The 142,369-nt window shown below is 51.2% G+C and overlaps 2 protein-coding genes and 1 non-coding gene across 3 annotated transcripts; 1 reads left to right on the top strand and 2 right to left on the bottom strand.

Annotated features, from left to right (window-relative positions):
• Nucleotides 1-1,523: 1,523 nt before the first annotated feature.
• Nucleotides 1,524-54,250, bottom strand: NCS1 (neuronal calcium sensor 1). The gene is made up of 8 exons (XM_052649262.1): nt 54,187-54,250; nt 27,949-27,973; nt 17,802-17,940; nt 16,460-16,538; nt 13,032-13,120; nt 12,475-12,552; nt 9,793-9,910; nt 1,524-2,009 (listed from the first exon to the last, which is right to left on the bottom strand). The coding sequence occupies exons 1-7, from the start codon at nt 54,248-54,250 to the stop codon at nt 9,812-9,814; spliced, it is 573 nt and encodes a 190-aa protein (XP_052505222.1). The 3' UTR covers nt 1,524-2,009; nt 9,793-9,811.
• Nucleotides 40,262-40,334, top strand: TRNAG-CCC (transfer RNA glycine (anticodon CCC)). The gene has a single exon. It is a non-coding gene; the product is annotated as a tRNA-Gly (tRNA).
• A 17,567-nt stretch (nt 54,251-71,817) lies between the features above and the next one.
• On the bottom strand, nt 71,818-129,685 carry GPR107 (G protein-coupled receptor 107). Its single transcript, XM_052647963.1, has 18 exons — nt 129,539-129,685; nt 118,628-118,750; nt 118,255-118,305; nt 117,933-118,012; nt 116,606-116,745; nt 114,983-115,020; nt 113,412-113,468; nt 109,411-109,521; nt 108,457-108,590; nt 104,193-104,268; nt 102,515-102,588; nt 102,029-102,146; nt 99,336-99,466; nt 95,923-95,966; nt 82,727-82,776; nt 80,872-80,955; nt 79,819-79,940; nt 71,818-76,598 (listed from the first exon to the last, which is right to left on the bottom strand). The coding sequence occupies exons 1-18, from the start codon at nt 129,677-129,679 to the stop codon at nt 76,502-76,504; spliced, it is 1,671 nt and encodes a 556-aa protein (XP_052503923.1). The 5' UTR covers nt 129,680-129,685; the 3' UTR covers nt 71,818-76,501.
• Nucleotides 129,686-142,369: the final 12,684 nt, after the last annotated feature.

Raw genomic sequence — 142,369 nt, 5'->3', positions numbered from 1 at the left:
GTGAAAAGTAGACGGCAAGGGCAATTCCCAGTGGGGGCTGAGCGCCAGCTCCTCATCTCCTGGGGCCGGGATAAGCAAGGAAGGGGTCAGCTGCTGACTGTGCAAAAAAGAAGCCGAGATTCTAGACTCCAGCCTGGCCCTACCACAGTCTGGGAGGCTGCTTCTGGCCCCCGAAGCCTTCCCTAGGGGAGGACAAATTCTGAGCCTGGAAGCTGGCTCAAGAGCCCAGGAGGACCAGGAAACTGCGGGGAGGGACAAAGCATGTCATCTGACCCCACGCAACGCCAGCAGGGGCTGCCGTGTCCCTGAAGACATGTGCCAAGAGATGAGATGGTGGCTCAGACAGTCCCCGTGTCTGCTGGGGTCTGGAAACTTAGCCACAGACCACAGAGTCACCAACAGCTGGAGACCCGGGCTTAGAATTAGACAGCGTTGGCAGGGATGGAGAAAAGCCTTCAGATCCTCCAGCCCAGCCACCGCCCCCCCCCCCCCCCCCGGGTCTGCAGTGGTGGCGGAAGCTGGGGCCCAGAGAGGGCAAGGGGGGGCCCGTGATCACAGAGCAAGGGCTAGCCTTGGGCTCCCAGCCTCTGCTCCAAGGTCATCTGACTCTGGGGCTGCCCTGTCTCAGTGGCAGGCAGAGCTAGCAACTTCTGTGAGCACAGGCAGGTCACAGCCGGAGATGCCACCTGAATGGGACTGCCTGCAGCTCGTCTCTCCCTGCCCCCCTCCACCCTTCCTGGCTTTTCAGCTAAAGGAGGGAAGGGTACCGTGCTCCTCTGGACAAGGCAGACAGGGAGGCAGGAAAGCAGAGTGCTCGGCAATTCTCAAAGCCCACCGAGGAGACACAATAGCAGCCCTTAAACGCTGGCTCACTCCCTCATCACCTCTCCTAGCTTCTCGGTCTCCCCCCTCCCCCAACCCTCCCGCCTTCCTGGCTCCCAATCTCAGCACAAACCTCGAGGCAGCAAACACCAGAGCGAGAACCGAGATGCTCAAAGCTGTCCCTTGTCTGTCCTCAGAAAAGATGGGATGGACCCCGAGGAGGATACAGGACAGAGAGAGGTGTGAGCTGGGAGCAGAGAATAGAGATCCAGAGAGGAGGCATTCGGGCAGAGGGGGCAGTGCATCAGCCATTGGAGAAGCCCACCTTTCCCCTCTCCAAACATCAAGCAAGCGCAGTATCTAAATTTGAAAAAAAAAAAAAAAGATTTTTGGCTTCTTGGCCGCTGCAGGCCACCATCCTCCCAAGCGTGTGGGCAGGTGGGCGAGGGGCGTGCACATGTAAACGGTGGGCCCCCGCATCCCTGGGACCGTTGGACACACGGAGGCAGCAGAACAGTTAACAACCAATAAATAAAAGATATCAATTATAGATGTATATCTATATATAAAAAAAACCTCACTTTCCCCACCAAAAGCACAACACTGTTATCACAGAAAATCAGCATCCTCGTAATTAATCATCCTAGCCAAGCAGGCGGTTTTGCTGCCCGAGGAAGGAGGGCGACAGCATTGCATCACCCCCTAGGCCCCGAGCCCCCGCGGCTGAGCGGCTGCGAAGGTCAAGGTGGGAGGCAGCGTTCTCCGAGGCCTTCTCCCCATCTGTCAGTCGGAATCTTCTAGAACAAAAGGTAGTTTTGTTTTGTTGTTTTCTTTTTCAATGTCTGTTTGAAATAAAATAAAAAAAAAAAAATCACACACGCGAGGAGAGCAGGAGAGACCGAGAGGCCCCTCCTGCGAAGCAGACGAGTCCTGGGTTCTGCAGAGGGCCGGAGCCTTTCCCATCCGTGTGGTCGTTTTCTGGACAAGCAGAAGTTGTTGGCGATCGGAGCCGGTGGCTTCAGGCGGCGGGTGGGTGCGGGGCTGGGGGGAGCCGGCCTCGAGATTCCAGGGCAGCTCGGCTGGGTGTGGGTGCGGAGGAAGGCTCGGTGGACACGGGAGTCGGGGGCGGGGGAGTCAGTGTGGAGGCGGCCTCATGGCACGGGAGGAGGTGAGTGGTTCCCAGGCATCTGGAAGACACAGGAGGCGGGGCGGGCTCAGCACTGGCTGCCAGGGGCACAGAGCGGGCGGGAGTCAACTGGAGGGGCCATCCCCAACCCTGCTGGCACCAGGAACCGGTTTCGTGGAAAACAGCTGCTCATTACATGCTGTGCAGCCTGGTTCCTAACAGGCCACTGACCAGTACCAGTCCATGGCCTAGGGACTGGGGGCCCTGGAACTAGAGAACAAGGTGACGAGCCCTAAAAATGTGCACGCCCTCTGATCCACACATTTGGTGCTTAAGAATGTATGGTTCAGAAATAAATGCGATGCTTATGACAGTATCATCTGTAACGGCAAAATTAAACAGGAGAGAACAAACAGTGTCCACGAGAGAGGGACGGGTCGGATCAACAAAGACAGAACCACGCGATAAAAGGATGTGCAACCGTTAAGAACAGAGGGAGCAGGGGCCAGCAAGCACCCGACAAGACGCTCGACAGAGTCAGTCATCAGGGAAAAGCGAGCCCAAAGCACAAGCAGGAACCGCCCTGGTGGTCCAGTGGCTAAGACTTCGTGCTTCCGATGCAGGAGGCCACAGGTTTGATCCCTGATCAGAGAACTAAGATCCCCACGCCTTGAGGCGAGGAAAAAAAAAAAAAGAGAGAGAGAGAAAGAAAGAAAGAAACATCACTTCACAAATACTAGGATAAAACCTAAAACCAACAAGCGTTGGTGAGGGTGCGGAAAAATTGGAACCCTTGATCATCGCTGGCAGGAACATAAAATGATGCAGATACTGTGGAAAAGTTTGGCAGTCCCCCCCACCCCAAAATAAACTCATCAAATGCATTTAAATCCCTAAACTCACAATTACACATATTGTTTTTATAAAGCATCATTGGTCCCTTCTAAAGGATGTGGGAAATCCAACTTGTTTTGAAAACTGATAAAGAATCGAGTATCCATCCTGCCCTCCCTGTGAACACTATACCCTGGGGATAACCCACGAGTGGCTGAGGGAACGTCTCCCTTTATAAAAGTGACGCACCCAGCCATGAAGGAAAGACAAGTGTAGGACGTCACCGTTTTGCACGACCTGATGAATGGATGGGGATGGCAGTCAGCAAGAGCTGCTGATGTCACCGACATCACGTGTGCCTGCCGGACACACACAACCCCAGCCACGAGACGGTCTCACCAAAAGGGGACCAAATCCAGTGGCATGATCAACTGCCATTTCCAGGAAGAACAGGAAACAGGAGTCTGTAAACAGCACGCTGGGGCACCGTTAGTAAATCCCAGACTGTGAGGAACCCTACAGAATGTGCTTCTCAACAAACAGTGAGATGGAAAGGGATGGGGGAAAACTCAGAGATGAAAATAAACTTAAGAGGGGACTTCCCTGGTGGTCCAGTGGTTAAGACTTTGCCTTCCAATGCAGGGGGTGCAGGTTCGATCCCTGGTCAGGAAGCTAAGATCCCACATGCCTCTCAGTGAAAAAAAAAAACCCAAAAACAAAACCCATGAAACAGAAGCGATATGGTAACAAATTCAACAAAGAATTTTTAAATGGTCCACATAAAAAAATCTTTAATAAAAAAGATAAATAAAAGAGCCCTACCAACCAATTGCCATCTGTGGCTTTTATTCCAATTCTGATTCCAATAATCAAAGTAAGAAAAAAACTGTGAAAAAATGGGAAACTGGAATTTAAATGCTGATGGGAGCATATTAAGGAATTACTTTTTTCTTGGTATTATGGATTTTTTAAAAAAAATCATTATATTTTGAAATACATTTTGAAATATTTATGCATGAAATGATATGATGTCTTGAATTTTCTTCAAAACAACCCAGCTTGAGTGGTATGTGGGGGAAGGAATAGATGGTCAAGATCGCTATGAATCGGTGATTCTAAAGCTGGGATCAGTCCTGGGTGTTCATTGGAGGGACTGAAGCTGAAGCTGAAACTCCAATACTTTGGCCACTTGATGAGAAAAGCTGACTCATTTGAAAAGACCCTGATGCTGGGAAAGATTGAGGGCAGGAGGAGAAGGGGATGACAGAGGATGAGATAGCTGGATGGCATCCCTGACTCGATGGACATGCTTTTGGGTGGACTCTGGGAGTTGGTGATGGACAGGGGGGCCTGGCGTGTGGCAGTTCATAGGGTCACAAAGAGTCAGACACGACTGAGCGACTGCACTGACTGATAGGTACATGGAGTTACATATTCTCCACTATTGCCTGAGAATGTCTCCATAATTAAAATGGTTTTAATCCATCCTCAAATTTCCAACAACCTAAGTGTCCCATACCACAACACTGGTTAAAGTATGGTCCAGCCATAAATGGAATACTATGCAACTATTAAAAAGGATGCTCTTGAGCAAGATTTAGTGATGCAGAAAATATGCATGATCTCAGTTCCTGAATAATTCAATGAATTATACAACAGTAATTTATCTAAGAATTATGATACCTCAGGAATCTCAGAAGGCAAATAAATCACAAAAACGACAGAACACAAGTTGGATGTAATTACAATCAGACAGGATCTGGGAAAGCCTGAGAAAAAATGGGAAGGGCAGTTCTCGGGAAGAGCTTTAGAAAAGTGAATCTTGTCACCCTGAAAAGCTTGTCACAGAAATAAAATTACACCATCTTGGCCGACGCGTGAGGGTAAGATATATGGCTACATAAATTGTGTGAAGGAAAGCCAGTGCAGACACAAAGAATGTGAAGCCAAGCTGGATAAAACACGTTACAAACCTCTTAGTGTTGAGTCTCCAAAAGGAAAAAATAAGTGTTTCCTACAAGTTGTTCTTTGAAACCACAAAACAAAAAGAGAAAAATAGCCAACAGCATATGGTTATGAACTCATCGCTGTTGAGGAAGTATGTGTACATATATATTCATAGAAAACTGTGAGGCAAAAACAAATAAGGTAATTCGAAAATTATCACACGCTTTAGAGAAATGAACTAGCCTGTACAACTTTTCCTCGGCGGGGAGTACATCAACACCCATGTTTGCACCGCTTTCCCATGGCCGGGAGGAAATGAAGCAGTCGTTAGGCGACAACTGCCAAGGAGGCCGCTGGTGGTAATTCACAAAAAGGGGACCGCGGAAATTAGACAACAGATCAGGATGTGCTCCAGGACCCAGAGCTGCATACTGAGCATCTCTAAGATGACAGAAATGTCTGTCACAGTGCCTTTACAAATTGGTTTGATTATTATGTTCCTATGTGACCTAGTTACTGAGCATTAAGTTTCTGTAAGTGTGCAATTCTTTCTGAATCATTCTAGACACAGTATGTTCACGGTGGTTATTTCTGGGCTATATGTGTGTGTGTTCGGTCACTCAGTCGTGTCCAACTCTTCGCGAACCTTTGGACTGTGGCCCGCCAGGCTCTGCTGTCCATAGGATTTTTCAGGCAAGAATACTGGAGTGGGCTGCCATTTCCTTCTCCAGGGGAATCTTCCCGACCCAGGGATCAAACCTGCATGTCCTATGTCTTCTGCATTTCAGGTGGAGCCCCCACCCACTGAGCCATCGGGGTTATATATGAAGGGTTTTGTTTTTATTAATAATAATTGTTAATGGAGGTTTTCTTTTTAAATATATTCCCTTCAGTGAAAAAGGATTTAATATGCAAAATAACATTAGAAGCTTCAAAACAGGCCTCCTAAACAAAATATCAGCAAATCAAATCTGATGATACATAAAAGTATGTATCATCAGAAGCTAAGTCGCTTCAGTCGTGTCCGACTCTGTGTGACCCCATAGACGGCAGCCCGCCAGGCTCCCCAGTCCCTGGGATTCTCCAGGCAAGAGCACTGGAGTGGGTTGCCATTTCCTTCTCCGATGCATGAAAGTGAAAAGTGAAAGGGAAGTCACTCAGTTGTGTCTGACTCTTCGCAACCCCATGGACCGCAGCCTACCAGGCTCCTCTGTCCACGGAATTTTCCAGGCAAGAGTACTGGAGTGGGGTGCCAAAATTGATTGGTGTAAGTCAGAAGGGCCATCATCACAAAATCCACAAGCAATAAGTGCTGGAGAGGGCATGGAGAGAAGGGAACCCTCCTACACTGTTGGTGGGAAAGTAAATTGGTGCAGCTGCAATGGAGGACAGTATGGAGGTTCCTTAAAAAACTAAAAGTAGAGCTACCCTATGATCCTACAATCCCACTCCTGGGCACACATCCAGAGAAAAACATGGTTCAGAGGGATATGTGCACGCCGGTGTTCGCTGCAGCACCGTTTACAACGCCCATTGACGAATGGATAAAGAAGATGTGGTCCCTACACGCAATGGAACTGACTCAGCCATCAAAAAGAGTGACATAACGCCATTTGCAGCCACATGGATGAACCTAGAGACTGACTGAGTGAAGAAAGTCAGCAGAGAAAGACAATATCATGTGGCATCACTTATATGTAAAACTGAAAAAAAAATTATACAAACGAATTTATTTACAAAACAGAAACAGACTCAGAGACTTAGAGAATGAGCTTTTGGCTACCTGGGGGTAAGGCTGGAAGGGAGGGACAGTTCGGGAGTTTGGGGTTGACATGCACACATTGCTATATTTAAAACAGGTAACCAAAAAGACCTACTGTATAGCACAGGGAACTCTGCTCAGTATTATATAGCAACCTAAGTGGGAAAAGAATCTGAAAAAGAACAGAAAAAAAAAAAACCATAGAATATCTAAAAAACATAGAATATTTAAATGGGCAGGACTCCATGGATGAGCCATACAATATATTCACACACACACAAATCACCTGGTGTAATTAATCGTCTTAACAACAAAGAAAGAGAGAAAAGTCATATAAGAATATTGATAAATGTAGAAAATTTTGATAAAATTCAACACCACTAATGATTAAAAAATAATAATAATAACTCCTAGAAAACTAGAAAAGAAGAAAACTTCCTAAATCTGATCAAATCTATCTAACAACCTAACTAATAACAAAAAACCTAACTAATGGGAAACTATTGAAAGCTTTCGCCCCAGAGTTAGACCTTCATCACTCCTGTGTGACTGGAGGGCCCAACCAGCAAGGAACCAGGAGAAAGGGACAAAGGCAGAGAGGTGGGAAAGGAAGGAAGAGAATGTAGACGATCCAAAAGAATCTAAGGCAGAATCTAAGAGTTCATAAATGAAGTTAGCGGGACCATGGTTATAGGATCAGTTTTAAAAAAATCACCTGAATTCCTATAAACCAGAAACAAATGGAAAATACAATTAAAATTACTACTTAAAACACCATCCAAAACATCAAATACCTAGGGCTAAATCTATTAAAAGATGTCAAAGACCCTTTAGCTGAAAATAGCAAAATGTTACCAAGACAAAAATGCAAAGGATGGCATCACCAACTCAATGGACACGAGTCTGAGTAAACTCCGGAAGTTGGTGATGGACAGGGAGGCCTAGCGTGCTGCAGTCCATGGGGCCGCAAAGAGTCGGACATGACTGAGTGACTGAACTGAACTGCACTGGAACAGAGAGATATACCATCTTCATGGACTGGAACACCCATCATGATAAAGTTGCCAATTTTCCCCCAAGTTAAACAATAGATTCATCTCTTGTATGCATGCTAAGTCACTTCAGTCGTGTCCAACTCTTTGCGACCCTATAGATGTAGCCCAGCAGGCTCCTCTGTCCCTGGGATTCTCCAGACAAGAATATTGGAGTGGGTTGCCATGCCCTCCTCCAGGGGATCTTCCTGACCCAGGGATTGAACCCGAGTCTCTTACATCTCCTGCACTGGCAGGCAGGTTCTTTACCACCAGCACCACCTAGGAAAACGAGATTCAACACAATCCCAATCAAAATCCAAGTATGTGTGTGTGTGTGTGCACACAGGCATTTATAAGTTGATTCTAAAACGTATATAGAAATACAAATAGCTTAAAGTAGTGAAGTCATCAGAGAAGGTGATGGCACCCCACTCCAGTACTCTTGCCTGGAAAATTCCATGGACAGAGGAGCCTGGTAGGCTGCAGTCCATGGGGTCGCGAAGAGTCGGACACAACTGAGTGACCTCCCTTTCACTTTTCACTTTCATGCATTGGAGAAGAAAATGGCAACCCACTCCAGTGTTCTTGCCTGGAGAATCCCAGGGACGGGGGAGCCTGGTGGGCTGCCATTTATGGGGTCACACAGAGTCGGACACGACTGAAGCGACTTAGCAGCAGCAGTAGCAGTGAAGGCATTCTTGAGGAAGAAGCAATGGGATCTTGCTTCTCAAGATCAGGTTATAAAAAGACTATGCTTTCACCTTGGGTTCTCTGCCTCCCAGAAATCTCACCCTCAGGGAAGTGGGTCACCATGCTGTTAGGCAGCCTTGTGCAGAGGGGCACATGGTGAGGCTGCCACGCCAAATGAGTGAGCTTAGAAGTGGGACACCCCCAGCCACACCTTCAGATGAGACCACAGCCCTGGCCAACAGGGAGTGATCACCCTGGTTTACCTAACACAGAGGGGTTTCCCAGGACACAGGACTTTCAGTGCTAAATCCAGGATACTCTTGGGCCAACTGAGATGGTTTGTCATCCTCCTGACAGCTCAGCTGCATCCTCACGACACACTTTGAGCCAAAGGTACCAAAAAAAGCTGTATCCAAATTCCTGATATTTATTCTTTCCGGCTGCTGTTTTGCAAGATCTCAGTATGCAGCAACAGACGACTCAGACAGCACTGCGCATAAGGTGACGGTGAAACGGAGTGTGCACACATGAGCTTCCCGGCTGGCTCGGCTGCTGAAGAACCTGCCTGCACTGCAGGAGACGATGGTTCGATTTCTGGGTCAGGAAGATCCCCTGGAGAAGGGATAAGCTACCCACTCCAGTATTCTTGGGCTTCCCTGCTCAGATGGTAAAGAAGCCGCCTGCGATGCGGGAGACCTGGGTTCGATCCGTAGGTTGGGAAGATCCCCCGGAGAGGGGAACGGCAGCCCACTCCAGTACTCTTGCCTGGACAATTCCATGGACAGGGGGAGCCTGGCAGGCCCAGTCCATAGGATCACAAGGAGTCTGACACACTGAGAGATTTTCACTCTCACTTTCACATATGCCCATGTGCCCAACTTCAGCGCTCGTCAGAGACATGCAGATAAAGATTACAACAAGCTATCACTACAGGCTCACCAAAACAGCTGAAATTTAAGAAGCTGGAAAACTGTCTGGTATTATCAACTAAAGCTAAATATATACACACATTCTGTGTTCCAACAATTCAACTCTTAGGTCTGTACCAACAGACTGCCTCGTCCAGGAGACGCATACAAGATGCTAACAGCTGGACAAGACCGTGGGGGTCAGCTCTCTGCCAGCAACAGAAACTTCTGTAGACTATCATCCTACACTAAGAGAACAAACCAAAAGCTTATGGGATTAAAAAAAAGAAACCACATTTGAGCGACTGATCAAGAGAGTCAGCAGCTGAGGTCTTCAGCCACCCTGACCGAGAAGGGATGAGAAACTTCTATTCTCCTAGGCCCCGGCCCTGACTGAGAACTGGGACGTTCTTTCAAAGTGTTTTCAACCCGGGGAAACTTCTATTCAAGTCTCTGGCTGAATCTAGGTTTATAAAAACGACAAAAACAGAGGAGCCCTGGTTGACCTGAAGGCTGTGCCTCCTGGGCCTCCCCCTACTAGCTGTGTTTCATCTGGTCAGACCCCAAGCGCCCCTGGTAAACCCAGGCACTTATCTGCCAAACCCAGGTGTCCTCTGGCTGGGTGTGCCCCCTTGCCCTCACCCCACCCCCCAGGCCCCCTCCACTCACCCCAGCTCTGGGCCTTGGACTATACCAGCCCATCATAGAGGGACAGTGCCTGCACGATGGACGGGTCTGCCTTGGATCCTTCCTGGAACTCCTGTAGCGTCAGCTTCCCATCGGCGTTCTGTAAGCAGAGAGGCAGGTAGAGGACAGGGGGTGGCCAGCCTCCTAGGACAGGGGCCTCTGGCCCAGACCCTGAACACGCCCTCCCCAAGCCCAGCCCAGGGCTGGTCCCCAGAGCACTTCCAAAGTTAGGTCAGGTGGGAGGCAACGCCGCTCATTAGGTGGGAGGAGCTGGGCACAGACAGACCCGGGCACTTCCTGGCTGGCTCACCTTGGGTGGGTGACCCACCTCTCGGGGCTCCTGTTTTCACGTCTGGGGAGTAGAGAGAACTGCCCAGCTTCTTTGGGGCACTGGGTGAGCCATCCTTCAGCTCAAGCTGTTGTAAAGCGCTTGGCCAACTGGCAGTGCACCTTAGGGCCATAGTTATCATCCTCGCTGCTGTTTGTCCCCACAAAGGGTGTTAATCTCACAAGGCTGAGGGCCTGATGCCTGTCTCTGGGGTCACCTTTGGAAGGGTGTTTAAGCCGTTCCTGGAGCAGCATACACCGGACCCCAGAGATCGGCAAGGAGGCTGGGTGGAACCCACATATGAGGGCTTTGGTTGATCTCTTGTGGGAGGAAATGATTCGGGCCAGAATTCCTTCCTCTGGAGCATCTTTCAAGGAAACACGTGAGAGCAAAAGAAAAAGGCCTTGGAGGCTACCCACCCCCACCCCCACCCCCACCACCACGTCCCACACCCGGAGAGGGACGGTATGATGAGGGTTCCACAGACTCAGCAGGCAGACTTCGAGGGGTGCCCACTGCGGGTCCCACTCATGCGACACGGGTGCTTGGCCTAAGAAGAGGGGCTGGTCTCATCACCATTTTACTGGTGAGGATGCTAAAGGTCAGTCGCCTGCCCAGGGTCCCCTGGCTGCTAACTGGGGAAGCCAGGTTTGCACCCAATCTGACCCCAGTGTACGCTTTGCTTCCCAAAATAAGGGAGGTCTGATTGGGGGCAGAGGAGGGGGATTTAACACCTTGCTATTCAACCTTGCTGTTGAATAGCACTGAAACTCTGCAAGAAACTAGGATTCTCACCCCACACTCTGTGGACATGTCTTTTGATTGTCCCCAGGAGCCCAGCGCCGACTGAGCCTCCGTGTCTGAGCCTCTCTGACATGAGCTGATCTCACTTTTTTAATTAAGGAAGTCAGGCCTCAGGCTCAAAGCTTTCAGGACAAGCACCTGCACCCAACCAGGATGTAATAATAAGTCCAAGGTCACTCTCACTCGTATTCTTTTTTGAAGGTAAGCAATACTGGGTTTCCGTACCACCCTGCTATCCAATTACAATTTAAAAACAATGCTATTTCCACTTTTAAGACTTTGGTATAAAGAAGGGTTTCTTATATGATATTGTTTATATGCAGAAGCTTTAAAAATTGATACAGATGAACTTATTTACAAAACAGAAACAGACTCACAGACTTTGAGAACGAATTTATGGTTACCAGCAGGGGAAGGGTCAGGGGAGCGATACATTGGAAGTTTGGAATTGACACATATACACTGCTGGATTTAAAATGGAAAACCAACAAGGACCTGCTGTATAGCTCAGGGGACTCTGCTCAATGTCATGTGGCAGCCTGGGTGGGAGGGGAGTTTGGGGGAATCTGGACATGTTATCTGTATGGCTGAGTCCCTTTGCTGTCTACCTGAAACCATCACAGCATTGTTTGTCAATTGGCTATATCCCAACCCAGAATAAAAAGTTAAAAAAAAAATGATAAGAATGAACTTATTTACAAAACAGACTCACAGACTGAGAGAATGAATTTATTCCCCCGGTTACCAGCGGGGGTGGGGGGGTAGGGGGAGGGCTAGACTGGGAGTTTGAGATTGCCAAGGACACACTGCTATATTTAAAATAGATAACCAACAAGGGCCTACTGTAAAAAATAATAATAAAAATAACAAACTCATTTTAAAAAGAAGAGTTTCTTAAACTGGGGTCTGTGGACAGAATTCAGCAGGTCTGTGAACTAAAATGGGAAAAAATGAGGTCGTCCTTTTTGCTAACTTCTAACTGAAATTGAGCCCTCCCTTCCATCATGAATCTAGGTGATGATCCCCCATGGGACCGGAAGTACCTGTGACTTTGTCAACCGTGGGGATCTCGGCATTTTCATGACACATCACGGCTGCTATAGGACCACCAGTACTTATCACCCCACTTGGTATTACGAGATGCTTAAACCCACCTCTATATCTTATTATCCAATGGATTCATAAAGAAGCTCACATCACAAATTCTTTTCCAAAATAGGTCTTGCCAGCTGTATTCCAAATAGCTCCCTTCTTAACTCTGTGGATTTTATCTAATGCACTTAAAAATCATTATTCTGAGAAGTCCACAGCCAACTTGTCCAGAATGCCAACATCTCTGGTCCATGGCAAAAAATTTATAAGGTTGAGAATCTTAGTGGATCAAAGAGAAACAGCTGGACAAATTTATTTAAAACCCTTGCTGTTCAAAGGGGATGGCTGCCAGCCAGACCAGTGGACATCACAGCAGTCATGATGCCTACCTGGAGTCAGACCCCTAGGTGGTCAGTGGAGCCTATGCAAGGGGGTCTCACCTTGTCCATCATAGCGAAGATCCGGTCCACCCTCTTCTCCGGGGTATTCTCCTCCTCAGGGAGCTCCACGGTGTTTCCCTGCCAGGGACAGATGAGGTAGGGACTGGCCCCTGCCACACCTGACTTGGGGCCCTTTGCTCAAAAATACGCCCTCTCCCCCACCCCAGGACCTCCCACATGGTGCAGTGGTTAAGACCCCACACTTCCAGTGCAGAGGGTGAGGGTTCGATCCCTAGTCAGGGAACTAAGACCCCACATGACCTGGGGCATAGCCAAAAAACACATGCCCCCCCCAGACCGGGGCAGTTCCAGATGAGGCCGGCCTCTCCCTCCCTCCGACTCCCTACAAGGCCCCCACCATCTGTAATTCTGCTCCAGAGCATCCCATACACCCCAGCCATCTGCACAGAGCAACCCTGGGCAGTGACCCTCATCTGGCCATCTCTTACCCCTGGCAGGAGAGCTGCCCCAGGGGGTGCTTCCTCTGGGCCAGGCCCAGCCACTAAACATCATGTCCCTACGGCCTCCCCCGACCCCATAAGACCCAAGTTTCTCACCACCATCTGGTAAATGGCGTCCACAATGTCCAGCATCTCATTCCTGGTGATGTAGCCGTCGTTGTCCAAGTCGTAGAGCTTGAAGGCCCCTGCAATCAGCCAGCCAGGACGGAATCACCCCTGGCCCGGGGCAGGGGAGCCGTCCCACCCTGCATCTCAGCATGCAGTCCGGCCATGAGCCCCATCACTCATCCAGTCAATGAATATCTGTTGTTGTCTATTTGCTCAGCCGTCTCTGACTCTCTGCGACCCCACGGACTGTAGCTCACCAGGCTCCTCCGCCCATGCGATTTCCCAGACAAGAATACTGGAGTGGGTTGCCATTTCTTACTCCAGGGGCTCTTTCCCACCCAGGGATCAATCTCACATCTCCTGCATTAGCAGGCGAATGCTTTACCGCTGAGCCACCTGGGAAGCCCAATGAATATTTACATCAACACAGATGGGAGGAGACAGACACACACTCATAAAAGGGACACAGGTACCATTTCAACTAGAGGTCTGCAAGAGCCGAGGCCCCAGCAGGATCTCCCAAGCCACCGCTCTCCCTCCCCACCCACCAGCCTCTGCCTGTTCTCAGTCTCCACACTGATGCTGTATCCAGCTAGGGTCACCTTAGAAAATAAAATCACATGCCTGGGAAAGGGGGAGGAGCTTCTGCATAAATAAAATCCTCTTTTATTCCTAAAAGAAACCACTGCATTTTCTTGGTGCCAATGTAAAGCGGTGAAGATGTCTCAGTGAGAAGTGGTGTTGTTCAGTCGCTCAGCTGTGTCCAACTCTTTGTGACCTCATGGACTGCAGCAGGCCAGGCTTCTCTGTCCTTCACCATCTCCTGGAGCTTGCTCAAACTCATGTCCATTGAGTCAGTGATGCCATCCAACCATCTCGTCTTCTGTCATCCCCTTCCCCTCCTGCCCTCAATCTTTCCCAGCATCAGGGTCATTTCTGATGAGTCGAGTCTTCACATTAGGTGGCCAAAGTATTGGAGCTTCAGCTTTACCGTCAGTCTTTCCAATGAATATTCAGGACTGATTTCCTTTAGGATGTACTGGCTGGATCTCCTTGCAGTCCCAGGGACTCTCAAGAGCCTTCTCCAACACCACAGTTCAAATGCATCAGTTCTTCAGTGCTCAGCCTTCTTTATAATCCAACTCTCACATCCATACATGACTACTGGAAAAACTGTAGCTTTGACTAGACAGACCTTTGTTGGAAAAGTAATGCCTCTACTTTTTTAATATGCTGTCTAAGTTTGTCATAGTTTTTCTTCCAAAGAGCAAGCGTCTTTTAGTTTCATGGCTGCAGTGATTTTGGAGCCCGAGAAAATAAAGTCTGACACTGTTTCATTGTTTCCCCATCTATTTGCCATGAAGTGATGGGAGCTGATGCCATGATCTTTGTTTTTTGAATGTTGAGTTTTAAGCCAGCTTTTTCACTTTCCTTTTTCACTTTCATCAAGAGGTTCTTAAGTTCCTCTTCATAACGGTGGTACCATAAGGGTGGTGTCATCTGCATATCTGAGGTTATTGATATTTCTCCCAGCAATCTTGATTCCAGCCTGTGCTTCATCCAGCCCAGCATTTCTCATGATGTACTCTGCATAAAAGTTAAATAAGCAGGGTGACAACAGACAGCCTTAACATACTCCTTTCCCAATTTGGAACCAGTCTGTTGTTCCATGTCCAGTTCTATCTGTTGCTTCTTGACCTGCATACAGGTTTCTCAGGAGGCAGGCAAGGTGGTCTGGTATTTCCGTCTCTTTAAGAATTTTCCACAGTTTGTTGTGATCCACACAGTCAAAGGCCTTCATGTAGTCAATGAAGCAGAAGTGGATGTTTTCCTGGAACGCTCTTTTTTTCTATGATCCAACGGATATTGGCAATTTGATCTCTGGTTCCTCTGCCTCTTCTAAATCCAGTTTGAACATCTGGAAGTTCTTGGTTCACGTACTGTTGAAGCCTGGCTTGGAGAAAGCGTGTGAGATGAGTGCAATTGTGTGATAGTTTGAACATTCTTTGGCATTGCCTTTCTTTGGGATTGGAATGAACACTGACCTTTTCCAGTCCTGTGGCCACTGCTGAGTTTTCCAAATGTGCTGGCATATTGAGTGCAGCAGTTTCACAACATCATCTTTTAGGATTTGAAACAACTCAGCCGGAATTCCATCACCTCCACTAGCTTTGTTCATAGTGATGCTTCCTAAGGCCCACTTGACTTCACACTCCAGGATGTCTGGTTCTAGGTGAGTGATCACACCATCGTGGTTATCTGGGTCATGAAGACCTTTTTTGTACAGTTCTTCTGTGTATTCTTGCCACCTCTTCTTAATATCTTCTGCTTCTGTTAGGTCCAAACCATTTCTGTCCTTTATTGTGCCCATCTTTGCATGAAATGTTCCCCTGGTATCTCTAATTTTCTTGAAGAGCTCTCTAGTCTTTCCTGTTCTATTGTTTTCCTCTATTTCTTTGCATCAATCACTGAGGAAGGCTTTCTTATCTCTCCTTGCTATTCTTTGGATCTCTGCAGTCATGGAGAAGTGAGTTCTAGCCCACGGTCTTTGTCTTCTCTCCAGATTCCCTCACTCTCCCCTCTGAATCCTTCTCTTGACCCTCTTGAGGGCCTTGCACATGCTGTTCCCCTGCCACGAGCCCTCTTCCCTCCTCCCTCTCCCAGCCAGCTTCCCTCTTCCCAGCTCAGCTCCCAACACACAACAGGGTCAGTTCCTGTCCAGTCAGCTCACATCTTGCGCTTCCTGCCTTGGCTGCAGTTTTCTGGGACCTTATGGACAATGCCCCCGTGCTAGACTGACAGCCGCGAAGGCAGGTGCCTGTTTATCTGATGCTCCAGTGGGTCCCGGTCTCTGTCCAGTACTGACATGTTGCCGTGTTTGGTCAGTATCCGTTGGCTGAACCAGGACATACATAAGTGAATGAATTAGATCAGTCATCACAACAGCCTCCAAAGCGGTGGGTCCAGCCTTGGAAGCGGAGCTCTTAGCTCCACGCTGTCTTGCCCGAGGTCCCATGTCTGTGTGTGTTAACCGCTCAGTCGTGTCCGTCTCTTTGTGACTCCATGGACTGCAGCCTGCCAGGCTTCTCTGTCCATGGAATTCTCCAGGCAAGAACACTGGAGTGAGTTGCCATTTCCTCCTCCAGGGGGCCTTCCCAACCCAGGGATCACACCCGAGTCAGGTTGCAGGCAGATGCCTTTACCACTGAGCCTCCTATGTCTGCACCTGCTCAAATGTCCCTCTGCTCCTGCCCCATCTGTCCACCCGCTTAAAGAAGCCATGTTCCCGCCTGGGCACCTCCTGCCTCTGACCTGGAAGGACAGGACATCTGTGCCACTGTCAGCCCCGGGCAGACGGCCTGGGCCCGGGTGTTTGGCCTCCCTCCAGCCTGGGACCGCCAGGGAGGAGGACTTACACCGCAGCTTCTCATCCAGGGTTCCCCTTGAGGTCACCGACAGTGCCTGGATGAACTCAGAGAACTCGATCCGCCCGTCCTGCAGGAGAGAGAAAGGTGGGCGTGACCTCGGTTAATGCTGGTCAGGCCCCTTCTCCGACAGATGGTGATGGACGGACAGCAGCAGGTACCAGACCCCCAAGAGCAGAGCACAGGAGGGAAGGGATGAGGTTCAGAGAAGATGGGGGGGAGGGGAGGACTAGAAATGGGACAGGCCAGTAGGAGGGACAGCGACAGGGCGAGCCAGGGGGAGGGCCTGACTCCACAGCTGGTGGAAGGAACGGCCAGCGGCTCCATCAGCACAGCACAGGGGCCGCCAGAACCCCCTTCTCCTCGGCCTAGAACCACAGGCTCAGAGGTTTGAGAAGAAGGCGGGGCTCTGGACTGTTCGATCCTATTTGGTTTACAGCTGAGGACACTGAGACCCCGGAGAGGCCACTGGAGCTCTTCCCAGGGCCAGGCAGCCTGCGGAGAAAGCCAGGGTATGAAAGAGCAGAAACAAGCCTGAGTGCCCGACAGTGTGGAGCGTGGAAACAAGTGACAGGACATCCACCACAAACACAGGGGAAGCCAGGAAATAAGCCGGCGTGGGATGGAGTCCGGAGGACTGCAGATGCCCCACCGGTAGGTATATGCCGATTGTCCGGGTGGCCATTGCCTGGGGCACAGGGGTGGACGTGCTACAACGCGAATGAGCCTTGAAAACGTCATGCTCAGTGAAAGAAGCCAGGCACAAAGGATCTCATAGTATATGACTGTTGGTTTCCTCATCTGCTAAACGGGGGTAATTAAAAGGCATTCTTTTCTGGTAGTCGGCTGTAAGGTCTCGGTAAAAACAATGCTCATAAGGGTTCAGTAAGTGTCTGTTACGATTACAAATCCTATTATCATCCCCGGAGGCATTTGTATTTTGTCCTTGTAAGAAAAGGGTCAAAGCAGATGTATATGCGTGCATGTGTGTATACACGCATGTCTGTGTGGATGGTATGTCTGTGCGTACGTGGATCTCTGCCGGTGCCTTGTGCACACTGGAGCTCATGCCGCGTATACACGTGCAGGCATTTGTGTGCAATACGAGTGCACGTGTTCGTGTGTGTGTGCATGCATGTGTGTGCATCTGTGTGTATGTGTATGTGTTTCTTCTCCGAAGGGAACATCAGTGGGTGAGCGTGGATGTGGAGACGCCTCAGGAAGGAGGGGACTGTGGGCTGGTGGTGGAGGGTGGAGGGGACTCTGGGATGGTTTTGGGGGTGGGTGGGAGGGGACTCCGGGCTGGTGCAGGACCCATCAATCCCCAGCTCACCTTGTTCTCATCAAAGACATTGAAAACAAACGTGGCGAACTTGGTGGGGTCCCCAAATGGGAAGAACTGCTTGTAGATCTTCTGGAAGCCTGCTGCGTCCAGCTGCCCACTGGGGCAGTCCTTGATGAAGCCCTTGTACCTGGAGGTAGAGGCCAGGCAAGAGATGGTGAAGGAGACTCCAGCATCACCACCTGCTGGGCCCAGCGCCCCAGAAGCCGGAGGCCCTGTTCTGGGAAACTGTGTCACATGGGGTCGTGAGCACAGACCTGGACATCATAGGCCTGGGGTCATCCCACCCCTGCCTCTCATTAGCTGTGTGACTGGCAAAAGGTGGCCATACTTCTCTGAGCCTCATCTCTCCCAGTGGGTAGGAGTCACGTGGCCACTCAGCCCCCGGCTCCACACAGGCGCCTCACACAAAACTCACACAAACAACCTCCTCGAAACCTCACTCTTGCGCAAGGCACTCCCGCCTCCCCCACCTTCTCCACTGAGCCCCTCCTAGAGCAGGGCAGGCTGGTGGTGCTGGTGGGCAGAGCCACCATCTGGGGCCTAGCAGCTGGCTCCTCCCACATGCCTGCACCCCCTCCGGTGTGCACACACCCGTTCCCCTGCCTCTGTTCCCAGGGAACTGGGTAAGCAATGCAGGAGGAGCCCAGCAATCTCCCAGGGCACCTCGGGGGGTCCCAACTGGACTGTTCACCCTGCATTCCCAGGGCCCAGCACGGGACCCTCCAGACAGCCGGCCAGCTGATGGCAACATGGCTTCACAGCCCTCATCCTGGGTCTGCCATTTGCGGGCTGTGCATCCTCGGGCAAGCGGCTTCACCTCTCTGAGCCTGACTCGTCTCCTCTACGAACAGGGACAGCTGTCACATCCGTCATGCAGGGACTGTGTGAGATGCTGACAGCACCCTTGGCACAGGGCTGGACATAAAAAATAATCGATGGCAGGATCCTTAGTATCATGACCTCAGTGCTCTTTTAAATCAGTTCACCAGCTGGCTCCTGCATGGAGCTTGGCAACTCCAGCCAGGACATACCTTCCTCTGAGAAGGATTCCCAGCACAAATGAGGGCAGAGAGACGGATCAGCTTTTATCGGCTACCAGCTGTTACCTCCACTCAGCCACTGTCTGCTGGGAGCTTTGCAAACCTGATTCTCTTGGGACACCCAAACAGGCCCATGAGCAAAGTATTAGGAGGATGGCCCTCCCACCATTTCTTTTTTATGGTGTGGCATGTGGGATTTCAGTTCCCCGACAAGGGATTGAATCCCAGCCCTTGGCAGTGAAAGTGCAGAGTCCTAACCCCTGGACTGCCAAGGAGTTCCCAAGGCCATTTTAAAGATGAGGAAACTGAGGCTCCATCATGGAGAGATTTGCAAGTCCTCGCAGCCTAGACTGGAGCTGAGGCAGGGTATGAAGTATCCACTGAGAGGGTCAGATGCTCAGAAACACCAGCCCTGAGGATGTCCCCAGCTGCCCCACACTGCTCCAGTCTACTGGGGCCACTCTCCAATCAGGTCCTGGGAAAGTTACTGGAGACGTGTGACTGGGGGCCGACCGGGAGCCTGTGGGGAAGCCACAGTGCCCCGACCCTTGGAGAACAATCTGAGGGGCTTGGGCTGGGGGAAGGGACGTGCAAGGTACAGGGAGGAGGGGGCCTTGGCAATCGTGAAAGTGTTAGTCGTTTGGGTGTGTCTGACTCTTTGGGACCCCACGGACCGTAGCCCACCAGGCTCCTCTGTCCATGGGGTTCTCCAGGCAAGAGTACTGGAGTGGGTAGCCATTCCCTTCTTCAGGGGCTGTTCCCCACCCAGTGACCAAACCTGGGTCTCCTGCATTGCAGGCAGATTCCTTACCATCTGAGCCACCAGGGAAGCCTGGGACCTAAGTGATTGAAGTCAGACATCAGAAAGAAAGCAAGACAAGACTCTTGCTAACATGTCAGCATTCCTTCAAGGGTGAAGGAGAGGCCGGGAGGAAGCCAGGAGATGGAGCAGGGCTCGGGGTCTGGCTAGTGTGAGTTCTCATCATAGGCAGTGCCCATCACAAGCAAGGGGTCATAAAGGAGGTTGGGCCTCCATGTGCCCTCCCACCCACCCCCTGGGGCACCTTGAGGGGCCAGAGGCCCAGGGAGGCAGTACAGGCTCAGTTGCCCCGTCTCACTACCTTTGACAACAGCCCCATGCTGGGCACTGGCCTAGGCCTTCGTGGACAGTTCCTCTTGCAATCGCCCCTCAGCCCCGCTCAGTGGGTTCAGTGACCCCACTGCACAGATGAAGGCACTGAGGCCAGGGCCCCTCCCACAGCAGGGACCAGGAAAGGGCTGGTCCCCCCGACAAAGCATCCTTCCCAGGTGTGTGTTCCAGGCACAAATCTCCATGCCTGGGCCAGGATGGAGAGCTAGGGAGGAGCATTTCAGAGCCGAGGCCTGGTCTGTGACCCTCAGCTCTGGGCCAGGATGGGTCCCTGGGCACAAGGAGGCGGCAGGCCTGGCGCCAGGACGTGATGACCCACATGGGGGGACAGCAGGCCCTGGAGACCCAGATGGGGGCCACACTTCCCCTGGTGTCCCCCAGCGCCTCCCATTTCCCCCCAGGGGGCTGTGTGTTACTCAAGTGATTCTAAACAATTATTAAAAACAAGAGGGAAACCCGAAGGTGCCCAATGCCTTCTCCTGGCCCAGTCCCTGGGGCTGCCTGGCCCCCGGGAGGGGAAGGCAGGGCAGTGGGCGGGGAGCTGGCAGTGCTATGTGAGCCTGCAGGGGGCGCTGGCAGTGGGGGCCCTGCAGCTTTCCTGGGGGGTGCAGGGAGGCTGGCCTCAGTGGGAGACCTTGGGCTTGGGGGTGGGTGTCTTGTTTCCCTGGCAGAGATTGTCCCTGTCCCTGTGGGGCCCAGCCCCCTTGGTGCCATCAGCAGCAGCCCCACCCCGGCCCGATGGCCCAGCCTCCCCTGCCCACTGTCCCCCCGCCAGGCCCATATTCCACACCCTGTGGCACTTTCCAGAGTTGGCCATGCCAGCCACCCTCCCAGCCTTTGGACCTGCGGGTCCCTGGGCCTGCAAAACACCTCTTTCTCCTCCTCTTCGCCTGGCTAACGCACTTATCCACCAGGTCCCAGCTTCCTTCCAGAAGTCTGCCCGGGCCCCCCCAGGGGCTGCACTGCTCATCTGCTCCCCTAGCCCTACAAAGACCCCAGGGCAGCAGGAACCACACTGTACCACGCATACCTTCAGGCTGTGTCCCCCATCCGACTGCAAACTCCCTGACGCCACGGTGCCCACGTGCCCGGCCCAGGGCCTGCACATAACAGGGGCTCAGTAAATGTCCGCTGAGCTCAATGAATGAGCTGGATGAATGAATGAATAAATAAACACAAATAAAATAAATAAAAAGAGCCGAGGTGTCACGGGCATTCTTCCAGAGCCCTGGAGACCCTGGTTGGAATCTGAGAACTCCAGGCAGATGGTTAGAGAACTACAGGTATGCTCCCACCCTGCCATGGATCGATGGGAAACTGGGGGCCCAGAGAGGGAGAGAGACTGGCCCAAGGCCACACCGCAGACACAGGGCTCGGTCCCGGGACTCCTGCCTCCCAGGCTCGCTCTTCATCCGCCTCTCCTGGGAGCCAAGCTGCATGTAAAGGCAAGTGCTTGCTCTCCAAACACTGTAACCCCATCATCAGAAGATGGGGGCACCCCATCTCACTGAAGAAGAGAGGAGTCTGGGCCCAGATGCTCCAGTGGCCCCCAGGGCCCTGAATTTGCTCTTCAAGCCCTCATGGCTCTGAGATCAGGACTTCCTGCCAAGGTCCGGTTCCGAGGTGCAGCTCAGCACTCCTGGCTGGCAGAGCCGGGACACACACCCCAGGCACACACCCCCTCCCCACAGCGGGCACGCAAGGGAGCTGCTGCTTAATAACCGAGTTCCTGCCCAGGAATTCCATCCCAGGATAACAAGAGATGTACGTGACTGCGCCCCCATCCTCGGCCCTGGCTCAGGTTCCAACAGGCCCAGGGCTTCCTCCCTCTCTCCCCACCACCCCTCTCTCTCTGCTTCAGACATACAGCTGCCTGGAAACCTGCTCCGGAGCCCGCCCTGTGCTCCAGTCCTGGCTCATCATGTCTCACTGTAAGAGGGGCCCGAGGAAAGCCCTTTCCCGCAAGTTCCCACAGTTTCTCTGCTGGTAAAATAAATGGCTTAGACTAGATCAGGGTTTTCCACCAACACTATTGACATCTGGAGTCAGACGATTCTTGGTCGTGGGGGCCTGTCCAAAGAGATAGAATATTTGACGGCCTCCCTGGCCTCCCCCTGCTAGATACCAGAAGCATCCCCACCCCAAGTTATGACAACCCAAGGTGTCTCCAGACAATGCCAACATCTCCCCTGGGGCAGAGCTACTTCAGTGGAGGACCAGAGGACTAGAAGGTCTCCGGAGAGCCCCACAGAGCAGAGAGAGGGTCTTCCCCAGTGTCTGCCTTCCAATGGTCCAGGATTCCTAACAACAGGGACCTGGGCTTCCCAGGTGGCTCAGCAGTAAAAGAATCCACCTGCAATGCAGGAACCACAGAAGATGCAGGTTTGATCCCTGAGTCAGGAAGATCTCTTGGAGGAGGGCATGACAACCCACTCCAGTATTCTTGTGTGGGGAGTTCCATGGAGAGAGGAGCCTGGCGGGTTACAGTCCATAGGGTGGCAAAGAGTTGGACATGACTGAAGTGACTTAGCACGCATGCACAGACATGAGGCTATGTGATTTCCAGGCACCATTTCACCAAATTGTCCCAACAAAACCAGGAAGTGGGGATTATTACACCCATTGTACAGATGGGGAAACTGAGGCTGGGAGCTGTTATATCTCCTTTTGGCTCAGGGCCGCCACATGGCATTTCTTCAGCCCAGCACACTCCTTGCCTCCTCCTTCCCCCTTTTGTTCTTAGCTTCAGTGCTTCCTAGAGAAGCCCTCTCTGCCCACCCCAGACAGAGCCAGGCTCCAGCATACACACTCACAGCACCCTGTCCCTGGCCTGGGCCTCGCAATGGTGCCCATAGCCTCTGTGAAGACAGGCCAGTGAGTGCATTGCAGAGTTTACTGAGGCAGGAACCTCACATCTTCTAGTTTACCCTGAATCTGCAGGTTGTTCTGACACACAGCAAAACAATAAATAGAGCGCTATCCTACTCTTGCAATCCCACAAACTGCAGCCCGATAGGGTCCATGGGCTTCTCCAGGCAAGAATACTGGAGTGGGTTGCCATCTCCTTCTCCAGGGGATCTTTCCAACCCAGAATTGAACCCAGGTCTTCCATATTGCAGGCAGATGCTTTACCGACTCAGCTACACAGGAAGCCCAAGACACACAGCAGGGGCTCGGTAAATGCCTAGCGAGTCGCACAGTGGGCAAACGGGGGGCCCGAGGTGGAGCCCCACCACCACCTCTGTGTGTGGCCAGTCACCAGCCGTGGCCCAAAACCTCCACAGCCTATTTTCCTGGGCGCCTTCTGCCTGGTTCCAGCCCAGTGGTGGAAGCAACAGAAGTCCTGGCGTAGATGCTGGTGAAGGTCAGGCCGGCGGAGGGGGGAGGCACGAAGCGTCCTCACACAATCTTGTCTCAGAGCAGGGGTCTTAACTCTTTAGGAATCGGAGGAGAAGCCATGGAATCAAATCCGGGACACAGCCCTGCCCTGGAGCTCCGCACACGCGGTTTCCAGCCACCAGAGCACAGGCGTCTGACGAGGCTGACTGTACCTGAGAGTCAGCTCTCCATGACAGGGTGGAGATGAGCGAAGAAAAGCCTAGATTCGACAACTGCCTTCTGACGCCTCTTTAAGAGGGAAAGGGAAGGAAGAGAAATCTGTCATTTCATAAAAACACTGCAGGCTGAATGCCACTTACAAAACACTCCTTCCTGTATGCCTCCCACCGTGGCACCAGCCTGTGTCTGCCCCCCCACTGCGCCAGCCTGGGTCCCCTGGGAGACTCCAGCACCTCGTCTCCCCCAGTCCCTACTGCCCCTGGCGCTGGGAAGGTGCTTGGCACAGATTAGGTGCTCAGTAAAGATTTATTGAATGAATGGACCAACAAATGAATGAATGAATGAGGGAGTGAAGGAAAGGGGGAGTGGGTGAATGACTGAAGGAACAAGGGAGTAAGTGAATGAACGTGAGCCAATGAACACGAGTAGGGCATGAATGAGTGAATGAGGAAGTGAGCAAATGAACGAAGGTATAAGGGAGTGAATGAGGGCATGAATGAATGAATGAGGGACTGCAGGATGAGCGAGTGGGTGAATGAATGTGAATAAGGGAGTGAGTGAATGAAAGTGAGCCAACGAATGAGAGTAGGGAATGAATGAGTGAATGAGGGCATGACCAAATGAGTGAATGAATGGGTGAATGAAGGAGTGAAGGAGCAATGAGAATGAATTAATGAATGAGTGAGTGGGTGGAGGAATGAGGGAGTGAGTGAATGAATGAGTGAATGAGGGTGTGAATGAATGAATGACTGAGTGATGAGTGAATGAATGAACACCGGCCACGACCCGCAGGTCCGAGTCCAGCTCAGCTTCCCATTCTCTGCAGGCGCCGCGGCCCCAAGGCCACCAGGGCCTCATTCCCCAAGGCCCCAGCCTTCCAGGCCTTCCTGGGATCCGCTGCTCTCAGATCCCACAGAGCCTTGTCCTCTGGGACCCAGCTTGAAGCGAGCCCTGCCATACTCACCCACCTCCCTGCCAAGGGTTAAGTGTGGCGGACGCTGCCTTCTGCAGTGTGAAAAGTGGGAAATAAATAGGTGGATGAAGAAGAAAGCATAACCCTCAGCTGCAATCAGCCAAACGCAGCTGGGACTGCCTGCCGCAGCATCCCTGGCAAACTGTCCCCATTATCTTTTCAAACACCTCCTTTCCCATGGCATTCCCCGCCCAGCTCCCTGGAGACCAGCCTTCAGACGATCCGGAGGAGGGGCTCACAGACATCCCTGCGGCTGGGACCTCTTCCCTGCACCTCTCCCCTCCCCATTCTAAGTCCTCTCACCCTCCCACCCTCCACAGCCCTCAGCTTTGTAGGATTTCCCAAAGCCAGAGCGGGCAGGGCTGAGCCCCTGTACCCCTGGCCACGGAGGCCAGCAAGCTGGACTCAGACTCCACACACACACACACACACACACACACACACACACACACACACACACACAGCTGGGTGACCCAGGCAAGTGTCTCAGAGCCTCAGTTTCTTCATCTAAAATGGGCTGCTCCTAGCCTGACCTCCCGGCATTGTTTTAAGCACCTGGCCCACAGGAGGCGCCCACGGATGTTAAGGAGAGGCAGCCTCCTGACCCAGGGCTGCGACTGCGGACAAGGATCCAGGATTGACAGCTGGCCCTATCAAGGTGGCTGCAGAATTCTTCCTGCCTCACCCACCGTCTCTGTTACAATGCCATCAGGCTGTTTGGTTATTATAAACATAATAAAAAGCGTTATGGAAAACTTTTAAAATAGAAAATGCAAGAGAAAGAAAATACCCATAATCCGTGAGGCCACCACCCCCAGCACACCCACTACCAGCCTCTGGCCAGTTTCCTCCCCATCAGCTGCTCCCTCTGCGCATTCTCATCACAAAACCGTCTCGGGGCCACTATTTACGCCCTGTTGCTCCCATTGGGGATCATGTTCCCTTCACTCTCCAGGTGACCACGATGTCACAATCGACTGTAAGGGCCTGGGGCCTGCTATGGCAGGGGTCCCCAACCTCTGGGCTGCAGACCGGAACCTCTGGGCTGCAGACCGGTACCTCTGGTCTGGTCAGCGGCAGCATCAGATTAGAAATAAAGCGCATGATAAATGGAATGTGCTTGAATCATCCCCAAACCATCCCCCTGCTTCCTGGTCCATGGGAAAACGGTCTCCCGTGAAATGTCCCCCTGGGGCCAAAAAGGTTGGGCACCACTGTCTGCAGTCTCCTACTCAGCCCCCATCGAGGTCTTCAATCTTCCACTGTGGTGAATGGAGCTCAGGGCAGGAAATGAGCTGGTCAAGATGGTCAAGGGGATGGCTGTGGACCCAGACCTCACACCAGCCCCACCTCCCTGAGCCCCTAGCCTCTTCCTCTCCGCGAATACAGAGCCGGGGGCAGCCGAGGGGGCGACCAACATGAAGCCAGGTGGGCAGCGAGAGCCCACGTGGCCCAGCCCAGCCTCGCATCACTGTGGCCTGCTTTGCACTCCTGACCACCTGGGATCCGGGCCTGCCTGGGGGGACCTGGCACCTGCCCAGCTCTGCTTCTGCTCACTGCGTGGCCCAGGACCAGCACAGAGTCACAGAAGACCCTGGGCCTGGCTCCTCTTCTGTGGAGCAGCTGGTGAAAGTCAGCCCCAGACAAGACCACCCTGGGCCGGGCTGGAGAGACAGGGAGGGTGGTCAGTGTGACCTCTCCCACGAGGTGACGCTGCAGCAAAGATGCCAAGATCTGGGGCTGAGGGAATAGCAGGGACGGAGGCCTTGAGGCAGGAGGCAGCCTGGTATGGCTGGTGCCTGGTGAGCCAGCAGGTGAGGCCAGAGACTTCGGGGAGCATTGAGAGCCAGGCAAGGGGCTGGGCCTTTATGCTAAGTGCAGTAAGAAGCCATGAGGGGCTTTTATACTTATATATTCGTTTGCTTTGCTTGGCTGCACGGGGTCTTAGTCGAGGCATGCAGGGTCTTTGCTCTTCATTGTCGCATGTGAGATCTAGTTCTTTGACCAAGGACGGAACCCCCTGCCTTGGGAGCTCGGAGTCTCAGCCACTGGACCACCAGGGAAGTCCCCACAAAGGGGCTTTAAGCGAGAGAAACACAGCAGGAAGGCGGGGTGAGGCGATCCAGGAGGATGAGCCTGGAGGATAAGACCTAGAAGCAGGAGCATTTCTGGACGCCCACCTAGGGGAGTGGCGAAGTGGAAAATGAGGTCAGGGGTGGGTCAGGCCCACCTGTCAGGGCCGAGGACGTGGGGAAGGAAGGACGAGGCGGCATTGCTCCCGCCCACCCTCCATCCCTGCAGTCAGCTCACCACCCAGGGGCTGCCCACCTGGCTGGGGTCTCTGGCAAGGGGTCACCCAAGCTGGGCAGGGTTGCCACAGCTCTCCCCCTCTGCTGCCTGGACTGAGGGTCAGGGAGGTGTAGGCTGCCAAGGGCTCCCCCAGGAGTCTCGTGGCCTGCGACCTTCCCAGGTGTGGCCTCCGTGGCCTACTGTGATGGAGTGCATGTCTGAACAGTGGCCGGAAGACAACTGTCAACAGCTGTCAGCCCTTGGGCCCTGTGCTCTGACCTTTACAGGGACTACCACTTCAATCCCTCATTATTCCTACATGGGGAAACGGAGGCTCAGAGGCCAAAGAGATGGGAAGAGGCAAGGCTGGGACTCTAAGCCACCGAACTTTCTAGAAGGTCTCCAAGCTCCCCTCCTTGCTCACCTATCCACCCCCAACTCAGGTTCACCCAACAGTGAGCCTCCCCTGGGGGCTCCACATTCTGCAGTAACAGACAGTACACCCCTCTCCTCTCCCCACCCTGGGGCAGGCATCGCTAATCCATCACAGACCTCACTGATGCCTCACTGCCATACCTTCCGTTTGCTCCATGACTTACGGCCTCCGAATCCTCCTTAACACAGCAGTCCAGGCAGCTACTGTGGACTGATCAGAGCTGGCATCCAAGAAGAAAACTATCTACCATCCTTGATCCAATCTATTCAATCACTTTATTAGAGAGAGTGGCTGAACCCCAGAGAGGGGAAGAGACTTCTCAAGACCATGTGGTAATCCAGTGAGAAAGCTGGGCCTGGGATCCAGTCTCCTGACTTGCTTCTGGTTCAAAGCCCCTCCTCGGGTGAGCAGGGTCTGAAATTAACACTGGTGGTCCTCAGAGATGCCATCTGAGGCATGAGGTCACCACCAACCCACCACCACCCCCAACCACAGTTCAATTGGATCTAAGTTAGGTCCTTGTGAACAAAGGAATCTGAACCCAAGGCTGCCTGGACCTGTTTGTGGATAAGCTGCTCTCAGAGGGCCCTCCATGTGCCCCTGTCCTGGGCAGCTGGGCTGCTGGCCCATCAGCACGAAGCCAACACTCCCAACCCACCCAACAGTTTTGGGAAAACGCAGCTACTCACCACTGCTGGACTTCCTTCTCGGTAACTGCAAGAGAAAAGAGAAAAGTGGCCTTTTAGCTCAGGGAGGTGTCCTAGGGCACAGACAGACACAAGGGAGCCTCCTTGCTGCCCTCTCCGCCCCCACCCATGGCCATTCTGCCCATGTCTGGACATTTCTGGACACCAGCCAGCTCTGAACAAGAAGATGCCTGCCGTCCCCTACCCCCAGCTGGTGAGCAGTCTCAGTCTGACCATCCTGACCCCAGGGGGCAACCATGGCCCATCCCCTCCAGACATCCACTGAGCTACTGGGAGGACTGTCAAGATCAGCCTCTTGCAGACAGGGGCTGGCCTCTCCCTGCTGTCCTGGGCAGGGCAGGCAGGACTGTGTGCCCGGGCCAACGCGGAGGATCAGTTGTCCCCATCTGGCGTCCCTGGGGACAGGATGGTCAGAGAAGTCACTGGTGTCCCCAGGCACTCAGCTGCCCTGCCAGCACATGGAGGGCCAGACCAGAAAGGCTGAACCCCCTCCTCCGCCCTGGAAGCACCCAGCACCCTCCCCTCCTCTACCCAGCCCTCCAGCCCCTCAAAGCATTCAGCCCCAGGTTCTTTTTACAGGCAAGGCAAGAACAGAGACGTGAATGAAAAGCTAGAACAAGCCATATAAAGTAGCAGAACCTCCAGCCGAGCCCAAATAGTCATTCTTTACTGAACCGTGAAATAAACAACAAAAAAAAAGTTTTTTTCTGAAAAGTACTGAATCAGTTCGGGTTGGAACAAAACCAGTAATTTCTCTAAAGTCACTGAACAAGAACATCTAACCACCTCTAAGGCCTCACTCATTCCCAGGGTAGGGGTTGACCTTGGGAGAGTACCTTCAGCACTCCACGCCTCAGTTTTCCTGTTTGTAAAATGGGAATAACAGTTACAGTGCCTACCACACAGCTGTCCTGGGAATTCAATCAGAACAGGTGTGAATACTCCTGAGTCCCCAGCACAAGGCCTGGCACTCGGATGTGCTCAATTCAGACTTGGAGAATGAATGGATGAGTGAACAGGCAGGAAGGTGGGTGTTGGGTGCAGGTCAGGTGAGTAAAAGAACTGAAATCCCTTCCCAGCGAAGTGGGAAGGAGGCCGAAGGGGGTCCACCTCACCATGTGTGCCTGATCAGACTCGACTGAGGTCACTTCTCAAGAAACCGTTCAGAGCAAGCTCATAACAGCTGCCAAGTCCCGAGCACCCACCACGAGCCTCGATCTGGAGCAGGGCGGGCTTCTGTGCTTCGGTTCAGCTGCCTTGACAATGCTCCCAGGGAAGCTGCCACTCTGCCCTGGTTGCAGATGGGGAAACTGAGGCACAAAGGGCGGCAGGACGTGCAGTGGGAGGGTGAGAGTCTGCATTCGAGTCTGTGGCTCAGCCACTGGCCCACAGCTGGACCCTGGTAGTTAGACTCCTAGGGCAGGTGGCAAGACTCCGCCAAGCCCCCCTTGTCGGCACTCTCCTCCCACCAGAGGCTGGAGGAGAGGCCCTGTCCATGGGCACAATGCTGAGTCTGTCATACAGAGTCAGGAAAACAAACGTCATATATTAACACACACATGTGGAATCCAGAGAAATGGCGCTGGGGAACCTATTTACAGGGCAGGAATAGAGATGCCGACAGTAGAGAACAGACTTGACACAGGGAAGGAAAGGGAGGGACGAACCGAGAGAGCAGCGTTAACACACATCCACGACCGTGTGTCAGACAGACAGCTAGTGGGAAGCTGCCGTACACAGGGAGCTCAGCTCAAGGCTCTGTGACGACCTAGAGGGGTGGGACGGGGTCGGGGAGGGAGGTTCAAGGAGGAGGGGATACACGGACACAAACAGCTAATTCTCGATGTTGTGCAGCAGAAACCAACACAGCATTGTAAAGCAATTACAGTCCAGTTTAAAAGGAGACAGAAGCAGCAAGGGAACAGTGAGAGCTGTAGGTTACCAGGAACAGCCAGACCTGGTGTAAAAGAATGCAATTTTCCAAGAGAGTTTTGGCAGAGGGTAGAGAGTCCCTTGGACAGCAAGGAGATCAAACCAGTCCATCCTAAAGGAAGTCAACCTTGAATATTCACTGGAAGGACTGAGGCTGAAGCTGAAGCCCCAGTACTTTGGCCACCTGATGCGAAGAGCCAACTCATTAGAAAAGACCCTGATGCTGGGAAAGATTGAGGGCAGGAGGAGAAGGGGACGACAGAGAATGAAATGGTTGGATGACATCATCAACTCAGTGGACATGAGGCTGAGCAAACTCCAGGAGACAGTGAAGGACAGGGGAGCCTGGAGTGCTGCAGTTCATGGGGTCGCAAAGGGTCTGACGTGACCGAGGGACTGAACAAGAGAGTGGGAAGGGAATCAGGCAGGAGGGTGGCGAGGGAAATCTTCCCTGGCCTAACAGAGACTGGGCAGCCCTACACTTACCACCCATACTTGGTAGAGAAGGGCAGCAGGAGCCAAGGGACTGATCCTTAAATATTCAACCTGGAGACACAGGAGATCCATCAGAGCACAGCCAGGAGCTTAGGGGCTCATACTCTGCAGCCAGAATGGACAGCCCGAGTTTAAACCTAGCTCCGCAGCTTACTAGCTGTGTGTCCCTGGGTGAAGTACTTCCCCGCCCTGAGCCTCAGTTTCCTCATCTGTCAAATGGGCTAGTTGTGAAGGTTAAAGTGCTTGGTGCTCTTCATAGGCATAAAATCCCATAGATAGGTGTGATCCTGTTTTCCCAATGAGGAGACTGAGGCTCAGGCAGACCTGCTTACTTGGCTGAGTTACCTGAGGTGGCTGGGTGGGGCCAGGGGCCAGGACTGTGCCTTCAGAGCCCAGGACGGATGCCCAAGTGGACGCCCCCACCCCTACTTCGAGTCATCCAATGAGCTGTGTGACCTTGTGTGACCTTGGCATCATATAATATAAACAGGAGGAGCAGGGTAGCAAGCATTGGGGTGCTGGTCCACTGCTGACCTTAGGCAAGGCCCCCTTTCAAGGTCAAAGGAGGAGACTTCCCTGAAATCTCCCAGCTCAGAAGTCCCGACCCTCTCCTGACCATGCCCCCTGCCCCATCCCCTAGCAGCACCCCCATCCCAGGGCCTCTCAGCCTCCACCTCCTCCCCCATACCCTTCACCAGCCCCCGTACCAAATAAGCCCTCAAGACACAGACACAGTTGGCTGCCCCTTCCCCATTACAAAGGCCCCCAAAACAGAGCAGAGTGGTCAGCAGGTAGCCAAGTTCTGCAGGCTGTGAGCTGGGAAGGGGGAGACAGGCCCTACCCCTGCTTTACACAGCTAATTAGCCAGGAAACAGGTATCCCCTGGCCCCATGCCTGGCCTGGCAGCTGCCACTGCTTCACTGCCTATAGTCCTGGGGTCTGTTGGAGGTGGGGCGAGCAGCAGGCAGATCTCAGAGGGGCTTGGCCACCTGCTGCCGCTCCACAAAGGTCAGGCAGGCCTGCCTCCAAATTCCAGCTCCCAGTCTAATCATGAAGATACAACCAGACAAACGCAGAACGTGGGACCTTTGACAAGACAACTGTCCAGGATACTTAAATGTCGGTGCGAAAAGGTAGAAAACGAGGCAGGGGATTGTTCCAGATTAAAAAAAAAAAAAAAAAGACTAAAGAGACAAGGCCATCAAATGCAACTCGAAATGCCTGGCTTGGGTCCTGAATCTGGAGTCATAGACCAGCTACCCTGGGTGCAGACGACACCAGCCTCACAGCAGAAAGCAAAGAGGAGCTAAAGAGCCTCTTGATGAAGGTGAAAGAGGAGAGTGAAAAAGCTGGCTTAAAATGCAACATTCAAAAAATGAAGATCATGGCATCTGGTCCTATCACTTCATGGCAAATAGAAGGGGAAAAAGTGGAAACTGGCAGATTTTCTTTTCTTGGGCTCCAAAATCACTGCATACGGTGACTGCAGCCATGAAATTAAAAGACGCTTGCTCCTTGGAAGAAAAGCTATGACTAACCTAGACAGTATGTTGAAAAGTGGTGACATCACTTTGCCGACAAAGGTCCATCTAGTCAAAGCTATGGTTTTTCCAGTAGTCATGTACGGATGTGAGAGTTGGACTATAAAGAAAGTTGAGCGCCAAAGAGTTGATGCTTTTGAACTGTGGTGTTGGGGAAGGCTCTTGAGAGTCCCTTGGACTACAAGGAGATCCAACCAGCCCATCCTAAAGGAAATCAGTCCTGAATATTCATTGGAAGGACTGATGCTGAAGCTGAAGCTCCAATACTTTGGCCATCTGATGCAAAGAGTCGACTCATTAGAAAAGACCCTGATGCTGGGAAAGACTGAGGGCAGGAGGAGGAGGGGATGACAGAGGATGAGATGGTTGGATGGCATCACCGACTCAACGAACCTGAGTTTGAGCAAACTCCAGGAGATAGTGAAGGACTAGGAACCTTGGCGTGCTGAAGTCCACAGGGTCACAAAGAGTCGGACACGACTGGGTAACTGAACCACAACAACTATGGGTGCGAGAGATATGATGGGGATGGTGGGGGAAGCTGCCCACAGGCAGGCACTCAGATGCCCGGATGGAGTCACCGCTCCTTCATTAGGAGCAGCTACGGTACGGAGGTGGCGTGGGACCATGTCCTCTTTCCTTGGGATGTGCCCTGAAGTATTTAGGGGTGACAACCAGGATGCCTGCAGCCTCCCTCGAGAGGTTCAGAAATACACACACACACATATTTAGAAAGAGACAGGAAGCAAATGTGGCAAAATGCTGACAGCTGGCGCATCGAGACGACGGACACACAGGTGCTTACAGCCCCAGAGCTGCTCTTGAGCTTTCAAGAAAATGTTGGGGGGAAGCTTTGGCCTCATCAGCCCACTGCCTGTGTGCACCCCCTCACAGCGCCAGAAGAGCTGAAGGTCCTGCTGGGGGAATACGCCCCCAGCAGCTCCAAGGACCGCAGGCACTAGGAGGGAGGAGGGGGCGAGGGGACAGTTATGGGGTCCCTCCGTCTTCGCCCTCTGCCCAGACACTAGAGTGACATTCTCAGGCTCAGGCTCCCTGCTTGGTCCCATCCCCCCATCCCTCCGAGTCTCCATTCAAGTGTGAAATTAACATGCGTCCACCATGGACTCGGCAGGTCCCAGGTCCGTGCTCAGGGCTCAGGGCCCAGGATGCATGAAGGTCATTTTCAGGGTGACCAACCCCCAGCCCCTGCCCGCCCCAGTCCTGTGATGCCCTCAAGCTTCTCTAATCAGTCCCACCTCCAGGCCTTTGCACCGGCTGCTCCTTCTGCCCGGAACCCTTGCCCTTGCCTCTGTCACCTGGGTAACCCCTACAACACTTTTCAAGTCCCAGCTGGGATGTCCCTTTTCTAGGAAGCCCCTTCTTTGGGAACCCCCTTCGTGGGTGGGAAGCACGGTTTAAATGGAGTCTTGTCTTCCCATCAACTACACAACAGAGGGTCAGACAGGGCACTGCCTACAGGGCCAAGCCAGGGAGAAGGGGTTACAGGACATTAGAAAAACAGGGCGGACCGCAGAGAAGGCTCTGGCCGTGTGCCCCTGGGCGAACGAACTCACATCTCTGAGCCTTGGTTTGCTCATCTGAGAACATTAAAGTGTTAGTTGCTTACTCGTGTCTGACTCTTCGCAACCCCATAGACTGTAGCCTGCCAGGCTCCTCTGTCCTTGAAATTTTCCAAGCAAGAATACGGGACTGGGTAGCCATTCCCTACTCTGGGGATCTTCCTGACCCAGGGATCAAATCCGGGTCTCCTGCACTGGAGGTGGCAGTCTGAGCCACCAATGGGACAAATAACAGTCTCTCTGTGAGGGAAGGGGGATGAAGTTAGAGTGTTTGGTGCGACGTCTGGCACCCAGCGAGGGCTCATTAGAAGCCCTTTCCCCAGATGGATGCGAAGTCCCCAGTGGCCAAACGCTTCTCCTAGCATCACCCTCAAAGCCCAGCCCCAGCGTCCCGACGTGGGAGGCAGAGAATAGACCCTGTTGATTCCCACATCGTCACCAAACCACTTGGCTGGGTTGGGAACACGTCCTAAAACATGGTTCTCACAACGTGTTTACCTTCACCATTACGACTGGCTCCGGCCAGTTTTGAAAACAAGCTGCCTTTCCCCAGCTCGCTCCCGCCTCCAGGCACCCAGGCTCATTAGGGAAACCAGTATTTAAGACCACGCAGCCCAAACTTGGAGAGGCTCTGGGTCAGCAGCCTGTCTCAACCGCTGGTATACTGGCTGGCTCCAAAACAAGTGACTTATCCTCTCTGAGCCTCAGGGTCCTCATCTGAAGGATGGATACAGACACCTAGCAGGCAGAGCTATCTGGAGGGTTCCTTGAGGGCTGGATAGAAAATTCCCAGCTTAGAGGACAGCTGGGACTCCCTCCCACTGACCTGCCCTGAGCACCGGGGCAGCGGAGCTAGAGCGGGCCTGCTGGGGGCTCAGCGTGGAAGGCGGGGCCTAGCCCCTGCCCCCCAAGCCAGTCTTCACCCCTGGCTGTGGTGGGGGTCTGCTCCCCTCCAACGCCCAGAGCCGCGTTCCCAGGCACTCCTCCTCCCTTGCCCACAGCTCTGTCTGCTGGGAAAGAACATGAGAGCCAGTCCCTGGAGCCCAGGATAAATGTTGAGTCTGATTTTTATTTCCCTAAAGCAAAATACCTCTCTCCTGATGGAAGCTCAGCTCAAACATGGTGGGAACAGACAGCAGGGGCTGCAACCCCCACAGAGGCACTTGGAGGACCCCCTGCGGGCAGCCTCCCTGGGGGGGCCGTTCTGCGGGGGTCCCTTTCCATCTGCAGGGACAAAGGCTGCAAGAATGTCAGTCATGCCTCCCCCAACCCCCACGGTGGCTGAAGGAAAACCCATCAGCAAAGGGGCCTCCGTTTTGACTCACACAAAAAGAGAACCTCCAGTTTGATTCACACAAAGAGAACGTGGGGGCCGTTTGGACCTGGCCACCCGCAACCCCTCATCACAGAATCCCACCCTCTGACATCATGGATCCTGCTCCTTCCAGAAGTGCACCTCGTCCCAAAGCTCCCCCTCAAGCCCCGGGGCTCTCCTTCTTTGCTCAGTCTCCAAATATTGGGGTTCTCCAAGTCCCCACCCAGAGCCCTCCTCTGCACTCTCCGGGGGGGCAGCACATGCACCCCACACCCCTCCTCCAGACTTCTAGCTCCTCTTGATAGCCCAGGGACCCCTCACAGACCACATGGTTCAAATGCACCCCCATCCCAGACCAGACCTCCCCTCCTGGGTCCCCAACCTGTGAACACCCCTTCTTCTCGCCTTACCAGGCAGTCCCACCCATCCTGACTCCCTGAAGAACCCAAGAACACCCCCAACCCCAGCCCAGGGCTGTGCCAACCTCTTCCCATCCTCCCATCTGGGCCGCACCCGGCAGCAGCCAGCGGCCCTAATTTGGTCACATCCTCCCCTCCCAGCAAAGCTTCTTCAGAGAAGGGAGGGAACGTGCTAATGGGCCAGGATGCAGCCCCCTGCACTGCTGCAGCCTGGCCCCCCCAGCCCAGGGCCAGGGATCCCCGCCCTCCCTCAAGGGGCAGTCGCCCATAGGGAGGATGGTGGTCTTGGGACATTGTGGATTTCAGGACTCCATAACTCCCTTCCTGCGCGACCTGTCACTTCCCAGGTCTGGGCCTCAGTTTTCCTGCCCCTCCTGCTGCTCACAGTAGCGTCACCTGCTGTGCTAAGAGTGAAGGGTGGCACCAGGGGGATGGGAAGACAAGAAAGAGCGTTCAATAAGGCCTCTGAGGTTTCCCACCGGTAAGGGCCGGCCACCCGAGGGCGGTGTAAGCGAGGCTCTCTCTGATCCCCCAGGAGCCACAAGCTCCCCGAGCCCCGATCACTCCCCACCCGAGCTGTCCCAGACCCATGGGTCACATACAGGCCCTGGGGTGAGCCCGCATAGACCTCATGGACACACACAGGTGCTCCAGGGAGGAGCAGACGAATCCTGGCTGCCCCCAACCTGGGGCCACCTGTGGCTTCCCCCCTGGTGGGGGGAGGGGCAGGGGGCTCCTGAGACCTCCACACCTCAACAAGTCAATGACCGTGGAGGCTCACAGGCCCCCAGGCAGGAGGCCCCAAGGGGGAACACCAGGAGGGAGGAGGCCCCAAGGGGGAACACCAGGAGGGGGCTGAGAGGAGACTGCAGGGTGGGCACCCGCCCTGGAGCAGACGACCTGGTGACCTTGGCCAGGGGCGGCAGGCAGGCTCATCCGTGACACGGACCCTCCAGCAGAGCCGCCGCTAGCGGAGAGGTAAGGCGCGCCTCCCACTGCCACTGCCCTGTGATGAGATCGGTCCATGCCTCCGCCGGGCTGGGCACAGAGCAGACCGGCGCCCTCCAGCCCGCCCCGCGCCAATTTTCCATAAATGCCCAGCTGCGGGGGAGCCTGAGTTTCATCAGGAAGGAGGCCTGGCCTCCCGCCCAGCACTCCCGGGTGCTCCAGGAGCCCCTCGCCCTCACCCTGAAGGAGCCAGTCTCCCAGAGCCCAGCCCGCTCAGGCCTCCCCCGGGGTGGGGGGCAGCGGCCCAGCCCCCATGGCTATTTCCACCCTCATTGGCTGAGCTCCGGCTGGTGGGGGCCCATGGCCCGCCGCAGGGCACCCCCCGCCTGCCTCGCCACCCTGCACCCTCTGTGCAGGCTCGCTGAGGGGGAGGACGCAGGGCCTCAGGCTGCCAGCCCTGGGGAGATAAAGACCAGAGCCGTGAGCCACTGTTGCAGCGACCAGCCCTGCACCCTGCCCTCCACGCGGGACTCTGGAGACCCTGACAGAGCCCCAGGCTCCTGGGGTGTGCAAGGAGCCACGTTCATAGTCACCCATGAGCTGACCCAGCCCTGACCGCTCCTGGCCCCTGCTCCTTAACCGCTCACGGCGCCCCCGTCCTCCACAATAAGAGGGATCAGGGTGCCGGGTGGCAGGATGACTGAGCAGTCCTGGGGCTGCTTCATCTGCCAAAGGGCCCATTGTGGGTCTGGGGAGAGCGCCAGGGCCCCCTGACTTCAGGAACCTGGAGTAGATGTCAGTTCCCTGACCACAGAAGGTGGGTTCGGGTGGGGAGGGGCCCAGTCAGGCCCCAGGCTCCCAGACCTGCTCTTCACTACCCTGAACTCAGGCCTGGAGGACCCTGACCATGGCCCCAAAGAAGCTGGGCTCTCTCCCACTGCGGGGGCGGGTCCAGGCACTATGTGTGACCCCGGTCAGTGCAGTACCCTCTCTGAGCCGTGGTTTCTTCCTCCATCACAGGGCTGCTGCTGCAGCCAGCAAGAAGAGGTTGAAGGCACTGAGCCCAGCAAGTGATAAGTGCGCCACATGGAGCCAGGGACTCGCCTGCCAACAGTCACAGTATCGGCAGAGAACGTCAGGGGTCTCACTGCGGCTCTGGCAGGATGCGACAAGTGGCTAGCGGAGCCAGGCGGTGGGGCCCGGGCTAAGACTGGACACAGAGAGGAGAAGCCCTCAAGGGAAACCAGGCCTGAGAGGCTGCTCAGGCCACTCAGATCCCAGTTCAGAGGCCCCTGATCCCACGTGGCCCCTCAGGTTCCTTCCTGAGCTCCAGACCACCCCACTGGCTGAGTTCTGGGGCTGCACCAGCCCTTATGCTGAGAGGTGAAGGGTCCCCAACAGCCCACTTCACTGGTGAAGAAACTGAGGCTTCACAAGAGGCAAAGGCCCTCGTCCCAGGTCACGTTCATGGTCAGCAGTGGAGGAGTGGAGGTGGGAGGTCAGGTCGACGTGACTCCAGAGCCCAAAGTTAAGAAGGCTTTAGCCTAGAGATGGTCATCCCTGAGAAGAGGGCCACCCACCCCGTGCCCCCAGGCCACAGCAAGCCCCCACCCAGCACCTATTGAAGGCGAGGCACTGGGGTGCATGAGACTTGGGGAGCAGCGGCTCCTGTCCATCAAAGCGCCCCTTGGTGGTACCTATCCTGGAGACTAAGGCCCCCAGGACCCCATCTTTCTCCTGGATGCTGTGACCTTTCTGGCTTTCAGATTTCCCAAATAGACCTTGAATCTTTGCGATTCATTTCCCACTCCAAGCCTCAGTTTTCTCCTCTGACAAATGGAATAGGAATATTCACTCTGACCCACTCACAGGTAGGTGAAAGTGCTTTGTCCCTGGAGGAGGAGTCCAAGGTCTCCCCAAAGGTGCCCTCCCCAGATCCCCTGAGGGAACAGGGCCAGGACCCCCAGCCCCAGGAGAGAGGGGCAGAGTCCAGGAAATCACCGAAAAAAAGGTGTGTTTCAAGTCATGTGTTTTAGTTCAAAATTTTCTTAGTTCAAATAGATTTTGCAGTCTATTTCATCATTTACAGATGCTTGTTTTGCTTTAAAATTAAAATTTCGAAATGCATTGATTTTAATTTCTATGTAAGTTGAATAACTGTTCCCAAAATGTTCTCAAGTCAAACTGCAGGAAGATGTCATTTGTCTCGTGGCTTCCAGGAATAGCAAGACGAAAGAGCTGCCATATATTCGGCATGACTGTGTGTGTGTCCTAGACAAGGCATGTCTCATGCCTGAAGCTCATTCAGTGCCCAAATGATGCTGTGAGGTAAGAATTTTGATTATCCCCATTATACTGACCAGGAAACTGAGACCCCAGGGGGAAAGCCATTTGCCCAAGGACCAAAGTTAGCCTGCAGTGGAGCTGGAGCCAGAACCAGGGTCTGAGTGATAGCATAGCTTGTCCGGAAGTGCGGTGTCTGAAACAGCACACAAACGTATTCTGAGAATAACCTTGCTTAACACTCTGCCTGATTCCTGCACTTCACCATCTGTCCCCCTGAATCTTCGGCTTCTCTGAATCCCCAGAAAAGGGCCACCAGGGCTGGGAAGCAGAAGTCCATAGTATCTGCTGATCTGTTAATGACTTGCTTTGATGAGGGAACCAGATCAAGGCACACTGATGCAGGTTCAAATCCCGGCTCTCCCATGTCCCGGCTGTGCATCCTTGCATGAGTGGCTTAACCTCTCTGAACCTCATCTGAAAACTGAGCATGCTAAAACCTATATACATCGTGAAGAGACTAGAAGAAACTGGCAAAAATGTTCACAACAGTGACATCAGAGAAACAGTACAAGGAATGCCCGTATCTTTCAGTTCTGTCCTTCCCCAGTGGCTGGATCTGTGGGCAGGATCTGGGTCCACCTACATCACAACCATAGAACAGCATCCAGCACACAGGAGGCGCTCTGCACGCGTTCGTTCTTGTGGAAGGCCTGTGTTATGCTCAGTTTGGGTGGGTAAACTGGAAGGTAGACATGCCCACCTTTATTGTCTGAAACGCAGTCACTTCTGGCTGATAAATGGACTGGCCTTGGTGACTGCACGTGTGTTCCTCACTTTCTCACACATGCACACACACACCAAGGGAAGACTCCAGTGACTCCCTGGTTCAAGCCCTCTCTACCGACAGACTCTGAATCTTCCAGAAGAGTGGTTGGTCCTGAAGGATGCGAACCACACCTTCTGCTTCCTTTGAGACCTTGGGGAAAGGCTGACATTCGAGATTTTCTCAGGACTCCTAGGGGAGAACCTCTCAAACATTTCAGAGCAGAGTGGAGTGCTCAGGGATTTGGTGTAGCCCAATTTCACGAATATTTTCCAAGCATCTGCCAAGGTCAGGGGCTTCCCTTGTGGCTCAGCTGGTAAAGAATTTGCCTGCAATGCGGGAGACCTGGGTTCGAGGTCAGAGGCTGCGGGAGGGACTGAAGCACCTGGCCAACAGGAAGGGTCTATTTCTGAGTCAAGTAATTCATTCTTTAGCTCCTATGTGACCTTGAGAAACTGAGTTCACCTCTCTGAGCCTCAGTCTCCTCTCCTGTAAAATGGGGATTGTGGTGGTGGTGCCAAAACCTTCCTTCCAGGGTGGTTAGAAGGAGCAAACAGGATTTTTCACCCCTTCGTTCATCCAGCAATTAATTTCTGAGCACTCATATGGGCCAGGGAACGCGACAGTGACCTAGACACCAGTCCTTGTCCTCCAAGGCCCTGATGGAACTGTTAGATATCGACCTACAGCAGGGGGCCACAGGGTTGTCGAATTATCTGTCATGTAAAGGAGGAAACCGACCCAAGTAGGGGTCAGGGCGTGCTCCCTGAGGACGGGGCACTTACACTGACCTGTAAAGGCAATCAGACCTCAGCAGGCAGAGAGAAAGGGCTTACCAGCACTGGGGCTGCTGACGTTCAAAGTTCAGAGCATGGTGAGACCTGGGGACCACCAGAAGGGGCCAGGGAACATTCAAGAGGAACAAAGCATTAAGCCAGAAGAAGCGCCATGGGACATACCTGGTGGTCCAGTGGTGAATACTCTGCATTCCCAATGCAGAGGGCCCAGGTTCGATCCCTGGTCAGGGAACTAGATCCCACATGCCGCAACAAAGATGGAATTTCCCATGTGCCGCAGCTAAGACCCAGTGCAGCCAAGTAAATATTTAAAAGCAGAAGAAGCCTATGACCCAGGCAGATGGAGCACAGGTGTCTAGGTCACTCCAAAATGTTAGCAATTGCTATTCTCATTAATAAAGGTGTCACAGCACGCAAAGGCAGGGCAGGACAACCAGGGCCGATAACATGAGCACCTGGGAGGGGCAGGGCCAACGAGAGCCATGGGTAGTCGCCCTCCACCTATCCACCCCGTCCTGGGGCACATGGCCTCTGCCTCCTCTGACCCATAGCCCCCACTTGCTTGCTTTGTCCCTAGTCCTGGGAAAGGGAGGGACACGCCAGGCTGGCCTTCATCACAGTGGCCCCCAAAGGTTCCAGGGCACACATCCCAGGGCCTGTGAGGGTGGAGCCCCAGGAGCCCAGGATTCGCGGCCCTGAGGGTTCCAACTCCAGCTTTGGCCCTTTAAGAGCTATGAGTCGGGTCACTCATTGTCCTGGACTCCGGCACTGGGACTCTGAGAAAGTCACACCCGCACACCCGCCAGCCTGACCGGAACTCACCAGAGGCAGGACCGTGACCCTGAGCAAATGCTGCTGTCTCCTCCGGCCAAGGCGGGCCCCCTTCTCCCGCCCTGCACCCCGTGTCCTCACCTGTTCCCAAGGCTGGCCCCGCCAGTGTGACCTCTGGGTGGAGCCCTGCCCTGCTGGTCAGCTGCTTCCCAGAAGGGCTCCCTGATTGGCCTCTGGCTCCGGGGGCACCCCCTCTACACTCCCACCCGTGCTCCTTCAGGTTTCCAGGGCCTCAGAGTTGCCACAGCTTGATGCCTCCAGACCCAGAACGCACTGTTCCTTCTCTGTGAAACACTCTCAGCATCTCCCATAAACCACGCCTCCCCCCAAATCTCCCCGTGGCTTCTCAGCTCCTAGGTCTCCCTGAGGTTGCGCTGCCAAAGTGAGCAAATAAAAATTCAGATTTCACATAAACAACGAATAACTGTTTAGTATATCTGGCAACACTACCCTTGTTGTTCAGTTGCTAAGTCCTGTCCGACTCTTTGCGACCCCACGGACTGCAGCACGCCAGGCTTCTCTAACCTCACCATCTCCCAGAGCTTGCTGAGATTCACGTCCATTGAGTCGGTGATGCCATCCAACCATCTTATCCTCTGTTGCCCCTTCTCCTTGGCCCTCAGTCTTTCCCAGCATCAGTGTCTTTTCCAATGAGTCAGGTGACCAAAGTATTGGAGCTTCAGCTTCAGCATCAGTCCTTCCAATGAATATGCAGGGTTGATTTCCTTTAGGATTGACTGGTTTGATCTTGCTGTCCAAGGGGCTCTCAAGTGTCTTCTCCAGCACCACAGTTTGAAAATATCAATTCTTTGGTGCTCAGCCTTCTTTATGGTTCAGCTCACACCCGTACATGATAACCGTCTCTCCTAAAACACTGCCTCCTCCAGGAAGCCCTCCCAGGTGTACCCCAGACCTGGTGGACTCGCTTTGCATTGCACAACACTCTATCTTGTTTCCCTGCCAAACTGAATCCAGGAGGGCCAGAAACCCATCCATCCAATCTACCCTGTGTCTCGGCACTCCCATGACTTTCTGGATTGGGGAGTGAGGGGTAGCATAGTGGCCCAGGGATGCCCTTGGCCAGACTCGCCCACAGGGGTACCCAGGGCCTCCACCCATTCTCACACAGCGGGCTGGCCCTCCTTCCCAGAGATGTGCCCAGAATGCTTCTCATGACCACCCAGCCCCCCTCCACGGAGCCAGGGTGGAGGAAACACGCACCAAGGTGGGAGCAGCTGGCAGGCTCCTCTCCTTTATTTTGACGACTACGTTAATTAAGATCCCATTCCGCTCAGGCCTAGCAAGGAAACAATAGTTGCCCAACGTGGCTGTGTGGGCTAGTGAGCCATGGAGACTGGCAGGGCCACGGGGGCCCAGGGCAGGACCCCCTCCCAACCAGCAGAGGCTTTGAGCTCCACCAAGCTCTCCGCCTGCCCAGCACACACACCATATATTTTTGAACAGAAGGGAAGCATTCTTATTTTTTCCCCCACAGTGCCAAAAATAGCCCCATCTCCTGCCTTTGAACAGGAATCTTGTGGTTCCTACAAAGAGACAGGGCCAGGAGGGGCCTCAAAGGAGGGGCTGAGCTGATTGGCTGACCCCCTCCTCGTCTCCCCAGCCCCAGCAGGAGAGAGGGGCAGGGGTCCTCGCTAGGCCTGACCCGCTGAGGCCCAGCCTCCCAGCACCTGCCTTCTGAGGCCCACCTCTCCCCCAGATGTGGCAAGCCCCCCATCACCCAGGCCAGGAGGTGGGAGGAGGCCCGGCAAAGGAACAGCAAAGACCCAAGATGGATGCTGAGAAGCAACGTCCCTCATCCATTAGCATGTGCGTTGACGGATCTGCTTCCCTCCTTTCGACAAACGTGTTCCAGGCTCTGTCCGAGGACCAGGGATGGAGCAGTGAGCCGTGAGACCAGACGCGGTCCCATCCACAAGGTGCCCACAGCCCGATGGAAGCAGGGTGGGCTACACGTGTTCTCATCGCCAGATCTGGGGCAGGCACTGGCTGGGCCCCGGGCACCTCTGTGGAGGGGACTTGGGCACTGGTTTAAGCCGAGTGTGGGTGGAGGTAGGGGCCCCGGGGTCAGAGGACTGAGGCAAATGGAAGGGTCAGATGGAAAGCTGTCCTAGTGGTAGTGGGCACTCATCCCTGGCTAGGACCCTCATGTCACCCGGCCGCAGGCCCCCAGCGGGGGGCGTTTTCCCATCTTACGCCTGAGGCCCCCGGGACTCAGAGAAGGGTTTTCGAGTCTAGGATGTCCAGGCCCTCTTGCCAATGTTTTCCACCTTCATTCCACCCACCACCCCGGGAGGCGGGGCTATCGTCACCGGCCCATTTTACAGACGAAGTGAGGAGGCTCCATAAGAAAGGGCTTGGCCAAGATCGCAAAGCTGATGAGAGGAGCTGGGCGTTGTACCCAGGCCCGGCTGGTCCCTGAGGGGGAACTCCTGACACGACTCACAAGCCATCTCAAATCCTCTCCCCTCCCCCACCCACCAGGTCACTAGATCTCAGATCCTATTTCCTCCCCCACCCCTAGAAGAGAAAGCAGGTGTCAGGGTGCAAAGGGATCACAGGCCTGGGAAAGCTGTGTCCGACTCTTTGCAACCCCATGGACTGCAGCACACCAGGCTTCCCTGTCCTTCACCATCTCCCAGAGCTTGCTCAAACTCATGTCCACCGAGTCGGTGATGCCATCCAACCATCTCATCCTCTGGCATCCCCTTCTCCTCCTGCCCTCAATCTTTCCCAGCATCAGGGTCTTTTTCAATGGAAATAGAGAACTGGGGATGTAAACCCAACCAACTCTGCTGCTGCTGCCAAGTCACTTCAGTCGTGTCTGACTCTGTGCGACCCCAGAGACGGCAACTCTGCCTTCCTCCAAATCCAGGGTCCTTTCTGGTTCCCACAGCAGCTTCCTAGTTTTAAAAAAAAAAAACAAAAAAAAGAGGCCACTTCCTGCCCCCAGCAGGCTAGAGCAGTCGGGGAGCCAGAGGCTGAAGAAAGAGAGAATGGCACTCTGAGCCCACTTCCTAGCTGAAAACCCGAGCTTGGAATGAAAAAAAAAAAAGCAGAGTGCTATTTCTGCCTTGGGTTAAACATTCCTCAAAGCCACATTCCTCTGCCCTCCTCCTCCCCCCCTGCCAGGGAATCCAGAGCTCAGTGTGGCCTGGACGCCCCGCCAGCTTCCGGGGCCACCTCGTGAGAGCAGGAGTCCCAGAGCCAGCAGCTGGCCTGCGCCCATCCCAAGCACCCTGCCGGGCTCCCGAGGTGGGGAGCATGGCCTCCCCGCGGGCACAGTCGGTCAGGCTTCCCTGAAGCTGAGAAAAGGTGACACCCCATCTTACTGAGAGTGCGACAGATGGGGAACGGAGACCCTGAGAGGCGCCACCAAAGGCCACGACGAGTCCTGGGCTGGAATGGGGATCCCAGACTCTGACTCCCTGGCAACTCCGCACCCCCATCAGATGGCAGGGCACGGGCACAGATGGGTCCCACCCGGGTCATCGGAGGAGCAAAACAAAGCAACACGTGGACAAGCACGTTGGGAAAACTAAGCTTTCCCCAGAGGCACACACAGGCCTGCACTGTGCTCTAGACTGGGCACTGAACAAACCCCTAAATCCACCAGACCTGTCCCAGCCCTCAAGTTGCGGACAGTGACACAGGGCCCTGTGACCCAGCCTCCAGACCCCGCGGTCTTCTGTGTCACTGTGCCTCTGAGCCCCCGTGAGGACTCCGCGTCTTCCTGGGCCCAACAGACACTTCCCAACGCACCGCACCCATGCCAGGCAGGGGCAGGGCAGGGCACAGTGACCGGGGCGCTCTGGGCCTCCACGGCCTCATCCTTGGGCTGCCCCTCCTCAGGCTGCCCCCGATCAGCTTCCCAGCCCCCAGTCCGCGGGCTCCCCGAAAGCAGCGGACACTGCACAATGGGGTGCTCTGCTCCAGAGCTCACAGGCTGGGAGGCTTCCCTGAGGTCAGCACAGGGTCCACACAAGGTCAGAACCCAAGGCCCCCCATGGATGCGGCAGAGCTAAGAAAGCCTCAGAGACGGGGGTGCGGCCCTGCCCACTGCATGCTCCTGGTGGGGCTCCCTGGACTCGTCCCAGCCCTTCTCCTGCCACCTTCCTGCAGGCCTCAGCTCTGCCCGAGGAAGCCAAGCATGGCTGCCTCCAGTCCCCTGCAGAAATCAGAACAGCAAGTCCAGTGCGGCTGGGAAATCCCTGGCGGTCCGGTACTTTGGACTCCACCCTTGCACTGCCAAGGGCATGAGTTCAATCCCTGGTGGAGAAACTAAGATCCTGCAAGCCACACGGCACCACCAAAAATAAATAAGATCAGTAGGGCTGTGTTTCCGGCTGGAAGGATCCTACCACCCCACCATCCAACCTCCCATCCAGCCCAGGCATCCAGGAACACCTGGCACTGTCTGATACTCTGGCAGCTGCTTGAATGCCTCCACTGATGGGACACTCACTACCTTCAGCAGCAGCTCCAAGGTTATGAGGCTAACAGAGATGGGACGCTGGCACGCGGTGGGAAGTGCATGGCTTTGCAAGATAAAGGTCTAAGTCTAAGCCTGAGCCCGATCTTGGCTGCTGACTGGCTGGGCGGTCTTAGGCATGTCCCTGAACCTGCCTGGGCCTTCTTTCCCTCATCTGTAAAATGGACACAATAGTTCTCACTGCAGTGAGAACACAGGAGGGAATTCTGTACTCAGCATGCTTGGCACCAAGTGCCCACTTAGTAAACAGGATGCATCCTTACTCTCATTCCTCCCAGTGACATTTCCCCATAGCTCGAGGGCAGGGGGCTCCCAGCAACCGAAGCCTCAAGGCCAGGGCAGAAAGGAAGAGGCGTGGCAGCCACGTCACCTGGCCCTGGGGCGGCAGGCAGTTGAGCAATGAGTTCTGGCCCAGCCCCAGCCTGTCTCTGCCTCCCACCCAAGTGCCCCCACCCCCACCCCCCCTGCACACCTACATCACAACCTGCTCAGACCTGCCTTCATACACACCGACGTGCCGCTCACCCACTCCTGACACACGCGGTGACCCCATCACTCGGACTCGGTGCATGCCCACGTGAGCCAGGGCTGCACACCCACTCCCGGCGCCCACAGTCACTCACGCTCACCCACACCCATGCCCTTAGCGTCTCGGCGCACCCCCACCCCCAGCCGCACAGGACCCCTCCTCCAGGCCCAGAGTCAATTTTCCCCCCGCATCACTCACCAGGTGTGTGCCCTGGGCCAGCTGCAGTCCCCTGAGCCTCAGTTTCCTCATCTGTAAAGCGAGGACCATGCAGAGCTCCCAGGAGGAGTGGGTGACAAACACGTGAACCCTAAGCTGGGCCTGCATCCCACAGACGTGATCTAAGGCCCAACTCTCGCCGTGGTGACAGCCTCTGATCCTCACGAGTCACTGCTCACGGGCCCCCCATCACCAGTGATGCGCTCAGAGGGAGCACCGAGTGGGCCACCGAACTCAGTGTCTCCGCCGTGTCTGACCTCACACACAACACCCTGTGTTATGGGGGGCTTACAAGCCCCAGCTCACAGATGAGAAAACACAGGCATCAGGGGAGGAAGGACATGCCTGTGGCCGAGCCAAGTCATCAGACGCCAGAGCCCAAGCACGTCCCGTCCCTGGGACCCAGGATGGGGGTGGGAGAGGCTTCCCCAGAGGAAATCCCACCATCCGGCAATCTGAACACCGTACAGAAAGGGAAACCGAGGCCCAGAAGGGGCTAGCGACTCCAGTCACTGTCCAGGCTGCAGCAATTCTGGGACAGAACCCCAGGCAGGTGTGTCTACAGTCCCCCAGGCCCACATCCACGCAGGATCCTAAAACCCAGCCTTCAGGAGCCGGCCCACCCTCCCCACTTCCCAGAACGATCTAGCCTCCAACCCCCCAGGCTAAACATAGATGTCACTCCCAATTCAGTCAAGGGCCTGTGACACTCTACCCTGTGACCTCCCAGGGGGGTGGCCAGGAACCGTCCCCTGATTCTGATGGCCAATCAGCTCCCATCCTGTGAGGTCAATTACTGGCACTTACTGGCATCGGTTGCTGTGCCTGCTGACGGGCACACACCAGGCACCCAGAGCTCAGAGAGGTGGTGGGTTCCCCGGGGATACACGGCCAACACACTTACCCTTGAGCCCTCACCACTCTGCTGTCCCACCCCTGGCTGGGAATCTGACCCCAATTTCACATTATCTAGAAACCTGGCATGTTAATTTATGATGATCTCTGCCCTGGCTTCCCTTGTGGCTCAGATGGTAAAGAATCTGCCTGCAAAGCAGGATACCCAGGTTTGATCCCTGGGTCGGGAAGATCCCATGGAGAAGGGAATGGTAATCCACTCCAATATTCTTGCCTGGAGAATTTCACGGACAGAGGAGCCTGGCGAGCTACAGTCCATGGGGTTGCAAAGAGTCGGACACAACTGAGTGACTAACACTCTCACTTTCTTCCCTGGTAGACAGGCCACATGCAATACAAACTATTTCATCTCATAATGATAGTAAGAAGCAATCTCTTTTAAAATTTCTGTTTGTTTGTTTTTCTTTACCTGTTCATCTCCACCCCAAAGGCCAACTCATCATGGCACTGTGGGAGGCACCCGACGGGAATGAGCCCTCCTAGGTTCCCGGCCTGTGTATTTGCCATGTGGCCTTGGGAGAGATATTTCACCTTTCAGGTACTCGACTGGTCCGTTAGTAAAATGAGAACATTGAACTACATGACCCCAAAGTCTCCTCTAGCTCAAAGATTCCAGGATTTTATTTTATAGTAATCAAAGAAATGAATATTGAAATAGCGAGCTACTTTTTTCTTCTTCATCAAGCTGGCAATTATTAAGAAAACAATAATACTCGGTGCTGGCAAGGATACAGGGAAATAGGCACTCCCTCATCCACTTTTGCTGAAAATATAAATGGGAACATATTGATACTTTGTGGAGAGTAACTGAACAATTTTTCAATCAAAAGCCTTTTAAGATGTTCCCAGCCTGTAATGCCACAACTTCATTTGGGGAAATTTATCTTCAAGAAGAGACATGTGCAAAAATTTACTACAGAGATGTTTATGCCAAGATTTGGTACAAAGATGCTTGTCACAGCACTGTTTACACTGGGGAGAAAAAAGCAATCTACCTGTCCAGCGGCCGGGGATTAAATAAAATATGCTGCACTTATATGATGCATCATATGAAAATCATGTTTTAGAAGAACAGTTAATGATGTGGGCAAACATTCACAATCGTCAGATTTTTAAAAGTTAAAGAGTGTATAATCTCAAATTCACAAGGTAATGAAACCTATGTACCAAGGCCTATTGAGTCTTCCTCCTAAATACACGCAGGATCTGTCCTTTACATCACCCGCACGGATGAACCCCCAGTTCATCACCATGATCACACGACTTTGATTGCAACCCTCTTCTCCAATCCACTCACTGTAGCAGCCGACTCTTTGCGATCTCATGGACTGTAGCCCACCAGGCTCCTCTGTCCATGGAAATTTCCAGGCAAGAATACTGGAGTGGGTTGCCACCTCCTTTCTAGTGGGTCTTACCGACCCAGAGATCGAACCCTTGTCTCTTGCATCTTCTGCATTAAAAGGCGGATTCTTTACCACTGAGCCACCTGGGAAGCCCCCCCATTCATTGGACTATGTGCTAAAATGATATCTAAACCCAAATCTAATGTCTCCACCATCTCTATCCATGGACCCCCATTCCACCCACCTCAGAAAATGTCCAAGTCCCTTCCTATGGCCTTTGGGTGAGGGATGGCACGAGGCCCATGCACCAGCCGGCTATGTCGGCCCCAGAGGGGCTCAAGCCTGGTCTTGGGAGCAGAGGAGGCCGGGTCCAGTTCCGAGGCTGCCCCCAGGAGAAAGAGCTTTCCCTGACACTGTGAGATGTGAGATGCCAGAACTCTCTGCGGTGGGGGTGGCGACGGGTGGAGCTGGAGGAGGCAGAAAGCTGGAAGAGGTGTTTGCAGGTGGCCTGGGCCCTGGGGGTGTCCCTGCCCCTCTCTGGCCTCTGGTTCTCTCATCAAGGGGCAGAATGTAAACCAGTGAGAATATCCAGCTCAAGAGGACAGAGGACTTGCCTCCGAGGACCAGCTGCCTCCGGGAGAGGGTTTAAAGGGCCTCCCCCAGAACCAGGCAGCGCTAAATCCTCCGACTCTGGGGCCCCTGTGCTGTCTGTTTTCCAGAGGAAAGTGAGGCTCCAGGAGACGAGGTTTGCCCAAGGAAAGGGCCAGAACCCCAGCATATCCGGCCCCCGGGGTCTACGGCCCTCTCAGAGACTCTGTGGCTAAACATCCCCCCGCTCCCCTCCAGCCCACGCTTGGACCTCAAAGCCCTCTCCCCTTTAGACCCACAGAGTCACTTGGGCAGGTATTGCAGATGAGCAAACTGGGCTCAGAGAGGGTGAGCGACTCGCCTAAGGTCACAGAGCGTGAATGAGGACCCGGCCCCATTCTCCAGGATACAGAGTTTACAACGGATTTGATATTTCTTGCCCAAAGGCCCAGCCCCGCGTTAAGAGTCTAACCTCGATTCCTCCTGCTGGTGCTCTGTTTAGTTTTCAGTGGAGTCAGGGAGCAGCCTCCTGGGTCTTACCCGCATGCACATGGGATGCAGAGGGTTTGCAGAAGCCACCTTCCTTCCTAAGGGCCTTCCTTCTCCTGAGTGGCTTATCCTTTGCCTGGTGGTGGGGCCCTCCACACCCCGACTTGCTCATTTATCTTAAGACGAGTGCTTAGATCCTGCCTCCTCCAAGGCAATGTCTTGTCCTCTCTGGCCAAGCAGATTGGGAGGGGGAAGTAACCCTCAGAGAGTATCCCTTACCCTGGAGGAAGGGACCCTCTTGGACCCTTCCCAAAGCCAGAGAGATGTGACAACCAGCATCTCTCAACCAGACTCCTGGGATCCCCTTCTCTGCTCTGGGTCGCAGAGGCCTTAGCTGCTGGCTCCCCCAAAGCCCAGCCAGCTGCTCCTCCCTCCACATTCTGGGCATCAGGGAAAAGGCCAAAGAGGCTCCAGGCTGGCGAGCTAGGGCAAGGCAGAGCCCGGGCCGACCAAGAATGGCAGGGAGAGGTGACCTCCTCTGAGTCTTGGAAAGAGGGTCCATGGGGAGAGCGGTGAGCACCGTAAGGAGAGAAGAAAGGGGGAGAGGGGTGGAGCTTTCTGCCTCTTGGAACCGGCTGGCTTGGGTCCAGAAGCCTTTAAATGGAGGCAGCTCAGACCACAACAAATGGCCTGAGCGCCACAAGCTCAGCTTTCCAGATGACCTGCCTGGTTTCCACCTGAGGGCAGGAATTACATCTCTCTCATTCACATCTCCATCTCTGGGCCCGGCACAGAGTGGGCATTCAGGGAATGGTAGATCAGGGCAGCCTCAAAATTAACAAGTCGGGGGGAGGGGGGCAGGGAGACTGCTGCGGGTACAACAAGAACCTGCTAAGACTCGGGCCAACCAAAAGTCTCATCATTCTATGCCTCCTGAGTGCCAGGCACAAAGACCAGAACCGTGGAAGATTCCTCTGCAGAAAAATGAGAGGTACTTTGCTCACAAGATATATTTGCGACCAGTTCAGAATGAAGCTGAACTGTATAGTCAAAACAATGCGTTAATTACGATCACTAACATGTATCCTTAAATCCTTGACAAGTGTGTGTCACCCATTAAGGAGCCAAGTGGCTTAGAGTTAAAGAATCCACCTGCCAACGCAAGAGACATAAAAGACGCGGGTTTGATCCCTGGGTCAGGAAGATCCCCTGTAGAAGGAAATGGCAACCCACTCCAGTATTCTTGCCTGGGAAATCTGATGGACAGAGGAGCCTAGCAGGCTACAGTCCATGGGGTCACAAAGCAGTCAGACACAACTGAGCGATTAAATAGCAACAACCATTCACCTTGTATCATGTTGTGTGCAAATTATCTTGTTCCCTTGTCACATATCCTCGGAATCAGGTACCATGAGCACACTCATCTTGCGGATGAGGAAATTGAGGCTCAGTTAGGTGAAGAGCTGGCCTGTCCCATAGTCTGGGCACACAGGGCTGACAACAGCCTCAACAACAAGCTGGACATGAGCGGGCCAGACCTCATAGAAACCAGGCCACTGGCCACACCGAGCACTGTTCAGTGAGTCCCAGCTGGGCAGGGCCTGCACCTCTCGCAAACCTCCTGCTGCCCCTGGATGTGAACTGTGCCGGAAAGGGGTGAGGATTGGGTTACGGGGTGCTGATGACTTACAAAATCTTATATGCAGGGGAGGAAAAAAGTCTGCTTTGCAGTGTCAGGGCTGAATGAAGAAGCAGTTCAGCTAGGCTGAATCCAGATGCACCTAGGGAGGGCCACATAGTGGGAGCTTCAAGACTGCCTCCTGCTTACACACACACACACACACACACACCCCACCAAGATCATCTCTTCCAAAAACAGGAGGCTCCCCACCAAGGATGGCAGCTGGCACTGACTGAGGTGTGGACATCTGGGGTTCCCCTAGGGTTCCCCTGTAGCCTTTGGCAGCAGGTTGAGGGTCACCCGAGGTGGTGGCCTAGGCCACCAGGTGATGCTGACACATGCTGGGACCCCCAGAACCAGCTGTGGGTCTTGAGCCAGGAATCCTCAGAACCAAGGTCTGCATGACAGACACTCGTCAAGGAGACAAGTGCCTGGGCCCAGCTCAGACTCTGAGAATCGGAAATCTGGGAGGCAACCAGACCCGGGCACCTTGGTATTTAACTGGGGCTCTCCAGGAGATTCTGACATTTGAGAGTCCTCCCTAAGGGCTCCTCTCTGGACCCTGTACAAAACACAGAATCCCTTAAACAAAGAGCAGATGGCTCCAAGCCCTGTCACCAGGAGGCCCAGCTGGGGGCTTTAGAACCGGCTGCAGGCTTTCTCTGCTGTTCCTGCTGGGAGGTTCTTCATTCAATAGAGACCTGTGGCCCTACTAAGTGCCAGCACAATCAGAGAAGGAAGGGCCTGCCCTGGGGGAGCGGACACTAGCAAGGGAGACAGACAGAAGGCCCGTGAGCCCGCCACCATCTCCGTCAGCCCAAACCCAGTAAGAGCTCCTGAGAAAAAGTACCCGGCTTGTTCACTCCCTCAGCGAAACTGTTCCAGGTCTCCAAAGGCCTTTAAAAATAGACCGGCTCAGCCCAGCACCACGGGGCTGGTTCCCAACAAGGCCTTGTTGACTCAACTTCTCCCGAAGTTGCTAGATCTGCCCAGAGAGAGGGGAGTAGACAAAATGACCTCCCCAGGAACCTTCCCATCCGAGTCTACCAACATGAGCTTAGAAACTGGAAAGAGGAAAAGCTTCTCTGGATTTCTCAGGGTGAGTTCTGAGGTCTCTCGAAGGGCATAACTTGGGAGCCAGACAGCCCTGGGTTCAAGTCCTGGCATCGCCTGGTGACGGGGTGCTGTGGGATCTTGGGTCCTGGAACCACTGTGAAGACAACACGTTAGCAAAGCAAGGAGCTTGCTGCGTGATGCGCTCCAAGAGCAGGAACCTGGGCTTCACTCAGCTCACAGGCACCTCCCCTGCTCCCCACCATGACAGAGACACCCTGGAGCACCCAAGCCCACCCCTCCTTTGAAGCACACCGTGTGCTCTGCCCAGAAAGACCCCCCCGGGCAGCCTGCCCGCTGACAGCTATGGGTCACATCCAGACGGAGCCTGCAGGAAGGCCCAGCAAACCTCACAAAACCACAGCCAAACTGGAAAGGACCACCTGCCCAGCTCAGAAAGAGGGTGAGAGGAGTAAGGATGGACTCCTCCAAGCCTCACTCCCTTCGAGGAGCAGCTGCTGGGATGTGAGCGCCGTGCTGCAGAATTCCACTGGAGAAGAGCCAGTACCTCTAGCGGAAGAGCACCCACTCAGGAAAGCCCCCTTCATTCCAAACACACGGGGACCAAGGGGCACGGAGCGGAAGTGTGGGCTCGGGCAGACCTGCAAGCGTGCTCAGAAGATCAACCGAACGGGGTTGGGGGGTGGGGAGCAGAGGTTGTGCAATGCACCACCAGAAGCAGAGCCTCCATCAACGGGTGCAGCTGGTGGTCAGTCTGCCACCTCCAGGGAGGGCGCAGAGCTGCCGGATCCACACAGCTGCCCAGGTACGGGTTCTGAATTCCAACCCAAGCCCAGAATCTCTGCCCCCTTCCCAGTCAGATCCCCCAGGCAGAAGCCCTTCCTCACCCCTCAGCAGTCTTTCTTGAAATCCCCCAAAAGAGACCCTCTGTGGGTCAGGACCCAGCGCCATTAACCCTTGGCGTGCCAGGGGTATCTCCCAGAGGCTTGCAGGGAAGAAGTCTGGGATGGAGAAACTGGAGATGTGAGCGAACTGGAGAGGTGTGGAATTGGACAAGTGGAGAGAGACACACTGGGACAGACGTAGGGACATCTGAGATGGGCAGACCCTCCTCTCATGGGTGCCCCAGATGGTTACAGGATGCGTAGGGCCAGATCACCTAGGGCTGCAGAAACCCACTTCCCAGTCTGGCAAGTAGAGATGGAAGCCAGGAAGGTGAGATCAGGGCCAGAGGAGAGATCAGCCTGGAAGTCCTGCAGCCAAGAGGGCGCCCAGGACCCTTCGCTGCCGCCAGCTCTCTGGCAAGTCTTCCCCCCCGCCACCCAACACCCCCCTAACACACGATCAGGGCCAGGGAGGGGGCGACAGGCCAACCTCGCAGCAGTAGCAGCGGCAGTAGCAGCAGCGGCATCGTGATGCATGAATCACCCGCCCCGCCGCCAGTCGGCTCCGCGCAGCCGGAGCCACCTCGCTAGCGGGCGCCCCCTCCGCGGCCCACCGCCCCTCGCTCGTGCCCATCCCTGCCCTTTTGGACAGCTCTGCTGGGAGGGGGCCGCGAAGGGGCCAGGGCCTGCCCTCCCGTCCCGAGGGTGGCCCCGCGCACGCTGACAGGCGGCAGACGTCCGGGGCGCGCGTGGAGACGGGGTGGGGGGGTGCCCTAGAACAATAGGGCCAGGTGTGAGGCTGGGGGCGCGGCCGCGAGCTTCCGAGGGCCCCGGGGCGTGGGGGGCAGAGCAGGGGACGGCCGAGGGAGCGCGGCTGCCTCGCGGGGAGCTGGCCCCTGGGGGGCGGACACTGGGGGCGCGGAGCGGGCTGGTGCGGGAGAGGGGGCGCGCGTGGGGGGAGGGGCGCGAGGGGGCGGAGGCGGCGCCGGGGGCGCGGCGCGGGGGTCCCGGCGGGCGCACTCACAGTAGGTTTTCCTGGTCAGCTCCTCCACAACTTCAGGCTTCAACTTGCTGTTGGATTTCCCCATCCTCGGCGGCCGCGGCCCCCGCGCCCCGGGCCAGACCCCGTCGGGGCACCCAGCGGGAGCGGCTGGGCCGGGGCGGGGCGCGCGGGGGGCGCCGGCGGGCCGGGCCGGGGCCGCGCCTTTGTCTGCGCCGGGCCGGCGGGGCCGGGGCACGGGGGCACCGTACGGCAGGCCCGGGCCGTCCGGCCGCCGCCCTCTCCGGGCGCCGCGGCGCGGAGCTGCGCTGGGCTGGGCGCCGACGCGGCCGCGCTGTCGCCGCGGTCGTCCCTGGTTACTGAGCTCCGCGGCACATGCTCGCTGCTGCGCTTCGCTCTCGCCGCCGCCCCTGCGCTCCCCGCCTCCCGCCCGCACCGGCGCGCCGGGGGTGGACCCGGAGCCGCCACTCAGCGCCCGGCGCCACCTCCCGCCCCGCACCCGCCCGCCCGGCCGGGCCTGCGCCGGCGGGTCGGCGGCCCCGGGGAGCGCCGAGCGGGGCCGGCGGAGGGGCGTCCCCCCACCCCCGGCTTCATCGGTCCCCGAGCCGGGAGGGCGAGGTCACCCCCCACCCCCGGCACCTCCCTGGCGGCGATCCACGGCGCTCCGGCCCCCGCACCCAACCCCACCCAGGGCGGAGCCGGGCCGGGGAGGGCCCGGAAGATCTGACTTGAATGAGGCCGAGGCTCGGGCCCGGAGACATTCATTCATTCGACACGGATTTGTGGGGTGCTGGGGATGCCGTGGAACAGGACTGGCGCGGTCCCAGCCCTCACGGGGCGAGGGGCGGGAGAGGGGACCACAAGGCTCCGCAAGATAGCACATGTGGTGGCGGGGGGCATCTACTGGCCCGGGGAAGGTGACCTCCAAGCCCGGAGGAAGAGAGGGGGGCAGGGTGGCTGGGAACGTGTTCAAGGCCCCAAAATCCTAGAGGAGGGGAGGCCTGAGCCCCAGGGAGAGAGCCTCTCCGGCACATGCACATCCCGGGGGTATGATGAGCAAGAAGGGCGAGGGCCGGTGGGGACAGGCCTGACCTCTCCCCAAGAAGCTGCTGCTGCTGCTGCTAAGTCGCTTCAGTCGGGCCTCCGCGATTTAACAGGGTCAAATCTGCCCTCTCTGCATCCCTGGACTCAGTGTGGAGGGGCGCTCTGGGCCGGAGCTGAGGCCCAGAGCAGTAGCCAGGGCTCCACCTGCATGGACAGAGGCCACGATTGCCGAGCGGGGAGTAAATGGTGAGGGAGCATCTACAGGGCCTTCCCCGGCCACCTCATCTCCAATGTCAATGTGATGGGATCTCTCCTCTCCCTTCCCCAGCTTCACCTGTTTTTCTCTTTAGCAACTATCACAGATTTCATTAGCAGATTTTTTTCATCATGGTTTGCTGTCCCCTCCGCTAGAGTACCATCCCCACGCCCCTCTGCCCCTGACACGCCCCAGGGAGTCTTGTCTTACCTGTAGTTGTATCTCCAACATCTAGAAGGCCCTGACTTGCAATGGCCATTCAGCCATCCTCTGTGGAGGAGGGAGGGGCTGGCGGAGGAGGGACACCAGTGCTGGGGGCCTGGGGTGGACAGAACGAGGCAGGAAGAGTGGCCTTCCCTTAGACCTGAGGGGATGAGGTGGTGGGCTTGGTCTCTTTTCATCCCCATGTTGGCACAGTGTTCAGACCTCAGGGGATCCGGGAAGCCCAGAGGAACTGAGGAGACAGAGAAATCCCGCTTCCCAGCCCTTCCAGTTGCCTCCTCCTCCCTCCAGATACATCCAGTCCAGCTTTTCCCCTGAAGGCCTTGCCTGGGTCTCTGGCCCAGGAGGACTTGCTGGCCTCCTTGAGTTCATTCTGTCAAGAAAATGGGGAGGGCGTGGGCTCCAAGATCTGGGCCCACAGTTGGAGGCACCTGGGCTAGACTTGGGAGCAGGATGTCTCAAATGCAAGGACTGGCTCAGAATGGACCCCAGGGAGGGGCTCGGAGCTGACCAGCCCGGCCTGAGTGTCCTGTCTGGGAGGAGGGGCAGCCAATACGGGGACCAAGGCCAGATTAGGACGGCAGTGACAGCTGTAGCAATTAAAGGACTTCCCCTGGTGGTCCAGTGGCTAAGACTCTGCGCTCCTAATGCAGGGGGCTGGGGTTCCATCGCTGGTCAGGGAACTTAATCCCACATGCTGCAACTACGAGCGTGCACGCAGCAACTAAAATTCCCACGTGCTGCAAGTGAGACCTGGTGCAGCCAAATAAATACATAAAAGTAAATGTTAAAAAGATGTCACTTTACTGGGGAAAAAAGTACTCAATTCAGGGGAAACCTGTGGTCCATTTCCTCAGGGACCTCGGGGACCCCCCTCCTCCGCTGCCTGCCCCGCAGTCGTCCCCAAATCACGCTCATAAAGAATGCCATGAAAGGACGTGAACCAGGCACAGAAATGCCTGTAGGAGCAGGGAGGTTCCCGGGGGCTTCCCAGATCCACAAATGGTCACTCAGCAAATATTTACTGAGCACCTATTACGCGCCGGGCCCCACAGGATAGAGACAAAACTCTTCCTATTGGGGAGCACACAGTTAACGAGTACTGCACTGTGCTAAGTCGCTTCAGTCGTGTCTGACCCTTTGCCACCCTATGGACCATAGCCCACCAGGCTCTTCTGTCCTTGGGATTCTCTAGCAAGAATACTGTGGGTTGCCATGCCAGAGAGTGATATAAACATAAAATGCATGAGTGAAATATACAATGTCAGAGGTGAAAACATAGTAAGGCAGAGAAGGGAGATGGTAAGTGCTGGAGCGGGAAGTGGTGGGTGTTCACTAGCAGGGAGGCCTCACTGAGGATGCGCTGTTTGAACAAGAACCTGAAGGAGGGGTTGCCCTGAAGTGGAGCCCAGTCGGCCTCTGGGTGGCCTGGCAGGGGTGCAGCGAGGTGAGGCTTGGAGAGTATAGAAGAGGCAGGAGATGAGGTCAGACTCGGGAATCTGTTGATACTCACCTGGATCCCTGGGCTGCTGAGCACTGATGCCAGGCAGGCAGGGTGAAAACGGGGACCTTTGGGAGGTCACAGTCGTCAATGGGGATGGTGGTGGGTGGGCCCAGAGTGGTGGGGAGGATATGGAGAGAACTGGTTAGACTCGGTTATATTTTGGAGGCAGCGATATTTGGCGAGATAGCCGAATAGATTGAGTGGGGCTGTGAGACAAAGAGAGAAGGGAGTCAAGGCCCAGGCTTGGGATTTGATCTGAGAAGTGGGGAGTGGTCAGGTTTGCAGGTGGGAAGAGCAGGAGTCCGGTTCTGGACGTGAGAGGTATGAGATGCCTGTTTGTTAGTTGCCCAAGCGGAGATGCTGAAGAAGCAAGTGAATCAGGCACCTGGAGTTCATGGGCAGGCCCAGGCTGCAGGGAGTAGCTGAGGCGTCCTGCTGGCAGAGACGCAGGTTAAAGTTCTGTGACAGGATGGTCAGTAAGGGAGCCAGTGTCGTCGGAGGACTGAGCCCCAGGGGCACAGGCTGGGGAGATGGGAGATGTGGGCAGTGAGGCAGGAAGAGCACCAGGAGCCTGGGGTGTCCCACAAGTCACCGGAAAGAGGGAAGAACACGCACTAGGAAGAGAAAGAGAGATACACAGGAGCTGGTCTGGGGCGAGGCTGGGCAGGGTGTTCTGGGTCCTCAGGATGCAGGAACATGCGTGGGGAGGTGCTGGGTCTTGGAGCCAGCCTTCCCCTCTTTCCTAACCTGGATTTGGGCCCAAAGGGTCCCCACCCACACCCAAATGCCTTACCCCAAACCATGCTGGAAGCAGCACTCAGATTCACTCTCTGAGGCCCTGGTTGTTCTCACGAGAGCACTGATTCCAGTTCTTTCTGCCACGGGAATTTCGTGTTTAAGGTGCAGAAAAATGTGTAGCTGGGCTTCAAACCAGGAGTTCATGACCAGATTTCCACCTCAGAGGGTCCTCTCTGCTGCTATGGATTGGAGGGGGCCGATGAGGGACAGAGGCCAGTGAGGAGCCAGGGAATCAGGCCCACTGATTAGATGGGGGTTGGGAGCGAGAGAGGGGAAGGGACCCAATGGATCCCTGGCGGAGGGGGAGCCCGGCAAGGAGCAGGTCATAAACCAATGCATATAAATAAACAAATTAGTTCCATATACCCATGTAGAAAGCAGTCTGAGGGGTATAAGGAGGTGTGTGTCCGGAGAAAGTCCGTTTCATTCCATCAGTCAGGGGGATGCCAGCGAGGGCTGCCCAGGTGCAGCCAGCTGCTAGGAGCGGGGGTATGCTGGAATCTGGCCCAGTGGAGGGGAGTAGAAGGAGGGGAAGGGACCCACTGAACCCCTGGCCTTGAGCAGGCATCCTGAGGCCCAGGTCCAGGCCTGATCATGTTCTTATGCACCATGTGAAAGTGTCATGTAAACGTTACTCGCTGAGTCGTTTCCGACTCTTTGCAACCCCATAGACTCTAGCCTGCCAGGCTCCTCTGTCCATGGGATTCTCCAGGCAAGAATACTGGAGTGGGTTGCCATTTCCTCCTCCAGGGGATCTTCCTGACCCAGGGACTGAACCCAGGTCTCCCGCATTGTAGGTGGATTCTTTACCGTCTGAGCCACCAGGGAAGCCCCACGCACTGTGACTTTTGCAAATCATTTCCCATCTCATAGATGTAGCGGATCTTCTCACGGGAGAATGATTTACAAGCATCAGAAATGCTTTGTACAGGCTCACACAGAGTTAATATCTCTAATCTATTAAGAACTTGCAGGGGCTGCCCTGGTGACTCCGTGCAAACAGTCTTCCTGCCAATGTGGGGGACAGGGTTCAATCCCTGGTCTGGGAAGGTCCCACATGCCACAAAGCAACTAAGCCTGAGCCCCTCAACTACTGAGCCTGTGCTCGAAAGCATGGATACTGCAACGACTGAAGTCCCCCCGCCCTAGAGCCTGTGCTCTGCAATAAGAGAAGCCGCTGCAATGAGAAGCCCGAGCACCTCAACTAGAGAGTGGCCCCCACTCGCCACAACGAGATAAAACCCCTCTGAGCAACAAAGACCCAGCACAGACAAAAAGTAAATAAAATTTAAAAAAAGAACTTTCAGAACTTCCCTGGTGATCCAGAGGCCGAGATTCCAACGCAGGGGGCACAGGTTCAATCTCTGGTCAGGGAAATAAGAGCCCACGTGCTGAGAAGTATGGAGGCCAAAAAAAAAAAAAAGAACTTTCAAGCTAATAAGAAAAAGATGAGCCCTCAAAACCTCCATAGAATTTGGGACTTCATATATATGGAATCTAGAAAGGTAGAATGGATGATTCTACCGTGCAGGGCAGCAAAGGAGACGAGAACATGAAGAGCATAGCTTTGGACACAGTTGGAGGAAAAAAGGGTGGAATGATTTGAGAGAACAGCACTGAAGCATATCCACTACCATATGTTAAATAGGTAGCCAGTGGGAGGTTGATACATGATGCAGGGAGCCCAAAGCCGGTGCTCGGGATGGGGTGGGGACGGAAGAGGGATGGGGTTCAAGAGGGAGGGAATATATGTGTACCCATGGCCGGTTCATGGTGATGTATGGCAAAAAGCATCACAATGTTGTAAAGCAATTATCCTCCAATTAAACAATAATAAAAAATAAAGAAATCAGGGAAAGGGCTCAAAGAGGAAACAGGAGGACAACAAACGCTGTCCCTGACAACTCATCAGAAGCACACAAAACCAAAAAAAAAAAAAAAGGAGTCAATGCCCATAACCCAGTGTTGGCAAAGGAGTGAGAAAGTGGGCATCTGGACACTGCCAGGCAGGGTGTGAGCTGGTACAACCGTTCTGAAGAACATTTTGGCAGTAAACAGCCATATTCTCTGACTCAGCAATTCCACTTCTAGGAAATTATCCGAAGTCAACAATTAGAGCTCTGTACAAGTGTTTAGCTGCAAAGACGCTACTGTAGCGGCATTTCTAACAACAACAACAACAACAAAATGGGAACAATTTACAAATCAAAAAAAACGAGGCATTCATTTATCCATCCCATGGAATCCTGTCCAATACTTAATTCTAGCATGAATGGAAATCTGCTTATGTGAGACAGATCAGTTAACAGCACGAAAAGTTTCACAAATCCTAGGATGATGCCAATTGTGAGACTGAAAAAAACAGTGTTCCTCATTGTAGGTTTGTTTGTGTTTTTTTGGCCATGTCGTGTGACTTGCGGTATCTTAGGTCCCCGACCAGGGAGCCAACCCACATCCCCTGCAGTGGAAGTATGGAGGCTTAACCACTGGACCACCAGGGAAGCCCCTGGGTGTCTTAATTAAGTAGTTTTTAATCATATTTTTTCTCCAAATTTAAAAATATTTGTCAAAAATATATAATCCAGGATCTCCTGCAGAAAAAACAGTCTCAGTGGTGAAAAGGGTCCCCTGGTCCAATGCTTTGCGGGGGCTTCCCATCTAACAGGGCATATTAGCATACTAAAGTCTCTGAGAAGGCCTGCGGGAAAAGACATTTGTTTTATTTCAGCATTTTCATGCTTACTTTTTCCTTACGTCCTTAAGTCCCATGGAATAAAGGACCATGAAGAGCCCACTGTTTTACAAGTTCTGACTCCCATGGGAGAAATGATGTCATGAAGAGGTGAGACAGATGGGTTGCCATTTCCTTCTCCAGGGGATCTTCCCAGCCCAGGAATCGGACCTGGGTCTCCTGCACTGCAGGCAGATTCTTTACCAACTGAGCCATGAGGGAAGCCCACTTAAACTCCTTAAACCTCAGTTTCCATATCTGGAAAGTGGGCATAATAAAAATACCACCCCCCCACAGAATCATTAGGAGAATTATGTGATGTATGGAGATACTTGGCACTCCTTAGTAAAGACTGGCTATTATTTTGTGCGTGAGTCTCTAAGTCGTGTCCGACTCTTTTCGAGCTCATGGACTGTAACCCGCCAGGCTCCTCTGTCCATGGGATTTCTCGGGCAAGAGTACTGGAGTGGGCTCCCATTTCCTCCTCCAGAGGGTCTTCTGACCCAGGGAGTGAGCTTGTGTCTCCTGTGTCACTTGCATTGGCAGGTGGATTCTTTACCACTGAGCCACTTGGGAAGACATTATTATTTTTGATGCGTAATAATATATGTTTTAATAACATTATAATTATTGTTATTGACAAAGGAAACGAGAAATCATTTAATGCCACTATTGGTGGAGAGGACCCTGAACCAAGTGTGAATGCCAGTCGTAGGGTCGGGCCTGGAACCCCTCTGAGCTCGGTCTCCTCACTCCTAAGTTGGGATGGTGGGTCCCTGGGGAGCCCGCTGCCCCTCAGGGCTGCTTATGGGCCTTGCAAGGGGGCTTCCCTGGGGCAGAAAGTGAGGCTGTCTGTCTCAGGAGCAGCTGAATGAGTGGGTCTGTGAACAAGAAGAGGGTGCAGAGCTTACTGGCCTGGGGACAGAGGTCTCCCTCTCCAGTTCTCATGGGTGCCCGGGGAAGTGAGAAAGGAGCTCTTTGCTCCTGCAGTGACTGTTGGCTCCTGCTCTCCATTAACAGGCAGTGTTCTAGTCCTCAGTCTCTGCCCCACGAACTTGGGAGACCTTCTCTGAACCTCACCTGCCCAGGAAAGCTTCCTGTAAGGGTCTCGAGTGAGGTGCTTCTTACAAGTGGGCAGCTAGACACACACTCACACACACACACACTCACACACACACACACTCACGCACACTCCTACTGTCCCACGGTGAGCCTCATGCCCAGGCAAAGGCATGCTCTGCTGGCTGATGCTCCCCGCCCTTGCCAACCACACTGAGGATCGGGATCAGGGGAGGGTCAGAAATCCATGCTTGTCCCCGACCCAGCTGAAGCGAAATGGGCACTTAGGGCGCCTCACGGTAAGGGCAGCCTTGGGGCAGTGCTGGTTCTTCCCTGACATCCCAGATCCCAGAGATGGAAGCCCATTGATGGTAGCAGAACCAGCGATGTCTGTACACACAGAAGCGCTCAAGGAACCAAGGGAACGACCGGAGACCCGGCTGCGGAGGGGCAGGAGCCAGAGTCTCCAGGGTGTGGGAGCTAGCAGCAGAGGCAAGGAAGCCCTGTCTCCAGGCTGGGGTGTCCTCTGGCCTCTTCCTCCCGCTCTGCAGCCCTTTGTGCAAACTCCAGTCCCGAGAGAGACTGTGTGATGGCCACCCGGGGCTTCTGGGGACCACACCGGATGGGGGATGGGCAGGGCAGCTGGTCGGACAGCTGCCCCCACTCCAGGAGGGAGGGGTCTCCCTCCCAAGTAAACTGGATGTGTTTTCCAGAAGAATGGGGTTTGGGTTAGTGGATGATGACCGGGACCCTGCTTCTCAGGGGAATGTTTCAGCCTCTGCAGACAGTATCCTCTGTGCCAGCTGCCCAGCTCAGCCTTCTATTCCCTCCTGCCCCCCAGGCTGAGTCACACAGGCCAGTCCCGGGAGAGGATCTGATGGGCTTGCGTGAGTCAAGTGTTTGCCTGGTCCAATCAGCCCTGGCCAGCGAGGTTAGGTCCCATAGTTCCAGCTTCAGAGGTCCACCTTCCAGGAAGTGGAGCTGGACAGATATCCCGAATGCCAGCGACCACTGTGTTTGAGAATCCTCAAAACTGGGAGCCTCTCTTTGATGCCCCCCAGGTCCAATGTGCCCACCTTGTGGATGGAAGAAAGGCAGACAGAGGCTTGCTTCTCTCTGCGGGGCGGGAGCTGGGTCCTGCGGCTTCTGCTGGGCATGGTGAAGCCTCCAGACCCCAGCGGGCTCTCCGGGGTCAAGCTCGGACATGCTCAGAGCAGGAGTGGGAAGAGGGACAGCTCTCCTGGAGGCACAAACCCTGGAGCCCGTGATCACCCTGGGTGCCAGCGAGCTGCCCACCCCCTGGCTTACCCCCAGCACGTCGGTGAGATGCTTGTTGGTTTCTGAGCCAGGCCCAGCCCCTCCTTGTCGTCGGGAGTGCCAGAGCCAGTGTCAGGAGCCATGACTCCTGTGGGCAGATCCAAGAGACACTTTCTGGGAGAGGGCCTGACAGTCGCTGGGGCCTGGCCCAGCTCTCCCAGGGTCCCAGCCCCCATGCAGCAGTTACCTCTGCGCCAACCCAGCAGCCGCATGAGGGCATCACTGCTTGTGTCTTGGCACTGCTGCCTGGCCGGGGCCCAGTCCAGCAAAAGCTCAGACCACGCTGATGAATGGGGGCGGTGACTCTTCAGCCCCTGATGCCCCTTCGGCCATGATGTCAGATCCATCCATCTCCTTGAGGTTGCCCGTGCACTGAATACAGTAATGCCCAGGCCACTATCCTGGGCTCCAGGCCCACCAAGCTCCTTCCAGTACAGACTTGGACAATTGCTCTCGCTCTCCGGATCTCAGTTTTCCCATCTGTACATTGAGGAGATTCATGGTCCCTTCCGGCTGTGACACTGGGTGGTGAAAGAGTTCCAAGTTGGGGCTCGGTCCTGAAGCATCAGAGCTGACCAGCGTGCAAGCAGGACACCTGGCCATCTCATAGAGTCCTTCAGCGTCTCTTGCATTCAGACTTGAACTTAGTGAAGAGCAAGTCCTGTGGTAACAGTGGCAGCTACCGCTCACTGCGCTGCTGCTGTGTGCCAGGCCATGTGCCAGGTGCTTCCGGAGTGCCAACTCATGGGCCTCAGCAAATCCTGCAGGTTAGGCAGCCAGGCCCAGAGAGGTTGAGGAGCTGGGTCTCAGTCACACAGCTCTGGCCATAGGGATTCAAGTCAAGCTTGTCTGATCCCTGGCCTGTGAGTTCACTATGTGGTACAGAAACATTCTGAAATCTGGGAATTCAACCAGGGGGCTCTGAAACAACTCAGAGCGGCAGGATGGAGTGGGGGGTGGGGGGAGGTTTGAGAGAGAGGGGCCGTAGGTACATCTATGGCCGATTCATGTTGATGCTAGGCAGAAACCAACACAATTATCCTAATTGTGTTGGATAAAAAATAAAAGCAATAAGGATGAGGATAAAATCAACTATCCTTCAATTAAAAATAAGTACATTTAAAAATAAATAAAAATTTTAAAAATCCTGAAATCTGAGTACAAAGACATGTGTGCTCTGCTGAACCCATCTTCTGTAACTGCTTGGCTTTAGGGCCCACCAATGCTGGCAGAAGGCAGGGCATCCACACAATTTGGGACTACCTACTAAGGCATGGTAGGTCATCCCTGTAGCTCAAATGGTAAAGAATCTGCCTGCAATGCAGGAGACCCCGGTTCGACCCCTGGGTTGAGAAGATCCTCTGGAGAAGGGAATGGCAATCCACTCCAGTATTCTTGCTTGGAAAATCCCATGGACAGAGGAGCCTGGGGATTACAAAGAGTCCACCATGACCGAAGCGACTTGGCACGCACGCACGCATTGAGGCATGAATAAGGGAGCACCGCCACCTCTGCAAAGCCTCTTCCTCCAAAACCTCTGGGGGGCCAGGAGGGCTGCATCTGCTTGGCCTCTGACGTTTTGGGGAGGCTGCCTGACATCACCTCTTGGGGTCCAGCAAGCAGCGGACGATCATCAGCTGTGCACCTTGAAAGTCCTCAGTCTCTGCGGCTGCTGGGCCATCACTAACACGTCAATGTGCAGACCATGCGCCCTCTCCCCCGGCCACGTTCCCTCACTGACCGCTGGCTGAGGATGCCTGACCCAGGGCTTTATGCCCAGCACGGGGTCCTTGCCTGCCCTTCGAAGCCCAACCCACTGGGCGGGGCAGGTGGGGGTCATAGGAGGTCTTTGGATTCTGGGAACAGAGAGGCAGAATGCCATACATTAGGAGGTAGGACCAACCACTCTGGGAGGCGGGGGCACAGGGCCGAGAGCTCGGAGGTAGAGCTCTAGAACTGTCTTTTCTGGCTCCCCAGCCCACATCTCTCTGCACCTTCATTTATAAGAGAATGGCCTCTGCTCCCCCTGACTCCCAGCTGCTTCTAGGGCTGACATCCAGCCCGCCCCTGCCAAGCCCCAGTGGGTTAAATATGGGGTGGGGACATCCCTCCTCCCCCCACCTCCACTCCGAGACCACATCCAGCAACATACCCACCCAAGCACCACATCGCTGGCAGCTGGCTGGCTCCCAGGCTGGGGGCGGGAGGGCAGAAAAGACCCGCGGGTCCATGAAAGTGGCCTCTCTCGCCTCCTGCCTAGCCCAGCAGCTGCTGCTTCTTGTGGTTCTCTGCCCATTCTCTCTACTTGAAGGACACCTGCCAACACCCAGCTGATGGCAGGGCCCTGCCAGCGTCAGAGCGCCCCTGGAGCCTGGAGCCTGGGGACACTGAAGGCAGCAAACCAGAGGGAAAGGGAGGTGTCACTTTCAGCTCCTTCCAAATGGGCTGCCGGCTTGGGGGTGACTTGTCTCCAAGGGTGAGGTTTGGCCCTTAGCCTGGAAGACCGTGGAAGTCAGCACAGTCTAAGGGGTGGCAGAGGAGGCCCTGTAAGGACTTGGCCCCTGACTGCCCGTGTGGCCCGAGGTTCTCCCTGGTCTGCCGCGTGGCTGGGTTTCCCGGCATGCCGCTCTGGAAGAGTAAATAAAGGCTTATTAATAATTCTGTCCGAATCACCTGGCACGGCCTCTGGAGGCTCTGTGCTAAGAGTGGCTCATAGGGGCCTGGAGAGACTCGTCATTGGGAGGTAAGACGATTGAAAATCCATGAAGCCACCTGCTAATGGGTTTTATGAGGCCTGGACCAGGCTAAGGTAGGAGTCCCACTACTGAGGGCCACCGATATGCAGGGTGGGCAAAATAGCCTGCATGCGAATTCCAGAAGGGGTAAACGAGCTTCATCTCAAAACCAAGGAAATCAGTTTTAAAGATCAAACCAGTCAATCCTAAAGGAAATCAACCTTGAATATTCATCGGAAGGACTGATGCTGAACCTGAAACTCCAATACTTTGGCCACCTGATGCAGAGTCGACTCACTGGAAAAGACCCTGATGCTGGGAAAGACGGAGGGTGAAAGGAGAAGGGGGAGACAGAGGATGAGATGGTAGGATGGCATCACCAACTCAATGGACATGAGTTTGAACAAGCTCTGGGAGATGGCGAAGGACAGGGAAGCCTGGCATACTTTGGTTCATGGGGTCGCAAAGAGCCAGGCATGACTGACTGAACAACAACGAAACGGGCTAAAGCATAAAGGGAACTTTATTGACCCATGTAACTCAGGAATCCAGCAGGATCTGCCTTCAGGCAAGGCTTGATCCAGGTGTACAGGCTCTGAGAGGATCTGGGTTTCCCCTCTCCATTTCTGGCTCTGCATCCTCAGCACTGGGACCATTGCTGGAAGGTTCTCGAACCTGCTGCAGGTGGCAGTTTAGGCGGCCCACTTGGTGTTTCCATCCTGCTGAAAGTGACCTACTTCCTCCCCTGCCAACCAATCTATGTGGTGGGGTGGGGAGACAAGAGATGTGCTGATCAGTCTAAACCAGTTGAGAGCTTCAAGCCTAGAGCTGGGAGTATGGGGTCAGTCTCACCTACACCACAAGTCTGAGAAACCTGGGGTTCCAGTATGGGATGGAGAAGAGGAGATAAAAGTGTGAGAGGCAGCAGGCAAAGTCCCTCACATCGCTCCTTTGTGCTGTAATTATCAATACACTGATGTGATCCAATACACAGATCTGGGTGCAGTCTGATTATGTTCAGTTCAGTTGCTCAGTCATGTCCGACTCTTTGCGACCCCATGGACTGCAGCACTCTAGGCCTCCCTGTCCATCACCAACTCCCGGAGCTTGCTCAAACTCCTGTCCATCAAGTCGGTGATGCCATCCAACCATCTCATCCTCTCTCTGTCATCCCCTTGTCCTCCCGCCTTCAATCTTTCCCAGCATCAGGGTCTTGCCAGTGAGTCAGTTCTTCACATCAGGTGGCCAAAGTATTGGAGTTTCAGCTTCAGCATCAGTCCTTCCAATGAATATGCAGGACTGATTTGCTTTAGGATGGACTGGTTGTATCACCTTGCTGTCCAAGGGATTCTTTTTAAGTCGTCTTTAATTTCTTTCAGAGCTTCCCTGGTGGCTCAGCTGGTAAAGAATCCACCTGCAATGTGGGAGACCTGGGTTCAGTCCCTGGGTTGGGAAGATCCCCTGGGGAAGAGAACGGCTACCCACTCCAGTGTTCTGGCCCAGAGAATTACACAGACTGTATAGTCCACAGGGTCACAAAGAGTCAGCCATGACCGAGTGGCTGTCACTAATTTCTTTCAAAGCTTTCAGAGTATAAATTTTACACGTCTGTTAAATTTGTCTGTTTTATTGTTTTTGATGCTATTGTAAATGGAAATGTTTTACTTTCATTGTATGGACTGTTCATTCCAAGTGTATAGAAAGAGTTGACCTTTGCATATTGACCTGGCATCGTCCTCGCTCGCTTTCGCATCTCCATGCTTTACACAGCAGGCAGTCATCGTGGCAAAGCCTGCGGGTGGGGCAAGGCTGGAGGCCAGGCCACCAGCCGCAAGGCAGCAGCTGAGGTTGTAATCCAGGTGACAGGTGTGTGGGGCTGGCCTGGCAAAGTGCGGAAAGAGAAATGGGTGGGCTTGAGCCACAGGACTGGGATGGGGTGGGAGCAAAGGAATTGTCAAGGATAAGGTCCATAAGTGAAGTTGCTCAGTCGTGTCTGACTCTTAGCGACCCCGTGGACTGCAGCCTACCAGACTCCTCCGTCCATGGGATTTTCCAGGCAAGAGCACTGGAGTGGGGTGCCACTGTAGGTAACAGGGAATACTCCTCAGCACGCTATAATGGCCTCTATGGGAAAAGAATCTAAAAAAAGAGTGGATATGTGTGTATGTATAACTGATTCACTTTGCTGTACACCTGAAATGAATACAACATTGTAAATCAATGGCTGATAAAATGTTTTTTAAATGAACAACAAAAAAGGGTAAGGCCCTAAGTTTTTGGCCTGGATCACATTTACCAGGGTTAGAGGTAGGTGGCATCGTGGTAGTTTCATTTTGAAAGTGTGGCTTTGAAGTGCCTTTAAGACAAGCGGAAGGAAGGGAATTAATTCCTGGCAGTCTAGTGGCTAGGACTTAGCACTCTTTATGCCAAGTACCTGGGTTCAATCCCTGTCGGGGAACAAAAAAGTTCCATAAGCCACGAGGCAAGCGAGAAACAAACAAAAAAAAGCCACCAGTTCCAGTTCCAGAGGCAGCTGAATAAGCCATTAGTAGCTCAGGGCAGCTCTAGGCTGGAAATAAAATCCCGGGTGTCAGAGAGCGGGAAGACAGCTGGGCAGTGGCAGAGAAGCCAGCACCAAACGGATGGACGCAGGAAGCCAGCTGTGGCCAGGCAGCTGGAGAAGAAAGCTGGGGGTGAAGCCTCCCAGGGGAGGGTCCCACGGTGCCGGAAGCTGCTGAAGTCACAGCAGGTAGTAACCCAGCCTCAAAGACTGCAGGAGACTTCGGCCAATGGAATCCAGACTGCACTGAGGTGGGCGTGCATGCGTGCGTGTGTGCACACGCTCAGTCGCATCTGATTCATTTGTGACCCCACGGACTGTAGCCCACCAGGCTCCCCTGTCCATGGCATTTTCCAAGCAAGACGGGGATGGGTAGCCATTTCCTTCTCCAGGGCATCTTCCTGACCCAGGGATCAAACCCGCGCCTCCTGTATTGGCCGGCAGCTTCTTGAACACTGTGCCTGGGTGGGAAAGAAGACCTAAGAAGCTTGCCCTGTAAGTGGGGGGTGGGGGCTGCTTAGCATGGGGAGACTTAGTTTTTAGTTTATTTCCCTAAGTGTTTGGGGAAAAACTTGAACAAGCTGTACTGCTGGTGGGAAGGGGTTAGTTAAACTGGAAAGGGTGGGAGGGAAGAGGGGAGGAAGTAAGGGCAACGGTGATGTGCTCAGCTCTGCCCCATGCACCCCATCCCCTGCCACTGCTCTCTCATCAGGCAGTGGGAGCCAAACTGCTTATATTCTAGTTTGCAAATACCAGTGTATTAGGTGCATTCAGCCCTTATCGAGCCTGGAAGACTAGAGCCCAAGGCCTGAACGAGACGCCTGCTGCACGCATGATCGAGGACGACTGATGAAGAGATTCAAGCTCAGCTCTGCATGTTCTCATGAGCAGGTCCCTCTGTTTTTATGGTCAGCATCCCTGGCAACTGGGAAGGACTGGTGTAGGGTGCGGTTCCTGCGAGGGGCACGACCCCATAAAATCCAGCCCCCAAACCGTGCAGGCAGCTGCTCCCCATGTGCAGGGCCAGACCAGCATGAGGGCTGGATGGATGTTCAGCAGTGCCCGCTGGGCACGCAGCTCGAGCCGGGGACGGCTCAGGTCTGTGGGTCTGCGGGAAGTCAGTGCTTTCTCACCCCGCTTAGCAGCCACGTTGTTGCACAGCCTGAGGGACTGTGCAGCTCTCCACCTGCTGACCTGACGGATTCCGGGGAAGGGCAGGGTATCCAGAGGCGGCGGCTGCCACAGGGAAGCAGCCCACGTGGGCACCAGGAGGACTCCACGGGCTCCTGGGGGTGCTGGGCTGTTCTTGGCCAGCGGATCTGGGTCAGCCCTGTTTGACCAGCTCATTAGAGAAACCAGAAGGCAGCTCAGACCCACTGGCACGGGCCTTCCTGGCCCTGAGTGGCACCCCGAGATAGAGGATCCAGGTAGTGTCTTCTGCAGCCTGTGAAGCTCATGTGTAGTCAACTCAGATGCCTGTGATTCTAATTGGGGAGGAGGAAGCCTCCTTGTTCCAATGGAGGGGAGTGGTTCAGCTGGCACCCCAGCCCCTGCCTGTACCCTCCTCACCCAATTACCACTGCAACCCTGCCAGGTGGGCCCAGAGAGGATGCCAGCTCACTGCTGTGGGTCCAGAAGTCTGCATGGGTGGGCACTCAACACACCCCATGAACTCCTGGGGCAGGTCTCAACCAGGGAGCTGGGCTCTCAAGGTGTGACCTGGCACAGCTGAGGTGGCACTGCCTGGGAGCTTGTTAGCAATGCAGCCTCTCAGGCCTGGAGACCTACTGAATCACAAGCCCCGGGCCCTCCGGGGCACTCACGCTTGCTCGGGTCTGAGACGCACTGGGTGAGACAGTCCCTGGGTCCTTCCCGCACCTTCCCTCAGCTGTCCCCTTCCTGCCTCAGCACCTCAAGCTCTTGACAGCCTCACCTGACTCCTGAGCCGTCCACTCTCAGAATGCCCTGTCCCCTCTCCTCAGGCTTCATTCCACAGATACCCCTAATAACCCAAGACCTGGGCAGAGTCAGGAAGGGGCTGCGGGTGAGGCATGGCCGGTAACTGGAAAATCTGGGCCAGAGGACAAGGACCCGAGGCCTTCATTCCGAGCTTCTGTGAGACAGTGAACAGAGGGTCATTCGAACGTTCCTGTCAGCACAGCAGCAGTGCCTGAGGCCCGTGACTCTACCTCCATCACCCCAAGGCTGGAGTCAGGAGACCCAGGTTCTCCTCTCGGCTCCGACACTCAGCAGGTGGGTGAGGTGGAGGGTGGACACAACCACGTCCAGGCCCCCATTTTTGCAGCTTTACAGCCAGGAATCTGAATGGACAAGTCATAGACGTCTCCTGCATGGAGGAAGCCATACACCGAAGCTGGATCCCACGCACGCAACCTTCCAGAATAGACCAGACAATGGCATAGACATCAGAGCAGCGTCTGTGGCAGCTGTGCAGAGGGGGTGGTGTGGACCGAGAAGGGGCACAGGGGACTTTATGGGGTCATGGAAATGTTCCATCTCAGTTAAAGGAGAGGCTGGAGCTGTTCATACACACGTTAAAACTCTTCCAACTGTATGTCTGAAAGGTAAATTTTACTGTAAGTTAAACCTCCATTTAAAACATTTCCAGTAAAATAAGGGGTTTGGGATTAGATGACTTCCTCTGATTTTTCTTTTTTAAAAAAATTTTTTTATTTGGGGCTGTACTGGGTCATTACTGCTGTGTGCGAGCTTTTTCTAGCTGTGGCAAGTGGAGGCTACTCTTCATTGCTGTACAGGGCTTCTCAATGCAGTGGCTTCTCTTGCTGCCGAGCGCCGGCTCTAGGTGTGCGGGCTTCAGTAATTGCAGCTCGAGGGCTCCAGAGTGCAGGCTCAGTACTTACGGCCCCTGGGCTTAGTCACCCGAGGCACGTGGAATCTTCCCAGACTAGGGATGGAACCTGTGTCCCCTGCCACTGGCAGGCGGATTCTTAACCACTGGACCACCAGGGCAGTCTGGATTGTTTGGATTCTGACGTGGGATAACCAGCCTCGAAACGGGGCAGACCTACGCCTGTCGAGGTGTGGGCTTTGCCCCAGGTCTCCACCGTCAGAGCCCGTCCAGGGGCAGCAGTGCGCAGGACCTGGCTCAGAAGGCACCCCGACCCCTGTGCAGGCAGGACCCTCGTCAATTACAGCTGCTCTTCCATCTGTTCTAAGACACGGCCTCTGGAGTTGCAGCCATGTCTGTGTTGCGGTAGCAGCTGCACAGATCTGCTAAGACACAGTAACTTCTCTAGCAGGTGTCACTATTGTCAGCAGGAGTGAGTGGGAGGCATTCACTAATTTAATGAACAAAAAATCACAAAGAAAAAAATGATAAGAGGGAAGTGGAGAGACAGCAGTCAGGAGTTGGCGACTTGCTCAGATCACAAACATACATTTCCGCCATAGAATCTTTATTTTACATGTTTGCGTCACAGCAAGAGAATCCACCCTCTACATCACCCTGATCGGAACCCCCACCTGTTATATGTTTACATAAATACTCTTCAATAATCATCAGCGTTTAAAAAAGAAAAAAAAATACTGACAACTCCCTCTGCATCCCAAACTAACCTGGAAAGCAAAGAATATTTACAGACATTTTCTCCCCCAAATGAAACTTATTTTCTGGATTGGATGTGTCTGAGTTCTTTTGAGGTCACATGACCAGGTAAATCCAATTTTACGATCTGCAGAAGCTGCTTAAGGCGTCAAGAAACCCCCTTGTGCAGACAGGATTTTTGGATCCTTTTGTAATGAGTGTCTTATTAAATACTAAGAAGGCTGACAGCTGGCTCCCTGACTGATAGGCCTGCCCACCACCAAACCTCAGACCCTGCCTCGAGACAAGCTTGCTGTCTTGGGAGTGAGCTAAGTTCTCTGTCTGACCTTGACCTGTACTGACTTCATCAGGGACCCCCTTCCCAAACAGCCGGAAGCCCAAAGGTCCCTGGTGTGACAACAAGCCAATCTTGGCTCCGGCACCTCCCTGTCCCTCCCCTGGCTTCGTTCTTCACACAGCCCCGCAGGGGAGGTGCGTGTCCATGTCCCAGAAACACTATCTGTCAGGCACACACCGTGCAGAGTGGGCGGGTGCATCGCCAGGTGAGAGGAGAGGCCCCGGGGGAAGCTGGAGAGTGTCCAGCTTGCCAATCAATAACTGCATTCCAGGTGGAGGTGACAAGGACTAGCATCAACTCAGGTGACGCTCTTAAGACCTCCTACCTGAAAACACCGGGAGAAAAGTGGAGTAAAGGAACAGATCTTCTAGGAAGTCTGGTGTGGTTTGTTTCTGATATACCAAGAGGTATCAAGACAAAATCTAATTTAACTTCTTCAGTGGGAAAACCATTAATTTACTGAATTCTTAAGAAGAAGAAGAAGAAAAACCCGCAGGCCACAGCACCCTGGACTCAGCCAATTCTGAATCTGCTCAAGGTTGGGGTTGGTCAGGGAAGCAAGGGTGAGGTGTGGAGTGTGGGGCAGGAGGAGGGGTGGGCGAGGACCCGGCTCCTCTGAAGTTCAGCTGCTGGGCAGCAGGAAGCACCAATGGCCCCAGTGCTCTGCAGGGTGTGTGGGGTAGCCTGTCTCAGGCCCCGGGAGACGGCCAGAGCCACTCACAGTGGAAACCAGCATCTGTGACACCACTCCTTGGTCGGTGAGGACTAAAACAAGACATCCGTTTCCATGTGGGAGCAGAACATCACACACGGTCGAAAGCGATCATACGTGCTCGGGATAAAATTCTCCTGAGCTTGGAAAATACATCCTTCTCACAGCTGCTGGCAGAAAATGATGCAATGCACCAAGGGCTTCAGCCTGTGTTCCCAGGCTGAGCCCACGTGGACCTGATGGGCCTGGGCCAAAAGGAGGGGAGAGCGAGGGGAGAGGGAGAGGGATGTGGGTCGCGGGGAGGCCACAACGAGGAGCAGACCCCTTGCCCTGACAGCCCCACGGAGCCGCATCATGAAGAGACTGCGTGCTGCCTTCGCTGGCTGGATATGTCCAAGGGGGGGCGGAACCCTGTAAACTTTACTCTAGAGTGGTTTCTGGAAAGGAAACTGGGCTCAGGCTATGATCTGAGAAACCATCTTTTACACTAGAGCAAGCTTCTGCTTGCAAGAGAATGGCCCCAGGTGTGTTCAGCGGACGCGCCGCGGCTAAAATGTTACAGCGCCGAGGGACAGAGAAATGGGCTAATGGAGTCTCTGGCCACTGTTAAGAGTCAGGATTAAGAGATCAACGATTTCAAAAAATAAAAAAGGGAGAGATCAGTGATTGTTCTTACTGTCCAAAAAGTGATTTTCTGGCAAAACACACACTTTATTAAAGGGAAACAGACCCTTTACCTCCTAAAATCTGGCAGCCAGTGGCACTTCTGGTCCACGGCCGGCTTCTCAGAGGAGGCAAGGGTGTCTCTCACAGGCAGATTCGGGGAGCAGGGGCAGAAAGCGAAGCTATAAATACCACTGATCACTCCTGACACGCACAATCCTCTCTGCCCGATCCTCCAACACTAAGAGGGAGGGTTTAACCACTCCGACAGCGCCCAGCACGAGCCGCGCAGGCTCTGACCGTCAGGCCGCAGTGAGCGGCTGTCAGCTGGGGAGAAGGCCTGGCGTTGGACCCCAACCCCGCATCCTCACTCCAGGGTGAGGGCTGAGCGCTGCTCACAGCCATCCAAGCGACAGAGGGACAACCACGTGTTTATGGAACAGGATGAAGAGCTTAAGCAATTTTGGAAACGCGGGCACTACCACCGCCTGGTCTTGGACTGGGGCTTTGATTTTCCTTCCTCATTGGCCTGACTTCAAACCTTCTTGCCAGTTACAACACAGGAGGCGGGCAGACGACCCACTTGTTAGGAAGGCTGCGGCCTGACTCTCACTTCGGATCCACTACCCTCTCTCACCTGTACCGTCCTGCTCCTGAAGGGCCAGGACCGTACACTGCAGCCAACTCAGCCCTTCCGTGGGCCTAGAGGCGCCCAGAGCGGGGGACACGGGGGTTTGAAGATGGTCCAGCCTGGGGGCTCCTGCCCTCCTGTGGCTGCGGGGGGCCAGGGCCTGCCCACACGCGCGCCCTCGTCTGCACGCACTGCCGTCCCTGTCTCCAGGCCAGGAACTGAAGACACCTTCAGGGCGGCAGGGGTGGGGGGCTGGGGAGAGGTGGGGGTGTCCCTCAAACCTTTGGTTCCTTCCAAGAAGCCTACGGCCTCGTCAATGACAGCGGCTCGCAGGACAAACAGCAAACACGTCCTTCGGAGGGGAGCACCGGAGCGGGTTTGGGCCGCGGCAGGAGACACGTTCCTGAGGTGTGGGGATGGCGTCTACACATAGGAAGACAGGAGTCTGGAAAAATGCCCCCGTTCTCCGGGCCGCTTCCTTCTCCTGTCGCACGGCTCCGAGTTAACTCAAAAAGAAAAGTCCCTTAGATAATACTCAGCGCATATTTCCTGTGGAAAGGTGAAGGGCAGGGTCAGGCCAGCCTGCTCGCTCCTCTCCACACTGGGCCGGGACCGAGCCCCGTGGAGGTCGTGCCGGGAGAGCACGGGGGGATATCAAAGAGCGCACAAGGGACGCGTGCGTCCGCATGGTCAGCTGGGAACGGTCAGGGGCACAGGGAAGGGAAAACCACTGTCTTCTCAGTAGAGACTCTTCAGGTTCCTAAACCAGGGATGCTGAGCGGCACCCCTAAATCTTGTGGCTTCTCATCAGCCCCTCCAGGCCAGTGGTCCAAGAAGCACCCCCAGCCGCCGTCACCGTCTGGCACTCAGGAAGTGAGGGAGGGCTCAGGCTTCTGACACACACGCGGGCGCTGGGAGCCACCTGCATGGCCAGCACCCCATGTGCCCGACACGGTGTCTCAGTCCCCGTCTTGGGCCCCGGCAGCCAGAGCCTTAGCAGGAGGTGACCGGCAAGCCCTGATATGCCCCGGGTCACGGCGGACCTTCTGGGCTCGCCCCATTATCCAAAGACCTCAGCTCCCAACGGAGCAGCAGTGCCATCCCCACCCATGCTCAGCTCCACGCTCTGCGAGTTTGGAAGAGAACCTCACTGAGATTCCTGAAAGGGGTTCCCCATCCCCAGACCCCGAGAGTAGAACCACTCATCACACCCTTCTTCTTCACACGCGTGCTCCTGGAACACAGGGACCAGGTCCGCGCCGCTCCTCCGTTCGCGAGTCCTGCCCGGCTCACAGGGAAAGCTTGCTTGGACTGAAGGGTTTGCTTTAACAGGACCCCTCCTGCCCCAAGCTGCTCCTGAAGGAAAGTCCTTCCCATTCCCCCGCTTCTGATCACACAGGGCAGGGGCAGCTGTGAGAGGAGCGGGCAGAGCCGCCAGAGACGGCGCTGCCCTGAGCTGTTGGGGAAGCCAGGAAAATCCCAGCAGAGGCGGCTTTTCGAGCTTAAGAACACAGTTCTGTCCATCCATCAGGCAGGAAACCGTTTGCCACGAGCAGGGCCCTGACAGACGGTGACACCGCGGCCCTCAGACAACCGCTGCCCCTGGTCACTTTCAGAATTCAGGACGAAGGTCTGGGGCGACACTCAGGGCCAGGAACCCCAGGGCAGGCTCCTCATGCTACACTGAGTCTCGATTTTCTTTGTAAAATAACCTCATCTGTTTTCTCCCTGAAGATGCAGTGACACTTGCCCCCTGCCCCCACCCCGGCCTTCTCTGTGAGTCCCTGAGCCCCCTCTCGACAGCAGCTCACAGCCTGAAGACCCTTCCCGGGCCGGCGGGGTCCCCCATCTGCCAGCACTCCCTGCTACACACTGGGTCACAACTGCATCTCCCTGAAGAGCTCCCCAATTAAAAAGCGGAAATAGAAATTAAAAACAAAGGCTTCCTTTCCCTGCCTCCTCTTACACTCCCTCCCCGCCACTCCCACCTGAAGGAGAATGCGAGCTGCCTGTCACCAGCGCGCACCAGGTGTCCAGAAAAGAGTGAGAAGTTGGGTCTCCGTGGCGCTTGGCTCCAGCCGCGAGCTCTGCGGTGTCGCCGTCGCGAGGGGCCGACGCTCCCGCTGACCAACCGGACTGCGAATAAATTAGAAGTCTCTGCCCTCGCCCCTCCGAGCCGCTCCGTCACGCGCTGCCTTCCCAGTCGCCCTGCGGCTCCACCGAGCCGTTGGTCACCTTCTTGACTTTCTTCATATTCTCCATCACCCCTGACGTCGTCACTCTGAGTGAGGGAAAAAAACACCAACGAGGGAAACCTCAGTCTTTGAGTAAAAGGCTGCGCTCACTGCAGCCCAGCACCACCCAGGGCTATGGGGTGTTGGCTCTGAAGTAGGACAGACCCGGGTTCAAATCCTGGCCTGCTTGACGCGAGCTGAGCCGTGTGAGCGCGCCTGGTCACGTGACCCTCCCCCGTGTGCTGCAGGATACACACATCCTGACTTCCCAGAACTGTCACGACGGGCAGCCAGGTGCTCCGCCGTGCTGAGTCACGGCGTGTCAGCTGTTAGCACAACCAACGTTCATCTCTCTCTTCCTGTCACAAAGTTCTATGTTTTATATATATATATATAAAACTAGTCACAATTATGACATCATTATCTGTGTCATAACTAACATTCTGGGGGGGAAAAAAAAACTAATCAGCTGTAGACACTTTATACTAAACAGCCACCGTGGCTCACCTCTGAGACCTGGGACAGAACCACGGGTTTTGAGAACCTTCTGGGCCCAAAGACTCTTTGACCGTTACAGAGACCGGGAGTGAATCACATCATCCCTTGAGGAGGTGGGGTCCAGGAGAGGACAGCCTCCTGCCTCACAAACTGGGAGCCAGACAGAGCCTGAGGCTCTCCGTGTTCACGGCTCCACCTCAGGGAACACTGAGCGGACACGAGCTCCCCCTGGTCGGCGGAGCCCGGGGGACTTCTGGGCGCTGCAGCGACGCTGTACACCTCTATGCCGGCAGTACACGTCTGTCCAAACCCGCAGAGTGCGCAACACCAAGAGCGGCCCCTACTGTAAACTACGGGCTGGGGTTACGATGGTGAGTCAGCGCAGGTTCATCAGTTGTAAGGAACGGGCCCTGTGGAGTGGATGCTGCCGATGGAGGAAGCTACGCACGTGTGGGGTGGGAGGCACATGGAGGGAATATCTGCATCCTCTGTTCAATTCTGTTCAGTGTTATGAAGCTAAAAACGTTCTACAAAAGAGCCTTAAAAACAAACACCCCGGCCCAGCATCTCCGAAGTACTCTAAGAAACATGAGGCACCTCTGTCCCCCATCGTGGACCAAGAGGAATTTCCTAATCAGTGAAGTAAAATTCAACCAGCCAACCCAGCACACTCTCTCCAAGGACCCTTCCTATGCACCCTCAACTCCAAGGTCCCGTTACCTACAAATGGCAACTCAGTGGCTCCACACGTGACACAGCTAGCGTCTGTCCAGCTGGATCATACAGTGGAGAAAAGACCTCATACAGAGTGAGAAAAGAAGGTTCTCCTTTCTTTTCTGTTGTCATGTTGCTGCCTTCAGGGTCATGCAGTCCTCCCCAGGGCTGGGCTTTTCTTCTGGGTTATCTGTACTTCTGGTAAAGCCAAGACCGGGAGGCGGTTCCTGCGGGAACCGAGGGATTCCTGCAGAGGCTGTTGGTGAGTGTCAAGTGTTGGTTCTGTGGCTGCCACACCATGTTAAGAAGGCAGAGCTCAACACGTGTGGATGCTGAGGGCAGGGGCACCAGGCATCACAACCCAGGGATGGCTCAGACAGCAGGCTTGGGACAGCCTTTGCTTCCTTGCTTTCCCTAAGGAAATACTCCTCGCCACATGGTGGCCCAACTGAGAAAACCATGTTTCCTCCATCATGACAGGCCTGGAGTGAGGACAGAGAGCGATAAAGCTGGAACTGGTGCTCTCAGGGGGCCCAGTGCCCAGCAGAACGGACAGTCTTTCAGATGGACATGCAGAGCCACCCCAGACATACAGGATGGGAGTGCCAGGACGCAGGCCTGATGACGGCTCAGGATGAGGAACCACCTCTACCGGGGTGGGGTGGGGGATGGGGGATGCTCTGAAGCCTGTATTGAAAGAGGAGGAGCAACAGCAAGATGCAGGTGGAGGGAGGAGGGCAGGGGAGTTTCTGAAAAGAAACCCAGCAGGAAGAGGCGTTCTGTAAAATGTGGTCCCGAACAAGTTACAGCAAAAAACAAATGTATACTTAGCTCTCGGCTTCCCAGGTGGTGCTAGTGGTATAGAACCCGCCTGCCAACACAAGAGATATGAGAGACGCGGGTGCGATCCCTGGGTCAGAAAGATTCCCTGCAGGAAGGCATGGCAACCCACTGCAGTACTCTTATCTGGAGACCCCCGGACAGACGAGCCTGGCAGACTGCAGTCCACAGGGCTTGCAAAGAGTCAGACACGGCTGAGCGACGAAGCACCCACGCATGCTCCACTCCAGATGGGCCCTCACTTGCGCCTTTTCAGCCAGCGGTCCCAGCTCGGATTCTGTTACTTCTGGAAAAGGCATATCTGGTGATCCCCCTGCGCTCCCCTCCACTTTCTCTAACAGGGGTTTCTTCCTCTGCACAACAGGAAGCTGGTGTTTGGGGCCCAGAAGCAGGCTCTGCTTCCAATTACTATTTCCGCAGAGGAGCTGAGCGCATCCCATGCTGCCCGACCTGCCCGCCAGCCCAGCGGAGCCTGCCGTGGGTCAAGGCTCAGCCTCTGAACTGGGAAGAGAGAAAAGGCCGCCTGTGCTAGAGGCCACACACTTCAAAGGGTGGACAGCGAGGGAGGAACTCAGCCACAGGCGCGTTATCAAACACAGCTGCTGACCTGGCCCATCAGAGTTCATCGGTTTACAAGCAAATATTCTCAATCACTATTCACTTCTCTAGAAAATGACTGCCCCTTCCCGGAAAACAGGACCCTACAGTCACTTAGCCTGTGACTCAGAAAAGCTCTTTTTACAGCTCAGATATAGGTCAAGTCACTGTGCTAGCTGTGAAAAGCCATCAAGTTATCTGACGACGAAGGACGTGCGAGGATCATTAGCGGACTTAAAGATGACTTGGATGATTACACTGTCAAACCTGAGCTTCCACCGGCAGGCCCAATGGGAAGTGGAACTATCCATCCCCAATAGTTCTCAACAGGCCAAGGATATCCCCAAGTTCTTGCTGCTAAGTTGCTGGCAGCAGGCTCCAAGAATGCCTCAGAGGATGGCAAGTTCTACTTCCCCTGAAGACTAAGTGATGCTTGGCAGATACTGGACCTCAACCTGAATACAAAAGCCTGGGGCCTGAGTGTCCATCTCTTGCACCTAAACATAGAGGGACCACCTCTGAAGCAATAATCTGCAGAGAGCAGCTGCTCCCGTTCACACCACGCTGCTCTCAGTGAGGTAGGGGCGAGGGAGAGAAGGGAAGAAAGGAGATTCTTACACAGATTCCATTTCCAAGTCATCTTCTTCCTGAGAAAGTTGTAGATAGGGGTTGTCTGAAGCTGGACGGAACTTATACCCCGTGAGAACAAAGAACACCAGCGTGGCCATTTCATCCAGGAGCTGCGAATTTTAAAACCATCCCCAAGTAAAGGGATTAGAATACTTTTCTTCAGAAAGCAGTGGAACCAAACAGTCTCCCCTGCCCCCAGTAACCCACCGCTGACTGATCAGTCACTCAAACGCCAAAGCTGACCGTTGGGGACCATGTTCCTTAGGAGGACTTGCTGAAGCCTTCTGCCTAGAGAGGGCTTCCCTGTGGCTCAGCTGGTAAAGAATCCACCTGCCATGTGGGAGATTCAATCCCTACAGGTTCAATCCCTGGACTGGGAAGATCCCTTGGAGAAGGGAAAGGCTACCCACTCCAGTATTCTGTCCTAGAGAATTCCACTGACTGTATAGTTCATGGGGTCGCAAAGAGTTGGACATGACTGAGCGACTTTCACTTCTTCCCAGAGAGGACATTTGAGAGTCCTTGCTTTAAGTCTTCACTGGCATCTCTGAAGAGCTCATTATATACATACATTTCCCTACAATGTCCAAAGCACCAAGTGAGAGCTTCCAAAAAATAGTCTCTAAATCATTTGGTGACTAACCAGTAGTTAAACTAGCTCTAATATACTGCAAAGATAACTTTATTATTGAAATAATAACAACAATGGACAAGAAGGCGGGAGGTCTGGATTCTAAGCTATTCTAAGCCCTATTACTGAAGGATACGGCCCCATTTCATTGAGGTTTGAATTATACTGGGCAAGGCTTTCTCTGCCTGGGGTTTTTTTCTCTTCAAGGACTTTTAAAATTGAAAACTAAATCAATTCCAGATTTCTCATGTAATCCAGCAGCTTTCCTGGACAAACACATCTTAACTATACACGAGAAGAGACAGACGGTCTTAGTGGCCACTGCCAAATAAATCTGGAACCATCTCAAGTTACTCCGAGACTTCCTGCTCAGACACAAGTTCCCTGGCACTGTCCCCTGAGCAGCATACCTGGTAGAGCCACTTCCACTGGAACGGAACAGCGAGTTTGAGGAGAAATGCAATAATCCTGGTGAAGTATATGTAACATACGATCTAATGAGGAACAGAGAGGCAAGAACAAAGTCAATGCAGAAATCACAGCACTACTTTCTTCCAACAGTCTGCTAAGGGGAAAGCAGTTACCTGAAGAAAATTATTTGACACTTACAGTGCTAATTAATAAATCAGCAGAGAGAAACTCTCCACTACTTGAGAGGATTTCCTCTTTTTCTCTAGGGGACTAAGATATTGATTGATAACAGTCCCTCCCATGGACAGGATATTTTGCTCTTAACTCCTGAGCAACCTCCTTCTCACCAAATTCTCATACATTTTTGGTGGTAGTGTTGTTGAGTTGCTAAGTCATGTCCAACTCTTTGTGACCCCGTGGACTGCAGCATGCTCAGCTTCCCTTCACTATCTCCCGGAGTTTGCTCAAACCTATGTTCACTGAGTTGGTGATGCTATCCAACCATTTCATCCTCTGTGGCCCCTTCTCCTCCTGCCCTCAATCTTTCCCAGCATCAGGGTCTTTTCCAATGAGTCAGCTCTTCGCATCAGGTGGCCAAAGTATTGGAGCTTCAGCATCCTTCCTTGCAGTGAATATTCAGGGTTGATTTCCTATAGGATTGACGGGTTTGATCTCCTTGCAGTCCAAGTGACTCTCTCAAGAGTCTTCTCCAGCACCACAATTCAAAAGCATCAATTCTTCGGTGCTCAGTCTTCTTTATGATCCAACTCTCACATCCATAGATGACTACTGGAAAAACCACAGCTTTGATGGACCTTAGTCAACAAAGTGATGTCTCTGCTTTTTAATAAGCTATCTAGGTGTGTCAAATTTCCTTTCAAGGAATAAGCATCTTTTAATTTCATGGTTGTAGTCACTGTCTGCAGTGACTTTGGAGCCCAAGAAAATAAAATTCTCATATATAACCCGCTGATTTCCAGCCCTAAAGGGTAACAGTATTTTAGTCCCAGGCTTTGAGAAATGTTTTCCAGCAATAACAGCAAAATAAAACCATACAGGGAAAACACTGGTTTTTAGTCTCTTCAGGAGATCCTGTGAATGTTAGAGGTCTACAGTCAGAGGAAGGACCAGTCATCCTAAGTGCCCTAGTAAGGAAGGGCATGACAAGGATTCAACATGCGGACCCACGGGGAGCGAACACCTTGCTGGGCTGTGCCCAGGGCAGACAGGCTTACGGGGAAGGGACTGTGCAGAGTGATGGTCAGTGCCAAAACCACAGACGAAAACGACTCTGAAGCTTTTGTCTGGGCATAGGGGAGCAAAATTCTAGGAGACCCACAGCTTACACATTCCAGGAATCTATGAGCCTAATACTTTACAGCAAGTTCTCCTTCTGCTGGTACGCTTATGTGGACTTTTCGTGTTCATTTCAGTCATGTTTTTAGACATGATCCCAATTTTGTAAGCCAATTTTTTAAAAAAGTTAAAGGAACAGCTATGCATGGCGTTTGCCTAGAAAAGAATCTAGAGAAATAATGACTGAACTGTTAACCGTTAATACCTGGAGGAGGAGTAAGAAAAGGGAAGGAGCAGAAGGTTCAGGGTCATAAATGGCTTTCGCTGTGTTCCTATCATCCCGCATTTAAAAGATATCAAGCGTGTGTTACTTTTCTGAGTGTGGAAAGCCAGGTTCAGAACTAAAGCCTAGTAGTGAGTGCTCAGACACTTAATTCCCCATGTCTACAGCCACCACTTGGTTTTGTTCAATGAAATCCCCACAGCTCCCAGGAGCTAGTTCATCAGCTCTATTCCTCGAATTGACCTTATTCACAGACTTAGGAACTTTTTACTCACCAAGACGTAGTAATGTCTGAAAAGTTTCAGCTTCGCCAAGTTAATAGCAGCTGCGAAGAAGAAGACAACACCATGAGAGGCTGCTGCTGTTCTCATTTTTAAAGCTCGTCACCAGCAAGCACACTTGCGGTCCCGGGGCTGAGGCTAATGCAGATGGGGGGCTCCACCTGGGGGCACCTCTGTGTTTCTAGACATGAAGCCTGCCAGGGTCTCCCCCTATCTCCAAGCAGGATCTGGGAATCGTGGGGGCAGCAGGCTGGCGCCCCCAGCTCCAGCAAAACAGCGCTCCTCCCCGTCCTGGGTTCAGAAGCTTTAAATGGCCTTCCTGGGAGGATAGTGACACCACAGAAATTAGCAGACACTATAAATCCCAACTCTTCCAACCCGCAAAGCCATCATTAAACATTTCAGCTCTGCCACTGCGGCTACAGAGCTGCAACTCCACTAGGGATGGCCTCAGGGGACTCTCCAGCTAACTGAGGGTGTAAATCCAATTAACCCATGAGTGTGTATTGCGAATTTCACTTAGGTTTTCACTGTGTCTTATAACAAAGCCCTTTAAAAACGACCTCTCCAGCTTTGTCCTACCTCCAAGAGTGCTCAAGGTCAGGGAGCCAGGAACAGCTAACTTCCTGCCACCACCAACGGCCATGAAATATTGATGACCACAGAGGGTAGCCTGGCTCCCTCTCCGATTAGCGAGCCTTTCATTCATCATCAACCTTCCGGCAGGAGGCAAATTAATTTTGCTTAACAGCATTTAATTACTGGTTCCCTTTAGGAATGGAACTGTGGATGGTGACGGATTGACTTCCCCTGTCTCCCTCCTCCGGCTCGTGATTAGTGGGGGGCGAGGGGGGGGGGGGGGCAGTTGAGCCTAGGTTCCCAAAGAGATTCCTGAAATCCTAAATTAACCTTCAAGGTGATCACCAACCAACAGTATCCGTTAAGAACCTGCTCTGAGAAACCGAGTGGGCAGATGAGGTTCAGACCTGGGCAATTCTAACGCCCCAAAGTGAGAGGCTCTGACACCCGTGTCTGCAGCGCGATGGACTCACGCACTCATGTAGCATCTGAAGGAGCTAAATGAAGCAGGCAGATAAGCCAGAGCTTTCTTATCGAGCAATCCCTCTGGTGGTCCTGCTGTTATTAAGTCTCTCTGGTTCTCTGTCCTTTTTCATCTATGCTGACTCTGGGCCGGGCCCCGGGATGCAGCGGTGACCGTGGAGCCTGCCCCAGGGGCAGTGGCTTCCGTCCTCAGGGAAGGAGAGGCGCTGGATCAGGGCCGCCCCCCTCACCACGCCCGGCCCACAGAGACCCCGGCAGTGTGGGGTGGGGTCAGGGACTCCCCCTCCACCCCCACGCCCGCCTGCAGGACAGGAGAAGTTTCACTGAGGACAAGATGTTGAAACCAAGAAGTGACAAATGACTTCTGTGTCACCAGATTGAAAACTGCACGCTTGTGTGAAGCAGTGTTCCTCCTGCGCATGCGCGCGACCCTGTTCACGCCGGGGCGGTCAAGAGCCGGCCAGCTCGTGCTGCTCTCTGCCCCACTAACCCAGGTGGCCTGAGACCCGGGGCCCTTCCACAGAAGCAAATCGCTCCTACATTTGGACGTTTAATCCGCTTCATTGTGAGTAACTGAGAAAGAATGGCACCAACAATCGGACCATTTAAATGATGAAAATGCTTTAGAAGTCTCTTCTCAATTTTGCTTGGTGAAATAGATCCTGGCAAATGAAACTCCTGCCTTTGCTTCAGCAAGAACCCATCGGAAAGAAGCGGCGTGTTTCTATTCCTGGATTTCAAGGTGCTGTGCCGGGAGGTGCATGGTTGCCATGACCACCCCCAATGAAGGGCTCCCGAGGCAGACCAAGGGGACGGGACGCGGTGGGGGGGTGGGGGGGGGGAGGGTCAGGATTCCCAAAGGAGCTGGCGTCCAAGCAGAGGCCTGCCTGCGGCTCAGGAGGGAGTGAGAGTGGAGAGGTCGAGCCAAGAGGACGCTTGGGAGGAGCAGGCACCCAGGTCTGGGGGTGCTGGAGAGGCTGGGGACTCTGCCAGGTGGAGGACAAAACCCAAGACTGAGTCAGACGCAGACCACAGGCGGCCCTCCTTGAGGGTGCTGAGGCCCCCCGAGGGTCTCGAGCAGGGCAGAGCCTGGATCACATCAGCATTTTCGAACAATCTCTTTGAAGAAAGGATGGAAGAATCAAGAACAAGCCCAGGGTGTTTCCTGACGGTCCAGCAGTTAAGCTGCTCTTTCACTGCCGGGGTGTGGGCTCGATCCCCGGCCAAGGAACTAAGATCCCACAAGCCATGCGGTGTGGCTCAAAAAAAAAAGAAAGAATAAGAATCCAACTGAGGTCACAATCCTTGAATTTTCGGAGGTTCCTCTAAGCAGTGGTGGGGTCCCTGTCAGTGCAGAGTGGGGAACAAGGTGACCTCACCTTCGTGGTTGGGGAGCAGGGGTGACGTTGAGGGTACCGGAGAATTCTTCAGGGGAAGTCTGAAGCCACCCCGCCCTCCGCCTGCCATCACAGGGAAGGAAATCAGGGGCAGCGGCAGAGCTGACCGAGGGGAGGCAGGCGGCTTAGGATGCTGCGGGTCTCATGGGGGTGAGAGGAAAGTAGAGGACAGGAAGGCACCACGTTGCTACCTCCCTGGGACGCGTGCCAGCAGGGCTGCCCATCAGACACTCGCAAGAGAGGCAGGCCAGGGAGCACACGCTGAGTGAGCCTGCACACCCACGTCCAGGCCCCATGGGGAAATGTCAGCATGGGCAATGACGCCAGGTCATCCCAGGACCCGTGCTAGGATGAATAAACGGACCTTAGGAACAATCAGTGGTGACTCTAACAGACGCAATTGCAATGCTTGAGCTCAAGTTTGATCTGGAAACCCACCCGTCACGATGGACATCACTTCCAGTCACGAGAAAGACATCTGTTTGCGAGACTGCTGCTTATGGGATCAGGCTCCGGGGTCCCATAAGGTGTCCTTGCCACAGCCCAGGCTGCGAAGGCAGGAATAAAGCTCACTTATTGTGAGAAATAAGTGGGTAACAGCGCAGGCCCTGCACATCTGAACATCTTGAGTTCAAATTCCATCTGTGCTGTTTATGGGCTGGGTGACCTCAGGTAAGTCGCCTAACTTCTCTGAGCCTCGGTTCCTTCACCTGTAAAACAAAACCACTGCCACCACCTACCACTGGGGCTGTTGGGGGATGGATGAGGCGGTACATGGAACCCAAACAGCTCACGGGTTTAAGCAATGGAGGAGCGTCTGATGTTAAAGCATTAGGATTATATTAGGATTAAGTTGATCCCTGAGCAACACAGATGTGACCTGCTCCGGTTCAGGTCAAACATGCGGATTTCTTTCCCCAAAGGTAAGCACTACAGGACTAGAGGCCCTGTGGCGTGTAGGATGCAGGAACGGCAGTGACGGAGGGCCAGCTGAAGCTGCACTCTCATGTTCGGCTGCGCAGAGTGAGCACCCCCAACTCCTTGCTCGGGCGGACGCAGCTTCAGCCCGTGAGTGGCTGCGCCGCAGCGGCTGCCACCTCTGGCAGGAGCCCCGGCGCTCATAAGGGACCAGGAACCAGCGGTGGCCCCGGGCTCTCCTGGCAGCGGGCGGCTGTATGCACACGCCGAATCAGCCTGCTGGGCGGGGAGGCACCGGCTCCGAGGGGGCAGCCTCGCCAGCATGATGCAAGGAGCAGCGATGGAGCAGGTCACAGCCTGGAATCCCAAGCCTCCCTTGGCTTTCCTTCCAGACAAGCTTTCCCTGCAGTTAAGGACCACGGCAGGGCTGGGCTCCCGCGGGAGTGTAGGCTCCCCAGGTCTGGGCTATTTCTGACCCACCACGAGGAGCAGCAAATATGGTAAAAGAATGAGTGTGGTGGCAGGAAAAATCCCTCGGACAGGAGCCGGGAGACCTGCACTCCGGTCCCTGCACCATCAGAACGCCATGGGCCTGTGCCCAGTCTGCACTGCCTTCTCTGGGCATCAGTCGCCTTCACGGGAGAGTTTCTTCACGGTGGGTTACAACTTCTTCCTGGCAATGGCTCTTAACTGGGGTAAGCACCAGAATGCCCTGGAGGGCTTTACTGACAAGACAGATGCCCAACTTGCCCCTGACTCTTCTGGAACTGGGCCTGGATGGAAGGTTCTGAAAAGCCTCCCAGGGATCAGGGAAGGACAGGGATGGGAGGCAAGGAAGGGGAGCAGCCCAACTGCTTCAGGAGCTCCTACAAGGCTACAGCTTGCGGGTTCCTCTCCCTCCCACTCATGCTCAGGAAAAAAGCCATGACTCTGGGTTCTGGCAGACGGTTTTTACCGATGGGAACAGAACAGGTGCCCGCCAAGGCGGGAGGAGCCCAGGCCTCTCACATGCTTAACAAGACAGTCCTCTGACGCAGCAGCATGTGAGCAGATGTAAGCCATCCAGAGGAAAGGCCACCCCCTCCCTGGACCGTCACCTCACCTTCCCTCTTTACACCACAGGGTTACTACACAGGCTGGCAAGATGACAGACCGTGCCCTTACTCCCCAGGCGGTCTTCCCTGATGATCCTGGAACCGGGACCATGAGAAAAACAACAAGGCTGGCTGTCACAAGGCTTCCCTGGTGGCTCAGATGGTAAAGCATCTGCCCGCCAATGCAGAAAACACAGGTTCGATCCCTGGGTCGGGAAGATACCCTGGAGAAGAAAATGGCAGCCTATTCCAGTTCTTGCCTGGGAAATCCCATAAACAGAGGGGCCTGGTGGGCTACAGTCACGGGGTCGCAAAGAGACACGACTGAGCAACTGAACAACAAAAAGCTGGTCGTCACATCTACTGAGCAGTAACCAGGCACCAGGCCGTGCACCCTTCAGGCTTCATCTTGTGTGATCCTCACAAGGGACCCTATGAGGGTTAGGGTCACCGCCGCCAGTGCCTCACTCTGAAGGGTTCGGGCCTGTAGGGCTTAGTGCATCACCAAGGTCACACAGCTTGCAAGTGAGGAGGGCACCGCTCAAACCCAAGACCCTCTCTCCAAGGGCCAAGCTTTTAATCCCCACACTTCGTGCTGAAAGAAAGGCAATTCACAGCCTTGTGATTCACCAGTGGCCCGGGGACATGATGGTGGCTTGACAGGCTCCTCAATGCCGGGGAGCTGCCAGCCATCCATCCTGAGGGTCAATACCGATAGATCTATGGGACACACAGAGGCGAAGGCCCACAAGAGTCACCTACAGGTGGAAAATTTCCCCAACAATCCTTTCCCGGAAAGCCTCGAGGCTTAAAAACATCCGCCCTACCTACCAGCTTTTTCCCTGCTTCCTCCCTGCCGCTATGGAGGAATTCTGAGTCAAACAAAAAAATTAGAGAAATGAGTGTGATGGCAAAGCCAGGCCAGTGGGAGACTCGGGCTGACTCACTCTCAACAGTACAGGCTCCACAGTCTGCCTTCGCTCCCGGCGCGGACCTGCTCTGGGCGGGGGACAGACCTGAGAGAGCCAGGCCTCTCCTGACCTGGGACCACCCTGCTCCGAAAGCATCCTTTCCGGGGAGCGATTAACTCGCGGGGCACCTTCTGGCCTCATTAAGAGACCCCACTAACCTATCTCAGAGAAGGTATCAGGAACAAGAGTGGGAGAGGGCCTGCTAAGAAAAGGACTACCAACAGGACGAAATTTTTGACCTTCACTCTGTTGAGGCTCATGTGAAAACGTGGTGTTTCCAAAGTCCACTTAAAACATCCACTCCAGTGACCCAGGAGTGGTCAAAAGTCACAGTTAAGAGCTGTGCGCGCATCTTCTTGTAAGCAAAAGCTTACCTTCAATGACTAGTAAAAAGAAACAAGAATGGCCCAAGAGAGTGGCTGACGAGGAACGTAACTCTGCGAAGGGCTTTGCTGAGTCAAGCATGCTTCTGCCTTTCTCTTCCCTTCTGCTCTAGAACTGCACCAGAGAACCCCCTGCTAGGGGGCTGAAGGGTCCTCAGGGCCGAGCAGTCTCCGCCTCTGCTGCGGTCAGCACTCACCCCATCACACCATCTCCAGAGGCCACCATGATGAGCTGCGCTGAGCAGCATGTCTGGGCCCCACCCTCCCCACCCCAAGGCTGTGGCCATGGCACGTATTCAGTGCACTGCGGCGAGGAAGATGGATAGACATCCCGCTGCTTGAAGACACAGCCTGGTCAGCAGCAACGTCTCCGCAAGAAGAGAACCTGACCTCCCTGAGTGCTGCAGCAGTCAACAAGAGTTGCTTTCAACTGTGTCTGCCTCGAGACCCGGAGTCACATGTGTGCTGATACCCCCCAGACAAAGAACCCAGACGGCTGAGCAGGCCTGCCGGGGGGCCAAGGGAGGGACCCCTCAGGCAATCAGGTCCCCAATGTTTCAAAGGCCTAATAAAAAACAGGGGCTTCCCAGGTGGCACAGTGGTAAAGAATTCATCTGCCAATGCAGCAGACCCAAGAGACATGGGTTCGATCCCTGGGCCAGGAAGATCCCCTGGAGGAGGGCACAGCAACCCACTTCAATATTCTTGCCTGGAGCATCCCATGGACAGAGGAGCCTGGTGGGCTACAGTCCATGGAGTCGTGAAGAGTCGGACACCACTTAGCAATGGAGCACACACAGGCTAAAAAACTGGCCATGTGTCCAAGATGAAGCGGGTTCTCAGCCTAGGGATGTGAGAGGCCCCTTTGCTTTCGGCTGTAGGTTACACATACTCAGGGTGGTATCCCTGGTTAAGTGACCATTTCAAAATGTTGCCCAGAAGCTGTGACCAGGATGACGACAGAGAAGGAATTTTGGGTGATCTGAGATGGGAAAGGTTTTGGGGTTTAAAGAAATTAAAAATCACTGTATTAAGCCAATCTCAAAAACTAGATTTTTTTTTCCTCTCATTCTAATGACAGTCTACTTAGCTATGGTTTTCATCCTTCCTAGGGTCACAGACTTGTTTGAAAATTTGCTGAAGGCCACACAACCCTGCCCACACCTGGGTGCCACACGCCGGGGTAGGGCATCACGGATGCCATGGGACAAACAGCAGAGTCAGAGGGTTGCCACGTGCTTTGGTGAGGCGGCCCTGAGCACAGGACAGAACCCTCCAAAGGCTTGACCCATGCCCCCTCACCTCACGCCATAGGAGATGTGGGCGTTTTATGAATGCTTCTGTCACACCACCCAGAGAGAGAGCCAGCAGGCTACTTAAAGAAAATCATGGATTCCCATTAGAGTAACAGGTTAGGTAGAATATCAGGGCAGAGGATGACGTAAGTTATTGTTCCAATCAAACAACAAGAAACGCAGCTCTGGACACAGAGCCGGAGTTCAGTAAAGAGCAGGGTGAGCTTTACAGTTTTCACAGTGCTCAATATAGAGGGAAGTCAGTCAACACCGCTACACTGTAGGTGCGGTTTCTAAGATGGTATCTCTTGAATGTCTACAGCAGCCAGGAGCCAGCAAACTCTTTTTGTGCGGGCTGGAGAGCAAGTGTTTCAGGCCCTCTGGGCCGGGTGGTCTCTGCCACAGCCCCTCACCCCTGCCACTGCAGCACAAAAGCAGCCACAGACCACAAGCGTACACAGGGACACGGCTGTGTCCCAATAAAACTTTATCTACAAAAACAGGTGGAGGGTTATTTCTCTTCCTTTCTCGGCAGTGGGTTTTTTGTTCGGCCTGTTTATATGAATAAACCCAAATAAAACATTCTCCCCCCATTAACTGTCCAGAATGAACAGACATCTTCGTCACAAGAATATGGCCAACTAAGTCTGAAACGGGCTCAGCAGGCACAGGAGAAGAGAGCCAGGCAGCTTCCGCTCCCGCTCGTGGCCCTCATGACCAGCAGAGGCTCAACAAGTCTCATCCCTAAGACACGGCTCTCAGACTTTCAGTCTCAGGACCCTTCCCACGTTCAAGAGCGTCTGTTAATGTGGGTCAAGTCTACCAGTACCTACCGTATTAGAAACTGACACCAATTTTTTAAATATTTAATAACTCATTTATAGGTTAACAAAAATAAATCTATTATGTGTTAATATAAACAATGTTCTCCTCATAAAATAAAAAACTCAAATTTCAGGAGAAAAGTAAAACTGTTTCCCATTTTTGTAAATCCCTTCAACATCTGGCCTAATAGAACAGAACTGGATTCTCATATTTGCTTCTGCCTTCAGTCTGGTGTGAGGGAGTGTTCTGATTGAAGTTTATTTAAAAAAAAATAGGGCCTGATCAGAGGCAGGCCTTCTCAGAGAACTGCAAACAGTCGTCTTTGATTCTGCATTACAGCTTGACAAGTGGCAGCTTCTTAAAGATGGGGAACTAAGATGGGGAATCTGAAACTGTAGCAGTGAATTTCCATACTGTCACAGTGAAATCCGCTGGTCCACCTCAAGCTTTGAACAGATCTTTTATTCATGTGTGTGTAACATGCACTGATCAGGTGGAAAATATTGTCTGTGTAACATGCATTCATCAGGTGGAAAAATATTCTCTCACTGAGTTAGAGGAGATCTCTGAAATACTGAAATTCATCATGAAATATTTACATTTATTAATATCACCTCTGTTCATATCAGATGTCTGTTAAAAACTGGGAAGCTGTCAAGTTTACAGGGGTAGATTCTACGTTTTCCTAAATTAAAACCTGTATTTTCAAGCGAAAATGAGATCACTGACAACAAATACTTTTCGTTTTCCTGAAGTGACATACACATTTCATTCATTTTCAAGAAAATGTCTGTTAAAAGCCCAGGCCTGAGTAACTGTAGTTTGACCATCATCATTCCTTCAAATAAAAACAGTGTCCTGGGCCTTCCGTGGTTAAGAATCCACCTGCCAATGCAGGCAACCTGGGTTCGACCCCTGGGTCTGGGAAGATGCCACATGCTGCGGGGCAACTAAGCCTGTGTGCCACGACTACTGAGGCCCACACTCCCTAGAGCAGCCCCTGCCACGCGAAGACCTCACACCCCAACTACAGAAGCCCATGCGAAAGTAACAAAGACCCAGCACAGCCCCAAAAAACGTCCCGAGAGAACGCAGCTAGCGGAGCTCACAAGCTCACACCGCTGCACACGTGCTCTTCCTCAAGATGACCACCACACTCCAGAAGGAAGCGCAAGTGCTTCCTGGGCGTGTCCCATTCCACACGGAGCGGTGAAAGACACGAGTCCAAGGGCTGCGATGTACCGACGTTAAAAGTTTCTCCTAACTCATCAAGGGCTCTCTTCAGTGACGCGAGCCTTCTCCGCGCGTGAGCAGGCGAGAATGAAGAGAAGGCAGCGGCCACAGCAGCCCGGTGCCCCGGCCGAGCAGCCTGCTGACGTGCCAGCTGGCTTACCCGCCACTGCTTCTGCGCCGTCAGTGCAAAGACCAACAGCAAAGAAGGCTGATGACATCGCATTACGAAGAAAGTTCTGACCCCAAGGACCCTCTGGAGGATGGTTGCCCTGACGAACCTCTCGAGGTCACAGCTACTTTCGGAACATGGCAGCGGCTGCAATGAAGCCACTTCTCCACTCCCCCAGCAACCAGCCAACCACCATTTGTTTCAGGGCTTTTGAAGCTCATATGAAAGCTAAGATTCCCCAGAACGCTTCCTCTGAAATTTTCCTCAGAAACTCAAGGGGGTTGTGGGGAGGGAGGTGCTCAGAAACAGAGACTGTTAATTAGATGCAGGGCGTGTATCCCCAAGGCATCCTCTGAGGTAATGACACTGGAGGAAGAAAAGGGAATAGGAAGGCAGGCTCAAGGGCAGAGACGGTGACTCCTGGCAGGCTTGAAACGCAGCGGCAGCAGAGTCGGACGTGCCTGTGAAGACTCCATGAAGCCGCCTCTCAGAACGCAGTGCAGCAGTGACTCCAAATGACAAAGGACGTGAGAGGAGCCAGCGCGTGCGACAGAGGAGACAAACGCGTGACTAGGACAGTGGGCAGCTTCGCCCTCCATGCCGTCCTTCACACTCTCTCAGCTTCAGTCAGAAGGAGCCCAGAGACGAAGATGTCAACAACTCCAAGCCCAGCCTCTCTGAAAGCACCACGGACCCCAAGTGCAGGCAGAGCGACGGCAGACAGCACTGCCCCTGCTTGCGATCAGGCAGCTTGGACGGCACACTCTTAAGAAGCTGACGTTCTTAAGCCCAAGTCACTGTCAAGGTCATGCAATTAGTCAGTGGAATAATGAGCCTAAGAATAAGAACCAAAGTGTCAGGCTCCATCCAGCGAAGAGCTTCCAAATCCAGGAGGAGATTTTATCGTCCACAGCCTTCACTCTGTCAGCTGTCTCAGGATGGGCGAGATCTCAGGAAGGGCGAACTGAGGAGCAGAGGGTCAGCACCACATTCCAGACCCAGGGGTCCACGGGCGGTGTGCTCACTCAAGCCTTCCCGTGCCGCCGCACCACTGTCCTGGGCGGCAGAGCGGGGCACGGCCACTCAGCAGTCACGTCTGAGAAGGGCCTGCCAGCACAGCCAGCTGGCCTGAGTTCTCTGCACGGGAGACATCAATTGCGGGGACACAGCTGCCCTGACTCTGCAAGTGTCGCAGCTCTCAAAGTGCAGAGTGAAGCATGCGTCTGGAGATGAGCTCCAAAGCGCCCCCAGCCTAAGTCAGTTCAATGGAGGAACTCGAATCAAAGAGATACCCCTACTCCCATCTACTCTGTCCCCCTCTCAAAGGGCTTGAGATATCTGCTGATGGGAAGTGGGTGCTTTCTTAATGGTCTGTCCCCCTGAGAACGGTGGACGCGAGCCCTGGTGTGCCCTCACGACTTCCGGCTCTAGGACTGGCCCTCCACTCAAGAGGCCCCTTGCTGTCACCTGGTGGAAGGAATAGGAAACTGCCTCATGCGCCCTGGACGATGACAAAAGCATGCCTGCTCCACGATGGTTCTCTTCACTACGGATGTGGGCGGACAGGGGTGACCCCTCCTGGCTGCACCATCTATCCCAGGGAGAACATTTCACCAGGATGCTCAGCCAATGGTCAACTTCTCATGGAATAAATGGTCACAGAGACAATTAACTGCCACAGTCACCCTTCATGTCCTCTAAAAGGAAGGTGGAGAAGGCAGAGAGGCGCCAGAGGGTCAGGACAGCAGAGAGAACGGGAGAAGGCAGCGCTGAGGAAGAACCAGGAACTCACCAAGGGGAAGAAGAGGACAGAAAAAACTGATCGACTGGAGGACATTACCCTTAGGGTTTTTAGACATTTTCAGTCGAATGGTCAGAAAAATGAACCCAGAACCACAAGCGTAAAAAGATTTTAAAAAGTTAAAATGTCACATCTCAACACATTAAAGTCAGAGAAAGATCTATTAAGTTACAGAAATAATAAAACGGGACTTCCCTGGTGGCGTGGTGGGTAAGAACACGGGACACAGCCAATCCCTGGTCCGTGGAAGCTCCACGTGCCTCGGGGCGACGAGGCCCACAAGCCACAGCTACTGAGCCCGCTTGCTGCAGCTGCTGAAGCCCACGTGCCTAGAGCCCGTGCTCTAGAACAGGAGAAGCCCCCGCAACGAGAAGCCCACGGCCCGCGACTGGAGAAAGACCGCGAGCAGCAACAGAGACCAAACCCGGCCAAAACATAAATAAAACCCGTGAATAAATACAGCGGTATGCACACGTTAAAAATAATAACAACAAAACTAATTTTACATACAACATGCATAGAAGAAGGAAAAAAAGAAAGTCAAGAAAATGCCCAAACAATAGGTATTTCCCAGAAGGTGGGTTTTGTTTTCTACTTTGGATCCTCTTGTTTGTGACAAGATGCTTTATTGAGACTCTCATTTGTGGTTTGTTTTCAGCAGCTTTCTTTCATCCATTGCGAGAAGGCAGGAGGGTTCTATGAGATCCACGGCTCAGAGGAAGGCTAGGTAGCCAGGCTAAAAGCAAAAGATTTCTGCAGAGCACAGTCCAGCTTCAGCTCACTGAAAAGAATCTATCACCGAGGGCATTCCAGAGGGAGAAGGAAACCCAGGGCCTTTGAAGGAAGGAGTGAAAAACACAAGAGAGCTATTTCCTGAGACTAGAAAGAAAATGAGCTAGCACATTCTGCAGGGGGTGGGCCTGTGGCCCCCCGGGGAGCCGAGGGGCCTTGGGAGCCTGGAATCTGAGCACTGACTGAGGCTCCCAGCCTGGCGTGACCCTCACACACCAGGCTACTCACAGCAAGACCCGAATAGCAGGAATCTCAACAGGAACTACTGTGGGCCCCAGACTACGTATTGTGCTCTCAGTAAGAATCTGAGATTGTGCCTGACACTGGTGGGAAGGCTTGAAGTCAGGTTAGTTCAAATTAGAGAAAATGATGTGATACTCGTACAGCAAGTGTGAAGGAAGATTCCTACCTACTATTTACCAAATTTTCCAAAATGAATCCACATTACTTTTACAATCAGAAAACAGATTGACAACGTTATTTTATCTAACGACAAGTGAATAATCTGCCTTAAAGAACATTAGCACAGCACTGGGTGTGTGACTTCATGGATCCAGAGGCAGGTGGGACCTTTGTGAGTCTGGCTCCTTGACCCCTGTGGCCTGAAATCCCCACTTGGCCCACGGCACCCTGCAGTCCTGGACATGATTCAAATAAGCCCCGAGACACACACAACACTTTCTCTGCAGTTTCTTTTCTGACTTAGGAGGCCGAGTTGGAAAACCAAGAAGCAGCAGAAGGGTTCTAACTGCACGACAACTTAAAAATCAGAGCGCTTTAGAGGTTCTTTCTGGCATCAGTCTCTTTTTAAATTAATACCGACACATCTATTTTGAAAGTGTGTTTTAAGTCAGCAGGAAGGGACGCTTTACACATAGCCATCCCGGATCCGTAAGACCTTCTGTTCGCATGGGGAGGTGTTATCTGGTCCTTCCAAGACAACATTTGCTCCTCCTGACTCAGTTTTGAGAAGGTGAGGATCACACTCACGAATGGAAATGCGGTGAATCATCTGGTAAGCAGAGTCACTCCCAAGCCTTCTACAGCTGGGCTCAGCAACGCTCCCCACCTGCCTCGTCACCCAACAACCAGGCTGCTCTTACAAAGCCCCTGCCCACCCACCCTCCCCCCAAGAAGCCAGCATCGTGGCCCCCCCCCCCCCCCGCCCGCCCCTGCAGTGCCCAGGCACAAGGCTTTAGGGAAGGCTGGCCAAAAGAACCAAAGAATAAAAACAATACAAAGGAACTTGCCTTTTCCATCTGTGGCTGATGCTTCTTGTAAATGCCTGATTGACCTAAAAAAAAACATTTGAAGAACAAAAGGTTAGCTAACGAATTTGCATTCCTCTCCATTTTCAGTACTAGTAACTTGAGGCCTTGAATTTCTCCACATAAACTAAAAGGCTGGAACGGATGACTTTATAGAGCACTCCCTGGACATGGTGATGGTGATAACCAAGCCTCAGGCATGTGTGGCTCTCAAGCCTGAGAGTTAAAGACGCCCTCTGCTGGCTGCAAGAAGTCTGGCAAGGGCCTTGTGTGAGGGGAGAGATCAAAACACCGTCGTGAGCAGTCTGCATCTTCTGCTGCTGCTAAGTCGCTTCAGCCGTGTAACCCCTCGACGGCCTCCTACCAGGCTCCTCTGTCCCTGGGATTCTCCAGGCAAGAACACTGGAGTGGGCTGCCATTTCCTTCTCCAACGCATGAAAGTGAAAAGTGAAAGTGAAGTCGCTCAGTCCTGTTCGACTCTTTAGCGACCTCATGGACTGCAGCCCACCAGGCTCTTCCATCCATGGGATTTTCCAGGCAAAAGTACTGGAGTGGGGTGCCACTGCCTTCTCCATTGCATCTTCTTTAGGTTGGTGCAAAAGTAACTATGGTTTTGCATTGCTGAACTTTGCTGTTTGATTTTGGAATACATTCTTAAATAAATGTGGTTATGTTATACATCACTTTAATGCACATTCCTCGCTTTATTACTTGCTGTTTATTTTATATTTATTTTAGACTAGGGAAACGACTACCATTCCTTCAAGCATCTTGACAACTTCTTGCAGGGAAAACGCTTCCACAACCAACAGGAGGCAGAAAATGCTTTCCAAGAGCTTGCTGAATCCCAAAACATAGATTTTTATGCTACAAGAATAAACAAACTTATTCCTCATTGGCAAAAATGTGTTGATGGTAACGGTTCCTATTTTGATTAATAAAGCTGTGCTTGAGCACAGTTATAATGATTTAAGGGCTTCCCTGGCGACTCAAACAGTAAAGAATCCATCTGCAATGCAGGAGACCTGGATTCGATCCCTGGGTTGGGAAGATTCCCTGGAAGAGGGCATGGCAACCCACTCCAGTACGCTTGCCTGGAGAATCCCCATGGACAGAGGTGTCTGGCAGGCTACAGTCCATTGGGTTGCAAACAGTCAGACACGACTGAGCAACTGAGCACACACGGTGATTTAAAACTCACAGTCCAAAACTGCAATTACTTTCCACCAGCCTAATATCTAATCTCAGTCCCACCTCTATGCCCCCACCCCAAATGGACCAAGACAATGCAGGCTCAATGAGCTCACTTGCCACCTGGAGAGAATGGACCCTATAAGGTCACAGGCCGACCTCTAAAGCCTAGACCTAGGGGCTGTGAGCACAAGGATTCATACAAACTTGGTATTTCATTGACTGGGTATTTCTAACTTTGCCAAAAACATGCTGGCCTCCAAGGAGTCTTTTCCAGCTAGGAAGTGCTGGCAACTAATTACCATTAGTACAGACAGCGGAACAGGAACGTTCTTAAGGAAGCTGTGGACCAGCGTTCCAGGCAGAGTTGAGGGGCACGGAAGGAGGGACTGTCTGAGAGGAAGGGCACAGCGCGAGCAGACCTGCTGCGGGGCAGGGCCGGGGTCTCGTGGGCCTGGGCTGCAGGCCTAGCCCAGCCAACCACGCTCGACTGGACTGTGAGTCCTTTCTCCCAAAAACTCTGTAGTCTACCCACCTGGGAGAACTGAATGGCACAACACATGAAATTAAGGAGCACAAAGATGCCGACAAACCGATGCTGGCTGAATCTGAGTGTCCAGAAGAAATTCTGACACAGTTTCTTAAATCATCTCTCTAGTACTTGGGTTTTTCTCATTTTACAGCAATTTTCAGAACATCTACCGTGAAGAATCTTGCGTTTGGCATCTGCTCCTTAGTGTTGCAATCAACGAATGGCAGGAAGGGACCCTTTGTAGCTCCACAGTGCATCTCAGCCTTCCTCAATTTCCCTTTTTGGCCGCACTCTGTGGCTTGCAGGATCCTAGTTCCTGGACCAGGGATTCCAACAGGGGCCCCCAGAAGTGGAAGCTCAGAGTCCTAACCACTGGACCATGGGGGAACCTGCCCACAGGTCCTTTCTATGTTGCTGTGCTGAGGGTGACAGGCGTCAGAGTTGGGGCTGACGCTCTGTTCCCTAGTAGTAAGATGCTCTTTCCAACTAGAGACGATGCTAGTCATCCTGTTTCAAATGTCTGGGTCGCTATTCCTGAACAGGATACGAGGCAGTTGTGGAGACTAAGAAGACTCATTTGTGCTCTCTCCTAAGCAGGCAGCTGTCTGTTGAACTGATATGTGAACATGTGTGATGTACGAGTTAGGTTAAGAGTGAATCTAACATGCTCGGGACTTCCCCGGTGGGCCAGCAGTGAAGAGACTGCTCCAAATGCAGGGGCCCAGTCTTGATCCTTGGTCAGGAAACTCGATTCCCACATGCCGCAACTGAGAGCCCACATACCGCAACCAACATCCAGTGGGCCCCAATAAAGTTTTATAAAGTGGATCTAACTGACTGAAACGAGGATTACACTCCACTGACACCATGTTCTAAATAATCAGAAAAATGAACGACCCCATCAACCCCAGGACCATAAAAATACTAATTCACTGTACGGGGCACTCCAGTATGGGAACACCTCACTTCTAAGAGAAGACAGCTAAGTCTATTTTTTAAAACTTTATTCCAAAAGAACTGATTGTTTTCAAGTGGCCACAGAACTAGATCATAATGAGGGTGAGTGTCCGATTTCTGTGAGCCTTTCTTTCTTCCTATGGAAGCAAGAATTTCCTTCACTTGGATGCGCTCTAAGGAGGATATTCTTCCTCTTCAATCGCTGACTTGGCACTAACTAACATGTCTTTACACATAGTCAAAGCACAGTATATGCATCTAAAGTCTGCCAATTTCAGGGATGAAGTGAATCCATCTGATGACATTTACGTTTATGAGCTGAGAACTACCACTAGTTTTATGTTGATGTACTTCCTCATTTTCTATCTAACTTGGCAAGAAGAGGCCATCTGTAGGCTTTCTTCAACTTCAACTCCCTTTCCTTCAAATTCACACGGCCGTTTTATGTTGCTACTGAGTTCTCATCTCCAAACCCTTTTAGCATCTCAAGTGCTAAAAGTCGGTGCCAGGTGAGCGCTACTGCAGTCCCCTGGGGAACCTAACAGAGACACAACTCCCCAGTCCAGCCTGGAGACTAACTCAGGTCAGCCTGGGGCCCAGGAAGCTGTCGTGTGCCCCGGGTGACTCTGACCAGTTTGGGTTCAGCGGGTCCAGCTGCCAGGCTGGGTGGACATGCCCGTGGCGAAGGCGTGGCCTCCCCCCGAGGGGAACTCACCACACCACCGGGAAGAGGATGGCCCCGCAGCACAGCAGGTCAACCAGAAACAGGGAGTCCTTCCACAGGCCGTACTCTGTCGTTCCCTCCTCGGTGGACTCTATGATGATGTAGGCCACGTTGGCCAGAACCTGCGGGACACAGGGAGCATGGACAGATCTGTGCGACAGAGCCCCGGGGCAGCGGACACCCGGGCCTACAGGCTGGGCTGCGTGTGCTCCGTCCTGTCGCTAAGCAATTAGCATGTTATGAAAAGTCCCTCAGCTGGTTGGACAGAAGGCAACAGTCTAAATAAAACCTGTGACACCTCTGAGCACAAGGGAAACACAGTTGATGAACTATTCTTTTGAAGATTATCACTAGGTAAGACAGCAGAGGAGTTCCACCTCTACTCCATGCAAAGTCCGTGGTCCCAAACACTCTGCTTCACTGCTCTACAGGGAATTCTCCATATTTCCACAGAAATGGGAAACCTGTCATGCTATGACTTAGGAAGGGTAGTTTCTCTTTCCGTCTAGGACATATCAGTTAAATCATCACTGAAGCCACACTTCATACCAATGCAAAAATTAGCCTGAAATCTCTCACTGACACCCAGCCTCTGAGCTCCTTCAGAAGCCTCGTCCAGTGTACAGGTCTGCATCTGTGGCTCTAAGAAGACAAACTGGGAAATAAACAGCTTAATTCCATCTTGCCCTCAGTTCACACTCTGGACACAAGCACTCGAAGCACTGGTGCGGGACCAGGCGCCAACAGTGTTCCTGAAACGCCACGTTTGCTTCCCTCACTCCCTACTCAGGAGCACGCAGTGGCTCCCATGACCAGAAGGAAACAGTTTCAACTTGTCAAGGCTGATGTTCAAGGACTTCCCAGACTAGCCCTTGCATTTAAATCCTCGTAACTTCCTTATATTTGATTGTCTAAATGGCCTTGCTTCCTCAGAGTGACCTGCCTTGTAGCCTTGTGTTTTTGTTCCTTCTGGGGAACAGAAGAGGGAAAGCTGGGAAGAGCCTCCATCACGTCACTCCAGGCTGCGTGAAGCAGAGTGGGGCTGAAGAGGGGGGCAGCTGCTCCTGGAGGGAGGGGAGACGGGGCAGGAGGACCCCGGCCACCGTCTCCCAGCTCTTGAGGCCTTGGCAGGCTGGAGAACACTACCCAGGAGAAGTGGCCATGGTGGCTCAACAGCCAAGGCCCGTCCAGCGCCTTAGCCTCTCCTGCTCGCCCGACGGCAATGTCACGTTTGCCTCTGTCACGGGTCCTTCCTTAAAATCTAGGCCAGGCCCATCTCCACCAGACAGCTCTTCCAGATCATCCGAATTGAAGTGAATACTCTCTTGCTGGAAACCTACAGCGACCAGTCTGGAGCGTTTACGTGGCACTAACATATGGTTTTTCCAGTGGTCATGTATGGATGTGAGAGTTGGACTGTGAAGAAGGCTGAGCACCGAAGAATTGATGCTTTTGAACTGTGGTGTTGGAGAGGACTCTTGAGAGTCCCTTGGACTGTAAGGAGATCCAACCAGTCCATTCTAAAGGAGATCAGCCCTGGATGTTCTTTGGAAGGAATGATGCTAAAGCTGAAACTCCAGTACTTTGGCCACCTCATGCGAAGAGTTGACTCATTGGAAAAGATCGTGATGCTGGGAGGGATTGGGGGCAGGAGGAGAGGGGACGACAGAGGATGAGAAACTCGATGGACCTGAGTTTGAGTGAACTCCGCGAGATGGTGATGGACAGGGAGGCCTGGCATGCTGTGATTCATGGGGTTGCAAAGAGTCAGACACGACTGAGCGACTGAACTGAACTGAACATATGCTCTTATGACTGAAAGTGAAGATGGTTTTGCCACAAACATTGCCAAACCATCAATCACCGGGTGAGCGGGCTGACCTGGGTGCCTGGGGAATTGGCACCGTTCCAATCCTCACCCACCACACTTGCACTTGGCTCCAAATGATCACGGACGAGAACGACTTTATCAAACAGATGCTCTCTGGTCAAGCAGAGCTGAGGAGTTGTGTGTCCCTGCTAGATCTGTTTATCGTGCATTCTTTACGTCCAAGTTCTACCTCCAATAAGACTGCTACACATAAGACAAAGTTTCTTTCCTAAAGGGCTCACAGTTTTTTAAAGTTGGCCTCAGTCCAAGGCCCCAAACACATGAAGCTCTTAATAAACGTTTGCCCCAATGGCTCATATTCTACCTTCTGGAAACTCACTGGTGTCATTCACATTTTACAATAATTTGTTGGGAATTTCCTGGCAGTCCAATGGTTAGGACTTAGTGCTTTCATTGCCATGGTCCAGTTCAGTCCCTGGTTGGGGAACTAAGATCCTGTAAGCCGAGCAGCACAGCCAGAAAAAAGAGAAATCATTAACCAAGTCATAGTGTACCCAGGCTTCTTTGCTAAGAGGACCATGAGATGCAGAAAAGGCGGCAGTACGTTTCCCTAACTTCTCAGCAGCTCCCTGTTCATGTGCTGTTTAAAGACGGCAGATGGTGGAGCACCTCCCAGTGCAAGAACCTGAGATCTGGGTCCATCAGAATCCAGAAAGACAGGCCCAGGCTTCAACCCCAAAGCCAGAGGAGGGGGGTTTCCAGGAGACCCAACTTCCTCTCCCCAGACAGGCCTGGAGCAGGGCCCAGCAAATGCTTGAGAGAAGGAGGACGAGCACGGTTAGAGATCCTTTACCTGCAGCGGGATGACAACCATGAAGACCTTCTTGTCTTTATCAGAAAGGATGTGCTTAATGAAAGCCCAGCCAGTGCCGATGAGCGCGATGGTGATGAACAGCAGTGCCCCCTTCAAGCTGCAAAAGGGAAGAATGAACAGACTTCAACGGGTCTCTTTAGCCTTTCATTCCGAGTCACAGTCTACAGCTCATTCTATGATTTCACACACTTCCTCCAAAAGACAGATGGCCAGATGTAGGGAACGCACGTCAGTGAACAGTGTTTCTTTTCCGGCACAGCAATAGTTAGCTACATGGCCCACTGTTGTGCTGGGGGGACCCCTTCAGGAGCATGCTGACAGCCACCCACGCGCCCCACGGCTGCCCTGGGAGGGCGGGGCCGTCTCCCTCGCCCTGGGGCAGGTCTCACACTAGCTCAGCTCCGCAGCCTTGCCCAGCCATTACGTCATAGGACGGGTACTTCCCAAGGCACTCTCGGTACTCACAGGTGAGTGATGTAGTACACCACAGCCCACCCTTCGATCGGGAAGCCCTGGGAGGAGATGTAGTGGTAGTCGATCTGCGAGAAAACAGGTGCGTTTCAGAAAGGTCTACCAATGCCTTACCCACAGCAGGACAGGAAATGCCACCAGAGGCCCTTGTGATGGGGACACCCGCTCCCACTCCCTAACACTGCACCTGCGGATGCACAGTGAAGCACGTGAGCCCACTGCGAATGGCAGGGAGCCTGGGAAACGAGACAGAAGGGTTCCACGTCACTAACCCCTAGTCCGGGTCCCTCTCTTTTTTTTGGCCCCACTGCGTACCATGTGGGATCTTAGTCCCTGACCAGGGATCGAATGTGCAGCCCCTGCATTTGAAGCATGGAGTCTTAACCTCTGTACCGGCAAGGAGTCCCAAGGTCCCTCTCTTGAGGCAGATGATTCACTCTGGCAAATGGCTGCCTATTCTCTTCTTATAAGAAATCTCCAAGGGAGTCCCTGGTGGTTAGGAGTCCAGGTTTTCACTGCTGGGTCCCGGGTTCAATCCTTGGGCAGGGCAACTGAGATTCCGCAAGTGGTACTAAATGGCTAATTAATGAATTAATATATAAAAGTAAAGATGTAAAAAACCAAAACAAAAAACAAAAACATCCTCCAAATGTCACGGGTCTTTTCAATCCCAGGCAACAGCTTTCTTTCTCATAGCCTTGCTGCTTACATAATAACTAACTCAGTTAAAAAACCTATGTGGAATCACCCAGCTTCAACTCTATTTTCTTTGGCGGGGGGGGGTGGGGGGGTGGGGGGGGGAACCAAACCTGTAAATTTAGAGCTACCTGAAGCTACCAATGAATTTCCACTGAAGTGGCCAGCTTCAGTAGCGCCCCAAATGCCTGCAGGCAGGATGCCCAAAGCCGACATCAGTCCCTTCATGCACCTTTCATTCCTCTACACGTAGCTGTCTGGATATGAAAGTGACCCAAGAAGCCTATGACTTGTCATCTGCATGATACCAGAAGGAATCCTTTTACCTTAATCCAAACGGGAAACTAGCCAGATAATTGTCCTTTCTTGAAACTGCAACTGGATACATTATTACTTTTTCTAGGACAACATTCTTACGGGCAGTAGGCTTCTGAGAGAGTCTGGAGACTGTCACCCTCCCAGATGGGGCCCACGGATATCTCGCAGGCCTACAAAGTGGGGAAGCTGTGACTGTCTCCCGCCGGCTGGCTCATTTCAGTCTGCATCGGCACTAAATATTCAGAGCTTGACTCAATTCTTATGCCTCAACCTTCAGAGCATCAGTTTCCTCTCAAACAAGTATGCTAACAGTGAATTTCAGATCAAATGGGAACGTGGGGGACTATTTCAAAAAATAAAGGAAGCTGTGGAAACAATTCATGAGGTAGCCCTCTAATCTCAAGAAATGACTAGGAGGGTGAAAAAATAAAATATCTACAAGAGAAAACTCCAAGTCTGTAGGTAATATCTAAAGATGTCTTAAGTCTAGCACTAGGGAGGCTATGATGATTTATCCCATGACCAGCCCTTCCCAGACCAAAGGAGGCTTCATGGCAAAGGTATTCTTTTATCTGTTGTTGGATATAGCCTGTCTTCCAACTTATTTTCCCTGATAATATAGGTATTTCATAAATGACCCCAAAACACTAATACATACTGCGTGGAACACCAAGGAAAGAGACTTGGTGAAAGGAAGGGCAGCCATCAGCCAGTGAATTTTAAAGACATCATTCCTATAAAACAGAGAGAAAAGAATTTAAGGACAATTTCACATTCCCAAAGGACAGCCAAAGCTCCACCCATCAAATATTTATAAGGAAGTCGTAAATATGATCTAAGCAAACCACAAACACCAAGCTTTTTTTAAAAAGTGGTTGCTGCCAGCAGAGAAGGCGTGGAATGGGGTCCTAAGTCATCTCTACCATGTAATCCAAATCTGTGAATGGAGCCAAGTTATGCACAATGGGTTCCCAGGCCTGATAAGATGGAAATAAATCTAAACAGGTTGCCAGTTTCCTCTCTGGAAACCACCCTGGAAAGCCCACAGAGGCAAGAAAGAGGCAGATACATTTATGAAAATGGCACAAAATCCCCAAGAAGGCAGAGGTGACTAGGCACAGCTCTAGGGGAAATCACTAGCCCAGAGAGGTGGGCTTGGTGCTAGGTAGCAGGGATGGTCAAAGACCATGCCCCTCTCTGTCCGCTGAAGCTGGAACCTGCCAAACACACCAGGCCAGTGAGACATAGCACCCATTCCCCCCCACCTCCTCTGCGGGTACTAGTCCACCCTCAGGCTGCCAGGCATTCAATTCCTCTACCCCTTCCCGCCTCGCCCTAGGAGTTAACCTGAGACACACAAAACCATGACAGAGAAAAAGTTCTAAACCCTATGAAAGAAACCAAAGACTTGAGGAAGAGCGACAGGGGGAACTCCCACTCTCTGATATCAAGACAATCTGCAAAGACACAGCAGTTAAAAAATGGGGGACAGTGAGCATCAGAGAAGTAAACCACCAGAACAGACTAGCAAGCTTAAAGACAGATTTGTGCTTGTACGGAAGCTTAATATTTAAGGTGACACCAGGTCAGTGGGAAAAGAATAGACTGCTTAATACCTGGCACTGGAGGAGAAAAAAAACTCAGCTTAAACCTATATAATAAATGAGGAGAGCTGACCTCAGCTTCACGCTTACCTATACCCCAGGGGGATTTGGCTGCTAAACAGAAAACAGACATTTTGTGATCTGGAGTAGGAATGGGTCTCTCAGGATCCACGAGGCACGACCCAGAAGACTACAATTACATGGCCTCGACTCCATTAATGTGAAAGATTTTCCCTCAACAATTCAACTGGGAAAAGAAATCGGCAATGTCTTAAGGCATACGAGAGACTGAGATTCAAATGTGCACGGAACTCAAGCACAGCAACCAGGGACAGACAGAACACCTGACGGAAGGATAATGCAAATACAGGCTGTCACGCGGGGAAGCCCGGGAGGCAGATGTAACTCTAGAAAGACGCCAGAGAAAACGAGGCACCGACTCAGGTGTCAGTGCCGGCGTGCGTGCGGGAGCAGCACCCGCCCGCCCAGGCACCCCAGGAAGCAACCTGGCAGCGCTCAGCGAAACTAAAAGAGCACTCGCCCCACGCCCAGCGCGCCTCCTCCTGGAATGAACCTCAGAGGCTGCCCGAGCCGTCTGGGGACAAGCTAAGGGTCCACCATGAAGGGGGCGGGCAAGCGAAATGGGGCGCCCACCGGATGCCACAGAGGAGCTGAAAAGCCATGAACTGGGTGCACACCAGCGGTGTGCCTGCATCTTAAAGAGGACGTTACCGAGTGGAACAAGGTACTAAAACAATACCTACAGACAGGACAGTTCATATGAATTAAAAATACATTCAATACCAGTAAACGTGATTTGTTTATCAAGATACACAAATACCCCAAAACACAAACCAAACACATGTGGGCGGCTGGCCGTGGGTGGGAAGGAACGAGAGGGGACAGGAAGTCAAACAGGAGAGGGCCTTGCACAGAACGATAAGGAGGGCGGGTCGTGAGTGACGCACGCCAGTTTCCGGGCTGGCTTCCTCCCTGGTTCTTTCCTGCTCCGGGGCCCACCTACTTGAAGGTCGAAAGGGAAGTCAAGGCCAGAGGAGTCTGTCCATCCTCAATAGCACGAGACTCAGCCAGGCTGCACAGCCGGCAAGGGCTGGGCTCACCCCCACGGCCTGGCCCCCTCGACCTGCAGCCTGGGGGACAGCGGCAACGGCAGGTGAAGGCAGGCAAGAGTTCCAGCTCTGAGGGGGCAGCGACCAGGCTCATACACGGGCTCTATCCTGACCGCCCTCCTCTCACGAGGCCTCAGAAACCTCTGCTGAAAATGGCGCCGCCACACTCAGTGCCGGGCTGGGCGGAGAGCAGCTCTAAGCAGGCCAGGTGTCCGTGTTCCCTCCCCAGCTCCCCGTGCTCCGGGGCCACGACAGAACTCACAGACGTGAGAGAGGCCACGATGGCACAGCAGACCAACGTGGGCCCAGGCCAGCTGTGCCCGGGACGCCAACCGTGGCTCTCACCTCCCCTCTCAAGGCCTCAACAAGCCAAGGCCCAAGTCTCTCGGCTCCCTCCAGCTCTAGGGGCTGTGAGTCTCTCCGAGAGCCCTAGAGTCACATCCATGACGTGACTCGAATCACCAACCCCACGTGGCTCAAGGCTCCTGGAAAAACATGGGGGGCGGGGCGGGTGGCAGAGGGCCAGAACAACATGTTTCTGGATCTACACTACACTTCAACAAGAAGTTTCAAATATGCTGTCCAAAGCAGGTCAGCCTCGTTTAACCACAGGTTTTAAACTGTCATCACAGTTTTATATAAAAGTGAACCAGTGACACTGACTGTTGCCTCGCTAAATAAAGGGAATTTAAAACACCACTGAACGTCTGGCTAAACTATTTTGCATGTGTCTCATCTTTGCATAGCGCGCTGATTTGCAAAGCCCTCTTGTACACAGCATTTCAGGGGAAATCACACAAGAAGTCTGAAGATCTAAGACTTTGAGAGGAAGGCAGATTATGGCAGATTATGACTGTTCCAGTTCTGCAGCTGAGGAAAGAGAATTACAGAGTGAAGCCAGGTACACTTCAATCAGCAGCAACAACAGTCAGCATTTACATTTGAAAACCAGGTTTCCAACTCCTAGTTCTTACTTGTCTACTAAAGGTAAGAGCAAAACCTTCCAAAAAAAACAAACAGAAAACCACCCTCCACCATCTTTTATGGCCCAGGATTCTTTTTCTCTTGTTAATGGTTTTCCGATCTCTAGTCCAAACATGATTATGTAGAGTCCTTCACAAGCAAACAAGATGTTCTTTGCATCCAGCGGGTGTAAAAGATATACAACAAACAGGAAACAGCACACTGCACCCAGCAGAGCCCAGTATTCGAGCGGAGCCATGCCCACTAGAAGACAGGCAGGCCTCCAGGGCTTAGAGGTCTCCACTTCTGGCCCACTGCTCCAGAGAAGGAGGCATCTGGTATTTGGGGTACTCCTTTATTGTGTGAATTCAAATCTCTATTATGATACCATATTTCCATACCATCCTTTACAGTTTGTGGGCGTCATAACAAACACTGTTCTTTAACTGAAAACTAGCATTTCGTTTCCACTTTGGGGGAGGGACACAGAATTAATCACTAGTTCTCACTAGTGATTAATCACTCATATGCTGCTACTCCCCTCAAATACCAAGAAGAGGAAGTTAAAGCCTCGGGGGTTTCAGGAGAAAGGCCAAGAGTCAGGCAGGCAGGCTTTGAAGGGGTTTTCTTGAGCCTCTGGAGGGCAGTGTCAATCCCGGCTGGGCCTTCAGAGCTCGGCAGCAGCTCCATGCTCTCACCAGGCACTGAACCATGGTTGCGCCTCTTATCTTAAGAACAAACAGCCCCTGAATGTGACCAATTCATTCACTCTGAGTCCTGAGCTGGGGTGTGCTTGCTATGGAAAGTGAAGTCGCCCTGTCGCTCAGTCACGTCCGACTCTGTGTGACCCCATGGACTCTAGCCTACCATGCTCCTCCGTCCATGGGATTTTCCAGGCAAGAGTACTGCAGTGGGTTGCCATTTCCTTCTCCAGACCTTGCTATGGAAACACTTTGCTTATACGTTTACTTCGATTATATATTACTGAAATATTTGGATTTGCTTTTTAAACCAAGCAATAGGAAGTAAACAAACATCATCACATGCAAAGGCCTCCCACACTGTAAGGCTTCTGCAGAGTCCCCCTTGTTTCGGGGAAGATGCCCTTTGAAGAGAACAGGACTGCTAGTGACAAGGTCTCTTGGTTCAGTAGACAGCAGCAGGTGAAATTAAACAAACACATCCCCAAGCCCTGGGGGCTGAAGGGCTCAAGGCGATAATTTACCGTCGTTTTCGAAGGATGTGAATCCAGATGGTCCCAGAGAGAAAGAAGAAGGCGGCCATGGAAATGTACAGTTTGGGGAGAGGGATTTCTCCTGCTGAGAGGTAGCTGTCAGGGTTCTTCTCTGTGATCTCGATCTGAAACCAACATGAGACTATTTTCACTTTTCAGGAGTAGACCATCCCATATTCAGTAATTTAGAATCTGCTATTTCACGGAAGCTCAAGAAAGTGAGCACCAGAAGGTAACCACCATATTCTCTTCGGAAACAGAGTTATAGATGACTTACAGACAGCACGGCGCATTTTTTTTTGGCTGCATCCTGAGGCATGTGGGATCTTAGTTCCCTGAACCAGGGATCGAACCTGCATCCCCTGCCTCGTTAGTGCAGAGTCTTAACCACTGGACCACCGAGGAAGTCCGAACAACCACATTCTTAATGCACAGGCTGAAGTGTAAACACATCCTAATATAAATCCTTTATATTTCCTTTTAAAGAATCCTCTGCTGAAGTATGTTGCCCACTGGCAGAAATGTTATTCTGGACATGTTTTTCTCTGCCACTGCTGCTGCTGCTAAGTCGCTTCAGTCGTGTCCAACTCTGTGTGACCCCACAGACGGCAGCCTACCAGGCTCCTCCGTCCTTGGGATTCTCCAGGCAAGAATGCTGGAGTGGGTTGCCATTTCCTTCTCCAACGCATGAAAGTGAAAAGTGAAAGTGAAGTCGCTCAGTCATGTCCAACCCTTAGCGACCCCATGGACCGCAGCCTTCCAGGCTCCTCCCTCCATGGGAGTTTCCAGGCAAGAGTACTGGAGTGGGTTGTCATTGCCTTCTCCGGTACGTTTTCTCTAACTCTGCTTAAATGTCCTTAAAACTGCTCTTAGAAAGGAAAAAACCATCTTGCATTTTACACAGCTGACAACATCTACGTGGAGCAGTTTTCATATAGTACTCACATCGAGGCTGAATGAAAACTTGTCATTAGACCAAACGTCACTTCCAAGACACTTATGAAAATAAAGACTGTAGAGGCCTTCTTGGTCATCAGTGCTGATGTTAAAGAAAAACTGAAAATGAAGAAGAAAAAAGTTTAAGGATATCCAAATCCTCAGCTAAATTTTTATTTATTTTTTTTTCTCAGCTGAATTTTTAAATCTCAAAGAAGTCATGAATACTACGAACAGAAGAAAATAGACTGTTTACTTCAGTTAATCAAACTCTCCTAGAGCAGAGCTCCAATACATGTTTTCTTATTCTTTGATACCCTCCTAATATTTTAACGATTTTCAAGCTAACAGAAAAGCAGACTGGGTACCCACTACCTAGACTCTACACTTGACTACACTTCCTTTATCACATATCTATCCATCAGTGATGGGTTTTTGCTGAAGTCTGCAGAGCTAACTTAAGACGCGGTTATCTAGCTTTCAAGCCCACACATTACTGTTTTGCCCTTTAGGTAAAAAATACTTCTAAAAAAGAAAGGATGTTCTTCTGGTACTTGAAAAAGTAAATGACCAGTAATTTCCTCATCAAAATGTACCTGTATGATTTTAGACAACAGTAACAGAGGCTACATCTACTATGTTTAGAGATTTTTGTTTTTCAACATATTTCATGTACTCAAGTGAAGCTTAATGTAAATCAAAAAATGTTATTTATATATATACACACATATATATACTCACAGAATGTGACTGCTTAATCAATTCTCGGGAACATTTTACTATAAGTCTAAAATGTTAATATACTGTTTAGGGCTACATATACAAGTGGTGAACAATGAAGAAAACCAGGAAATGGTTATGGTTACATCTTTCATGACAGGAGTTACTCTAGAGTTGAGAAGAACATGAGGGACACAGGCATGGTAAGCACTGTTCTAGTTCCTGGACCAGGTGATGGCTACGAAGGTGATTACTGATAACCGTCTGTACTCAAGGTAAGTACTACAGACTCTTCTATAGGTACCATACCTCAAAATTTTAAAGAAGGGAAAAAAAGAGACATCTGTAAAGGGGACTAATACAAGTACCTACTTTCATAGCTGGCTGGGAGGATGAAGTGAGACAATGGTAAGGTGTAAGCACTTAGCAGGATGTCTGACATTCACTCATACATTCATCTCCGTATCCTGATAGGAAGAGTACCAGGGCCAGGCCCAAGATGAGGAATTCACACAGAGCAGCAAGAAAGCAGATAGAAATCCCTGCCCTTACAGTTACCATCTAAAGGGAGAGGGAGACAATAAATATAACAAATAAATACAGCATGCTGTGCACTGGAAAGAAGTGTTCAGGGAAAAGGTAGAGCGGGGGCGGGGGGGGGGGGGAAACGACTGCATTTAAAACAGTGCGACTGGAGGAAGCTTTGCTGAAAAGGTGACATTTGAGCCAAGACTTGAAGGAGGAAGAAATTAGTCATGCAGACTCTGTGGACAAGCTTTTCTCCAGTGGGTACTGCTAAAGCAAAAGCCAAGGCTTTATCTTCTCTAGGAGCAGCAGTGGCTGGAGCACAGTAATACACAGAGGACAGGGAGGAAACAGGAACTGAGGTCAGAGTCGACAGCAGCCAGACCACGTGTGCGCGGAGACCAGAGGGAGGACTTGGGCTTCTACTGTGAGACAGAGGGGAAGCTGCTGAGGGTTCAGAGCAGATGAGCACCCCACAAACTCTCAGTCAGCTGTTAAAACCGATGGCTACTAAAGTTAAATAACATCAACACTGTTAGAGCAGCAAAAGAATCTATGGTGAGAGAACTCAGACCTGCAGATGCAGGGGTGGGGGCCTTTCAGAAGTGGTACAAATACAGAGAACCTTGAGCATGGGCTACAGGGGTGCAGGCCATTGTCAGAATTGACAAAACCACACACTCAGGAGCTGTGCATTTCACTCGAAGTAAATGATGCTTCAGTTAATGAAAACTGCCTAGAAAAAGAGGTAGTGGTTCTTACAAGTTAATGATGAGAGACTATGTGTACAGTGCTTTACAAAGCACTTTTATTTTTTAAAAATGATACACCTAACACCCTGTGAGATGGTGTCATCATTTTCCATTTTCAGATGATTAAAGAGTGAGCTTCAGAGGTTAAGTGAGTTGTCCAAGGTCATCACCTAGCATGTGGGCTCTGAGATCCAACTCAGTGTCCTACCCCACACCCCACACACAGGCTGTGACGCTGCCATAGATACTCATGTGCAGTTAGCGATGGTGATGGCTGAGCAGGTCACTTAGGCCTCTAAGTCTCAGTGAACTCGTCTTCGAAATGACATCATCATCCAAAAGATGACAATCATCCTTTCAGGTGTAGAATTCTGGGTTTCTGACGCATTCTGAATGGGAGGCAGTGTGGGATTAGACAGGCAGAGTTGTGGGGACAGCCAGGGAGAACCAGGGTTGGAACCTGGGCCGTGATGCTCACACTGGATATACATGATTTGATAAGCGGCGGATAACAATACCCACCTTGGAGGTTTGTTACGGAGAGAGTTACTATATTCAAATGACTGGCACACAGCATCAGTTCAGTTCAGTTCAGTCGCTCAGTCGTGTCCGACTCTTTGCGACCCCATGAATCACAGCACGCCAGGCCTCCCTGTCCATCACCAACTCCCGGAGTTCACTCAGATTCACGTCCATCTAGTCCGTGATGCCATCCAGCCATCTCATCCTCTGTTGTCCCCTTCTCCTCCTGCCCCCAATCTCTCCTAGCATCAAAGTCTTTTCCAATGAGTCAACTCTTCGCATGAGGTGGCCAAAGTACTGGAGTTTCAGCTTTAGCATCATTTCTTCCAAAGAAATCCCAGGGTTGATCTCCTTTAGAATGGACTGGTTGGATCTCCTTGCAGTCCAAGGGACTCTCAAGAGTCTTCTCCAACACCACAGTTCAAAAGCATCAATTCTTCGGTGCTCAGCCTTCTTCACAGTCCAACTCTCACATCCATACATGACTACTGGAAAAACCATAGCCTTGACTAGACGGACCTTAGTCGGCAAAGCAATGTCTCTGCTTTTGAATATGCTATCTAGGTTGGTCATAACTTTTCTTCCAAGGAGTAAGAGTCTTTTAACTTCATGGCTGCAGTCACCATCTGCAGTGATTTTGGAGCCCAAAAAAATAAAGTCTGACAATGTTTCCACTGTTTCCCCATCTATTTCCCATGAAGTGATGGGACCGGATGCCATGATCTTCGTTTTCTGAATGTTGAGCTTTAAGCCAACTTTTTCACTCTCCTCTTTCACTTTCATCAAGAGGCTTTTTAGTTCCTCTTCACTTTCTGCCATAAGGGTGGTGTCATCTGCATATCTGAGGTTATTCATATTTCTCCCAGCAATCTTGATTCCAGCTTGTGCTTCTTCCAGTCCAGCGTTTCTCATGATGTACTCTGCATAGAAGTTAAATAAGCAGGGTGACAATATACAGCCTTGACGTACTCCTTTTCCTATTTGGAACCAGTCTGTTGTTCCATGTCCAGTTCTAACTGTTGCTTCCTGACCTGCATACAGATTTCTCAAGAGGCAGGTCAGGTGGTCTGGTACCCCCATCTCTTTCAGAATTTTCCACAGTTTATTGTGATCCACACAGTCAAAGGCTTTGGCATAGTCAATAAAGCAGTAGATGTTTTTCTGAAACTCTCTTGCTTTTTCCATGATCCAGAGGATGTTGGCAATTTGATCTCTGGTTCCTCTCCCTTTTCTAAAACCAGCTTGAACATCAGGAAGTTCACGGTTCACATATTGCTGAAGCCTGGCTTGGAGAATTTTGAGCATTACTTTACTAGCATGTGAGATGAGTGCAATTGTGCAGTAGTTTGAGCATTCTTTGGCATTGCCTTTCTTTGGGATTGGAATGCTATATAGAAGTTATTATTCCTAAATTGAAAGTTTCTTTAAAAATTCACCCGTTTACATGGCAGAGATAAATCCTACAAAGCTTGACTCAGAGAGATTACGTACCTGGAATGAAACTGCCCCATCATTATTACGAACAGAAAAGGATTTCTCTCCTGTTGCCTAAAAAAGACATCAACAACCTATTTTAGATGAGAACATCAGAAAAAAACATGCTACTAAAAATAAAAATTTTAAAGCTCCAAAATATGTTCTTCTAAAATCCTAAATTCACTGGTCTTCTAAAGCTCACTGAAAAAGAAATTCACCATCTTCTCAATATGAATGAAATCCTGTTTTACAAAAAAAAAGGTGAACCTTTACCCGTTTCCTTTTCTTAGTCACCTCTCCGGTTGCTCCAACATCCCCCTGCTCCCCGCTGAGCACCTCTCTGGTCTTACAGCTTTAGTGAGACAACGAATGCCAACCCAGGCCACACCTCAACATGGCACCTGGCCTCCATGCCCAATGGCAAACGACTGACATACTGCGGCGGGCACAATGGACTAAAGCTGAGTTACAAAAAGAAGGAGCTACTGAGACATGGGACGGCATAGAGGCACCTGAAATAATCACACTAAATGAAAGAGAATCTAGTGGCAGAGCAGTGGCTCCCTAGGGACAAGAGGGGACAAAGGGGCAGGAGAGCCCTCTGTGGTGACGGATATGTTGTGGTGGTGGCTTCACAGGTGCACCTGTAAGTCAGAACTTATTGAGCTGCCACTTTAAATACACAGTTTGTAGTGTATCAATTTTACTTCAGGAAAGCTGTTAAAACAAAACCCTGCCATCTGGATGCTCCATCACTGAAATATTAAGATAGCCCCAACTAAAACTTTCCCACGTGCCCTTCTGTTCTGTTCCCCACCTCGCTGAGGGTAGGAAGGCAACCCACCTCTTCTCCCCGCTCCCCGCCGCCCTGGCCTCCCAGACTGCTGCTCACTCACTCCACCTCCCGAAGCTCTGCTCTGGCTCAGATGCTCAACACCCTAAACCTGCACGGTTACAACAGCACTCCCCCTGGTCCCTCTCAGGTCCCCGGCCTCCTCACCACCGCGACCCTGCACGTTCCTTCTGAACAATGACTTTCCCGTAACACGTTCTGTATCACTTTCCATCCTGACCAAGAACACACGATGACTTCCTGTTTTCTGTGCATCAATATCTTCAATTTTTTGGCCCTCTATAATCTAAGATCCCTCTCTCTGATTCCAAATATATGTTATGTTTTACTTTCAACAGGCCAGTGCCCAATACTTGTCAATGCTCATTTCCACTTCCAGTCTTTGCTCATGATGGTCTTCAGCCCCTTTCTTCTCATCTTCTTCCCCAAACGATCCACCAAACTTCAAGCCCTGGTGACATCTCCCTCCAGATGACTCTCAGACACCCTGCTTCCCTCTCCCCTCACTATCTGAGCTTCTATCACATAAGGGCTGTATAACTCAGTACTCAGTCTTACTCTGAAATTATTTCAGTGTCCAAGTTCTCTCCCCAAACAGAAGGCAACTGCCTGTAGACTGAGCATGCAGATGTACGTGTGTGTGTATGTACACACATATATAAGGACAGTCTGACATGTGTGTGAGCGCACACACCTGGAAAAGCTGAGAGCACAGGCTGGGGTTAGTTCTTACCTTTGAATCCACAGTACTTCTTTTAGACTTTCCATTTTCTAAAAGAAGAATCATTTAGAAGATATTATTGCATGGTTCAGCTCATATGTATACTATGGTATCACTTTATGAGACTCTAGCTCATCTAACATCAAATAATTCAAACAAATAAACAAAATGGTGAGGCCACATGCCATCTTACAAACTTGTAACTCCTCAAAACCCCAAACATTCTTGAGCTGTAAAAGCCACAAATTGGACATGTTCTATTATGAACACAATTTAATAAATGGCAACATTCAGCATCAACGAAGGAAACTGTCTCTAAATAACCCAGTGCATGTAACTGCCAAAGGTGCCATGTGGAATGACTTTCTTTTTTTCTAAGTAATGACATTTGAAACCAGATCACTGTTTAAAATATACATGTATGAGATTTATTTACATATGTAGAAAAAACAGCAAATACTATTAGCATAAAGCATACTTTTTTCCTCATGGCTAGAAGTGTAAAGATTGCTAATGACTTCTTTCAATGAAAAGAGAGGGCCTCTGTGTCTTATTTTTATTAAGTCATTCTTTCTGAGTAAGAGACTCCCAAACTATGTAGTAAGGGAGAGAGTTTCAGAATAAAAAGAAGGACGAAAATGTTCTGCCTAGGGAATGGTCATGTGCGCCCAAGGAACCTAGATAAGGAGAAGATGGCGCACATACACGGAACCGCACCATCGCACACACGGAGCACTTGTGCACGTCTTTTAGCATGTATTAGAACTCTGACAAACTGAGAAAATAATACATAAATAATACTGTAACTAGTAAAGTTATCTTTAAAGAACTCATATAAATTATTAGATAAACTTGATGGTCAATAAAAGAGGTGATAAATCTAAACTAGTAAATCAACATAAGGAGGAAAAGTGCAATCTCAGTAGTAAGAGAGACTTCAAAACCGAGGACACCCCTTTGCCTTTCACTTTAGGATTTAACAAACAAACACAACCAAAAACCCACTGCTGGCTAGGACTTGGTGATGTGGGTGCTATGATTGTATATTTCCCAAAAGGAGCATAAATTCACACAACTCATGTGGAAAGGAATGAAAATATGTATCAATGTTCCCAAAAGTATTCATATCCTTTGAACCAGAAATTCCAGTTCATGGAACTCAGCCTAAAAAAAAAAGTTACACATATGAAAAAAAAATCTACAAATAAAGATGTCTGATGCAGCAGTGCTTTATAATAGCATCAAAATGGAACTATGTCTCTTTAAGGGAAAATGCCAAGCAAACTACAGTATCTATTTAATGGGGCATCTGATAAGTATAAAAAAATTTTAAAGCTGAGTGAACAGGGATGCTTATAAAATTATAAGATGACTATGAATTTTTAAAATCAAATATTCTAGACTTAGGAAACAAGTTTAGAAGGAAACAGAAATTACTGATTACTCTAACATGGAGAATAAGGAGAAATGACTATTCTTTCCCCATCTTTCCTGCATTTTTCTTTGTTATGCATTTTTATATCACCTCAAAAATAAAATAATGCTAAATAAAATCATGTTTGTTTTTAGGTAGGAACAAAACTGGATCTATGAGCAAGGTAGTGGAGGAAAGGCTAGTGTCTACCTTACAGTTACCTTGTTCTTTCGGAGCCTGGCTGCCTGCTGAGACAGGGTTACCACCAGGCTCCTGGCTCTGACTGACAACCTTCTCATCCTTGGTAAAGATGATCTTTGGTAACTGGGTACCAGCTTCTGGTGGAGATCTTATTTTCACTCTAAATTCAAGTAAGACAGAAGAAAAAGAGTTAAAGTAAAGCTTACGGCCGGCAGGTGTTGTCAGTTAGGTGTTGTTTCCAGCTCTAAGCCCATCACCTCATGCAGTCCATGATGAACTATGATATAGATTCTATTATCTGCCTTTTACAGATGCTGAAATGGCAGCTAAAAGGTTAAAGAATTTGCCCAAGAGTAGTAAGCTGGTTAGCAGCTGGGGCAGCTTCACTCTAAAGTTTGTGTCTGTAGCAACCATTTGATTCTGAGGTATATATTTCCTCCCTAAGTATGTGTAATAACAAATTGATGATGATCAAGCTGAATGAACAGGGATGCTTATAAAATTATAAAATGACTATGGATTTTTAAAATCAAATGTTCTAGACTTAGGAAACAAGTTTAGAAGGAAATATAAAGGACTGGTTATTCTAACATGGAGAATTAGGAGAAATGACTATTCCTTCCCCATCTTCCCTGCATTTCGTGCACAAGGGAAAAGGAACAAGAGGTTAAAAAAACCCAGTTAAGGTGTTAAAACGAGGCCTCGGGGAGCAGGTGAGGGGCAGTAAAAACGATTAGCAGCCCATCTAAAATGCATTTCCTCCCTCTCCCTGCTGACCAGACCCCAATTTTGTGAGACCCATCCTGCCTGAGGAGGAGCCCGCAAGTTTCGATGCTGGAGTGGACACGTGCCCTCAGTTGGCACTATCGCATGCATCAAGGGGAGGACGTCCAGCACGGGATAGGCAGAAACCTCCCTCTTCCCCTTAGCTGGCTGCGAACAACGCACTCACTTCACTGAACACGCGCCATGCTAGCACATGCTGCTCCGCCTCGGCACAACACGTTCTCGTTGCCCGGAACGTGCTACCCTTTCTTATTCCTCTGCAAAGTCTCCTCACAAGAAAGCTGGCTGTGCCAACACTTCTCTGAAGCCTTCCCTTCCTGCCCACGCGCCACCGTCCCCCTGCCCTACTGCTCCTCCAGTTTGCTGCCACCACTGGTATTGCTGCTGTCTCATCTAGAAGCTCCTCCAGGACTGCACCCCCACCCTCTTCATCTTGTTTGTAATCTCCAGCCCTCGGCAAAGTATTTGGCGTGTGGCAGATGATACATGTCTTAGGTTAACTACCAAACTCCCCCTAACTTTACTCGAGGGTTGAAATGAAGGATTATTAGCATTACTTACTCACTTCTGGAGATGTCTAGGATTAAAAGGGTGACAGAGACAGACTGTTTCTTTAAAATACAGTAATTCACATCTTCATCCTGAGAAAGGAAGACCCAATTATAGAGCATGTTATTTAGTCACACTAGAACAAGAACAAAAAGTTTTCATGAACGAAGCAAGTAAGTGGCCCAGCCCCGACTCAAGAAACACAACTGTAGCTGCTCAGAGATGCTTGGAAGTCAAAGCTGCCACCTTAAGAAACAGCACTGGCAGGAGCAGGGTGTCCCACCCAGGGCCTTGGGCTCAAGTGTAGGGAGGGCTCAGGTCGCTTGATGCTCACCAGATAAGAAGAAAATCCATCATTCTTTGTTCGGTCTAGGCTGAATCCAATCTAAGAGGAGGTGAAAACAGCAGAAGTGAATTAGCACTGATGCCCCGACATCCATACCTTTCTTAGCCCAAGAGAAGAAAAGGTGATTATTTTGGCTTGGCCTGGGCTTCCTCTCGGTTTTCTTAGCGTGTATTTTGTAAGAAGGATCAGTTGTAACTGAAATTATTCAAGAATTATAACTTCAGTGTTAAAAAATAAAACTACGGATGCCTGCTCACAAGTTTAATTTTCTCCCTATTCTAATATTTCGTATTTAAAAAGGGGGACGCTCTTAACCTAAGCCACAGGAAAGCTTTACCCTTGATCCTGGAAAGGCACTTACAGTTAAGTCCTTGTCTGTGGCTCCTTTCGGTTCATTCACTGAAAGGCTGCTGACATTCACCTTCATGTACCCATTCTTGAAGAATCCAAAGGTGTTCAGATGAACCTTATGCCTCACATCATCCTGAAAAGATGTGCAGTAGAATTAGTAATCTGGAGAAGTTGATTAGTAAACCTATTCATTTGCTTCGAAAACTGCGGTATCTAGTTCCCTGTCAGGGAACCAATGTCTCCATATATTCAGTAATATTGACCACTGTGGGACCTGATCTTGCTCCAAAAGCTGCAGAAGACTCATCAGAAATTCATACGACAGCAACGATGTCACAGACAGAGACACACCATAGATTCGATTCAGTCCAGTGCATTTGGAAGGGTCCCGGGGGCAGGCCCAATGGCCTGCTGGGGCGTGAGTTCCAGGGGAGGAGGAACAGTGTTCTGGTCATCCCCCTATCCTTCCTTCAAGGACCAGGCCCAGCAGCCAGCAGGCACTCAAAACAGGGAGGGATGGGGAGGGGCAAGTAGCCAAAGCTGCTCCAAGAATACACTTGGCTCCTCCCCCCGAAGGACACCAAGGGACACCTGCCCATTACTTGAAACTGTCTCCGAGTTGTGACTCCAATCTCAGCTCAGTCCACAAACTGTAAGGCCAAGAGAACAACGGGATCAGAGAATACTCCCAAAGCTGAGGTTCCACAAAGGCACTTCACGTTGTGTAAAGTCATGAGTTTCATATTGGGAATTATCTGCCCAAATGTTCAGTTATCACACAGATCCTAAATACAAAATACTAGGCTAAGTATTTTTCTAAAACTTGGATTTGGTTCTCCCCCAAATCCACATCATTGTTTTTGCTACTGTTGGCTTCTCGTTTGTATTTTAAAATTCTATTCATTGTTTCTTTCACTTAGTTGCTTAGTGGCTCAGTCATGTCTGACTCTTTGAAACCCCATGGACTGCAGCATAACAGGCTTCCCTGTCCTTCACCATCTACCAGAGTTGCCTCAAACTCATGCCCATTGAGTTGATGATGCCATCCAACCAGTTCATCTTCCATCACCCCCTTCTCCTCCTGCCTTCAATCTTTCCCAGCATCAGGGTCTTTTCAAATGAGTTGGCTCTTTGCATCAAGTTGCCAAAATACTGGAGCTTCAGCATCAGGCCTTCCAATGAATATTCAGGACTGATTTTCTTTAGGCTTGACTGGTTTGATCTCCTTGCTGTCCAAGGGACCACACTTCCAAAGCATCAGTTCTTCGGTGCTCTGCCTTCCTCATGGTCTAACTCTCACATCCATACACAACTACAGGAAAAACCACAGCTCTGACTGTACAGACCTTTGCTGGCAAAGCGATGTCTCTGCTTTTTAATACACTGTCTAGGTTTGTCATAGGTTTTCTTCCAAGGAGCAAATGTCTTTTAATTTCATGGTGGCAGTCACCATCCAAAGTGATTTTGCAGCCCAAGAAAATAAAATCTGTCACTGTTTCCACTTTTCCCCATCTGCTTGCCATGAAGTGATGTGACCAGTAGCCATAATCTGAGTTTACTGAATGTTGAGTTTTAAGCCAGCTTTTTCACTCTCTTCTTTCACCCTCATCAAGAGGCTCTTTAGTTCCTCTTTGCTTTCTGCCATTAAGAGTGGTATCCTCTGCATATCTGAGGTTGTAGATATTTCTCCCAGGAATCTTGATTCCAGCTTGAGAGACATTCAGTCCAGCATTTCGCATGATATACTCTGTATAGAGATTAAATAAACAGTGACAATATACAGCCTTGATGTACTCCTTTCCCAACTTTGAACCAGTCAGTTGTTCCATGTAAGGTTCTGTTGCTTCTTGTCCTGCTTCTTGTCCTGCCTACAGGTTTCTCAGGATGTAGGTAAGGTGGTCTGGTGTTCCTATCTCTGGAAGAGTTTTCCAGTTTACTGTGATCCACACAAAAGCTTTAGTGTAGTCAATGAAGCAGATATCTTTTGGAATTCCCTTGCTTTCTCTATGATCCAAAGAACACTGGCAATTTGATCTCTGGTTCCCCTGCCCTTTCTAAATCCAGCCTGTACATCTGGAATTTCTCATTTCACGAACTGCCAAAGCCTAGCTTGAAGGACTTTGAGCATTACCTTGTTAACGTGGGAAATAAATTAGTACATGGTCTTTGCTAGGAACCTGTATTGTCTAAATTCCTAACAAAGACCATGTACTAATTTATAATTACTAAAAAATAGTTATTTTCAACAATTATTATTTGCCAGCAATATATTAATTGCAAGACTCTCATCTAACCTAATTTCCAACACTCCCTTTTAAGTAATCATGTTACCATATCAAATAAGATATATAAGGAAGGGACTCTGTAAACTGTATTTCACTATACAAATAGACACAAAATTTCAGATTAATAGGAACCAAGAAAGTCAAACCCACTGATCACTCATTCAACTTTGATTTAATTCAAATGTAAATAAACCAGTACTTACAAAATGCCACTAATGCCTAAGGCCCAAGAAGTGATAAAAGACTCTCAAAAAAAAAAGTCTCCCAACAGCCAGTCCTTACTGTCCAGGAATAAGGAAACCTCTTCTTCCACCACAGGGAAGCCAGAATCTCCCCAAGGACAATCAATGGTCAGCAAGACAAGAGAGCCCTTTCCCCCAGGAGGCTCAAAATCCCCTAAGCTGTAGAAAAGTAAAAGGAGTAGCAACAAATATCCACTGCTCACAATTATGACGTGTCTACATCAAAGCTGCTTCAGAGCCATCAGAACAGAGAGAGGGCAGGGAGCAGGAAGAGGAGGAGAATAAATCCTATTCCCCTCAACCATCCCTTCCCAAGTTCATGACATATCCATAACCATAAAAATCAATACAGTATCATGATGTTTTTAAAATGTGGATAAACTGTGTTACAATGTATGTGTACATCTGGCAACCTGCATTTTTCAGACAGCACTGCATTCTTTGAGGCCCTATCTGTGCTGACACATTGAATATGCTCTGGTTCCTCACTTTTTATGCTTGTGTTCCACCCCATGTACATCATGGTACATCTATTTCCCCAAAGCATCACCTGGGCATTCAGGTAAATCCCAATCATTCCTGGGCATTCAGGTAATTTCCAATCATTTGCTATGACAACACTGTTATGAGAATTCCTTGTACGTACCTTTTTTTTCTTTAAACTCTGTGCTATTTTAAAGATGTATTTATCTATCTATTTTATGCGTTGGCTGAGCTGGGTCTTCACTGCTGCACACGGGCTTTCTCTAGTCGCGGTGCACAGGCTTCCGCCTGCAGTGGCTTCTCTTTCTGCGGAGCGTGGGTTCTAGGGCACGCAGGCTTCAGCAGCTGCAGCAAGTGGGCTCGGCAGCTGTGCTTCTCACGTTCTAGAATGCAGACTCAGTAGCTGTGATCCACAGGCTCAGTGCTCTACAGCATGCGGGACTTTCCCCAACCGAGGATCCAACTGGTGTCCCTTGTATTGCAAGGTGGATTCTCAACCACTGGACCACCAGGGAAGCCCCCCTTGCACATACGTTATGTATTACCTGGGTGGGATTAAGGGTATATACATCTAGATGGACAATCCTAGGACACAGGGTGTGCACATTTTCAATTTTAGTAGAAATTGAAAAATGAATTCCCAAAGTATAAGAAAGTTTCTTTACATCCTTACTGAACCTTGATGTCATTAGACATTTCATTTTTCCCAGTTTGGGGGAAAATCAATGCTGATGTTGATTCAATTTGCATTTCTTGGTACTTTATGAGTTTGAGCACCTCATTTAGGTTTATTAGCCATTTGAGTTTTTCTTTTGTAAAATGCTTTTTTAAAACATATCATACGTCAGACTTCCCCAGCAGTCCAGTGGTTGTTGGGAAAGTAAGATCCCACATGCCAGGCAGCGTGGCCTAAAAAGTAAAAATTTAGAAAACTAACTGAACAAACATCATATGTCCATTTTCCTTTTGGATTTGTTTTCTTAGTTCTTTATATATTCTAGGTACTAATTTTGACTTCGATGCTGCAAATATCTTTTCCTGGTCTTTTCTTTAAACTGTGGTATCTTTTGTTATACAAGTCTTTTTATATTTTGAAAGAGAAAACCTATTGATCCTTATTCCTGACAGTTTTCGTCTTCAAAAAAATCTATCAGGGGTGTAGGGGAGGGAAGTACTGAAAGTTTGGAATTAATAGATGCAAACTATTATATACCATAGGATAGATAAACAACAAGCACCGACTGTATAACACAGGGAACTGTGGTCAATATCCTGCAATAAACCATAATGATAAAGAAAAGATACAGAAAATATATATGTATAACTGAGTCATTGCTGTTCAGCAGAAGTTAACACAACACTGTAAATCAACTATATTTCAATAAAATTTTAAAAAATTCAGTTTATTCCTGATAACAATTTTGAATGTCTTTTCAAAAACGTCCTTCTCTATTCCAAAGTCTAAAATATTTGTGATAGTTAAAGTCGGTCAGTTGTGTCCGCCTCTTTGCAACTCATGTATAGTCTGTGGAATTCTCCAGGCCAGAATACTGGAGTGGGTAGCTTTTCTCTTCTCCAGGGGATCTTTCCAACCCAGGGATTGAACCCAGGTCTCCCACATTGCAGGTGAATTCTTTACCAGCTGAGCCACAAGGGAAGCCCAAGAATACTGGAGTGGGTAGCCTATCCCTTCTCCGGAGGGTCTTCCCGATCTAGGAATTGAACCGGGGTCTCCTGCATTGCACGTGGATTCTTTACCAACTGAGCTATCAGGGAAGCCCAAAAATATTCACAGTACGTTATTCTAAAAGTTTGAGAGTTCTGTTTTCACATTTAGTCTTTAATTCACCTGGAATATATTTTGTTTGCAGGAGAGCCATCTCTTCCCACCCCCTCCTCCCATGGAGACCAGTGAGGTGTTCTGAGGACACTCCAGAGCCATCCGTCCTAACCTCCACTGCCCTACGGTGCCCCCTCTGCTGCACATCAAGTTTGCACTGGGATGAGCCCCTCATCGGTGCTTCCCGTTCTGCCCCATCGATCTGCCTGATCTCCACTACAGAGTCATGTGGCATTACAGTTCAAAACTGAGCAGGATAAGACCTCGCTCCTTCTCCTGTTTTGATGTGTGCTGGGTATTATAAGACTTTTAGTGACTGGGAGAGAAAATGAAAGGGGCTTCTGGGGTATTAGTAAAGTCCTTCTTCTTGATCTGGGTGCTGGTTACCTGGGTACATTCAGACATTAAAAAAATTCACCAAACTGCACATGTATGAACTAAGAAACTAAAGAAAAGCAGGGCAATGACAGCAGAGAGGAGACTGGCACACAGAAAGATGGGCAGTGGAAGGACTGAGAGTTCCCCCTGAGGGGAACAGGGTGCCACCAATGGGCTTAAGGGGAGTGTCATGATTGGCTTTGGCTTTTAGGAAGATAAGGCTACAAAACACAATAGGAACTAAGATAACACTGGGAAAACAGGTATGAGGAGACCTCCCTGGTCCAAGGATGTCCTAGACCTAACAGTCACAGTGGTGATGACAGGAGTGATGGATTGGAGAGCTTTGTATTTAGAACACAAATCTATGAAGCTTGGTGATGAGGAGATAAGAATAAAAGATTTCTGACTTAAGAAAATGAGCAGCTGGTGGTCCCAGTTACTAAGAAAAGAAAAACTGGAGAAAGAGTATGTACAGATTAGGGGTGAAGGGTGAGGATGTTTCTAACACACAGAGATGATTATGAGCCACTTACGTGGAAATGGGGGTTAGGAAACTGGATACACTTGTCCAGAGCTCAGAAGAAAGGGTAGATATGGAGACAAAACTAAAAAAAAAAGAAAAAAAAAAAATCCCATAACCCTTATAGACAGCTACTATATTTTTCTCCTTTTCCCCCTTATTTTAGAAAGTTGTTTTAAACTTTTCACTAAATATTGGAATATAAGAAACGGTTTATGTTCCTCAATAACTTCCCATTTTAGACGGCTTTCAAATATAAAGCAAGTGGGGTAATGATACGTCAATTTAGTTTTTCTCACAAACTGAATTTTAGAAAACAGAGTAACATTTAACTAAGCTAGCTTATGGTCACCTACCCGGCCACTTCTTTAAACAGCTCCTCAACTGGCGGTCCACTGACCATACTGGCCCACAAACGTGCTGCATGTGGCCGACACAGTGCTTTGCTTTTGTTTTTAAATTTGAGTTTGAGCTAGCTAGTTTCACTTGAAAGCCTGGATTTCCAGTTTTTCTTAAACACACACACACACATAATCCCGCAAATCTAGGCCACACAGGACGGAAGCATGGGTGAACATACTAAACTACACTACGAGGAAACAAATCAGCAAAATCCAGTACAGGGGAGCTGGAAGGAGTGAGACCCGCCCCCCCACCCCAGATCAAGACAGACTTAAGAGGTATATTAACCACTCATAATGTGAGGAGACTATTTAGATTCTGATTTTTAAAAAGTTTAAATCCATTTCTGACCAATGGAAATTTGAACCTGATTTGGTATTTCATGATATTAAACATTATCTTTCTTTCTGTTAAAATGACATTGTTGTTGTTATTCAGTCACTCAGTCATGTCTAATTCTTTGTGACCCCACGGGCTGCAGCAGACCAGGCTTCCCTGTCCTTCACCACCTCCCAGAGCTTGCTCAAACTTGTGTCCATTGAGTCGGTGATGCCATCCAACTATTTCATCCTCTGTCATCCCCTTCTCCTCCTGCCTTCAGTCTTTCCTAATATCAGCATCTTCTCCAGTAAGTCAGTTCTTCTCATCAAGTGGCCAAAGTGGAGCTTCAGCCTCAGTATCAGTCCCTCCAATGAATATTCAGGATTGATTTCCTTAGGATTGACTGGTTTGATGGCCTTGCAGTACAAGGGACTCTCAAGCATCTTCTCCAACACCACAGTTCAAAAGCATCAATTCTTCGGTGCTCAGCCTTCTTTATGGTCCAACTCTCACATCCATACATGACTACTAGAAAAACCACAGCTTTGACTAGACAGACCTTTGTTGGCAAAGTTAATGTCTCTGCTTTTTAATATGCTGTCTAGGTTGGTCATAGTTTTTCTTCTAAGGAGCAAGAGTCTTCTAATTTCATGGCTGCAGTCACCGTTTGCAGTAATTTTGGAGCCCAAGAAAAAATCTGTCACTGTTTCCATTTTTTCCACAACTATTTGCCATGAAGTGATGGGACTGAGTACCATGATAATAGTTTTTGAATGCTGAGTTTTAAGCCAGCTTTTTCATGCTCCTCTTTCACCTTCATCAAGAGGCTCTTTAGTTCCTCTTCGCTTTCGGCCATAAGGGTGTCATCTGATACTGCAGTAACGTTTTTAAGAGTCCCTATTTCTTATAGGTACATACTGAAATATATACTGAAACATTTATGGATTTTAAGGATCAAACAATATGATGACTTTGAGTCACTCGAAGACAGTATGAAGACAAATGTTGGCATAATATGTAGAAAGCAGAACCCTCACAAATTGCTGGTAGGACTGCAAAATGGTACAGTTGCTTTAGAAAGTACTTTGGCAGTTTCTTAAAAAGTTAAATATAAATCTACCATGAAAAAAAAGTGAAAGTGTTAGTCGCTCAGTCGTGTCTGACTCTTTTGTGACCCCATGGATTGTAGCGCGCCAGGCTCCTCTGTCCATGGGATTTTCCAGGCAAGAATACTAGAGCAGGTAGCCATTCCCTTCTCCAGGGGATCTTCCCAACCCAGGGATCGAATCCATGTTTCTTGTGTCTCCTGCATTGGCAGGTAGATTCTTTACCATCTGAGCCACCTGGGAAGCTATCTACCATATGACCCAACAATTCTACTCCACTCCTAGCTATCAACCCCCCAAAACGAAAACATATTTCCCAAAGACTTGCATGTGAATGTTTGCAGCAATATTACTCACAACAGCCAAAAATGGAAACCCAAACATTCAAATGTTTTGGTAAATGGCTGAGCATAGGTGATATATTCATACAATGAAAAAGTATTTGTCCATTAAAAGGAATGAATTACTAATACACAGTACAACATGGATGAACCTCAGTAACATAAGTAAAAGAAGCCAGACAAAAGGACCATATACTATGTGATTCCATTTATATGAAACATCCAGAAAGGGCACATCTATAGAGACAGAAAGTAGATTAGTGGTTGTCTGGGGCTGGAGGTCAGACTAGGAATTAACAGTAAACCAACAAAAGGGATCTTACATGGGTGATGGAAATGTTCTATGGCTGGATTGTGATGATAGTTGCATAACTCAGTAAATTTACCAACAATCACTGAATTGTACATTTACAATGTATGGATTTTAATGTATATAAACCATGCCTTAAGAGTTTCCAAAAGTTAAGGAATCTAAAAAATAAAAGACAAGGAATTTGAGAAGACTAGAAGAATAATGGAAAACGTAACATGGAATGAGAAAACTGAATAAAGAATGAAAGGGGGGCTTCTCTGGTGACCTGGTGGTTGAAACTTTGCCTTGCAGTGCAGGGGATGTTGGTTTGATCATGGTTGAGGAACTGAGACTCCATTTGCTTCAACTAAGACCAGAGGCAGCCACGTAAGTAAACACATTAAACAAAAAAAAAGATTTATTTTCTAGTTAAAAATTAAAGAATGCACCTGAGAAGGGATGTGTGTGGGGATAGGGCAGAATTAGCCATTGGTTAATGGTTACAGCTACATGGGAATTCACTATACTATTCTGTCTATTTTGGTGTATGGTTGAAATTCTCTCTCTCAATCTCAAGCAAAATAAGACAATCTAACGTTGCTGCTCTGACAGGCTCCCTTCAGGTGAGCACAATTTTCTTGGGCAAAATGTCAGACTGTTTAAGAGAAGAGAAACAAGTACAATACTGATTATGGAACAGGCACCAAGTATTTGAGAAAACAAAGATGAAAAACATTAAGCAATGTAGCTTACTCCTTGGAAGGAAAGTTATGACCAACCTAGATAGCATATTAAAAAGCAGAGACATTACTTTGCCAACAAAGGTCCGTCTAGTCAAGGCTATAGTTTTTCCAGTAACCATGTATGGATGTGAGAGTTGGACTGTGAAGAAAGCTGAGCGCAGAAGAATTGATGCTTTTGAACTGTGGTGCTGGAGAAGACTCTTGAGAGTCCCTTAGACTGCAAGGAGATCCAACCAGTCCATTCTAAAGGAAATCAGTCCTGGGTGTTCTCTGGAAGGAAAGATGCTAAAGCTGAAAGTCCAGTACTCTGGCCACCTCATGTGAAGAGTTGACTCATTGGAAAAGACTCTGATGCTGGGAGGAATTGGGGGCAGGAGGAAAAGGGGACGACAGAGGATGAGATGGCTGGATGGCATCACGGACTTGATGGACGTGAGTCTGAGTGAACTCAGGGAGCTGCTGATGGACAGGGAGGCCTGGCGTGCTGCGATTCACAGGGTCGCAAAGAGTCGGACACGACTGAGCGACTGAACTGAACTGAAGCAATGTAGCACAATGTAGAGAAATCAATCACCAGAATTACACCAACTTAGGTTGCTTCTCCCATTGAGGGTAGTATACTTTTCCTTCTATATCAACTTTGTCGATATTTACCTAATGATGCTGGCCATCTGACATTTTAATTCTAGACATGCCTAAAGCCAAGACACATGGTTCAGTGCGTCCATGGTTCAGTATTAGTGTTATTCTCTAATTTATAAGCTACAAAAACTCAGTTACATGATTTCACCTAAGACTCAAGATTCTAGACTATAAAGTGAAAGAATTTTAGGAGTTCGGCACTTGGAGTCACAGGCCTGGGGACTAAGGCCTATGGATAAGCTTTGGCAGGATTACAAAGCCCTATAAATTCCAAGAAGTTTTGCCTACATTTCTACCTGCATTTTCTGGGAAGAGATTCAATATCTTTCAGCATATTCTCAAAAGGAGCCAAGACTCACTTCTCTCCCTGCAGTTGACAACCATTTCAATCAGGATATTTATTATTTACAAACAACAGTATGGGTCTAGTCAGGTTTTTTTTAATCCAGATTCTGTATTTTAAACTACAGTCACAAAATACATTGCTTTGTTAATGTACAGGGTTTTAATAAGACAAACTTTCTCACTGCTGAAACCTTACTCTGTTAAGAATACCTTACAGAATGAAAATAATGTACAAGGCTTTGGGTCACAACGATTTATTTTTCCTGGTCTCATATATTAACCAGCTAAATCGCCTGGAGGCATGTTTTGAGTTAAAAAGCAGGATACAAAGGGTTCATTCTAGGCCTATCGTAAATTTCTTCCCTAGACAGACAATGACAGAAGCGAGGGATAAAAAGGGCTTCTAATCAAAAACATATTTTCATTGCTGGGCTTAAATTTCCGGTAACGGATTTTAAGCGAGATTTGAAATTCCTTCTGGAGATGCTCGCTTTGCTCAGGCCAGAAACCGCCAAGTCCACCAGGGAAACTGAGGCAAAGGTTCCCCGCACCTTCCAACCGCTAGGCACCAGGGGGATGAACGAAAGGAGACGGCAGACGAGCGAAGTCGGGCGTAGAAGTTGGAGATCAAAGGGAGGAGGAAGATCAAGTTGCTCTCGGCAAGGAAGACAGGGAAGCCAACAGGACTGCAAGCATGGCCCCGAGAGTCCTTCGGGGTTACGCCGCAGTTCAGCCCCTTCCCCTCTTTCTCCTCCTCCCTTTTCCAGACCGACCGAGGACTCCCGCCATTCCCACAGTTCCCAACAGACCCCTCCGGGAGGGAGTCCGCAACTGGGAACAGAGGCGGGAACCCCAATCGCTCATAGACAACCTCCCCACCCCCCGCTTCCCCTGGGCCAAAAGTTGCCCCTCAGCATCAGGGAGCGGCCTCGGCCTCTGTCCCCCGCCCTGGTCTTGCAAGGCCCTGGTCGCCCTTACCTTGAGCGCCAGGTGGTGGACGCGGCCCAGGCCGGGCTCGGCCAGCAGCTGCAGCAGCCCCAACAGCGGGAACAGCCGGAGGCCGGCGGCTAGCCGAGGACTGCGGGAGCCCGAGAAGCCGAAGGGCGCCGGGGCGGCCATGTTTGTTCCAGCATCACCAGCTGCTTCCTCTCCCGCCCACTTCCGGGGTTAAAGGGCGGTGGCTGCCGGAAACGCCTGAAAGGGGGCTCTCTGCGGCCAGCGGCGGGGAGACTGTGGCCTTTTTCCAGGAGCTTGCGGTCTCGGGAGCGGGGCGGGTACACTTCGAGGCCGTTCAGTTGGCCTCTGCTGTGAGGACTTTTCGGTTTAGCCAGAAGAGGTGCGCCCGCAGTAGGTAGCCTGTGGCGGTTGCCATGGTAACAGTCGCTGGGCTGGACCAACCCCGGCGTTGCCTCCGCCCCGCGGAGCTTTGAAAGCGACCTTGGGCCTGCGCGCCGGCGGCCCACCGAGGGACCTGGCGTTCCTAGGCGGGGAATGCCTCCTGGGTTGATGGGACCGATTGTCCCGAGCAGCCTTCACTCGGTAGAAAAACCAAGTTCGTGGCTTGTCATCAGTCCTTGGGTGGTTTTGTTTTTGTTTTTTGAGGCACTTAACACAAATTTTTGATGAGATGGTTTTAGTAATTTATTGAGCCTTTATGAGGTGCTTCTTCCCCAGTGGCTCACCGGTAAAGAATCCACCTGCGGTGCAGGAGACACAGAGACTCTGGTTCCATTCCTGGGTTGGGAAGATCCCCTGGAGGAGGAAATGGCAACTCACTCCAGTGTTCTTGTCTGGGAAATCCTATGGACAGAAAGGAGCCTGTCCATGGGGTCGCAAAAGAATCGGACACAGCTGAGCGACTAAACAAGGACAACGTATCAGGCACTTCGTTAAGCCTTTTGGGTGCATTTTTGCATGTAATCCTTGGAACAGTCTGATGAGATAGGAGGTAGGTGTAAGTATTACCACCCCCACCCGACACGCACACACACACACACACACACACACACACACACACACACACACACTTTACTGGTAAGCAAACTGAAGTTCTGAGAGATTGTCATTTGTTCCAGGTTGAAGTGGGAATCGTGGAAAATGCTAAATACTGTTATATTGCTTTATGCTATTTCATCCAACTGCTAGAGTATGAATCTCTTAATCCTGTGTGGAAATTTTCCTTGCTTCTAATCTTTCGAATTTGTAGAGAGACCTTTAATGAAAGAATTTGTAGATTGTTCCCTCCAAATCACTATTTTGATCATGGAGTTATAAAAAAGATAATGCTTATTAAAATTACCAATAGACTAGCTAGGTTTATTTAGTTTTTAGGTGTTTTTTTGTTTTACTTTTTTTTGGCTTGCCACACAATGCATGCTCTTTGTGGGCAATCATTTAAACAAAAGAAAATAAAAACCACAAGGAATCCCCCAATACTGCATGACTATCAGTGTTTTATGACAGAATCAGATTCCTAATGTTTTTAACTGGAACTAGGAACTGAAGTTAACATGCTATATCTAAATGAAAATAAAGTGAATAAAGTGCTGCACTCAGGTTAACAAAAATCAGGAGGGGAAGTACAGAGTAGAGGGGTGAGAGTCCCAGATCTTTTAGCTGTGCAATCTCAGTCAAAGTCATGAATCTGTGAATTCTTGAAAGTGAAAGTGGCTCAGTCAGGTTGTCTGTGTAATTCTCCAGGCCAAAATACTGGAGTGGGTAGCCTTTCCCTTCTCCAGGGGATCTTCCCAAGCCAGGTCTCCTGCATTACAGGCAGATTCTTTACCAGCTGAACCACAAGGGAAGTCCAAGAATACTGGAGCGGGTGGCCTATCCCTGCTCCAGCAGATCTTCCCGACCCAAGAATCGAACTGGGGTGTCCTGCACTGCTGGCAGGTCAAAAACTAGTACATGTTCTGTCACACCCTCTGTAAGAACAAAAGTAGGGCACTAAGGTGTAGCCAGGAAGATAGAAAGGCAATGTTTACTCGTTGGTAGTTTAATTTCTTTCTCCAACCTAAGATTTTTAGCCATGTATTATGAATATGTAAACCCACTCCAGTGTTCTTGCCTGGAGAATCCCAGGGACAGGAGCCTGGTGGGCTGCCGTCCATGGGGTTGCACAGAGTCGAACACGACTAAAGCGACTTAGCAGCAGCAGGAGCAGCAGCATGAGTATGTCATCTTACTTCTTTGAACAAAATTCTCGTCTGATCTTACTACACAATGTTACAGATGAAGAAACTTAGAACAAGAAACTTTATTGTCTTGGAAATCCACAAATGCGATAATAGTTAATCTATTTATTAAGCAGTTAAGTTTGCCAAATATTCTGCTAAGTACTTTATATGTTGCTGTTGTTCAGTCAGTAAGTCATGCCCTACGCTTTGTGATCCCATGGACTGCAGCACACCAGGCTCCTCTGTCCACCACGGTCTCCCAGAGTTTGCTCAAATTCGTGTCCATTGTGTTAGAGGCTGTCTAACACATCTCACCCTCTACCACACCCTTCTCCTTTTGCCTTCAGTCTTTCCCAGCATCAGGGTCTTTGTGCACACTATCTCATTTAAGAGCACGAAATCTTTGTACGGTCTGTATTTTTGTTCCTTTCTTAAAGACAAGACTTGGTTAGAAAAATTTATTCAAGGGTGGTCTGATCATTTGTAAATGACTCTCATCCAGGCCTTGCCCACAAAGCCTAGCATTTAATCCTTATCCTGCAATTGTTATAAAATATTAATCTCTTATGAGGCCGGAAGTGTCCTTAGAAAATCAACAAATCCTTTCACCTTATTAACAGATGTGAAAACAAATCCAAAGAACTCAAAAATGATTTTCTCAGGATCACACAAGGACTTAGGTAATTTAGGGCAAGCATCCAGGACTGAACCTCATCTGCTTTAAAACTGGCTCTGTGCTTCTTGTACTATACCATACACGGCATTCCGATTATTAAAATTTTATTATTTTTAAAAATTCTTTTAAATTTTCAAAAAATAAAATCCCAGAATCTGAGTAGCCAGTATCTTATCAAGTGAAATTCAAGAGAAATGTTCAGAAAGCATTTTAAAAATCAGCAATATGAAAGAACATGGAAGAAATAAAAAATAATTGATACTTTCTTTTAGGGAAGAGGAGAAACCAGACAGTCAACTGATCCTCACGTCAGTATCAAACTAGTCAAAAGAAATGGGGATTTTTGAGTGCAGTTTCCTCTTTTTATGGAGGCTTCCTAGGTGGCTCTGTGGTAAAGAATCCACCTGCCAGTGCAGGAGATGCAGATTTGATCCCTGGGTTGGGAAGATCCCCTGGAGGAGAAAATGGCAAACCACTCTAGTATTCTTGCCTGGAGAATCCCACAAACAGAGGAGCCTGGTGGGCTACAGTCCATAAGGTCACAAAGAGTCAGATACAACTAAGCACGCACGTGCTTCCTTTTTAAAGGCAATCTGCAATGTTTGGGAGCGTTACTGTATACTTTTTAAAGTGAGGTGCCATTTTTGAGAATCTCTGGTTTTAAATTTGAAAATAATAGGCTTCTAAAAATAGATTGATCAGGAAGAATCTTAATTTTATATTAGAATAACTCGTTTATAAAATAGGAGACCTTTGTCTTTTAGTCTCTGGAAAACACTTTACAAGGGCTCAAAGCTGGGTTTTTATACCTTGCTCCTTTTCACTTGGGAATTATTATGTGACTTTCACAGGGTCACATACCAGTGGCATCTGTTCAGAAGTTTATGAGAAGTAGCTTCTTCAGGTATTTGAGAACTATATTGTGCCGGTCATTAGTTTGGAACTGAGAGATTTGAGCAAATTCCAAGAGTTGGTGAAGGACAGAGAAGCCTGGCATGCTGCAGTCCATGGGGTCGAAGTCAGATGCAACTTAGCAACTGAACAACAAAAGAAAGGGAACACAAATTACAAAGACTTAATTAAGTATGCTTTTGAACTGTGGTGTTGGAGAAGACTCTTGAGAGTCCCTTGGACAGCAAGGAGATCCAACCAGTCTATCCTAAAGGAAATCAGTCTTGAATATTCATTGGAAGGACTGATGCTGAATTTGAAACTCCAATACTTTGGCCACCTGATTCGAAGAGCTGACTCGTTTGAAAAGACCCTGATGCTGGGAAAGATTGAAGGCGGGAGGAGAAGGAGACGACAGAGGATGAGATGTTTGGATGGCATCACTGACTCAATGGACATGAGTTTGAATAAACTTCAGGAGCTGGTGATGGATAGGGAGGCCTGGCGTGCAGTCCATGGGGTTGCAAAGAGTTGGACACGACTGAGCAACTGGACTAAACTGAAAGTAAAGGGTTTTTTAGATAGTTACTTCTCAAATTCTGTGAAAATGCTGTCTTGGCAGTTTTACTTAGGCACATGATTTCAGAGTTTCAAGAGCAGATTATTTGCATAATCATGATACTGTAACTGGGAATAGACCTGTTGAGTAACAGAATGAGTTAGGCTTGCCTCTCCCTGGCCACATTTTCAAAGGGGCATTAAACTTTAAGCTACTGACTGAAAAAGCCTTGAGGGGCTAGAAACACTATATCCTAAACCTGACTTTCAGCCTTACCCTCTTAGTCAAGTGGGTCTTATTTTTCTGTTTTCTCTAACATTGCAAGAACTACTAAAGTTGGCCACTAGTAGCAGAATTTGGAGTTTGAATCTAGTGTGATTAATAATGTTTGACATCAGTTTAGAAATTTCCAGAGATATTTAATGTAATTATGGGGTTAATATTCTCTAGTTATGATTATTGCCTGTCTTTCTTATCTAAAGAGATGACATTTCGGATCAAAATTCTGTATAAACACAGTACAGGGAACCAGAGGTCAAACTAGAACTTGGCAATATATTCACAAGTCAAATGTCACTTTCATTCTTTGACTTGAAATGTCATTTCTTGGGGCTTGGGGAATGCCCACAGACTCTCCTTGCAGAGTCATCTTCTTGGAAAAGCTAGCCCCTGACACACCTTGAATCCTGCAGGTTGGAGAAAACTTCAATCCACTTCTCAATTTGGTGGCATAGTGTGTAACTTGCTCAGCCACAGACAACTGGTTTTTCCTGATTTTATGCACATCTTTATAGACCTTCAGGGGAATTCCATTATTGAGTACAAAAATTGGTTGCAGTCTTAAGATTCTACTCACGACAAGTTCTCCTTTTATCCCACTCCAACTTTTTCCACTCTGCTGCTTTCTTGGGTCCTTAGTAAGTAGTTTGAATGCTAAACAAATGGAGAATTTTAAGCTGGAAACTGATGGAAGCTATTTTAAAGGAAAAAAAAGAAATCCTGAGAATTTCTTTAAGAAGAGTACTTCAGTGATAGACAACCAATCAATGGTAGTTCAGACAATCTGTTTTGCCACATCAGAAGTGCTTAAAGGATTGCTTTCCTTGATAGAGGAAGTAAAAATCCTCCAAAAAATAAGAGGAAAAATAGGGAACCGATACTTGTGCCCCCATGTGCTAAGCATTTTATATGTGTTCTTTCTTTTCATCTTTGCCGTAACTTTTGGAGCAAAGCATTATGTCCATTTTATGGAGGAGGAAACTGAGGCCTAGAGAAGGGAAATAATTCAACCAAAGCTCTAGAGCTTTCTGTGCGGGGCTATCCACTCTGTGCTCACTCTGTGCTCACCGCCAGCTCCCTTCTTTCAGCCTCACAACAACCTTGGAGGTCCGTGTTTTAAGTGAAGTTCTAAGAGTTTAAGTCACTTGTCTAAGGCCACATACCTAATAAGAAGTGGAACAGTAGGATCCCAATGGAACAAATACAAAACCACTTAGTGTATTAAAAAGCCGAGTGATCACTTTGCCGACAAAGGTCCATATAGTCAAAGCTGTGATTTTTCCAGTAGTCATGTACGGATGTGAAAGTTGGACCAGAAAGAAGGTTGGGCACCAAAGAATTGATGCTTTTAAACTGTCGTGCTGGAGATCTTGAGAGACCCTTGGACAGCAAGGAGATCAAACCAGTCAATCCTAAAGGAAATCAACCCTGAACATTAATTGGAAGGACTAATGCTGAAGCTCCAATACTTTTCCAACTCATTGGAAAAGACCTTGATGCTGGGAAAGATTGAGGGAGGGGGAGAAAGGGGCAACAGAGGGTGAGATGGCATCATTGACTCAATGGATGTTATCATCAACTCAATGGACATGAGTTTGATAATATCCTGGGAGATAGTCAAGGACAGGGAAGCCTGGCGTGCTGCAGTCCATGGGATCGCAAAGAGTTGGACATGACTTAGTAACTGAAGAACAGGAAGCCTTTTAAATAGATTAGATAGTGATATCTCTACATCTAAGCCCCTGAATTAGATGTTTATACTAGCAAGACGAATTGGAGTTGCTGAAAGACTCTATTAAAATTGTTTACCTCTAACTCCATGGCAACTATACAGGGTCTATATTTTCTAGATACCTTGTTTTAGTGCTAATAATATCCGTGTGATCAGATTATTCAGTGGAAATTTATGTAGTTGCCTGCCAAGATCGTAACTTTGTAGATCAGTATTCTCCACATGTTCCTAAAAGGTGAAACGTGTATATAGCCCAAACCGATCCCCTAGGTAATTTAGAGTCCCTTGAGAGCAAGGAGATCCAACCAATCCATGCTAAAGGAAATCAGTCCTGAATATTCATTGGAAGGACTGATGCTGAAGCTGAAATTCCAATACTTTGGCCACCTGATGCAAAGACCTGACTCATTGGAACAGACTCTGATGCTGGGAAAGATTGAAGGCAGGAGAAGGGGACAACAGAGGATGAGATGGTTAGGTGGCATCACCGACTCAATGGACATGAGTTTGAGTAAACTCTGGGAGTTGGTGATGGACAGAGAGGCCTGGCATGCTGCAGTCCATGGGGTTGCAAGGAATCGGACACGACTGCAGGACTGAACTGAACTGAACTGAGGTCGTTTCGGTATTTACATAGATGGGGTTTACAATTGTTTAGGCATCAAATCATGTCCGGCTCTCCTGCCGGAGCCCTCCCAGGCTCCTCTGTCCATGGGATTTTCCAGGCAAGAATACTGGAATGGGTTGCCATTTCCTCCAGGGGATCTTCCTGACCCAGGGATCAAACCTCCGTCTCCTGCATTGGCAGATGGATTCTTTACTACTGAGCCAGTGGGGAAGCCACAGGATTTACAATACCTCTTGTCAAAACTGATTCCTAAGCAGGTCAGTCACAGTAACTTATTAATAGAAGTTCTTCTCTTAAACTCACTCCCTTTTACTATAAGGGAAACTGAAATGGATTTAGTTCCTCCTAAAAAATACTGTGCTGTCTTTAATCTTTTTCTTTGCTAGCTTATTTCTTTTTATGCTGAATCCTCTTTGTTTCCATTGCTTTAAAATCAGTGGTGACTTTTTCTTTTATTTATTGGCGATTCTGATACCTTCAACCCTTTTTTTCAGTTACCACCAGACTTAATGAAGTTAAAGGTATTTGCAGTGTGGTCTAATTAACCCAGTTCCATACAGTACTGCTGCTGTGGCTTAATGGGTTCCTATAACTGTTTCCTGCTTACTCATCTTAAAAGGTTTCCTTTTAATGTGGTTTCTCTCTCTCTCTCTTTCTGCTGTCTCTTGCTCTTTGCCCCCCCTTTCTCTTCTTTAGAGCTGCAGGTTGTTTTTCCTCCTGATTAGCATCTTTTCACAAGTGACTGTTTTTGATAAGTCTTCTAGAAGGCAGCAAGATTAGATCACTGTATTTGAAAAAATAGTAAATCTTGGCAGGAAGAAATTGAGGTGATTTGTGAGGCAGGGTCCTGTTAGATTACCTGCATTTCACTCAGCATTTCCAAATAGCAAACTGAACTGTGCAGTATTGATTGAGTTTCTGACCCGTCCAACTCACTCAAGCTGTTAATGAATGTACCTTGGGAGGTAAGTGGCTGGCTGTTCTGATGGTTACAGGTCTAGCAGGATTGGAGTTCAGAGTTTCCAGACCGGGTAACTGAGAACAAAATATTTAAAACACACACTAACAACAAACTGGTGGAAGGAACTCCTTACTGGAAAAAGACAGACCAAAACAGGTTTGACAGTTTAAATTTATTGTGATCCTGTCCAACAAAGGAAGTAGACTTGGTTTATCTGCAAGAGTAGAACACCACCCTTGCCCCACCCTCTCTTGGAGAAGAATGATAAGCTGGTTGAGGCTGGGTGTAGTGGGATTAGAGAGACAGGCAGCTGAAACACTTCTAAAATGGGGCCCATTTTAGGAGTTCACAGATAGTCAGAAAAGTGAGTAGGATTAGCTGAGGAAGAAAGAAAAGTTCAGGGAGAAAGGGCCTAGTGAATCAGAGGAAGGAGTCGGAACCCAAACAGTTCTCCAGTTCCAATCCTGGAATCAGGCTTCCCTGGTGGCTCAGACAGTGAAGAATCCGCCTGCAATGCAGAAGACCCCGATGGGTCCCTGGGGTGGGGAAGATCCCCCGGAGAAGGAAATGGCAACCCACTCCAGTATTCTTGCCTGGAGAATTCCACGGACAAAAGAACCTGGTGGGCTACAGTCCATGGGGTCGCAAAGAGTGGGACACGACTGAGCGACGCACACACACACAATCCTGGAATGTTATTTGTGTATACTCTGGGAGTGCAGGGGAAAAGGAGTCCGGATCTACTTAAAAATTAGTTATCAGTTTACCAACCACTGGCCGGGTAACAGGTGGTCATCTCCTTTCGCTGAGCTGGGTAGTTACTGCCTCCCTTTGGCGGGAGGTGGGGGAGAAGGCTCTGAGCTTCTACAGAGATGGAGGCCTTGTCCTAGGCCACCAAGCTAGTGAGTACGGGTGGCGGGACTGGAACCAGAAACCCCTGTCTGTGGACCCAGAGCCTTTGCTTTTTTCCACCCACTACGCGGCAACGTGATTTCAACGTCTGAGAGTTTCTTGGCCGAACAAGTCGGAAATCACCGGTTTCAGAGATTAGAAATCACCGGTTGTGCGCCCCTGGACTCTTATCCCCAGCCACTCTGCTAGGTCGCTCTCGGCCTCTGAGTCCTGTGTGTAGTATGCACACAGCACTGCACCTGGCCCCACGCCAACCGGCGCAAGGCTGTGAAAGCCCCCCGGGCCTCCAAGGCTTCCCGGGCGGTGGAGGAAAAGACCCGCTCGAGCTAGCTCTGATGGCTGAGCAACGAAAAGCATGGTCCTTAAATTCAAAGCAGCGCTCGGCGCAGGGGAGCAACCTCAGGCCTCGGCAGAGCCCCCGTAATAACAGGGGCCGGCTCCGTTCGGAGGCGAGTGGTTTGTCCCTAAGAGCAGAGAGTGTGGCTCTCTCTTTTTTAATAAGTAATAAAAAAAAAAAAAAAAACACGGCAGCGGGGAGGCCGGCGGCTCCAGGTCCCACCAGAGGCCCCTGCTTTCTGCAAGTCCTTCCGGACCCCCGGGCCACGCGGGCGGGGGGCGCCGGAGGGGAGGTTGGGCCGGGGGCGGGGCGCGCGCGTGCGCGAGCTGTCAGGCCGGCCCCGCCCCCGGCGCGCGGCCCCGCCCCGCCCCTCCCCCGCCCCTCGCTCTCGGGTGTGGGGCGGGCGGGCGCTGCGGCGACCGCCGCTGCTGCTTCCTCGGGCCATTTTGCCGAGGAGCGACCCGGGAGGAGGAGCGCCGCGGAGACCCTAGGCAAGGAGCGGCGAGCCGGAGGAGGCGGCGGCCGCACGGGGCACGGACTTTCCGCGATCGCGGGGATCTCCCGGGGAGACGGGATCGCTGGGGAGGGGGACCGGAGAGCCGCGCCCCGCCGCGCGGCGCGCCCCTTCCCGCCCCCTGCACCATGAGCTGGGGCATCGAGCTCTGGGTGAGTGAGGGGCCGGGCCCGCGAGGATGCAGGGAGGTGGCGGAAAGGTGCCTGGTGCGCCTGGGCTGGGGGACGCGGGCCGGGCTGCCCCCGGTGGACGAGATCGCGCGCCGGTCGGAGGTCTCTGCGGCCCTGGCGGGAGGCGCAGGTCCGAGTGCTTCTCGTTGGCCTCGGCTTGAGCGGGAGGTGCGCGCCAGATTCGCCCTTCTGAGGTGAGGGGGGGCTGGTGTGAACCGCTCCCCCCTCCGGCGGCCAGAGCAGGGGCCGCTGGTGGGGGTCCCCTCCACATCCCGAGCGCGGCGCGCGGATCTGGGTCCCCGCACCTCCTGATCAGAGGCGCGGGCGGGACCCCCCCTCTCTTCAGCGCGGCGGGCCGACCCAATGGGGGCGTGGAAGGCCGGGGATTTTCAGGGCTGCGTTAGGTATTCGGCGTCCAGACCCGCGGTCCTCTGCTGTGTCTCCAAGGAGGTGCGGGTGGTTCGGGCGCTCTCCCGGGGGGCGGGGCGGCCCTGGCGGGGCCGGGTCCCAGGGCTTGGGTTTGGGGGTGCAGGGGTGAGTGAGAACTGGCGTCTTCCCTCTAGTGGCGAGGACGTTTGCCCTGTGGTGGTTTGGGGTGCGCTTGTGATTCTCCCAGGGGCAACTCAGATCTTGCATTTGATGTGGGGATTGCGGCGTTCGGCCTGGAGGGGAGAGTAGTAGGAGTTAGAGGGACGCCTTGTGTTGCCTCCTGCGGGAACAGGCATTAGCGGGGTCAGTTTTGTATTTTTTAACCGCTGGGAGGAAAGAGTCTGAAATGCGGTAGGGAGCGCCCCGCCGGGATGTTTAACCCGGGGCGCGGATGGATAAACAAGCGGCGTGGTGTCTGCAAGCTCCTCTCTCCCCGGACCCGGATGCCAAGGCGGTGCACTGGCGGTCCTGGGGAGGAGAGGCTGTGGCTTGGGGACTGGGGCTTGTTTTCCTCTGGATTCCTTGCTTCCTCTGGATTCCTAAGGAGATCTCTGGGCAAGCGATGGGCAGAGCGGAGTGCAGAAGAAGAAGGAGATGAAATCTCAGTTATTGCACCGAGACGTCCTCAAGATGAGCTATTTCCCAGGAGGAACTCGAAAGTGCCTCCTTTCGGAATTCCATTTGTAAAGGGTGTGGAGAAGAAAGTGTGGGGTGGTGGTTGCTATCTGAGTGGAGGCCAAGAAATCTCACGTCAAAATAAAAGGTTAGAGCAGCTATAGAAACAGAGCGCATCCTCCCTTAATTAATTTTTTTTTGCTTTAATTGTTTTTACATAAGCACTTCTTAGGCTCAGAAGCAGCTACTGTTATTGATACCAAAATTCTGAAGGCAGTAGTTCCCTTAAATGAGAATTCATTTTGTAAACATCCCCCGTCTAAAAGGATCTCAACTTTTCGACTGATGTTTGCAAATATTCATTCTTAAAGTAGCAGATGGTCCTAAGTATTTATACACAGCCAATTAGGCAGAGTCTACCATTTTCAGTGTTGGATTTCTTTCCTCTTCTATTCTCTCTGCACTCCCTTTGCCTCTTTTTACCCTATCTGGGGGAACTAATCAGAATAAGTTTTTATCAACAGAATAGAAATTTTGGCACAATTTTTATTTTCGCTTGTTCAAACAAGAGAAAGGGTTTATTGGGAGGCTGGAATACAATATATTTCCAAGTGAAATGGGCTGTAGTTTAGGGATTGAACACCATGGTGGCCATTTCATGGTGATGTTAGTGAATGTTATAGAAGATGATCCAGAAAGGGATGGGCGGTGGGATGATAGCAGTTATGAGAAAACACCAGATAAGACAGCCTCAATCCCCTGCGTTATTCTGTACACTTCTTTCAGCCAGTAGAGGGTGGAAAGGAAGGCAAAGGCAAGTTGTTGAAAATCAGTAGGAACTGGAATACATACAAGTAAAAGGAAACCTTAGATTTGCTTCCAAAGAGTTTGGGGTGATAGTGGATGGGAATGTGAATGAAATGAAATTGCGCAGGAGCGGGTCACTGATAACCGAAGGCTCGTTACCAGGTTTTCTACTCTCTAGGATTGAAATTTCCTACAGTGAAAATAATTGGAAAAGATTTTTAAGGGAGAAGGTGTGTAAACTACTTGAAATTTTTTCTCATTTGTTAAGGTTTACAAGAAAGAACTAGTTATCTGTTGTCTCTAGGAAGGACCTGTCCATGAAGAGTTAAAAAAAAAAAAAAGAAAAAGGCATTCTATTAGAGTATCGCCCTTTGCCCTTGAGTGGTTTAGAGGTTAATAGAGGGAAAAGAATGGAACTTGTAATTTGTACCAAGAGAAGTGCAAATTTTGAGTTTAAATTCCAAGAAGCATAAGGGCACCAAAGTGTCTGTTTTCAGTTGCCTCATTTCATTAAAATTTGAGATTAAAAAAGAAAATTTTAAAAAACAGAAGAAAAATGGGAGATTAAAAAATTTTCAGATTAAAATTCTGAAAAACGACCTCCAGTTCTCTGGTGGTGAGAGACGCTGTGGTGTGGTGCATGGGGCCGCTTGGCAGAGCCCTGATTGAGGGTTTTCCTTGACTGGTGGCTGTGGGATTTTGCACAGGGGTAATGAGATAATGACGGGGCACTCAAGCCTAACTTGGCAGAATGATGCTTCTAGATGGAGAGAGATGGAGCTCTGGTTTGGATGGCCATGAGTTCTTTGCGTCAGGTCTTTGCAGCTTTCATAGACCTTCACAAACGCCATCAGGTTTTACACGTCAACACTAGTCAACGTCCCTATAAGCTTTTCAAAAGGACATGTTTCTAACGTGCACTTTACATTAAAGTTCTGTTCTTAGCCACATCCTGCTTTGTAGACAGTAAAACCGTTCTCTTTTTTCTTTTAACCTCTTCATCGGCATAAATTTTGATACTCCTGATAGTGAGAAATCAGGAAACGTCAGGAAGTTCTCATGCAATCATAAAAATGAACTCAAAACCCATAATTTGTGATAACTTTACTAGATTGTGTGA

Source organism: Budorcas taxicolor, chromosome 11 (genome assembly GCF_023091745.1).
Source record: "Budorcas taxicolor isolate Tak-1 chromosome 11, Takin1.1, whole genome shotgun sequence".
Taxonomy (NCBI): Eukaryota; Metazoa; Chordata; class Mammalia; order Artiodactyla; family Bovidae; genus Budorcas; species Budorcas taxicolor.
The sequence above is the reverse complement of the archived record's forward strand: the minus strand, read 5'-3'. Positions and strand labels throughout refer to the sequence as shown.

What these genes read in the sequence shown, in the direction of transcription:
- NCS1 (XM_052649262.1), bottom strand. Translation starts at nt 54,250, where the DNA reads ATGGGGAAATCCAACAGCAAGTTGAAGCCTGAAGTTGTGGAGGAGCTG. An exon ending in GCTGACCAGGAAAACCTACT is followed by an intron (nt 27,974 to 54,186) that starts GTGAGTGCGCCC and finishes TTTCTCTTGCAG; the next exon opens with TTACCGAGAAGGAAGTCCAG. An exon ending in ATGTCTTTGATGAGAACAAG is followed by an intron (nt 16,539 to 17,801) that starts GTGAGCTGGGGA and finishes TCTCTCCTGCAG; the next exon opens with GACGGGCGGATCGAGTTCTC.
- GPR107 (XM_052647963.1), bottom strand. Translation starts at nt 129,679, where the DNA reads ATGGCCGCCCCGGCGCCCTTCGGCTTCTCGGGCTCCCGCAGTCCTCGG. An exon ending in GAAGTACTGTGGATTCAAAG is followed by an intron (nt 113,469 to 114,982) that starts GTAAGAACTAAC and finishes TGTCTTTTTTAG; the next exon opens with GCAACAGGAGAGAAATCCTT. An exon ending in GACTTGGAAATGGAATCTGT is followed by an intron (nt 76,599 to 79,818) that starts GTAAGAATCTCC and finishes TCCCTCACTCAG; the next exon opens with AGTGACGACGTCAGGGGTGA.